Below are 144,179 nucleotides of genomic sequence, written 5' to 3' on the forward strand. Positions count from 1 at the left end.
TCCCTTACATCATAAGCGTAATAAGCATTCCAAAGCACATCATCATCACCATATTTGCCTTCAATATCTTATGTGCATATATTTAGGAAAAATTTGACATGGTCTCCTTTGCACTTGGAACCAAATCTCAATTTTCCTAATATATCCAATCCAACATCTAATCAATCACTTGCACTTGCCCACATTGCATACATCATTTGACACCACTTAATTCAAATTTTGACCAGTCCAAGTGTCAATGTGACCACAAGATAGACCCCATTTCCCTCATGCAAGTTTCCTTTGAAGTCTTCAAGTGTTGGAGGAGCGCATTGATGCTTTACAATCTCTCGGCCAAGCACTTACCACCCTCTTACCAAGTTTATATCCAAGGCAAGAGTTGGGGACAAGTCTTCATGCCAATTTACCTAATCCCCTCCCGTACCACTTTACCAATGCACTCACGGCACGGTCGGTTCAAGACACACTCTAGTTGGCCTCTCTATCATATGCTACCATCACACATCACTAGTATTCTAGGAAATTTAATGTGTGAGTACAATGTGTAGTGTTGGTGTAAATGAATCTCAAATGTAGACAAAGATGCTTACAATGAGTTGACCATAACCTCATGCCACAATTTCATATCATTAACCAACTTAGCATGGACTTATGCTTCCTTCCATTGTCCTCCATAGAAGCTCCCAAACATCAAAACCACAACCAACAACCACAACTCATGCCAAATATGCATATATTGCCATTAATTTCTTCATACATATAAGCCTAGTAGCATTCCAAGGTATCCAATGATTGTGAAAGATTTGATGAATACACTCTCGGCTCAATGAAACCATAATGGCATGTAGATGGCCACCGTGAATGATTCCATAAGCATGTAAATGGCTTCAATATGCAATCCAAAGCATCAATGGTGCATCCATAGCATGTATTGTCATTCAACACATCTTTACTCATGAAATTGGCAATCCATAAGCTTGAAATTCCATCCAATGATGCCACAATAGCCCAATCTTGGCCAAATGTCCAAAATGAAAGCCTATGCAAGCATTATAGCATAAGCAATGCTTCCAATAGCCTTAATGAGTTCAAGAGAGAATGGCCAATTTTTAAGAAATTAGGTTTTCTTGAAGAAAGTCGCAAATGCCATTGAATATTGTAAGAAATCAATATTTGGCAATATAAACTCACCAATGGCCCTTAGGAAACACCAATATTTGGAGTTGATGAAGATTTGCCCTCTCTTTGTGTAGATTTGTGAAGAACTTTTCTCTGGTTTGTCCACTTCAAGAGATCTCCAAAGTCTCCAAGATCTTCAATAAAATCACTAAGAATGTTCCATTTGGTCTCCCAAGACCATTGCTTAAGTGAAGAAGCAAAAAAAAACCTTGCACAATGACAAGTAGTTGAAGCAAAGAAAGCCCCCTACAGGTTGGAATTCGCCCCCATATCTTATGGAGATTTGGAAGAGAAAAACACACAAACTAAACTCCCAAATGAGCCCCTAATCTAGTAGATGGTGTGTATGTTGAATCTTGAATACCTTAAAAGCTTGAGATCACCATTTCTAGGGTTTCTTGAACACATTGGAAGAGGGAAAAAAATAGAGAATCCTCACCTTAAAAATACCTCAAAATGGTGATCTATGTGTTGCTAAGAATGTCCCCAACCAGAGTGTTAGAAAGTAGATGATGAGATTGCAATACGAATGACGTTAATAACTTAGATTGAGAATCATAAACAATCCCACACATAAGCATACACAATGCTAGTGGAGTAAGTGAATAGATGCACCAAGCATGTGAGAGACTAGACAATAAACATCATGAATATAGAGATGACAAAAATGACCTTGATGCAATAGAAAGAAGCCTTTTGCCCATAAAGGAACCACCAAGTATATTGACAAAAAATGGTATGTAGCACAAAGCAAGGACAAAGCCTCCTCTCTTCTACACAATGAGTGTAGAGACCTCAAATATATAGATCTCCATGGAGGTAAGTGCTTAGGATCCCTAAGATGCCTCCATCTTCCCTTGATTGTCTCACCAGACTCACCATAAAGTGACTCCTCAATCAAGGGTGGTACCTACCATGCCTACTCTGGTTAACCATGGTAATTGGAGAACTTATGACCTTAGAACTTCTATCCCTAAGGTGCACATAGCATTATCCACTAAGGACTAATAGAAATGGATGCTAGATCACTAAAATATCAACACCCTCTCTTGATCTACATCCATACCATGCAGGGTGTGTAGTAAAGAAAGTTACAATGAGTGTCACATAGACTCCTAAAAACATAATTAGCACAAAGCTTAAAAAAGTGTATCAACAGGCCACATTGGCCTCATGAAATGACTGCTCCCATTCTTCTTGTCTTCATTCTTCTTATTATCCTTCTTCTTGAAATAGACCTTGGCTTCATGTCCCTTTTTCTTGCAATACTTGCAATAGTAGTAAGTCTTGAGAAACTTCTTCTTCTTCTTCTTCTTCTTCTCATCCCTGATTCCACTTAAACCTATGAGGTAGGTTCCTTGGAATCCTTCTTGGCTTCCATCTTGGTTTCTTCAAGGATCAAAGACAAGACAACTTATGCAAGGGTTGTCTTAGATCAGTTTGCAAGAGTAGACACACATTGCTCATAGGCATCAAGCATACTAGCAAAAGTAAGATGAAAATAGCTTCATCTTCATCAATGGTGACCCCAGCTCCACTGAGCTGATTTATTAAACTCTTGACATTGTTAACATGGTTAGATGCTATCTTTTTGTCATCCATTTCAAGCCTATATAGTTTCTTTCGAAGAAACATCCTAACTGCATTGACTTGGCAAAACTTAGATGTTGTTGACTTGGCGAAACTTGGATCTAACATGAGTCCAAGCTTCATGAGAGCTCTTAGAAGAGCTCACTTGATGAATTTGGTTATCTTCTAACCCACAAATGATAAATGATAATGCCTTTGAGTCATTTCTTGTCCCACTTAGTAATATTATCAAGGTCCCTAGATTAATTTTTTCTCTATGCCATTAACTATGGCCCAAAGTTCTTGAACTACTAATCCCGTCTGCATCTTGATGCTCCATGTGTGATATTTGGAGCCATCAAACTTCTCAAATTTCTCCAAGAAATGCCCATAATGCTGACTGGATGACTTAGGCATGATGTAACACTATATCAACTCACACACAGTGATAAGAGATATCATTTATCAGTAAATGGTATGATAACCAAACTAGATGATCCCTCACACAAAGAGGTGTCCTTTATAACTGGAGGGCTACAATGAAAATCCCTATCCCAAATCCCACTTACACACAGTGATGGAAACAAACTATCCCAAGTCAGAATTTGCCTTCACCAAATAGATGCATATGAGTGCACATAAACTCTGAGAAATCAAGTGATTGTGCTAGATGGTAGTAGTGGGACGGTGTCTTTTCCTTTTTAATAACATAAGAGCATGATACATAATGCTTCATCAACAAGACCACTCAATGTGAATGTGTCAAGGGTGTGATAATCATAAAGGTTTATCTAATTGTTTTAACTTTGGACCCTTAGAAGATAAACCACAAAGGTAGTTTTGAAATGAACTTTCCCTCCTAAAATGGAGGAGGAAAGTATACTATTGGTGGAGCTTGATGTTCTCCCTAAATCATGGATCAAATTTGTGTTGGTTTGTTGGAGACGAACTGCCTTGAGGTGCGTAGGAGGATGGTGCTATCAATTTCACCGATTATCCATGCATTAGAGGCTAATTAGGGCTCTAATTAGCACAAGGTCCTCTGTAGTGAATGAAGTGAACACTATAGAACCCGGATGAAGCAATAGAAGAACTTGTTGTGTGCTCATGTAGGCACCGATTTTGGTCTGGTTTTTTTTTTGCTATTTAGGGCTCTAATTATCACAAGTTTCTCTGCTGGTAGTTTAGGGACTTCTTGAATAATTAAAAATTTCCATCGTGCTATATATCATTGGAAAGGTTTCTATGAGTAGATTCCAAATGTGCAATCTCCGCCAACTTTTGATTTGATTTGCAAGAATTTCACCATGAGACCATTTTTCTAGAGAGAGGAGGTGTGGAAATCCTTAAGGGGCCGAAATGAGAGTCCATATTTTGTCTAATGGGTGAGCTTCACAAACCCTCAACAACTTTTCAAGAATGAGGTGTATAATGCTTCAATTTGAGCCTCCAATCAGGACATATTTACCAGTGTTTTGACACACAGAAAACAATAAAGAATACCTTCCTTATGTTGTAGCTCTAGCATTAATGTTACACTCCATTTTATGTTGTTCACAAGAGCTTCTTCTTGTTGATGATGGCCTTGAGAAGAATATCCAACTTTAGCTTCACGCTTGTTTGTTGCTCCTTCTCTTTCAATGCTTCAAATCTTGGCCTTCTCTCACATAGTGATTGTCATGTAGAATTCTTCTCTCCTCTCACTCTCTTGTACCCAAAAATGAAGATAAATCAATGCTCATCCCTCTCTTAATTTTATGCATGCCACTTACACAATTATAGGGGGAAACAAATGCACCACAAGATGATGTTCACAAAGATGATGATATTCACTAAGAGTGATGAATATGCTCACACAAATGAATGTGACTCTACTCACAAAGAGCTTGGCTAGGGCTTGATTAAATGCTTCAAAGTGCCACTCAATGAGTCAAGAAAATCAACCCACTCTTTCACAAAATGTAATAGGGAAATATCTCACAAAGATGATGAACAAATCACTCATGAAAACCCACACACTTCTCACATAGAGAAAGCTCCCAACAAGAAGGGAGGCTCTGATACCATATTAGAAAATAGATGATGATATTGCAATGCTAATGATATTAATCACTTAGATTGAGAATCATAAACAAATCCCACACATAAGCATACACAATAAGTGAATAGATGCACCAAGCATGTGAGAGACTAGACAATAAACATCATGAATAGAGATGATAAAAAATGACCTTAATGCAATAGAAAGAAGCCTTTTGCATTCAAAGTAACCACCAAGTATATTGCCAAAAAATGGTATATAGCACAAAACAATATCAAAGTCTCCTCTCTTCTACACAATGAGTGTAGAGACCTCAAATATATAGGTCTCCATGGAGGTATGCGCTTACTGATCCCTAAGATGCCTCCACCTTCCCCTGAATGTCTCATCAGACTCACCATAAAGTGACTCCTCAAACAAGGGTGGAACCTACCATGCCTACTCTAGTTAACCATGGTAATTGGAGAACTTATGACCTTATAAATTCTATCCCGAAGGTGTACATAGCATTATCCACTAAGGACTAATAGAAATGGATGCTAGATTACTAAAATCTCAACACAAATCCCCAAAGGTTGTGTTTGCAAATGGCTAGTGTGTGATGAACCCTAGCCATGAAAAACTTGAAGAAAAGTGGACGAGAAGATAAAAACATAATTATCAAAAAAATTAACACTAATCACTCCCACTTGGTTCAAATTTGATCCATAGCCTTTTAAAAATTTGGTCCTATGCTCAGATTTGGTCCAAGAACCATAGTCTCACCAAAAAATAACAAAATCAATGTAACCATGGATTAAAACACAAGAGCTCTGATACTAATTGAAATGGAGTCACCATAAGCTGAGATTTGGGACAAATCATTATGTTGATTAACATGCAAGAAATCATACACAATGCCTAAGTGATTTAGCCTTTTCACACCAAAGGATGGAAATAGCCTTCCATAAGCCAAGGTATGGTAGGTCTCTGCTGCTCCAATGTACATTCCAGAAGTCATATGATCAAAAGGTATCAAAAGGAACAAATTAAGATTCATGAGCCCCTTTTATAGTTGAGCCCATGCACATGCCCTAACTAAAGTTCCTACTTTATTACAGTTACATACACCCTACTCAAAATCCTAAAGGTGAAGTTAAGATAGAAGAAGTAATTGATGAAAGACAAACTCAATTGGGTGAAGCAAAGAAGGGGAAGAAAATATAGACTATGGGGGGCAGACAAGAAAAATGCACAACAAAAAGAGCAAAGCAATTGGAACCGAATGTTTTGTGAGGAAGTAGGTCATGCAAACAATGTTGCTCTACAAATAACCTAGACCCAAATTTATTGTGAGGGTAATTTTGCATAGTGAACTGCAACCGTTCAGTCTATATGAAGAAGAAATTGACATCTTCCAAAACCCAAGGAGAGAAATGAATGACATAAATATGATTACTCTTCTTAGGTAAGTTCTTAGTTTATTGTTAATGTTATATGTATATTAACATTTTTTGTATTTCCTTGTGACTTATATGTGTATATGATGTTCAATATGATCATGAGTGGCCTTCCAGAAGATATGCAATGCAAAATCTTTATTCTTGACCCGATCATCTCCAATTTTTTCACCATAAGTATAAGAGCTTCCTGGACATCCTAAATTAGTTTTCAAGTGTGGAATCTGACACAATAGTATTTTCTCTCTTGGCTTATAATGAAAGGTAAGTCAAATTTCTCCATATACTCATAAGTTAAGCAATCATATTGTTGTCTAATGAAAGATAGGTTTTTTTAGCTCACATTGGAGCTTGGTAATTATTAATATAATCTCCAAAATTTGCTACTATGCCAATTATGTACAGGATACCATGGAACTATTAAATTGTAACTTGTGGTTTAATCTTTGTAGTATTAAAAATTGTAACTTGTGGTTTAATCTTTGTAGTATTAAATTGTAACTTGTGGTTTAATCTTTGTAGTATTAAAAATGTGAATATTCTATGTAGATATTTAGTTGCAATATATATAATGTATGTAGGCTTGTTAAGTTTTAATTGATGTGGAGGCAATTACACAATATCCCACTTATGTCGACGACCAAAAAATTTTCATAAGGGTTAAAGTTGCAAAGCAATTAGTTAATGTCACATTATGGCTGGAGGGTTTGCCTCAATGCAAAACTCATGTTAAATTCACTCCTACGATCAAGCTCCAAGAGGTAGAGATCCACTTATTTCATTTTCTTTCTTTTATAGTAACTTTTAAATCTTTTCAAATCTAACATAATTCACGATCATGATCCTCAATAAGATCTGCCACCTTCTCACTCCAAGATCTCAATGGGATGAGTGCATAAAGGAACTCCATATATGTCTCATATCCACTATAGTCAATGGGATGAGATGCTTCACCTAGCTATTACTAGCAAATCTCACTCCTGGATCTCGATGGGACCAGTGCATGGAGGATCCCCATATATGCCTCATATCCACCATGGTCATAAAGTTCCACTATTTAAGGAGCTGCTTCACCTAGCTATTACTACTCCCAAAATCTTGTACACTTTAGTACCTAGTGTTAGGGGCCACATATATCTAGTACTAGCATGCATACCTAGTCACATGCTCCACCCTACCTATAATCAATCTGGACCCACTTCCTTGTCCCCATCACAACCATTGTTCCAAGATTTTACCCCCATTTGGCCGATAGGGGTCAAGGTCTTAAACAATCACTTTTGTTTGATACAACCCATGGAAGACATCTATATGATAATCCATGAACCTATGTTGTACTTTCATAGGCTTGCACCCCATGCAGATGACATCTACATGGCAATTCATAAACTTGTGTGTTACCTTTATCATAGGCTTCTATAAACAAATAAACCTATGTGGTCCAAACATTTATTTTAAGACATGAATTTAAACAACACGGATTATACACATATTCAAAGTTGTATAAACCATTGCAATTTCCATGAGACATCATAGCTCTCTATTTGATACTCCGAGTAAGTTGAATTCCTCTAGCCCGCATATGTATCATGGTGAGGTCTTCTCAAGACATTCCTTTCTAACTTCTTGGAGGCACACCTAGACTCCCTTAGCAGATTATAACTCCTTAATCATGTAGTCATTTATCCACAAATTTAAGCTAGAGTTTCTAGGGATAATGGGGGTATTTCTAAGGTCAATCCACAAAGTATCTTTTGTTTGAATTTCATCATCTTGATGCTTATAGTCTCTAAGAGTCTTATGGCCTTAATTTTAAAATTTATAGGAATAAAAGGATTAGTCAAATCAGACATAAGGAATGCTTAATTCTCTTTCCTCTTTTTTTTTTAAGGGAAGAAAATTGACCCATATGAAAGTGAACAACCCATAGTAATTTTTCATTAAGAGTCTTTACATTCTTATTGGAGTAGTTCTAAAAAGAAAGTATATGAAAGTTCTCATATGAAGATAAATTGTAGATAGAGGTTTCCTAAGGAGAAATAGGATTAAAGCCTAGCAAGACTATGGTGGAATTCAATAAATACGTAATATGGTTGTTGAGTTGTACAAGACATAGGGGAATAAGCCTTAAACAAGGAAAAACTTGAATAAAAACAGTGCATTCTCGCGTAGTAACTGAAAAACTTTTCGTAAGTGTTCCAAATGCTCTTCTAAAGTCGAACTAGACCAAAATGTCATCAAGAAAGACAATGACAAATTTGCCTAAGTACGGCCTTAGTACGCTATCCATAAGCATCATAAACGTTACCGGGGCATTAGTAAGCCCAAACAGCATAACCAAAAACTCATAGTGTCCAAAGCGAGTCCGGAACGCAGTCTTGGTTATATCATCAGCGTTAATACGCACTTGATGATATCCTGAACGTAAATCAATTTTAGAAAAATACTTCGCACCTTTGAGTTGATCAAACAACTCATCTATCTTAGGTAGCGGGTATTTGTTCTTAATTGTTACCGCATTCAAGGAGTGATAATCCACACACATGCGCATGGATCCATCCTTTTTCTTCACCAAAAGAATGGGCGATGCCCATGGTGAAGCACTATGGCGAATGAAGCCCTTACTAGGGTAGTCAGCAAGCTGACGTTCCACCTCAGCTGCTTCAGTGGCACTAAGCCTGTACGACGGCTTACTAATTGGTTTGGTGCCCAAAACGACATCAATGCGATGAGGCAAAGCTCGTTCGGGTGGCAAACCCTTTGGCAAATCATTAGGAAAAATATCTTTAAATTCTTGTAACAGTTGTTGCAAAGACAAAGCATTAACTGGTTGCTTAAGATTATTTAAAGAAATTTTAGAAGAAGGTAAAGAGAAAGAAGGCATCGCTGAAGAAGATTCATTTGAAGAAGAAACATCAACATCAAACCCACTAGTTTGCGACACACAATAACAAAAATAGACTTCTTCTATTTGATTACTATGCTCTAAAAAAGAGAGTTCGGCATTACATATGAGTGGTGTTGGGGGTACATCACGTTCCCCAATAAGTAAAACATGCTTACCATTGGCCTCAAACGTAAACGTATTATGTTCATAACTCCTTTTAAGTGATGACCCTAACCCATACAAGCACTCCCGTCCTAAGATGACATCCGCACGAGACATATTCATCACTTGGAAGTCAAGAACCATAGTGTGTTCTTGCACAAACACGGGCACTTGCCGTACTAGAGTATCCCACACATCGTGATCATCCCCCTGTGAATGGTGGACACCACATAATGATGAGAACTCTTTGTCTCCGGCAACTTTAATTTCTTAACTAATGCATAGTTCAAGAAATTATGCGTGGCACCATCGTTAATGAGAATACATACTCGATGACCATAAATGGAGCCATGCATACGGACCAAATCATGTGGTCCAACTGTCTCTTGCCACATAGATGCAGTGAGATTACACTCATGCATCTCGGCAGTGTGCGAAACCTCTACCGCAGAATACTTAGGATCAGCATCCAAGGGAAGAGTTTGCACCATGTGTACAGCCTTCTCCTTGACCTTATCCTTATTCTTGCGAGGCAACTGTGGACAATTTTTCTTCTCATGATCACTACCTAAGCAATGATAACATAGTTTCTCCTTCTTGGCCCGTTCATAGTCTTGTGGAGACAACGGACCACTTGACCCTTTAGACTTCTTTGTGTTTTCAATAGAATTGGTGGCAAGTTTACGCTTATTAGCATTAAATTGCGAGCCATTGAATTTGGCCGGTCTATCCATGCCCTTCTTATCCATGGTGTCATCAAAGATAAGGGCACTTTGGATAGCCGCTTCCAAAGTTTTAGGATACTGGGTTTTAACCTTTGCCTGATATTCTTTATCAAGGCCTCTACACTTGTCCCAAGCTGTCCAACTCCGATCTTTCTCGTTTTGCGATAAGAACTCCTTTTTAAAAGCTGCCTCAAACTCCTCCCAAGTCTTAGGGCGAGTTTCAATAGGTAGACTCATCCACCACTTGTAGGCTTTACCTTCAAGTGTGAGACTCGTCTCAGTGGCCATAACAGCAGCGGGAGTGCGGCGTAAGCGATGCAAGTCCGTCCACTTGTGTAAAAATGTATGGACCGCATCCTTGTTACGATCGTGCTCCTCTCCCTTAAACACAGGCGGCTTCACATTTTTCAACATAGCCCCTTCCTGCGTTGCAGAGGGTGCAATAGATTCTACTATAGGATTTGGAACAAGAGGAGGCATAACTATCGGAATAAGCCCTCCACTTGCAAAACGTGCCATAAATTCAGTAAAAAGTGTGCTCATGTTTGTGAGATTGGTATTGACATTTGTTATAGTGCGCTCAAGTGCAACTACCCTTGAAGTGAGATGCCCAAACTCTAACGTGTCTACCAAACCATAATCGTCTAGTGGACTCGCACCCCCTTCGGCATTGGTCATGTTGGCATCCCGATCAGGTGCAACAGCCTGTCGTCGTGAATCACCCACACCACCACCCAAAGGGTGTGCCTCACTAACATCAGGCATATCATTCTCAAAATCGAAGTGAACATGAGACGGTTCCGCTGAGGCCATGGTATGCACGTGCTTACAAATAGAGAACGGATTACCTTAAAAAGCGAACTCCAATTGAAGCGTCGTAGAAGAATTCCTCTTGCATGCACAAAAATCGAGAAGAAATCACCACTCGAGTCGTCAATCAACACATGCATGTAAAAAAGTGTGTTGCATGTAGCATGTCGTTGAAGATCCGTCCACCAAAAACTTCCAAACTTGGAGCATAGAAAACTCCTCTCACAAATTGAAAGAAGGAAAGTTGAAGGTGAAAAGGTCACTTTCCTTGTAGTTTGTGTCCTCCCTTGAAAGAATAAGTAGAGTTCTTTTGAAGAGAAGAACAACACAAGTGAAAAGGTGAAGTGGCTAGCACACTTGCCTTGGAGCTTGAGGTGGTGGGTTCAAAACTCTTCACTCCTTGGATGGTGAAGCCTCCCCCTTGTGCCACTCAAGTAAGGGAGAATTCTCGTGCGCTCGCCAACGGCGCGCCAATGATCGCTCACCGATCGCCTTCTAGGACTGCCTTGGTCGCCGCCTTAGGCGTCCGCTGTGGTGGTCGTGCGGCGGCGCTCGCGTGGCGCTGTCTTCTTTTGCTACCGCATCGGGGCTGTTTCCCGTGCAGGTCCTCTGCAGGCGTATGGGCTGTTCATGCCCACTGGCTCTGATACCAGTGTAACGCCTCCGCTATGGCTGCGTCTTCCTCAAGCCGCCATAGCCTAGGCGTGGAGAAGAAGAGAGGGTGGAAGTCGGTTCACCTCCCAACCATTTAATGACGAGTTAGGGTTTCTCGTTGGGTTTTATACCAAAACCCTGGCCTGTGTCCACACCTCCTAGCCCGGCCGCCCATCTTACTTAACAGCCGTGCTAACTTAGATATGTACACACATCGACCAAACCCTAACGTCTATTAACCCCTGAACCCCGCTAGCACTAATAATACTCTCGAGACTCCGAAAGCTATTAACTTATGCTAGGGTTCGACTTCCATGGACCATAGTCCTGACACGTTGATTGGTATTGACACGAATACTTCTCCCTCCAGAGAACCACATAAGCTGATGTCGCTCTAATGGATTGGGAAAGTATAGATCCTCAAAGTGACCAGCGAGTCTCACTCTGCTTTCTCGAGTTGTAGCGGAGTTGATGAGATTTTCGAAGGCAAAGGCGATCATATCCTGACTCTGGGAGAGTCTAGGAATGCTAGACAGATTTGGGATATCCATCTAAAAATCCAGTTCAATTTGTGAAGTTCATTTCAAACATAATCTTAACAAGTGAAAACATTATTTCCCAGATTTACTTTAAAATTTTAAGCAATTTTTGCTGCTATTTCGTAAGTTTACAACATCGCTCTCATACCATCTTTGAGACCCCACTGCCCCCTCCGCGCACCTGATTCTCGCTTGCTAACAGCGGAAGTAGTTCCCTCTTGCACGGGGCAGGGTTTCCCACTCGAGGCCTCGCCCTCGAATGTCTGGACATGAGACTAATCTGGTGGTCATTCCGAAACCGAAACCGGGAAAATTTTCCTTGCTCAAAAAACAGGGACGATTCTACCTTTTTGATTTTCTTTACGAATTTTCTAACTGGTTCAAGAGATTAAACTATCCTTCACCTGAATAAACCAGATAGAAGGAAAACTATCACTGACTTAGTTTGACTTTTTCCTAACCAAAATCAGGCAGAACCAAAATCAGGCAGCACAATCGTTGATCTACTCATTTGAGAAATTCTTCAGGGTTTTATTTAACTACTCGAATTCTAACCGTATTCTTATTATTTCAATTTAATTATTAAAACTCCACTGATTCTAGTCTAACCCCATCTGGCCCATGACTGGAATCGGTAGAACCAGACAATAACTCACCCACCCATAATTGAATGCCTTTCTTAACTTTTGCTTTCGAAAACAAATACACACACACTCCTCTTTAAAACTTTAACATATAAAATAATCCATTAACAAACAGTTATTGGTTACAGATATCATAACTCAAAATTTCCATCCAGTCCCTTGTTCCTCAAAAAACAGTATCACTCCGGACTCTCCATTGAGACCCACTGGTCCAATATAACATATTACAATAATTATTTTATCCATCACATAGATATTGGTCTAGACCTGGGCAAGCTTTCTGGTCAAGACCTGGGCAGGCTTTGCTGCATGAGCTGTCCTTTGAACACTCCCCGCCACCAGCTGTTGCAACTGAACTTCCCTCTAGCATTCTGGCGTAAGACGGTCCTTTAAGAAAACAAGGTTTCTATGCAAGTTTTCAGTTTGATTTTCTTTTGAATACAATGAGTATTTCTTGAATCAATATCCCCAAAACTTCTTGATCACAATTCTGAATTTCATACCAGAATTCCTCGAATTCTATAACCTTGATCCACATATCAATTCGAAGGGTCTCAAACTTAGTTTCAGATTTGGCGGGAGTCTTGAGAGTATTCTTCTAAATTGGTCACACCTTCTTTCCTCGAAACTGACGAAAGAGTTTGGTCTTGGTCATAGTCTGATGATTCAAGGCTCGAGTCGGATAAGATTTTTCCTGAACTATATTTCTTGAAAAGGTTTGATAATTTAATTACTATTTTACCGAATTTCTTTCTTTGAATATACACTTAATTGATTTCTAAATTAGTTTTGAATTCCAAGGAATAAATTAATCATTTATCTGAATAATTCGATCTCGATAGATTTCTTGAATTTTCTTCTTACAAACCGTGTGAATATAAAATGAAAGAAATTTCTCTCTTAGAGGATTTAACTATTCATTTATCAATTACTCATAGAATTTAAACATAGAATTTAAGAGAATTCTAATTTTGATATAAAAATTCTTTATGCATCTATTTATGCATAAAAAATCAACTTCAATGGGAATAACACTTTTATATAAAAATCAACTTCAATGGGAATAACACTTTTATATAAAAATCAACTTCAATGGGAATAACACTTTTATATAAAAGAAATTCCTTTTATGCATCTATTTATGCATAAAATCAATTTAATAGGAATAAAACTTTTAAAATAAAAAAATTCCTTTATGCATCTTTCTATGCATAGAAATTAAATTTAATGAGAATAACACTAAAAAAATTTCCTTTATACATCTTTCTATGCATAAAAATCAATTTTAATGAGAATAACACTTTTATAATAAAACAAATTCCTTTATGCATCTTTCTATGCATAAAAATCAAATTTAATGAGAATAATACTTTTATAATAAAAAAATTCCTTTATGCATCTTTCTATGCATAAAAATCAAATTTAATGAGAATAACACTTTTATAATAAAAAAATTTCTTTAAGCATCTTTCAAATTTAATAATTAATATCAGTGATATCCATTCATATTCATAGGTGAATATGTACATGGAGTAATTAGAATATTTCTTTTAGATGCAAAAATGGTGGGAATTACTCTTTTGGAATAACATAAAAACAAACTTTCTTTTTCACAAAATTCTAGAAATTTTTGCCATAACCTCCTTTGTATGGCTAACCATTTCTCATTTTTATCATTCTAATTTAAACTTAAATTAACCCAAATTAGATTCATAGAACTCTAATCTACACAATTTTTTAAATTCAAGAGAGTAAACAATAAGAAGAGTTTAACTAATCCCTTCGTTAATCTTTCTAGGATTAAGAAAGGCTGGAATGTAAAGAAGAGAAGGGGGTGGCCTTTTCATCAAGGCATAGCATTTGAATTTAATTGTAAAACATAAAAATCAAGAAAATCATAGATTTAAATTTTATAAATAAGTAAGAAAATTAGCTTATATGGAGCTTGTACGCTCTCCTTTGGCTTGAGGGATTGAGGGTTCTACTCTTGTTTGAAGCAAGAGTGGCCACCAATTCACTTTGGAGAGGATTAGGCCAAAAACAATTGAATTATTAAGAAATTCATTGTAGATAGCTTGCATAAACACCATTAAGCTTATACAAAGGGAGGAGGCTTCTATTTATAGGAAAAAGTGAGCCTCTAACCAAGCAAACTGATTCTAGAATTTTCCAGATCGGTTTGGTCAAGTTTTGACCATTTTTGGGTCAGTTCAGCTTACTTATTGGATCTAGTTTTGAAATAGGAGAGAGGAGAAATGAAATATCTCATTTTATTGATTTAAAATTGGGGGTAATGAGACAAAAGGTGCCTCCTTCATGAGGGGAGATCCCCACTAGGTGTCAAAATTCAGTTTTTTTACTCTTTTCTTTGGTCCTTAGTCCACTCTTCATCTTATGTAAGCATTTACTCATTTTTGGGGGGTTTTTCTTTTATTCTTCAATTAATCTCCTCCCTACATTTGGATTAATATTATTGGTCCATAGGAACCTTAATCCAAAATTTTCAGAAAATCTGGACCCTTAGGCTAAGGTCTTTTGTGCACATTATATTTTATTTCTAATGCACCTTAGGAATTTCTTTTTGAACTTCTATTTCAAGGAAATTTATTTTAATAAGAAGGGATATTTTTCATCCAAAGATATCTAAAAACTGAATTATCTCTCTCTAGAATATTTTCTCTCTCTAGGCCAAAAAACAGGTAGAAATAAGATCTTTTATTATTCTGAAAAGGGGATTGATTACAGGGAAAGAAACTGTACATCTTGAGGGGCTGGGGAGGAATCTTACAAGTATCAATGGCAAGATTAACACTTGAATGGATTTTATGAAACTATCAAAATTCCATAGCATTATCATGCTTCTTACAAGCATTGCATGAACATTCTTGTGTCTGGTAAAAGCAACTGGAGCATTGGGAGTGTGATGATGCTTTAGCTGTGTCTTCTTACCATAAAATGGAAGATTGAGCCTATGTTGCAAGCATTTAAAATATGGAAGGACAATTGAGGATTTGAAATCATTTGAATGCATTGTGAAGAATCTTGTGCATTTCTTTACCTTTTCAAGAAAGTATACATCTCTAAGTTGATATGTATTGATGTAGTGGGGATAGGAGAACCATTCATATGGATAATGAAAATTGTTGAAGCATGAGTTCATGCTATGAATTATATGTGAACTCTCCCCATAAACCTCATTTACACACTTTCTTTATTGCAACTTTCAATTCCAAGTCATAGAATTTTGTATGATGTGAGGGTACTCTTGTGGCTAGCGGGGAAGAGGAGCCAAGAGGGAAAGTTTTCTTGAATCTTGCTATCACTGAATGCCTTGGAAAAGGTGGTAGTGGGAGGATTAGGTACTCTTGTGGCTAGAGGTGGAAGAAGAGCCAAGAGGGAGAGTCATCTTGAATCCTTGAGTACCTTGGGAAAGGTGGTAGTGGGAGGATGTGGAGGAAAACAGTGATCACTAGATTGGTGAACCATGTATATGGATAATGAACATGGTGATGTTATGGATTATATGCAAACATTCCCTTAGAACTCATTTGCAAGCTTTCTACATTGCAACTTATAAATCGAAGTTCATGGAATTTAGTATGTTGTAAGGGTACTCTTGTGACTAGAAGTGGAAGAGGAGCCAAGAGGGAGAGTTTTCTTGAAAAGGTGATAGTGGTAGGATTAGGTAAAAGTGGAGGAAGATATATTAACCTCATCATCAACATTGAACTCTAAAACTTATTCTCATTGCATGCTTGGTTCACATGAAAATGTATTGATGCTCATGAACAAAGGTAAAGATGGGTATTGAAGAGGTTATATACATGTAAGGTTGACATACTAGACACATGTATATGATATGACATCATGAGAAGCCTTCTTGAACATCATTTTTCTTGCATTGACACATTCCAATTGTGTCACTTGCAAAAGGATTCCCATTTTGGGAATTTCTACCACGCTCAATTGCAGTATAAAACCCTAACTCAGTCACAAATTCTTTGGGCTAATATGGAATGAATACAATGGCTAGAAAAACACTATTCCAAAACCTATGAGATGAGTTGGCAACCTCGCCAATTGGACACCAAATTCTAGGTCAATGGGAGATAGTTATCTAGACACAAAACCGTAATTTAGTCACAATTTATGTAGACTAAACTTGAATGGTTTACATCATCATTTAGAACTTTCATTCAAGCCATATATCCCTCGATTCCAATATCAATTCATGATTCAACTTGAAATAATTAACTTCTCCTAAAAGTTAACTATTTCATGGGTTAACTTGAAATAGTTAACTTTTTCTAAAAGTTAAATCGGAGATACATTGACTAAAGTAAAAAAGAGTACATAAATAAAAATAGGCATCAAGAGATTTTGAACAAGCCTTCAAGCTCAAAATTTTGATTACTCTACATTGGTCATCCACCGGGAGATACAAATTTGTAGTCATGCCAAGAGGTAGATCTTACAAAGAATCCGGAATACTTAAAGATCTTGATAATGTAGACTATGCGGATGATGTTGAGGTTGTGCAATATGTTGAAAATGATGGTGAGAATCTATACATAAATGATAAAGCATGTTGGAGAAGGCAATGCATATGCCACTTTGGGTAATTCTAAGCATGTAAATGAATGTACTGCAATGTATATGCTAATGTGGGTAGTGCTAAGCATGCAAATGAAGGAATGTACATGACAATGTGGGTGTACAAAATTCAAGTGATGGTCCTTCTATTTCCAATGATATGTATTAAAACCCTAAGATCTCTCTAGATAATTGTTATGCATAAACATGCAAAAATCAGGCATAAACTTATCCACCCGCGAGCCCAAGGGATGCACACATGAATTATAAATGAAATACATCATACCTCTACCTTGATGTCCCATACCATCAAGAGGTATAACTCCAATCCAATAGCATGTAGCTATACTGTGAAATGGTAGGTGGAGTAGTTATGATTCTCTACACAAGAGAGCATAGTATAACCAAGCCTCAAGCCCTCAAGCCTCCCTTGAGTGTGCCCCATGCCCCTATTATATAGGAAGGCCCTCAAGTGACTCTTGACTCCATGTGTGACCCTTGGATGCCTGATCCTAACCTTAACCCTTAAGGTTAGTCCTAACCCATGCTCCACTAGAGCTTGTTCCCATGCTCCCATGCTCACAAGCCTAATGTGGGTTAGCCTCCTAGTATATGCACACATAATGTGCATATAACAATATGTAACATTGGGAGGCCTTCCTTGGGATCTAGGAATGCATTCCCTTTCATACAGATAGTGGTGGTGAGCGCCCTTGGCATTACAAACCATCTCTGTGGTTATTTCCCCTTCCCTCCACTGTATGAGATAGCCTTCTCCTCCTAGAGCGCCCAACCAAAGGAGAAGTGCATCCTCCCCTTTGTTCATCTTTACTAACGTTTCCTTTTGGCTTGATATCATTCATACCCTCCGTGGTCAATGGGCGAATAATTTTAAGGTGGCTCAAACCGCATGAGGAAGCATTGGGAGGCCTTCCTTAGGATATGGTGGTGCAATTTCTTTCTTAGAAATAGTGGTGGCAAGCCCACTTGGCATTACAAACCACCTGTGCGGTTATTTCCCCCTCTTTCCTCTGTATGAGATAGCCTTCTCCTCCTAGAGCGGCAAGCCAGAGGAGAAGTGCATCCTCCCCTTCATTCATATTGACTAGTGTTTTCTTTTGGAGATGAATTTGTACTTAGCCATATCGGTTGTTTTTTTGATAACTAATAGAAGGATCTTTTTTTGGAAAAAAAAACTCGTGTGTTCTTTCATACTACTTTGTGTTTTAACCGGACCTACATAACAAGAAATGGTGGTATATCATAGAAGTTACTCCTCATTCAAAGAGTATTTTTCAAGAGGCGGATGTCAAAGAGCTCATGAATAAAGTGGGAGATAAAAATGAACATGTGGGGACGATCAAGTGCAGGATGCCGAGAGAGAGAGAGAGAGAGAGAGAGAGCACCAACCAATGAAGATGAAGGTGTCCCTATCCAAGATGAGAATGAAGCAATTGAGTTCGAATATACCAATATATGATGATCACTGATGATGTGGAGTCTACTAGATTAGTTAGCAGTGGCATAGATCTTTTGGTTGATCTTGTAATGGGTGGAGATATGGATCTTGAGATAGACCAATTAGCGTTTATGGATTTAATTGAAGATGAGGCCAATGTCTGGCTAGTAAGGTCACCCTAATACATTATTTATTTGCTAAATTAGCAATGTTAATTTCATATTTTTCATATCAGTTCTTATTTCTAAATATGGTCATGTTGATATCGGTCCTACTAAAAAATGAATATGCACCACGATTAATCTCTCGTGGTTGGGCATCTACATTATCTCCAACACACATCATCATGATAACTGGTCTCTCTTAGGCACCTCTATTACATCCCACCACAAACCAACAGACATTTTCGGCTGTTTGTTGTGAAAATTCTACTCTCGGGTATGCCTCTAGAATTCTATCTCAGTACGTGGCTATACATGTATGTATAGCCATGTGCATTCACTCACTATAACACCGCCACTCTCTCACCATATTCTCTCACTAGTGACGCGGCTACATCATGCCGCTATGCCCTCATCCTCTTGTAGTGATGTTGAGTCTTATGACCTAGCCATGAGAGCCTGGAGGAGGCATTTTACAACTACATGAGATGGAGCAATCATATAGCCTTAAACGTTTTTCTTACACACTCTGACATATGCTAACACCCTGACACTTAGAAATTAGGGAGCAAAAAATTGTGGAGTGAGGAGATAAAGGTATAAGAGTGCCACCCTGACACTTAGAAATTAGGGAGCAAAAATTTGTGAAGTGAGGAGATAAAGGTATAAGAGCACGCAGGAGATGTGGAGATATGGAGTACAAGAGTGTTATAGAGTATAAGAGTGCGCATGAGACATTTCAGCAGGTATAGACAGCCAATAAGCACCCCCAACGTTTTGTTGGGGTGTAATAGTTTATTTTACCCCCAACAAAATGTCATATTAAGGTTATCTTATATAATAATATAATATAACCTTAATATGTCCTTTTGCATGTGAAGGCGTACACGTGTAACGTTTGCATGCATTGTTCGCACGCGAACACTTACACGTGTGTCTTAATTTTTGGTTGGCCTCGTCTTTATTTCGTGGTCTTCTGTAGTGCCGGTTTCTTGACAACGCTCTCCTTCGTCTGTTAATGGTGCTTGGCGCCTTGCTCTCTGGATCGTCTGCAGTTGTCAGTTGCTCCTTCGTTTGTGCATGATGGTGTCTTTCTCTCCTAGTCGTCTGCAGCTCTACCGGCTGCTCGAGTCCTTTCTCTCCTGGTCCTCTGCACAGCTGCCGGTTTCTTGAGGTGTCTTCTTCAATGCTCTCCTTTGTATGTCGATGGTGCTTAGCGCCTTGCTCTCTGGATCATCTGCAGTTGCCAGTTGCTCCTTCGTTTGTGCATGGCATCTTTCTCTCTTGGTCGTCTACAGCTACCGGCTGCTCGAGTTATCTTCTTCAGTGCTCCCCTTCGTCCATGCATGGTGCATGGTGCCTTCCTCTGCAGGTCGTCTGCAACAAGCAAGCTGCCAGTTCATTGTGGTGTCTCCTTCAGGGCTCCCCTTCTTCCGTCATGGCGCCTTCCTCTCTCCTGAAGTTTTCGTATCTAGTCATCTACAGTTGTCGGTTGCGTCTGCTGTCTTCTTCAGCGCTCGTGTACAATTGTCGCCGATGTTGCATTATGTGCTGTTCTCGAAACTTCATTTCTTTTCCCAGTTTTATGTTCTTGTTGTCGTCTCTTACTAGTAAACATTTCTCTCTGTCAAAACTTTTGTGGTGGGGGTAGGAATAAATATAACCTTAATCTGGTTTTGTCCTTTTGCATGTGAACTTGTACACGTGTAACGTTCGCATGCATTGTTGCATGCGAACGCGGACACGTGTAACTTTTTTTTGGTTATCGTCATCTTTATTTCCCATCTTCTGGAACCTGTGGTCGGGTTAGTATGGTCGACTTCTAAGATGGTTTGGCATGCTTCTTCGCGGACTTCTACGAACTGATTCTGGCATGGTATGGGATGGTCACGTGCTCTTTGTGGATAAAGTTGTGGAGCAACTTCATCGGCATTTTGCCTGCTTCTGCCTCTTCTCGAATGGTATGGGCAGCTGATTATCTTCACGTCCTTCGGGATGTGCACGTTAGGTTTCTCCTGCCTATTTAATGAACTGTGTATTAGTCTTTTCGGTGTATCTTTTTCCCACATGATATTCAATGTACACTCTGTTAGTCTTATCGATTCTCTTAGTTCTGTTCGATTCTGTTAGTTTTCTTCTACAAAATGGCTCCTAAAAGGAAACCAATGAATGACATAACAAACTATATGTCTTTTGATCGTCGTCCTTCCCCTGTCATGTTTTCTGATGCATGCATGCAAAGCCCGGCTACATTACCTCAAGTTTCAAATTGTCCCACAGCATCTATTGTCCCTAGACCTGTCTCTAAGGGACCTCGCATCAACACTCCACCAGATGGGCCTTCTGGAGTCCGTAATCTTCGTGCGGTCAAGAAGACAGCGAGATCGGCCGGTATGTAGTCATTCAAATGTTTTCCATTATCATGCTCTCTTCTTTCCAGCACTTTATTCGTTAAAATTTTTCTCTGTTCAAGTAAATAAGCACCCCCAACGTTTTGTTGGGGTGGTGTAATAGTTTATTTTACCCCCAACAAAATAATAATAATATAACCTTAATATGTCCTTTTGCATGTGAAGGCATACACGTGTAGCATTCGCAACATTGTTTGCATGTAAACACTGACACGTGTGTCTTAATTTTTGGTTGGCCTCGTCTTTATTTCGTGGTCTTCTGCAGCAAGCTGCCGGTTTCTTGAGGTGTCTTCTTCAACGCTGACACGTGTCTTAATTTTTCTCTGTTAATAAATATTTTAGCGCTCATTAAAATGGAAAATAGTACAATTCTTATATTAAGGACAATATTATATAATTGTTTATTGCACCGCCAACAAAACGTTTGGGGTGCTTATACAGTAGTGCGCATATTAATTGACTTCGGGTGCACGTTACATGTATCCGCCTTCACATGCAAAAGGACTACATGAAGGTTATATTCAATAATTGATCAATGCAACCTCCACAAAAGATTTGGGGTGCATTGATTAATTATTAGTTTTATTTATCCTCATTTTAAATCCATGAATACCATAAAAAGAAATCATGGTTTAGCTGGATTCTATTTATCCGGACTGTATTTATCCGGTCGCTTGATATAATTTTGTGTATACCAAATTATAAGATTTATGCTATTTCAGTTTTATTCCCCTTTTGTCTCTTCTGATTTTTAGTTTCGGTTTTTTATTAAGCTTTTATTTGGGTCAGAGAGGATTGATACAACCTATTCATACCCATACTGTATTTATGCGGAATTGTATCAATTTTGTGGTCGGTTTATACGCGGATTGTATAAATTCAAAATGATACGGTCCATTGATATACGTACACCGTTTTTATGCAAAATTGTAACAATTTAGTGATATTTATTCTCCTTTGTTTTTTTAAATACTTGTCTCATGACTATCTTATCAATCCTGAATTCTTTTTGGGTCCATACGCACTCTATTTTTTTTAATACTTTAAACGATAATTGTTTGTATTTTAAACTCTCTTTTAACTGCAAGCTCGACATACTCACATAAAAAAGGCAAAAAGCCAGAGACATCCGAACCATCGGTTCACAAGATACCTAAATTCCCACAAGACAAAAAAACGAGGCTATTTGAAGTATCTGTGACAATAGGTATTGGGAATGGTGATATTAAATTGTCTTACTGGGAACCATTAGAAGAATTTGTTAGACTGGAATGCTTTAAAGGTATTTTGCTCTAGAGAAGGGGGGCACATTAAATCACATGCACTTTCAAATGGTAGCTAGTTTAATGGCTTCATCTTTAATTAGCATAGGCAAAACCATAAAGAGATACCTGGGGTGGGATATGTTTAAACCTCAAGGTAGTTTAGTGATGTGTAGAGGCCTTCGATAGATTAGAATGCACACACTAGAAGGAATGATAGGCTACCGTATGAAGGATTTGCAGAAGCCACACTTTAAATTTTTCTCGCACAACATCTCCACCGAAGAGATAACAAGAAGTAGATAGTTATACGCTTTGTATGGCCAAGCAGACTTAAAAAATAAGGTTTGTTTGTCTCCTGTAAACTTATTTGAGAGAGCATATGTATATATGGATGACTACATAGCCAATAAATTGGGAGCCTCATTGCAAAGCACACTTTTGAAGATGGTGCATACCGGCAAATACTACCCGGTTGCTTCCTGGATCATTCCCAAAACTGGTTCCAGCATGAACAAGCAAAGATCAGCTGCTGTTTGGAAAGTAAAGAAACTCCCTCACTTGACCCAATGTATCGACATCGAGGAAATTTTCTTCTCCCGACGAACCCACCAGAAGATACTTCGACCACATGAATCTAGCACCTCGAGCTCAACATGAAGATGAAGCCAGCAACAATACTGAGGAAGAACAATATCGAAACAACAATGAGCTGGGGACTAGAAACAACCCAATTGTGGTTGATGATGATGTGCCAGAACAACAACAAGAAGATTACAAAAAATCATATCTTTGTGTATATGAAAGGACTTCCAACTTCAAGAGATCTATTGTGGAAGGCCATAATTTTGTACCTCTATCACCTGAAGTATGTAAATATGTGGGCCTTAGTGAAGAAGATGGTTGTTTTCATTAGGTTTTTTTTTGTTTTTCATAGAAAGCAACTTCTATAGTATCAAATATATAATGTCCCTTTTGTAAATTGGGCTTTCTCTTTGATGTATGGTCGGACTTATCCTTTACTCTGAAATACACATGTCTCTTTTCTATATGATGTATATAGTTTATAAGCACCGAAAATTGCATAAGCACCCCCAACAAAAAATTAATTAATTGTGAAAGAGTGCGCATGAGACATTTCAGCAGGTGTAGGATCTGAATCCACAACCAGTAGCTCGGCAACACAACATTAACCACTACCCCTTTTCAAAAGTGTTGATAAATGTATATGCTGGCCCCTTTTCAAAAGTGTTACGCTGATACCTGTAATAACTTGCAAGTAATGACAGTTGGCTTTATAGGTATCGAGTCAGTAAATAGGAATGGAATCCATCTAACTCCGAAAAAATGGGATAATCTTTAATTAGATAGATAGGGAGGGGTTTCTATCTTGAAGAAAACGTCTCCGAGCGTCGCTTATTTTAGGATGTGCTCTTTTCTCTTCCTGGTTCAAGAATCAGTCGCTCATCCTCTTTATAAGGACGTGTTGTGGGTGGGCACCGCGTGGGTGGGTGGCTGGGTGTGCACTGTGTGTGTGTGTGTGTGTGTGTGAGAGAGAGAGAGAGAGAGAGAGAGAGAGAGGGGTTAACGTCGGTAGAGAGACTGTTTGGATTGGCTGCGTGGCTGTGTGTGTGTGTGAGAGAGAGAGAGAGAGAGAGAGAGAGAGAGAGAGAGAGAGAAAGAAAGAGAGACTGTTTGGATTGTCTGCGTGGCTGTGTGTGTGTGTGTGTGTGTGTGTGTGTGAGAGAGAGAGAGAGAGAGAGAACTGTTTGGATTGTCTGCGTGGCTCTGTGGTGTGTGTGTGTGAGAGAGAGTGAGAGGGAGGGAGAGGGAGAGGGAGGGAGACTGTTTGGATTGGCGGAGGGGATGAAGGAAGGCTCCGACAGAAGAGAGCGAGCACACAGTGCGTTCTGCAAATGGAGGAAGAAAGGTGGTGGTGGTGGTGATGGCACACGAGAAGACAGAAGAAGATGGTGGCTGCCAACCTGCCGGCAGCTAGGTAGGCCGGACGGACGAACAATCATAGTGCAGGGCGTCTTGTGTGCTCGCTCTCTTTCTGTCAGCGCCCGCCGACCATCACCATCTTTAATTAATTAGGTTTATGTTTCTTACGTAGATTTATGTTGTATTGCAGCGTCATGGCCTGCGATTATATATTTTTGCACGTATCTTTTCAGGAATATTGCACATCAATAATCATCTTGATTTTCTGGTTCATTGCACTCATTTTCTTTGATTTTTATTAGTTTGAATTAGTTTTTCTATGCAGCTAAACTGAAATGAAAGAGGCATTTTAATATTTTAAACAATCCCGGATAGATTGCAAGCAAAAGGAGCTACGAAATAGTTCCCTAGAATCCCCCCTCTCCCACACACATGCTATGAGCAAGAAACACACACATGATGTTCACAAGAGCGCACTAGGCATCGCTCTCTCTCCCCTCCCCTCTCTCTCTCTCTCGCACACAAATATATGCAAAACAAGAACGCACTAGGCATAGAATATGCATCTCCACATGCCTAATAAACTTCATACTAATGGTAAGAGTTAGAAACACTTAGCAACTACATAATAAGGTGCATTTTGTGCTCTCTCTATAACGTTCTCAAGATAAGAGGACTAACCGTGTGAGGCTGGCTATACACGCAGTTATACCATTATTTTTTGTCATTTATATTCGTGTGAACACAACCTTGTAAGAAACACAGTGTAAATTAAGCATGCATAAGGATGATATGGTAAATTTGTGGTTAGAATTTACTTGTCACAAATTTTTCAATCTTTGTATTGGTGTGTCGGCTTATTGGAACGATTGGGTATTAAGGAGATGGACAAACAGTGAAGATTGTGGATGATATTTTTAACATAATTAGATCCTACTGTTTGTGGGAAATATGGAATACCATAAATAAATTGTATCTTATTTAAGAAAGAAGGTGATACAGAGTTGGATACTACTGGTTTGATGTATAAATGTGTACATATGTGTCAGTCTATACTTTGTCAATAAACTAAATAAAGAAGGGATGTTACAGATTATTAGGTTTTGCAGGTTGTCATCTCTTGAGACTACTTGGAAGAGGATCCCTTCAGGTATACCAGTCAAGTTTTGTCCAAGGACCAAAAGATGGTACAAGAAAATGAAACAAATCAAAGATATACTTATGTGGCCTTCATTGAAAATCCAGTAGGTGCAAGACCTGTGGTCAAAGTATCGTCAAAGAAGGGTGATGTTTTTTAGAATCAATCACCCAAAGGTTGTACTATTGAGGCTTTGCAGGAAGCATGCATTCAGCTAGGGTTTTCGGATTTCCTGTGAAAACTCTTATTTTATATTTGAAGATGAGATGGGATATGATTTGTAACATGTTGAATGAAATTTGAGGGATGTCAAGTTGTTATTTGAGATATAACTTCCTTTTGGTATATTAATACATTTGCTAAAATTTTGGGGAATCAATCGCCATAAATCCATTTGGATGCCTTTTCACGGTTGTTTGATCACCTCCACACACTATATCCTTCAACCACTTCACATCCGATATAAAAATTTGGAATGTCTTGAATCCAACCTTTAGGATGCTTTGAATCATGCCACAATAATCAAGCATTGCTCCATTCTCTTGCTCAAAGTTTGCCATAATGCCACAATCTTTAGTATTTCTTTGCATCTATGCATTGAGTGTAGAAATACCTTCCTTTAGATCACATGGTATTGTATACCTTATACTACCACCAACACCAAACAAAATAATTTCATAGGCTTAAAGCTTTATGCATAAGCTTAGGCATGCATTAAGCTCTATGCATAAAGGTTTATGCATAAGCTTTGCCTAATCTTTATAAGCTTTATGCATGCCTAAGCTTATGCATTAAGCATAGAGCTAATGCATGCATAAAGCTTTAAGCTTAAAAGTTATGCATAAACCTTTATGCATATGAATGCGTAAAGCTTGGGCATAAGCTTAATGTATAGAAAAATTAAAACCCCGGCACTCAAGGATGCAATAAATATAAATGAAAAGAATAAGAGCATTCAAGTTTACCTCAACAGATGGAGTGATGTTCGGGGTACTCAAGTCACCATATGTAGACAAGGCGTAGATCTTTTTCACCTAAATAACATAAGAGCACTAAGGGGATTTTTTATTTTTTTGCGACCTTTCCTTGTTTTTGCGAGCTTCCAAGAATATATTGCGAGCTTTGGAGTTTATAGTTTTTTTTTCAAGATATTATCACTAGGTTATGGTGGAGTTTATAATCAATTATTCTCTCTCTAGGTTATGGTGGAGTTTATAATTAATTATTCTCTCTCTCTCTCTCTCTCTCTCTCTCTCTCTCTCTCTCTCTCTCTCTCTCTCTCTCTCTCTCTCTCTCTCTATATATATATATATATATATATATATATATATATATATATATATATATATCACACACCATAGTGCACGTTGGATTGTAATAATTTGCACGGTAAAGCTTTGTATGGTGGGGGCTTCCATGTCTATTATTCAAATCTCACACCACACAAAGCCTTGGCCAAACCAAACATGCTCAAAAAGATGTTTGAGGCCCACAATATCCCATCCCCACTTGAGCCTACGCTGAGACTAGCTTGTGTCATTACATACACACCCACATACACATACGTCACCGTTATATATATATATATATATATTCTAGTGTATAATTTCAAGGTAGTATGTTTCAATAAGTTTCATGATCTCAAATATTAAATAAATAAGGTTTGAAAGGCCCTTAGACCTTTTTTTTAAAGAAAAACTCATACAACACACACACACACACACACACACACACACACACAAGTCATCATTATATTACCAACATTTTTTTCAAGTGTAAAATTTCATACTTCTGACATCAGAAATGGACTCAAAAGGCCCAAATATAGTAAAAACAATTGTAAACTTAGGTACCTTTTAATGAGTTTTATGAGTTTTATGAGTTTCAAATCTTGTAAACTTAGGTACCTTTTAATGAGTTTTATGAGTTTCAAATATTGATAATAAATTGGGAAGCACTTAGAAGTGAGCGTGTATATATTGAAAAAAATATATGGGAAGCCCTCAGAAGCCATCGCAGGCTCGCTTCTAAGGGCTTCCGAAATTGTTTTTTTCAATATTTGAAATTCATAAAACTCATCGAAAGCCCAAGTTTACAATCGTTTTTACCTAATTTGGGCCTTCTGAATCCATTTATGATGTCGAAAGTATGAAACTTTAAACTTGAAAAAAAATGGTTGTAAAAAATTCTAGAAAACTTTGAGGACTGTTAACCACATTGGTTAACATCATTTTTCAAGCGTGGTTACGCTTCTTATAATCCATTATTATGTAACACTAAGATATATGGGATGACCGAGCTTATGACTTGTGTAATGCCGGTCCTAGGAATGAGCCTAGATGTACATAGAGCTAGGAAGTAAGTTTTGGGCCCCCAATTGTAAATGGTGGCCGTCCATTGTAAAAAGTGAGCTCATGTATAGAAGTGATTTATGAAATATAAAAAGACACACTCCCCTTGTGTTGGTGAATGCTTGCTTGCTTGATTGTAGTGTGTGCATGGAGTGGATGATTCTTGTCTTCTCTTCTCCCTCTTCTTGCCTCCCTCTCAAGATCCCTCTTACATGCACATTGGCACATTGAGTGGAGGTAGAGCTTTCCATAGCTCCCTTCTTCTTTGCTCACTACATGGCTTGTGGATCTCCATTTGAATGACACAAGTGGAGGTGGAGTGAGTCCCTAGCGGCCTCACATCAGGGAGTTAACCCCCCTCATTAGGATTGGCTAAGTGCTAGTCTCCGAGGTAGTATGTTTTGGTTAACATCTTTGGCGCCGCTGCTGGTGGGGATTAGCATTTAGCTTAGGGTCCTCCACACATTTTCACTTACTAGAGCCATTACATAGCTCGGTTGGAGTGCAAATCCACCGGTGTGATTGCATGTTTGATGTGTTTGTTTGCTTGTTGTTTGATTTTGTTTACTTCTACCATGGAGATCAATGGAGCATAAGGAGCATCAAAGTCTTCATCGGATGCAGGAGACACAAGTAGGTGCTTAAGCCTTGCTCTTGAGATTCATGCAGTTTTTGGTTTTGTTTAAAATTAATAAGTTTTGCACAATTAGCTTAATCCTCTAATTAATCAAAAATTAGGTTTTCTTGAGAATTCTAGGTATCATTGGGTAGCTAGAGACTAGCTCTGACCTCCCACAAAAAGAAAAACACCCAAATCATCAAAAATCAAAGGAGAAGAAGAGGCGAATTTTTCACTGTGGATTACTTTTGAGAAGCATACGCCCATACCCTTCTCAGGACATGATTGTGTCTTCCCTTGCCATGCTTATGTCTTCTTCTTGGGCAAAATCTTCCAGAATCTACTGCATTAAAATGACCAGAGGGCAATTAAAGGGAATAAATTGCATTAACTAGGCATAAAGGGCATTAAACAAGGGGTACAATTGGGTACTGTTGTACTATCATGGAATATCAATGGGGTAGTTTTCAGTACCTGTACAATCCACATCCCAGGGAGAGAGGCATGGAACACCAACCCGAAAGAGATCCCCCACGCTGCCTCTAGACCATAAAATGTAGATGGGGCAAAGTGAAAGTAACCCAACCTAGACTCATCCCCACCCCACTAGTCTGGGGGGCCATGCCCACCACACAGGAATCGTCGATTCATACCAAGACCATAGGCCAGTGCTAAACCCAGAACAAGAACCCGTTGTCCAAGGACCCGAGACGTCCTATGAGAGAGAGAGATCCTACCCGGCCTAATCATATCAACTTAGGGCACCAATGTACTGAAGAGAGAGGGAGAGCAAGAGAGAACACACAGAGAACTAGAGAGCCAGAGAGCACACATACAAGATAAGGGGTTAATCCACAGTTGTTGCGTGTGTTCCCCACTCACACTTGTATATAACTATAAGTGACATAAGTGACCGTTACAAAGTGGGTACATGGCCGGACTCGCACAGCTAATAGACAGCTATCTAACTAAGGCCCAGAGCCGTTACCCGCACAGTTAAGAGACAGCTATCTAAGAAAGCCATATGGCCTCCTTTGCGGCCTCCGTGGCTGCAACATACTCTGCCTTAGTGGTAGAAATGGTAACGCAACCCTGTAGACGAGAGACCCATGAAATTGCACCACCTGCAAATGTGAACAAGTATCCTGTAGTCGACTTCATGCTCACTGGACAACCTGCATGATCAGTATCTACATACCCATGTACCACTGAATCTATCTGCCCATAGCATATGCACATATCCTGAGTGCCTTTGAGATACCTCATAACCCCTTTCACTGCTTCCCAATGCCGTTTGCTAGGATTTGCCAGGTATCGGCTCACTACGCCCACTGCATAAGCAATGTCTGGTCTAGTAGCAACCATGGCATATATCAAACAACCAACAGCTGATGCATAAGGTATCTTGGACATTTCAGCCCGCTCCTCATCTGATTTTGGACTATCCTCTTGAGAAATCTTGCAGTACGTAGGCAATGGAGTAGAAAGAGCCTTCGCACCCTGCATATGGAATCGCTCCAAAACTTTCCCAATGTATTCCATTTGAGACAGGTAAAGCAATCGCCTTTTTCTATCTCTCTGAATACGCATGCCAAGAATATGGCTCGCAATGCCCAAATCCTTCATCTCAAATGCCTTATGCAGTTCAGCTTTCAAGGCATTTAACGACTGCTTACATGTCCCTGCTAGAAGCATGTCATCTACATAGATGATCAAAATAAGAAGGCTGCCATCTTATACATAGAAACAATGATCCTCTTCACTCCTGCCAAAGCCCTGATTTCTCATGAATGCATCAAACTTGTGATACCACTCCCTCGGAGCCTGTTTCAAGCCATATAAGCTCTTCTTGAGCTTACATACATGACGAAGTTTCCCTTTGTCAACGAACCCCTCTGGCTGCTGCATGTATATCTCCTCATGGAGATCACCATGAAGAAACACGGTCTTCACATCCATCTGATACAACTCCATGTCATCTCTAGCAACCAAAGATAAAACAGTCCGCAAGGTAGTCATCTTGACCACGGGAGAAAAAACCTCACCAAAATCAATCCCATGTTCTTGCTTGAAACCTTTCGCCACAAGCCCGGCCTTGTACTTTAGTGAAGTGTCATCCGGTGTAAACTTTTGCTTATACACCCACTTGCATGGCAAGACTTTATGCCCATCCGGCAAAGGCACCGAATCCCATGTGCCATTCTTCTTGAGAGATGCCATCTCGCTCTTCATGGCCAAGTCCCACTTAATCTTATCTGCCCTCTGCATAGCCTCTTTGTAGCATGAAGGCTCACCACAATCAGTCACCATAAGATAGTCCAAACCTGGCTGAAATCTATCAGGAGGATATGATGACAGCCGAGTACTCCTCCTCAGCTGGCAGGCTGCTCATGTGAGACTCGTTGCCCATCAAAACACGGCTGTTCTACATCGTTATATGGCTGAAATTGTGGTACATGTGGACCTGTGGGTGGCTGATCTACCTGATCACCATCCAATACATTTTCAAGCTGAACTGGAGATTGTACTACCTCCTGATGTACTTGCCTGACTGGCTGTCCAATGTATGTGTCCTCAAATATGGTGCGTCTCACCACTTCTGGTCTATCAGCTGATCTTTTTGGCATAGGATGCTCTTTGAAGACAACGTCATTGCTGCGTACATTTTTATGATTACTAGGATCCCAAAGTCTATATCCCATCTCTCCCTCCTCACCATAACCAAGAAATACGCATTTCTGCGCTTTTGGATCTAACTTGTTGTTGCGATCCTCTCTGCGTATGTGCACGTATGCATCACAGCCAAACACACGCAAGTGTTTATAAGACGGAGGCTTGCCTGTCCACATTTCTTCAGGCACCTTGTAATCCAAAGCATGATGAGGGGAACGGTTTATTAAATGTATAGCAGTTTTCACTGCCTCAGCCCAAAACCCATGAGATAAAGTAGCATGTGACAACATTGAATGGACTCTATCCTGTATAGTCCTATTTAACCTCTCAGCAACACCATTCTGCGATGGGTTGTGAGGTGGGGAGGGAGTTCCCTTTTTATACCTTTCAAAGCCAAGAAGTCATCAAACTCTTTCGACACATATTCACCTCCATTGTCAGATCTAAGACATTTCAAGGACCTGCCTGTTTGATTTTCTGCATATGCAAGCCATATCTTGAAAGTCTGAAACACATCATCTTTCTGACGCATAGGATACACCCATGCCTTCCGCGTAGCATCGTCAACAATAAAAGACACAAAATACTTGCCACCACCCAAAGAAAGCTGTGGCATCATACACACATCTATATGTACCAAATCTAACGACAAGAGCTTACGCATAAGCTTCTTCTTCTAAGGAAATTGAACTTGCTTCCCATAAATGCAATGTTCACAATCAGCAAATTCAGAGCCACTAAACACAGGCAAGTAGCCACAATGAGATAAGATTTCCATTCCTTTCTTGCTCATATGCCCCAACCGGCAATGCCACAACACACTTGTTAGCAGCTCGGTGGTAGCATGAGCTGAACCACATGAAACAGTACAATAAAGAGGGTATAGGGTATCAACCAATGATCCCTTTGCCATGACCAAAGACCCTTTACAGATTTTCCATTTCCCATGCCACCCAAAAGAGAGTACATGACCACTCAAGTCAAGATGACTAGTACTGATGAGATTCTTCTTTAGCTCAAGTACATGCCTTACATCATGAAGTGTAAAAATACGTCCATGACCAACCTGGAGATCAATATCACCAATGCCTGCAATACGTAGCTCATGATCGTCTCCAAGAAAAACCGGTCCCATGTCACCTGCCATGTATGTCATGAACCACTCACGATGTGGAGTGACATGAAACGAAGCTCCCGAGTCAATGAGCCAAGTATGCATAGCAGTGCCCATGCTAGCTAGCAAGTGCTAGTCATCATGAGAAGACATATAAAGTATCTCCTATTCTGCTACATACTCATCCACTGTGTCATCAATCTCCTCAATGGTAACACCACCTTGGCGTGTCACACCTCTATCATGAGAACCTGGAGAAGTGTACGAAAGAGCATTTGCTTCAACTTTGCCCTTCCCTTTGTCCTTGTCTTTGTCATCGTCCTCTTTCTTATCCTTTAACTCCACTTTGCCTGCCTTTTTGTCAGCCTGCAACTTATGACATTGACTCTTATAATGCCCTTTTCTCTCACAGTAAAAGCACACAATGTCCTTTTTAGATCTAGATTTGCTTCTAGACTTGCCTCTTTTGTCTTTGTCTCTGTTCTGTTGTCTACCTCTGACATTCATAGCACTAGAGGCTTTAGAACCTGCTCTATTCTTCCTATTCATGTCCTCCTGCATGATGGCACCCTCTACATCAGCAGACTTGCAAATGATGAGAGTTGCTAGTGGCCGTGACAAATGTATCCCAACTGGGAGGCAGACTGACCAAGAGCAATGATGACAACCTCATCATCCAAATTCAGCCCATGCTGAATAACATGACTGAAAGTTTTATTAAACTCATTCAAATGAGTCAATACGGATTGCCCTTCTCTCATTTGCAATTGCACAAGCTTGTTCAACCAAAAAACTTTGCTAGAAGCGCTTTGCTGTGCATACAATGTCACTAATCTCTGCCATACATCCCATGCAGTGTTCTCATTCTGAATGCTCATAACGATGTCATCGCAACATGTCAACATAATAGTGGCTTTAGCAAGTGTGTTTAGCCTCCACCATTCAGCATCTGTCATGGACGTAGGCTTCCTTCCTTGCTCCTGAATGGGAGCATATTGCTCCTTGAGATACAATATGTTCATGTATTATGTCTGCCACACATCAAAGTTGCTAGTTCCCTCTAGCTTCTTAATGTTCATCATAGATGACGAATCTGCCATAATGTCCAAACAACAACAACAACAAGACAATAATGATGCTCAAACGCTTAGCTCCTTGTTGCAAGCAATCAATGCCACAAAAGAGTGAAATGCACTACAAGTGCACAACCTGTACAACGAGTGCCCCCAATCGGCTACTACAAATATAACCTATATCTGTCACCCAAAGAGAGTACCTCCCACTTCAGATAAACATATGATACATGTGTCAAATACACAAGACTCTGAGCATAAGTGTCCAAGCAAGAAACCGCAAAGTGACAGTTCACAAACACCTGCTCAATGCTAACCAAACAATAGCAACCTGTCTGCTGGAACTAACTAGCTATTGATCTGATCTGCCGACCTCGCTCAACGCACAGATTTGGCCCTGCTTCGACACCTCACTATTGATAATTCTGCAGTTCAATAGCCTAATGGCCAAAACTAGTCAACACCTACCAAGCACCTGCTCGCCTTGCACGTGTTCCAACTACCAGCAGCCAGAGGCTTGATCCAGATACTGTACCTGCAATCTTACAGCAATTTTCAGACAACAGTACATAGCAGTTTTCAGAGCTCCATAGCTGACAACACCAGCCCAAGAGTTGCTCACATAGCAGTAGCTGATCTCCGGGCTCCACAGGCACACAGCAGATCTGCAAACATAGAGGGCTCCAGGCCAAGCTCCTCTGTTCTCCCTTGCTCAGCACAACTTCAAGCAAGCTCTCTCCTCTTGCCAAGCACCAAGCTCCAAGCTCCTCGCGACGATGACGACTCCCCACACCCGCAAGGGTGCACACACGCACGTACGCGACACCTCAGCTCTGATACCAGTTTGAAGAGAGAGGGAGAGCGAGAGAGAACACACAGAGAACCAGAAAGCCAGAGAGCACACATACAAGATAAGGGGTTAATCCATAGTTGTTGTGTGTGTTCCCCACTCACACTTGTATATAACTATAAGTGACATAAGTGACCGTTACAAGTGGGTACATGGCTGGACCTGCACAGCTAAGAGACAGCTATCTAACTAAGGCCCAGAGCCGTTACCCCAACATGTACTAGTAGTACCCACCTCATGGGGCATACCCAGGATACCATATGGGGTCATATGAAGCACAACCTGGTCCTCCCTTGAGACAAGGACCCCCAATGGTCTATTATCCACCCGGCCCAGCTCCCCCACCTATCTTACCCCAACCAGCACCCACTCCAACCATGGCAGGGCTAACCCCTAAAATGTTGAGGATAGCAATGGAAATAGGGATGGGGTAGATGCCAAAATCACACCCCCAACACCAGCTCAACCTGCACAAGGGGCCACCAGATAGGAGCAAAACAAACCCGCAAACATCTCTAAGCTGATCACCAAGTTCGATGGAACTGGAGACCCCACACCACACTTAGAGATGTGTAATCAGATTTGTGAAGCATTCGGCCACGTCGATGATCAAGTCAAGGTGAGTTCCTTTGGCCTCACCCTAGATGGCAAAGCTGGCCAATGATTTTGATCCCTGAAGACAGAGGATAAGGACACCTTTGAAGCCTTGAAAGAGGCCTTCAAAGTAGGATACTTCCGCCAATGAACCCGATGGCGTCCAGTTGAACAATTGGCCAGGATCAAGTTGGTCAACCCCATCTCTACCCCAAGAGGGAACTAGTGTGGTGCCCAATTTATCAAGCTAACTATACTAGTACAGAGTGTCCACATCTGAGACCCCATCCTCACCCTCTACTACACATATTGCCAAAGTTAGGGCAATCATGAAATTGCAAATTGCTATCAGAAAAGAGCTCCTCATATTGTGAGTCACTATGTGATGGAGGGCAACCAGATGTACCCTGTATACTTAGCCACCCCAAATCCATAGGGACGAGATATGAACATTGTGGCTAAATGACCACCCATGCAATGTTACCATTATGTAGGACCTCACCAAGTAGCTGAGTGTCCAATCAAAAAAGGGATGGCAAGTACTCTCGTAGGTGCTTCCACCCTAACCCCTCTATGCATCGGGTGCGGAATTGACCACATATACAAGGATTGTCCCGCCGTTGAGAGTAGGCACACCAAGAAAAGCTCTTAAAGCTAATCCCAGCACCAGCATTAACTTGATGAGTGTAAGAGATGGCTTCATCCACACGGTTCCTCTTAACGTAGTGACCAAATTATAAAACAGACGAAGGGTCGTTGCTCACGCTGCTACAACAAAGGCATCGACCTTGCAAAACCAGGGACACGCTAAAGTTTTATCCCAGAGAGGGATGTCCCAGACTCGACTAGACACTCATGAAAGAAGGCCACAAAAATTGACAAAGGGGATATCTGGGTAGTCATAAAAAGTGGTTCGGAAGTTGGCACAATCACCCATGTGTCAACCGCTTTCTCTGAAAAGGAGCAACTACTACCTTCAGCCCCCCATGCCAAGGAGCTAGTCAATCCTAAACCAGCTTCCCAAGAAGTTAGCTAAATACCCTAATCCCATTAAGGAAAAGGAGAGGCTAAAGGCAGCCCAAGAGTTGGTCTGGGACTCCCAAGATAAACTGGAGAATGAGCCTCCAATGGCATACCTCAAGCCATGTCCCTTGGTTTCCAACATGCGACCTCCTGAGGAAGCTCAAGTGCATACCAGAGAATTCCAAGACCAAGCACCCTCTCAGAGACTCACACAAGCAACAGCAACCACCACTGCCGATACCCCCCACCAAGGAAAGCTTGTAGCTGAATATCTTAAAGCCTAGGGAGACGACCACCTTAAAAGGATGAACATAGAAGTCCATATCCCAATACCCTATATAGGCAAGAGCTTAAGGACAAGCACAAGTGACCCACCTCATGAAACCGCATGTGTTCCCAGAGACATTGCAGGTCTCTCTTCCTTCCTCTCTTCTCAGATCCAAATCCCCATTGGCCCCTTATTGCAAGGTAGCCCAAGCTTATGGAAGGATCTAAAATATTAGGAGGAGGGACACCTTGGAGCAGGGATGCAAAAGTCTACAAAGCTAGATAGCTCTAATGAGATAAAAGATGATGAACTCATCGAACCTCATAGGATCATTGGCACCCCCACCGTTTGAGTCAACAAACTCAAACAATATTTCAAAGGTGATGAACTCAATGCGACATTACCCATAACCTTTGATGGCCTACAAGTCACCACCATATTGGACAGAGGAGCAAGAGTAAGAATTGTCACCAAACAATGCTGGGAAAAATGGGAAGCATCTACCATGGATGACACAACCGTATTGGTGAAACTCGCTCATGGAGCCATCGCTAGGCCCCATAGGTTTCTTGAAGGATTTAAAGATAAAGATCCTTGGGACCAATTTCTGCCACATGTTCGTGGTGATGAATTTCGACTGAGAGAGCCAATTTTGTATGATTGCATCCTTGGACGACCCTTTATGAGGGAGACAAAAATGATCCATGACTAGGATATAGACCACATCTATATTCAGAGAAAGGACCAAACAATCAAGATCAACATGCGCACTTGGAAGGTCCATCCCATGAGTGGTTGCCCTTCGCAGAGGACTCGGTGACAACAACCCGATCCACTGCAATCCACCTATGCCAAACCAGCCACAAAACAATTGATGAGGAGAAGGATAGCAATGAATGTGCACCCCTCCTAGAGCTAGAAGACTCTGAGAATTGGATACATATCCTTGCTACCTTGGGCATACTTCCGAGAGGTGCATAGGAACTCGCTTCACGAGCCGATGGGCAAGAGATTATGTCTCTCTACATGCTCACCACCGTATACTTGCCTAAAGTCGCCCACCATGAGCCTAAAAAGGCTACTAATGAGGAACCAAAATGGGGAAAACACTTGCATAAAACTTATAAACCCAATGGGTTCCCAGGACAAGAGACCTACATCTTCCCTACCTGACTCAGACACGTGCTAGCTTAAATATGTATCACTCATTTTTAGAATTTCAGAGAGTGATGGCTGAAAAAAAGACAGGAAAGCATGTGAAGTGCCTAAGGTCAGATGGAGGGGGAGAATACTTCTCTAATGAGTTCTCTGAATTCTTGCAAAAGAATGGCATTTAGAGAAAATTTACATGTAGATACACTCTGCAGCAAAATGGAGTTGTTGAGCAAAAAAACAGGAACATTACAGAGATAGCACGAGCATTGATGGTGGGCAAAGAAGAATATGCCATATAGCTATTGGGATGAGGATGTGTCTACAATAGTTTATATCATGAACATGACTCCTACTCTACAGCCGTACATGATGTAAAGCCAGAGGAGAAGTTTATTGGCAAGAAACCTAATTTGTCTCACTTGAAAGTTTTTGGATGTATTGCATATGTGCATGTACCAGATGAGTTGCATACTAAGCTGGATCCAAAGGTAGAAAAATGTGTGTTTATTGGGTATTTGCCATCTAAGATCCGTACTAGCTTCATGACAAAGCAGTGAAACACATTTTTATTGGCTATAGTGTAGAAAGCAAAGTTTACCATCTCTACAATCCTCTCACCAAGAAGATTATTGCCAATAACATACCTTTGCCAATTCCTTGGACATGTTTGATGGTTTGTTGCTAGTTCCAGTGCATGCAAATGCCACTGCCAGGATCTATTGATACCTAGAAGATTTTGCCTACTGATCCTCGTTTGTTACAAGAGGAAAATGCTCAAGAAATTGATACACCAACTTTTGATTAGCTAGAAATGCAGTATATTTTGATCAGCTAGAAGATGCAATACATTCTGAAAGATTAGTAATCAATGAGTCTCTCTTCTCCCCTATATCTTTTCATGCCTCTATGCCGTAGACAACTTAAATGGAGTACAAGCTATAGCCACTTTATAAGAAGTACGATATGCCCATAAGGATATTCTAAGTTTTAGTTACCAGTGAGTTCATTTTAGTTCTACATTTTATGTCAAGATTGTGATTAGGAATTTATTTGTACTCTTAGCTTATCCATTTGTTTGAGGGTAGTATGGGATTGATTTCCTATGAGAAATCATGAATTTTTGAGTTAGTGCTTCGATCATTTCATTAATGAAATTAATGTCACAATCACTCATCACTAATTCAAAAGAACAGCCGAATCTTGAGATGATCTTCTCATAAATAAATTTGGATGTTGAGTTGGCGAGGGCCAAACGGATAACTTTTTCTTCCATCGACCTTCATATAATCAGTGGCTATGATTATACATTTGGCTTGCATCCCCTTGGTTGCTAGGCTAATGAGACCGATGAAATCTAATCAGTGGTTGCGATTATATATGTGGCTTGCGTCCCTTTTGTTGTTGCTGGGCTAATTAGACCAATGAAATCTAATCCCCATTTCATAAAAGGTTGGTTTATTTTGACAAGATGCAATAGAATCATGTTGTGTTTTCTTCATGGTTTAGCACACATCTTTGGCATTTGTCACAACCTTTAATGAATAGTGTTACATCCTTAACAAGTGTTGGCCACCAATATCGCATTTGCACTATCTTGCAAGTTATGATTTTGGTTGCAAAGTTCCCTCTAGCTTTTCTTGATTAACTTCATCAAGGATTTGGATGATTGTCTATGTACATTGTCTTTTTCTAATCAACAATGTTCTCCAGAGATCAATTCATATGTCGTATACTCCTTTAAGAGTTTTCATGCCACCTCTTCATTATTAACGGCTATATTATGGGGAAATCCATCTACGAGGAAGCCTATGATAGGCTCACTCCATTGAGGAATGGAGTCATTTGAAAATAGGGTAGCATTTGGAAATTCATGACCAATTCTTGTTGGAGGTTCTCCATTTGTAATTCTAGACATATGATCTACCATTAAATGTTTCTTTCCCGGTCTAACAACAATGGTGAAATTGAATCCCATAAGTATTAGCATCCAATGAGAGATTCGTCCTGGTTTGTTTACAAGGTATAATTGAGCTTGATGATCTATGAAGACTACAAACTTATTAGCCAGGAGAATGATTTCCTAGTTTGGGGTTCTCAATATTGGAGCACTTGCTAGTGCTTTCTTTAGGGTTTTGTATGCCTCTTCACACTCTTCAGTCCATATAAATTCTACTAATAACCCATATAAGGGACGAGCTATTCAACATAGAATATGATGACCGGCCGTAATAGTCCATGTGTCCCATAAAGGTTTTTACCCCTTTAAAGTTCTTGGGTGGAGGGAGTTCAATAATGATTTTTACTTTTCCCTCGTCGGTGGATATTCCATTCTTGGATACTATGTCTCCAAGAATTACTATGTGCTCAACCCAAAGGTGGCATTTGAAGGGATTCAATGAGATTCAAAAATATTGACATCTCTCAAATACCTTGTGTAAGCACTCCATATGTTCATTCCACGAAGAATGGACACATAGATGTCTCTCCATACATTATTTGATGCCTACAAATCAGAAATTTAGCTGTTGGACAACATATTTAGTGAGAGTATATTGGGAAGGTCAACTCCATCCACCAGTGTTACATAGGATATCCCGTGTTGTCCCCACCTATTGATAAAAAAGGTATCCAATTGGGAGGAAAAATAAAAGAGCCTTACCTTCTCAAGAGAGACCAACCGACACCGCTTAAAGGAGATGAGGGAGTGTGTAGCCTTACCCTATCGAGGACAAAGAGGAAGGAGAGCACTGCTATCACAGAAAGAGAGCAAGGGGGGAGAGGGCCCACATGACCACCATGGACTAAGAGAGGAGGGATGACCCTTAGTCCTCGAGAGCAAAGGGGGAAGGAAGTTTCTTTGTAGCCACACAAAGAGCCAAGAGGGGTTGATTTGGCCTTTCGGAATCAGAAAAGAAGTGGGGGGGGTGGAGGCGGATTGCTTTTCAAGAGCTAAATCGGAAGGGGGGCATTTTGTTTTAACACCCACTCTGTCTTTCTCTCTTTTCTCTTTTCCTTTACTTTGTTTGCACTTTACTTTTCCCCTTCTCTTCTCTCACTTATTTTCCCTCTCATTTCATTTACTCTACCTTCTCTTTACACTTTTCAAGAACCCCTAAGTCAATCAAGTCCCTTCTTAATAAAAATCATACTTATCCTTCTACCTACACTTGACCGTCTGGGGGTGGAGGCGGATTGCTTTTCAAGAGCTAAATCGGAAGGGGGGCATTTTGTTTTAACACCCACTCTGTCTTTCTCTCTTTTCTCTTTTCCTTTACTTTGTTTGCACTTTACTTTTCCCCTTCTCTCCTCTCACTTATTTTCCCTCTCATTTCATTTACTTATTTTCCCTCTCACTTATTTTCCCTCTCATTTCATTTACTCTACCTTCTCTTTACACTTTTCAAGAACCCCTAAGTCAATCAAGTCCCTTCTTAATAAAAATCATACTTATCCTTCTACCTACACTTGACCATCTGGGATCCTATCCACAAGCAATCACCTTCCAAGCCTCCAAACTAAATCAATTAAAAATATATATACCAGTTAAACAAGAGCTTTTTTCCCGACGAAAGGACTAAAAGGCCTCATAAAACTTGCACCCAAAAGGATCTAGCTACCTAAGCCTTGAAAGTTTCTACAGATGAGACTCGATCTTAGAGAAAGACTTCGGAAAAAAAAGTCACACAAGATCTAGCACGTTAAGAGAGAACAATCGAGAGAGAATGGAAACCCCCAAAATTGAAGGAGGTCATGCACCAAGTCAAATCCCATACCAATAAGGATTTCCATTCCCAGTGAATAGCTATCCACGTTACAAAAAGTTGAGATTCAGGTCCTGTAATTAAATGACAGGTAGGGAGGGCTACAATCTCCCCCACTAAGAAAAAGAGCTGTCATCAGCTCGACAAAAAGGGAAAGTTTAACAAGAGCTGATCCTAGTCTTCCCATGAAGCATCTACCTCTGGGTATGACTTCCACTGTACCAAGGCCTCATGGATGAGACAATTCTATAAAAGTTGTTCCCGGTAATCCAAAATCTTCTCAGACTCCATCAAGAGCTCTCCTTGGGACACAAAATCCACATTGTCATCTTGTAGAAAATATTGATCATTAGGTGTGTGCCCACACCTTCAAACAAGGCTTGCCAAAACTTGGAAGTAAACTTGGTGTCTCAATCAATGATAATGCGACAGGGTAACCCATGTAATCTAATTATTTCTTTAACAAAAACCATTGCAATATCTGAGGTAGTAGAAGTCTTCTTTACCAAAATGAGATGAGTTACAAGCTTGTCTACCACCACAAAAATGGAATCATAGCCACTCTGAATAGTGTGGGTAGCATACATCCTATGGTAACTTGGATGAGCTGCTAAGGGTCTTTCATGAGCTTCTTCTAAAATCTTAGTTCTTAGGGCTAGTGGTACACATAACCATATTCAATTCTGATTAGTAAAGATCCACTTTAAGTTCTTATGATCTATGACCATTTGAAACTTCTGACCCAATATGTGGTGCCTCCATTTATTGAGTGCATGAATTACTGCTAATAATTCTAGGTCATGCGTTGGATAATTCTTCTCACATGAGGCCTGAGTTTGTGAGATTCTTAAGCCACTAGATGACCATCTTGCTTTAGAATTCCCCCAATTCCTTGCCCACAAGCATCTACCACCACTTCAAATAGCTTGGAAAAATCTGGCAACTTGAGTATAGGGTAAGAGGTAAGAACGAATTTGAACTTCTCAAAACTCTGCTGTCTCTTATCTAACCATTTAAACGAAAAATCCTTCCTTTTCATTTTTGAAAGTGGTCCTGCAATCTTGGCATAATCCTTGACAAATATTCTGCACCATCTAGCTAGTCCCAAAAAGCTTATGACTTCAGTTATGATGCGCAAAATCCGCCATTTGACCACTGCCTCAACCTTCTCTGGATCTGGTGTGAGGCCTTCTCTTGATACCACATAACCTAGATAAGTCACCTTGTTGATGAAAAATGAACACTTACTTCTCTTTGCATACAACTTGTGCTGTGTCAAGGTCTCCAAGGCCTTTCTTAAGTGTATCTCATGCTCATCTTCTGCCTTAGAATACACCAATATATCATCAAAGAAAACTAATACAAAATCATCCACTTCCTTCCTGAAAACATCTGCCATAAGCATGACGATAAATTCATAGTGCCTAAATGTTGAGTTGAATGCCATCTTGGGAATATCTTCTTCGCTGATTCTAACTTGATAATATCCAGACTTTAGATCTACCTTGGAGAAATACTTGGCTCCATGAAGATGATCTAGCTGCTCGTCAAAGCGGGGAATTGGATGTTTATTCTTAATAGTTCACTGATCGAGACCTCTAAAATCCATGCATAATCTAAAAGAGTCATCCTTCTTCTTTTGAAATAACATTGGTGCTCCCCATGAGGGGAAACACTAGGCCTAATGAATCCTTAATCTAACAGCACTGAAATCTTGAGTCATCTTTTCCTTGAGTCCTATGGCTTCTAGCAACACTAAAATCTTGTCGTGAGTCTAGTAATAGATTTTGAGGGGGAAGAATCTTCTTGAGAAGCCTACAACATAACATAAGAAATCATATGTCAAAATATCTATAAGGAGAGTATATAAAACATGAGACATTTGAAGAGAATAGAATGAGATGATCTTACCTAAGAAGACTTGTGACACTTGCATCACTCCATCCATAAGTTGTTTACAAAGTTAATAGCTCCAAGTTTGCTTGCAGTGTGGAGTACAAACAACCCTCATATAAAGGGGTGCTTGCCTCTCTATGTAAGGTTTCCTCCTCTTGTGACATTCAAGCTTACTCTCTATCATCTATGACCTTTCCCATTCAAAGAAGTCATTCACCATGTCTTCCATGATGAGATCCTCTTCCTCCTTATGTGGCAATGTGGTGGAGGGACCTCATTCATTGGTCGGCGAAGATGATTCTCAACCATGTTTTCCCTATGAAGCTGCACCATCTTTCATAATCGCCCCAATGTCATTGAATGGTGCGGCATGTTGCGTAACACTCTCCTATGGTTCTCCTCCATGTCATCATATGCACTTGGTCATGCCAATACCTCATGAAGCCCATATGTCTGGACATGCTCAATTGTTATACGATGTTGTTGTTTATATTGACCCTTGTATTGATCACACAAATAATGCGTGTTTTCTCTTAACCATGCTTCAGAACCAACTTCCGGCCCTTGATCGTTGTTAGACATCTGAAACCAGGCTAAAACTGATTATGGGTTAGCATAAAAACACATGAGCTATCGAGAACTGGGCTTTCGCTCTGCTAGAGGCAGCGTTTACAACATCAAAATTTTGCAGCTCAGTGAAATAGCTCAGTGAAATTTTGCAGCTCAGTGAAATAGCTGCCTAGCAGGCAAAGTTAGCAGGGTAAAATTTTGATACTGAGCAGTGACCTTGAAACTGAGACTCCCACCTAAATCACCATGAATGAGATTCCTTTCTAACTACCTCTCTTAGTTACGCATGCTAGGAGGATGGCTGCAGCCCAGAGCACTTCCTCCTAAAGGATCCTTTCACCTCCATCAAAGCTTAAAGCTCTCTCCCTCTCTGTTATATGCACATTATGTGTGCATATACTAGGAGGCTAACCCACATTAGACTTGTGAGCATGGGAGCATGGGAACAAGCTCTAGTGGAGCATGGGTTAGGACTAACCTTAAGGGTTAAGGTTAGGGTCAGGCATCCAAGGGTCACACATGGAAAATGGAAAGTCAAGAGTCACTTGAGGGCCCTCCTATATAATAGCAGCATGGGGCACACTCAAGGGAGGCTTGGAGGCTTAGGCTATGGTCTCTTGTGTAGAGGTCCATATCTACTCACCTACCATTTCACACTATAATTTTGCATATTTACATGTCTAATTCTCTTATGCCAAATGTCCATATCTGCAACAACAACTCTTGAATTATTTGCAAATATTGCAGCACTCACTTCACGCCACATATTTATATTTAATGTAAACATTTTGCCCACTCTGTTGCCTTTTGCAACCAACCTGCACTTATCTTTAAGTCTTCTACATAACAGCCATCGGGGGTTAAACCGGACTTACAAACCCTGCTCAATCATCTGGCCAACTGAAACTAGATTCTTTGTAATATTCAAAACATGAAGTACATCTACAAGGTACTTCACCTTACCATTCTGAAGAGACAATGGTACATCACCAACATGGGTAATCGGATGAGCAATGTCATCCCCTGTTTCAACAAAACTTGGTCTTTCAAGACTCTTCATTTCCTTGAACCACTCACCATGACTTATCATGTGGTTCGAAGCACCTAAATCAACATAGCATACATCATCCTTACATGTTGCTACATTATTTCCAGACACAATATTAACTACATGTTGCATAACACACAACCTCTCATTATCCTCATTATTTCTGCTAGAGGACACATAGTTATTTTGTTGCAATTTTTCATTTCACATATCACTCTATTTCTTATAGCAATTTGCCTGCACATGTCCAGGCTTACCACAATAAAAATAGCCTCATGTATCATTATGCTACCTTTGCCAATTACCATAACCTCAATTTGCCTGCACATGTCCAGGCTTACCACCACAATTTGCCTGCACATGTCCAGGCTCACCACAATAAAAATAGCCTCATGTATCATTATGCTACCTTTGCCAATTACCATGACCTCATTGACTCCCCTTGCCTCTAAACTGGCCTCTTCCACCTATGTGTTATTGTTGCAAATCCTGGGGCTGTTGTGTTGCTCTGCTGACCATAATTCAGATTACCTGTTCAGCCACCACCTTGGCCACATCCACGACCTCTACCTCATCCTCTACTTGCACTTGTGTAGAAGGTCTATTGCTCTGAATTATTTTTGTTTTGTGAAGACTGTTGATCTTCACCCAAATTCTTCTCTTCAATGATCAGCATTGACACCAAATCTGTGAAGTTGGAAATGTTCTGAGTCTGAATAGATGTCTTGAACGCCTTGTATTGTGGCCCGAGACCACGTAGACACACTTTCACCTTATCACTCATCATCATCAACAGAAACATCAATTGACGCAAGGGATTCCAAAATACCCTTTATCTTCAAGGCATAATCATTCACAAACATATTTTTCTTCTCCACATTATGAAGCTCATTCTTCAATTGAATCTTCCGTGCCTTGGTGTTGGTTTCATACAGCTTCACCAAGGTGTCCCATGCCTCCTTAGGTGACTTGGCATCCTGTATATGCCCAATCATAGTGTCCTATATGTTAATAGAAAGCCAATACATGACTTTCCTTGCTCCTTGAATTCTTTTATATTTATAGTAGTTAGATTAATCTCCGGTATCTCTGGTGCCTCCTCATGTTCACCTTCAATGTAGTCCCAGTAACTTTTTCCCATCAAGAAATTTTTCAATCTAAACCTCCAAGCATGGAAGTTGTTTTTGTCAAGATTCTCTACAACAATCTAGATTATTCCATCATTCGACATCTTGTCTGCAACACAAATTTACCAAAAAACAGCACTCTTGTTTGACCTGAAAACTATTGTGTTCTCTACAACGGCACTATATTGCACCCAAACTATCACAACTGGGGATCTCAATTTGCATACATACACCCATTGGCAACTATAAGACCTCTTTACAGTACACACAATGTCTACACAACCAATTGCCCTTCCTGCACTTCCAAAAACAAAGTTCTGTAGAGAATCCCACAGTGCCCGTAAAAACGCCTTGCGAACTGAAAAACAGAGATCTAGACGCGCCCGAAATGCATTCTCGGCCCAAAACATAATTGTCTAATGGATAATATAGTTGCTCTATAGCTCTGCACTTATGAAGAAAGCTCCTCAAGCAGAGTTCATTTACCAATGCCTCCCGACAAGGGTGTAGTAGCCAACACAAAGGAGGAAGAATAGATAAAGCTCATACCCTGGTACCACTTCCTATGCTTATCTTGCTTGCCGCTCAGCCCTTAGCATAAACTAGGCTCTAATACCATGAAAAGATGCAGGGGAGAAGAGAGCTTGAACTCTTGCAAAAGCACACACACTCACACAAACCCTAGAAGAGAACACACACTCACACAAACCCTAGAAGAGAACACACACTCACACAAACCCTAGAAGAGAATACACACTCACACAAACCCTAGAAGAGAACACACAAGGTGAGAGGCTAAAAATCCTTCTTCTTCTTCACATAACAAAAGAGGTCTACAAAGAAGATAAAGTGACTAACACACATAATACAGTATGCACAAGCGGTCCATAATGTGAACACACTAAGTGGAGTAGGTAGGTGAGGACTAGTCGGTGTAGTTCAGCTGAGGACTAGTCGGTGTAGTTCAGCTATAGAATTTCTGGTGAAGATATGTCGGCACCAGGTCCCAAACCCACCAGCGATGTAAATGTCGCGAACGGTCATGCAGGCGAGTGTCAGCTCATGTTGAGATTCTCATCTCAACAAGGCAGTCATGCCTTGGGAATTCCTCATTCTAAGGCTACGAGTATCCAAACACCAAACACTGGGATGGCAATGAACTCATTGATCGTTTGCACATGCTTGAAAAGTTAGAGGGACAATAATGCGTAGTGGTTCAAGGACTGATTTGCAGGAAAAAAATTGAAGGAAAAAATGGTTTGATCAAAACCTAAAAAATAAAGATATACGAATATGAGATTGGGGTATGTGAAATAATGCCACAAGGTACCATGTGAGTGGAAACCCTTGATGGTATAGAAACAATTGGTTTCCACAAAGGTACCAAGGAGGGAAAGAATGACAAGCCAAAATCTAGAAAAACCGCAAGGAAACAACATCGCACAAGCCTTTATGGATAATTGTCAAAGAGAGAAATCATGTTCAGATCCCTTAGAAATAATTCTAGAAATTGCCACCCTAACAAGTAAATTATTCTTCCACACAATAAGTAAGTTATTCTTCCATGCAATATTAGACACAAGAGCTTCCCATAACCTCTTATCCTTTGATGCATGGGATCAAGTGGGTTGGCCAATAGCAAGGAGATGACTTCAATAATAGCAACTGCTCCTCCAATACGCAATCACCAATGACCCAATCAACATCAACAAATTGCGTCAGCCTCAAAAGACCCACTATCCCCACAAAAAGATTGTATGGGTAACTAAGTGTACAATTCCACCCCCTCCAAAGCCTAAACACAGAAGCAAATTAGGGTGGCACATTGGAGAACCATTCTTGTGACTTTGTGTGAACTTTGGGTAGGCCTCTTGTAACTTTGGATCATCATTCTTTGGGGATTGTAGTTCCCATGTAGAGACTACCACCACTCCTATTTCCATGGCATCCATATAAGTTATCATGCCCGGTCCCTGAAGTTAGGTCCTTTATTTTCTGTAGCAAATTGTCCTTCTCCTCTTCGATATCTGGTTGGTCGGCCCTCTCTTGCACAGCTATCTATTCTTGCAAGTAGGTACGTTCATTGCAAAGTTTGTGATTTTGCACAATGATTTCCATGACTTTGGAACTATAGTTTTGTTGCACAACCAACTCATACTCATGCAATCATTGGAGCATTTGTTTTGTCAGAGTCTTGTAGTGTTTTATAGCTGTGTTGGCTTTATGGATTCCTTCTGCTCTAGTGCCTTCTCTACGACATCTATTTGTCTTTGTTTACTTTCGTTCTCTATCTCGCCAATGTTTAAATTAATAGCTGTAGTTCAGTCAAGGGACTATCTACTTCATGTTCTTCAATCTTCATTTCTTTTTCTAGTTGTTGATATCTTTGTCCCTATACTGATATCTAGTTTTGTAAGTATGCCACCTCCCTTGCACGTACATGATTGGATTCCAATCCCACCATGTAATGTTTGTAGGGTGTGGTTGAAGGTTTGAGTTAGGAATTAGTTTAAATTCTCCAATTGTTATTGCTACTCTTCCCAAGGTAAAGTCCAATCTACAAATCAGATTTGATGGGACTCTTGATGATTGAAGAGGTTGGATCCAATCAGGCCATCAATGAAGGTAGTGGTAAAGTAGAAGTGGTTGATAAAGAAGGTGTGTCCCCATGCCCTCGTATCTATAGTGTCTTCTTTGTTGACCTTACCTCTATGTTTTGAGACGTCTTTTGTTGTTGATATGGGTCTAGTTCTATTTCTTCATTGTTTTGCAGATTAAGCCGTGAGTTTGGGTTAAAGTCATTGGTATTTCAAGGCTCAAGCTTCCATTTCTTACCCTTTTCTTTAAATACAAATGGAGGAATTTACATTTCCATTCTTGTTTCTAGTGAACGGAAGCTCCCACCCTAAGAAGGCATAGTAGAGATCTTTTGTGAAGAGTTGCAGGTTATGCAACTTTCCTAGCTTTACCTCTAACCCTTTGTGCATCTCTAAGAGGAATATTGTGGCCCATTCTCTTGGTGTTGCCATGAGAAGCCTAGAGAGGATAGGGTTGGATGCTCTGCCTGCGTGTGTGGTTCTATGGCACTCCAATATTGCATCTAGGGCAAGATATGCCTCCTTGGTATCTCCTAAGAGTTCAATGTATGAATACAGTCTCGGGGATGTTTCCTTAAGATGTCCGCTTCTTGTCACTATCTTGATGTGAGAGAGTTGTACCCAAGAGTTGTACACATTATATGTATTGAGCTAGAAGATGAAGCGCATTGCCAACCAATTGTGGGGTTAGGTATATTTCATGGGTTGATCCATTAGGAAGTTTCATGGTCGGTATGATTCCATGTATGAGAGAATCATTAGCACATCTACTCCCTACAGTAGCGAGTCGATGAGATCTCTCCTTGAGCCCTGAGGCATCAAAGAACACCTTGCATGCACTTGCAAAGCTTCATGGGCCATCAGATATTGCATGTGTTTGGGGGAATGTTAGAATCCCAAATTTCCTATATGGAACCCCTTGGTGCATCTCAAGTATGAAAATCTGGCAGTTGGTCCATTAGGAAGTTTCATGGTCGGTATGATTCCATGTATGAGAGAATCATTAGCACATCTACTCCCTACAGCGAGTCGATGAGACCCTTGAGCCCTGAGGCATCAAAGAACACCTTGCATGCACTTGCAAAGTTTCATGGCCATCAGATATTGCATGTGTTTGGGGGCATGTTAGAATCCCAGATTTCCTATATGGACCCCCTTGATGCAAGTGTGAAAATCTGGCATGGTAGCGCATCGTGACCCCGATCCAATGTTAAATGGCCATGAAACTTGGTGAGCCATTTTAGGGGATCACCCTCCACTAGCTTAGAAAGTTTCATGGCCATTGGATGTCACACTCGTCTGGGGGGGGGCGCTAGAATCCCAAATTTTCTATATGCACATGCCAACTACAAAAATTCGACATGGTAGCACACTGTGATTGCGATTCGATGTCCCATGGTCATGAAACTTGGTGAGCCACTTAAGGGGGTCACCTCCATGGACTTGCAAAGTTTCATGTCCATTGGACGTCGCACGTATTTGTGGGCATGCTAGACTCCTAGATTTTCTATATGTGCCAAGTGTGAAAATCCAGTATGGTAGTGCACCATGACCCTGAACCGATGGTCATGAAACTTGGTGAGCTAGTGGAGGGGGTTGACCTCAATGTAGTTGCAAAGTTTCATGGCCATCACATGTCACACACATTTGGGGGCATGCCAGAATTCGAGATTTCCTCTATAAGCCCTTGGTGCATCCAAGTGTGAAAATCTGGCATGGTAGCGCACTACTGTGACCCTGATCCAACGTCTGATGGCCATGAAAGTTGGCAAGCAAGTGGAAGGGATCACCCCCCACTGGCTTGCAAAGTCTCATGGCCACCATCAGACGTCGCACACATTTGGTGGCACCCCAGAATCCTAGATTTTCTATATGTGTGTGCCAAGTGTGAAAATCTGGCATGGTAGCGCAATGCGACCTTTGTCCAACATTCGATGGTCACGAAACTTGGCAAGCCAATAGAAAGGGTCACCCTCCATGTGCTTGCAAAGTTTCATGGCCATTGGACGTTGCATGCATTTGGGGGTATACTAGAGTCTCAAATTTCCTATATGAGCCCTTGGCGCATCCAAGGTGTGAAAATCCGATGCACTGTGACCTCGATCCAATGTCCAATGACCATGAAACTTGGCGAGCAAGTGGAGGGGGTCACCCTTCAAGCGCTTGCAAAGTTCCATGGCCATTGAACATTGCACACATTTGGGATGGCGCTAGAACCAGATTTTCTATATGCACGTGCCACATGCAAAAATTCAGCATGGTAGTGCACTGTGACACCAATCCGACATCTGATGGTCATGAAACTTGGTGAGCCAGTGGAGGGGTTCACCTTCCATGCACTTGCAAAGTTTCATGGCCATTGAATGTCGCACACTTTTGGGATGGCACTAGAATCCCAAATTTTCTATATGCACATGCCAAGTGCGAAATTTCACCATGGTAGAGCATCGTGGCCCTGATTTGACATTCGATGGTCATAAATCTTGGTGAGCTAGTGGAGGGGGTCACCCTCCATGCACTTGGAAAGTTTCATGTGGCCATTCGAATGTCCCATGCGTTTGGGGGTGCGCTAGAATCCCGAATTTTCTATATGAGCCCTTGGCATGTCCCAAGTGTGAAAATTCGACATGGTAGTGCACTGTGACCCAATTACATGTCCGAAGGAGGTCATAAAACTTGGCAAGGTAGTAGAGGGGGTCATAAAACTTGGCAAGGTAGTAGAGGGGGTCACCCTCCACCTTCTTGCATCCCAATCATGCATTATCTTTTATTCTCTTAGAAAGGGTCTTCTAAGGATCAAGTGATACCCTAGATTTTGGACAAAATCCATTACTGCTACTATGGGATAGTAGGCATATTTGTATACCTTAATCTATAAATCCTTCACTAGCCCCATGGGTTGAACTATCAGCAGTCTTAATCATAAACTTAGTTACAATCAAAGCATGCTTGCCTATTTTCTCCCAGCATAGATTGGTGACCTGGCATTGGGCATGGTGTTGGCTACCTACAAGACCAAATTAGGCAGCCCAAAGAGTAAGTTAGGTGCCCCCCTTCCCCCCTACACTTCATCACCATGGGGAGCCAACATTTGTTCATCTTTCCATTGTTCAGACTTGGGGTGTTCAATTTGGATTGGACTTACATGCAACAAAGAGCATTTAGGAGGTGGTGGAAATGATGTATACGCTAGTGAGCTCCACCATGGTACTCACTTGAACACATCTTAAGCACTTTTCCATTCTTTCTTTGGTGGATATGTAGCTACCATGATTATTTTTCTCATATTTGTGCAAGCCCCATGAGTGAGCATTGAGGAGATTTCACTTTATCATGAGTTGACCCCTATGCTAGCTCAGGTAGTTCACATCTTGTATTTGTGTATAATTTGATTTTAGATTTGTTAAATTATTTGAGGTAAACTAAGTCTAAGGGATGACTTAGTTGTTGTGCTATATTTGTGTTTCAAGATTATAAGCCAACAGGGCTTAGTCTATAGGTGAAGGAGCTTTAGTCAGAGCTACGAGCTTGTGATCGATTAATGGTAGATAGAGATGTAGAGTTGCTGCAGCAAACTTAGATGATTTAGGACCTTAAGTAGAAGTTTTGCACATAGCAAGTGGTAGAGGTAGATGTAGTGCTACAAAGCCAATTGAAGATGACTAAGAACCGATAGTAGCACCTCTACACTCATCAAAAAGTTCTCAAGGAGGTACACTAGAGTGACGCATTGCATATTACCAAGCAAAGCACTGTTATGATTTCAAATTTCTTCATGTATTGAACTGGGACAAGAGTCTTTCAGGCAAATCATCTTATTTTGCAGTCCTTAGTTTGAGTTTAATGGATGTTGCTCTAGGAATTTGACTTCAAGATCTCAAAGCCCCCCCCTATCACACACACACACACACACACACCCATCTCGGATCATTCCTACCCCTCTTGTTTCTCACTCCCTTCTCTAACTCATGACTCACTTCAAAATACACTCCATACACATATCAACTCACTCTCTACTTAATACTCTCTTTTAACCTAACTAAAATTAATAGTCACACTACCTTCTACCCACCCACGCAACTCACCCCTTAGGACCTTAATTTTTATAATTTCAAGACCCTTATCAACCCGCCTCACAATCTCTCACCCCCAACTCATCTAAATTGACTCAACCCCTCAACCTCATACAACTCAATCATTTAGCCTTGTGACTCTACACAACACCCTTTTCTACTTAGAGGCCATTATTAATAAACTCACCCAACTTGTGACTCACTTCACAACCCCTTCACATGACTCATCACCTTGAAAACCTTGGACCCTTATCCTCTCTCACAAAGCCCCAATGTGAGTGCTCACCCAACTTGTGACTCACTTCACACCCCCTTCACATGACTCATTACCTTGAAAACCTTGGACCCTTATCCTCTCTCACAACTCAGTCCCAATGTGAACTGAGTGAGCACTAGTAGTACACTCTTAATAGTTTTCTGTAATTTTGGACTATAAAAAGCCATGTCAATAACTAGACAATGGTTATCTCAAATTTCACCCCATAAACTCTCTTAGTTCCCAAATCTAGTCAATAAAGTGACTTCAGGTACCCAATTTTAAGTTTTAATTGGGCACTAGTAAGTGAGTATAAAAGCTAATCAATGGAGTGGGTACCTACAATTCTCCATTATCATTTCTCATGGTTCTCAAGCACTCATTCTCAAACCCTAGTGCTATAAACTCCTATATGATCTTGATGGCTAATGGAAGTTCTCATGTGCTCTAATCTTTGAACATTAATCTAGTGTCTTGTTTATTCTCTTGTTTTTATTTTGTATGCATGCGTTGCTTGCATGTGGACTAGTGTGTGCTTGCTTTTGTTGGAAATAAGGATCCACCAATATGATGATTAAGCAAGTAGATTACTCAATGGAAAGGGGGTAGCATGGCTACAATAGAACACACATGAAGATGTAGAGAGCTCACAAGAGTATGCACACAATAGAGATTGAGATAGACACCAAGGAGCACCATATAAAGGAGATTGAGATAGCTAATGTGTACATAATAGTCTTACTCCTAAAGAGAGTGTTGGATATTAGTGCTCCACCCGCAAGTAACTACGCAATTATCAGCTCACTCTATCTTGTAGCTCCATATGAGGAGCAGGAATTATGAGGAGCACACTTTCTTGGTAGGTCTCGATTTAACACCGAATGGTGACCAAGTGTGGCAAATGGCTAGAGGCAGTTCTAGAGAAGATTGACACACTGGCAACCAAGATACATGCATGTGCAATCAGTTATTTCACACCTACTGCACATGGCTTGTAAAATTTGGACCCGTCTCGCGGTGCACAGAGTGAAACCAATAATGGAGTGGGCCCGATGGGGCACATTAGCTTCCAAGGGTTTTGGGACAACATGCCCCCATCTTGGAGGGGGTGGGGGGTAATTTAATGGTCACATGTCATATAAGCACATGCAAAATTGTCTATGTGGTTGGTGGTCATTTAATGATTGCGTACCATAAAAATCACGTGCAAAAGCTATATTATGTGACAGTGCTTTTCGGCGTATATATGTGCACTTTACCGTAGGTTTTCTACACAATTTTACACAACTCTAGTTTTCAAGCATCGTTTGCTCTTTGTTGTTTCGAGTCAGCCACCATCAAAGCTTCTTACCAAAGCACACCCCGGATACAAGGTGTATCGAGACAAGACCTTAACAAGCCCAACATATGTACTATGGGACACTGTAATTGGTACGGATACAAGGCGTATCGAGACAAGACCTTAACAAGCCCAACATAACCATTCAGCCTGATTCGGATGATGTGTTAGCATGGAATAGAAGGGATGCATACACTCTATGTTTGATTTATCACTACTATCAAATATTCCATGTTGACATTAATTCGACATGTTGACACAGCTAGAGAAGCATGAGCAATTAAGGCCCAATACGAAATGACAAATGAAACAAGGAAACATAACTTTGGGAATCAACTAGCCAATAAGAGGATGTCCGAGACGGAATATGTGGAGAAGTTCATCACAAGAGTGAAGGACTTGAGGGACCAGATGGCACTAATTGGATTTTCTATTCCAAGTGAATACCTTGCAAGGCAATGTATTCGGATTCTTCCCTCAAAGTATGATAGTTTGGTCGCTACTCTGAATACATAGGTAAGGGTCCCCCCTCACTTTTGAGGAATTTTGCTCCATACTACAAGAAGAATAATTGCATCAAAAAGAAAGGCAACAGTTAGGGAGAGGATGCATCTTTCTCTAAAGAAAGGCAAGGCCAAGGACTTTGATAACCCCTCTTCTTCTGCAAAGATAAAAAGAAGAAGATGATGAAATGCTTCTACTACAAGAAAGCTTGACACATTCAAAGTGAATGTCATAAGAAAGCTACACATGAGAAGAATGGTGTTGTGAAGCCCTCAATACCAGCTAAGAAGGAGTCAAGTAACAACGCTCAAGCTAAGCTTGAATTGTGGATAGCAAAAAAAAAGTTTATGCAAAAGCAAATCACTCAATTGGAGCAAACGATCGTTGGATCATCAATAGTGGCAGTACTCGGCACATGACGAGTCATCATAAAGATTGGTGTTCCTCCCTACATCTTGTAGGAGATGACATCGTGGTAGGTGTGGGAAACGATGCTAAAAGCCCAGCCAAAGGCCGAGATATAATTTCCTTTGTGTCAAATGATGGTGTTATTAAAAATATGTCAGATGTGCTTTACATACCAAATATAAAATGAAATCTATTTCAGTTGTAGCAATCACTGATGGCTCGCTTTGACAAGACTGGTGCAAAAATTATGGATTATAGTTGTTGGAAGGGCAACTAGAAGTAGCAATTTGTATCAACTTATATCTTATACTGCAAATGCTAGAGTTAGGACAAGAAAGCTATGGCATATTAAAGGTTTGGTCATCTTAGTCTGAAAGAGAAATATAAATCTAGGATGGTGGTAGATTTACCAGCTTTAACAGATTTGCTAGATGCATATGAAGCTTGCATGATGGAAAAGCAACATTGACAACCCTTTCCATAAGAAGTAAGTAGAGCACAAGCTCCTCTTCATCTCGTTCATATAGATCTTTGTGGAAAGATGACACGACAGCTCTGGGTGTATCCTCTTATTTCATGACATCGGCGACTATAGTAGGAGGAAGTGGGTATATTTCTTGAAGAGTAAAGAGACAAAGCCTTTGCAAAGTTCAAAGAATGCCATGTCATGGTAGAGAAGGAGTCTGGCCAACAAATTGAAGAAACTCAAATCAGATAGAGGAGGTGAGTTCACTTCTAGTGAATTTGTAGAGTACGGCAAAAGTCATGGGATAAAGTGTTAGCTTTCCACTGCCCATACATCACAACAAAATGGCGTAGCATAATGAAAGAATTGTGTTATTATTGAAATGACAAGGAATATGATTAGAGGGAAAGATCTTCCTGACACTTTTTGGGCGGAAGTATTAAACATTACATTACAGTGTACATCCTCAAGTGAAGCTACACAAAAGTAACGAAAGGGATAACCCCTCTACAAGACTTTTTTGGTAAGAAACCTTCAATTTCTCATTTTAGAATTTTTGGAAGTGATTTTTTTATATATGGTGATAGATGCTTCTAGAACTAAGTGGGATGCAAGGAGCTTGAAATGTATCTTTCTTGGGTACAATGAAGAGTCAAAGGGTTATCAACTCTACAATCCCACTCAAAGGAAGGTCATCATAAGTTGAGATGTGGTGTTTTTGGAACAACCACATCAAGTGGAGGAGGAGGATCCTTCTTTAGACAACCAAGAAACCCTTGCCCATGAGCCACACCCACCAACACAGCAGGTCAACCCGCCCCTACGATGATTAGGAGGCAAGATGAAGTTCAAGAAGAAGATGATGAAGAAGACAAAGAGCCTAATGAGCCCACAAGGAAGAAGCCATTGCCTAAGTGGGTCACTCAACTTTTAGATGCTAAGGAACCACCAACCATTGATGATGCACCTATAGACTTATAGTTTTCTAAAAGGATAAAGGAGCAAAAATGGGCTCAGGAGCACATTGTGAATTATGGACTTATGACATAATTATAAAAGGTGCAAGAGCCTGGTAGCCTTGAGGAGGCTAAAATAGATTCAGAATGGATGGAGGCCATGCAGGTAGAGTATGATTCCATCATGCGGAACCACACTTGGGATCTTGTTGATCGCCCAAAGAAATGTAAGGTTATTGGCACCAAGTGGGTTTATAAAGCCAAGTACAAATCAGATCGTTCACTAGATAAGTACAAAGTAAATCTTGGGGCAAAAGGGTTTGCACAAATAGAAGGCTTTGATTACAAAGACCCCTTTGATCCTATAGCAAGATTGACTATAATCTACACGATTCTAGCCCTTGTAGCATAGAAAGGATGACCAGTGTTGCAGATGGATGTGAAGTCATCCTTTTTCAACGGGTATCTCTTATGTGGAAAAACCACCAGATTTTGAGGTTCCAAGTTTAGAAGGCAAGGTATGTAGAATCCTAAAGGCATTATATGGGCTAAGAAAGCCTCGCGTGCATGGAATCAATGGATTAACATGTACTTGTTAAGTATTAGTCTAAGAAGAAGTCTTTGTGATGCAAGTTTGCACATTTTTTAAGAAGATGGCAGGTATTTGCTGATTGCTATCTATGTGGATGATCTTACTCTCTCTGGAGATCATGATGAGAAGATTGCTCAAACAAAGGAAGCACTTTGTATAGAGTTTAAGATGACATATCTCAAACTTTGTACAGAGTTTAAGATGACATATCTCAAACTTATGCAAGTCTATCAAGAGTTAGACTAGATCTTCATTTCATAGGGAAAGTATGCTTGACTGCTTAAAGCATTTAGTATGCCTAAGTATAAATCAGTGAGCACTCCTATTGATGTAAACTTGAAGCCTTCAAAGGAGGATGCATCTACATTGGTAGACAATGAAAGATACAGAATGTGGGAGGTCTTATTTATTTGTGTGACCCTTGTCCAGATATTTGTGAGGCCATAGAAGTTTTAAGCAGGTTTTCTAACAAACCTCAAGAAAGCCATTGGAAAGAAGGCAAATGTTTTCTAAGGTACTTCAATGGGACCTTGGACTATGGCATTACATATACAAGGGGTGGTGATAGCACTTTGCTTGGGTATTGTGACTCAGATTGGGCAGGAGACATAGATGGCAGGAGATCAGTGATGATAGTTTATTGCTTTTCACTTAGATATGGAGTTATCTCATGGATTAGCAAGAAGCAACCTACAATTGCTCTTTCTTCTACACTGAGGCTGAGTACAAAGCAGCATGCTTTACCTCTTGTGAGGCACTTTGGTTGAGGAGACTTTTGGGAGACATGGGGGAAATTCAAGAGCAGCCTACATAATTATAATATGACAATGAGAGTTGCATGATGGCAATTGGCAAAATCTTGTGTTTCATGCTCACACAAAGCACATTGAGGTTCATTATCACTTTTGTGCATGAGCTTATCATTGATGGAGAGGTGGATTTGGTATATTGTCCCACGGAGGACAACTGTGCAAATATCTTCACCAAAGCTCTTGGGAGGAAGGCATTGGAGGAATACCTTCATCGACTTGGCATTGGGCCAAAATGATAGCTCACCTTTGAGGTGAACATTGAGGGGGGGTGTTGGATATCAATGCTCCACCCTTAGGTAACTTTGCAAGTACTGGATCACTCTATCTTATAGCTCCCCATATGAGGAGGATGCATTATGAGAGGAGCAAGGTTGCTTGGTAGGTCTTGGTTTAAACACCGCATGGTGGTTGAGTGTGGCCAGATGGCTAGAGACGATCTTGGAGAAGGTTGGCACACTGCCAACCAGGCTACATGTATGTGTAGTGAGTTATTTCACACTAACTGCACATTGGATGTAGCTATGGTGTTTTGAACTCTTTCAGTGCTCCATTGTGTGCATGTGTGTAAGAGATCGAGTGTGTGTGAGCTCCCGCATGCTCCACATGCGTGAGGCATCAATCTATGATGAGAATGTGGTGGAAAGTGGAGGTCAAGCTCTCGAGTGCTTCTTCCATGATGCTACCTATGAGGATTCCCATGACTACGAGCTTCCACGAGGTGAGTGACACACCTTGACTACTTTGAGATGTTGCTTCTCATGGCATATTGGGTTGTGTGATTGAGAATTTAGTGCTCTCATAAGGTAGATTGAAAACTCTCCAAGACATCCACTTCTTCCCAATTATCATTGTGGCAAATTGGGTTTATTCAAAGTAAAAGTGCTCCAATTGTAGCTTGTATTTTACTACAACGACATTAATTTTCATTAATGCTTTTAAGCTTAGGGGATGTGCAAGCTACTTTAAATAATAATCACTTAAAAGAGATTAAAGTTAAGTGTTGAGTCATTATGCTTATTATGCTTTAAAATTGGAAGAATTTGAATTTGTTGGCCAAAGAGTTAGAAGTTAGTGTGATAGATATTAGTAGCAACCAAGTTATGTCAAACTACTCAAAGAACTTGAATTGCTATGATATATTTAATAGAAACAACATTACTAGTCATACACTACCTATGACATCTTATAGATATATTGGTGAAGTACAAGTTGACTCGAAAAGATGTGCCAATGAAGATGGGGTGATGAAGCTTCATGTCCAAGATGATGAGCAATTGGGTGACATCAAGTAGTAAGGTAAGGTTTAGTAGTTGGAGACCAGTGAAGACCTTTGGAGATGCACCTTTGAAGGTTGTGAAGTACCTTAAGTGATGCATGCTGGTTTTTATCACATAACATCTTGGTGATACCTTTTTGGGTTTTCATCGACCAAGGGCTCAAATGCATGCCCGTTATTGCTAACCTCTCATCCAAAGGATTCCCATCCAATCCTTCCTTTGCATCCACGCATAGACTAGGGATGACAAACTCCCAAGGCACTACCGCCTCTTGGCTGTAAACCATTTTAAGTGGTGTACAATTAATTACAACTTTGTAAGATTACGGTAAGCCCATAAAGCTGCTGTCAGGTTTAAATCCCAGTCCGTGCGATTAGCTTCAATAGTCTTAGTCAAAATTGAGATAAGAATCTTGTTGGTGCTCTCGACTCGGCCATTTGCATATGGAAGGCATTAACTTCCAATCTAAAATCATGAAAATGGTGATCAAATATTGGATAACATCGTTTTTAAAATGTTATTCCGTTATCACTCGCAATATCAAAGGGACAACCAAAGGGAAGAATGATGTTCTCAAAGAGAAACTTAGCAATTGTCATCTGCTTTTCTTGTAGCTTTAGATTCCACCCACTTAGTTATGTAATCAGTGTCGACAATCATAAATCGTGATTGTGTGTTTCTAGAAGATGTGTTGATAGGTTCTACAGAATCAATGCCCCACTTTTCAAAAGGCTGATCAACTTTGACAGGATGCAAAGGCATCATGTCCTTTTTCTTTAGCTTAGCACACCTCTTTGCAAAAAGTGATACGTCAATACCCTGATTGAAGCACCTTTCTAGCTGTGGTCTCTTTGAAAAAGTGTCCACCTGCTACCTCCATGTGTGCCTTTTGTAAAATGAAAAGATATTCATTCTCACGAGGGCAGCGTCTAAGAATGTCATCCTTACCCCTTCTATAAAGAGTTCTTGCAATTAACTAGTAAGGCTCACATTCCTTCAAAAGCTTTCTAGCTCGATCTTCTCTAAGTTCTTTCTTAGGAAAACCATTAACTAAAAAGTTAACAATTTTCTTGCTCCATTCTAGAATAGCCTCTACCATAAATAGTGAAACGTTAGGTAAATCATCATTAACTCCAATAGAAGCTTCACCATTTGGTATACATGATAAATGATCAGCCATGACATGATTTTTGCCAGACCTCACAAGAACCGTAAAATCAAATTTCAGAAGGAACAACAACCATCGTGAGATTCTCCCTATTGCGCATGGTTTGTTTACAAGGTATAACAAGGCTTGATTGATCAATATAAAAGATAAACTGGTTAGCAAGTAAGTAATTCTGAAATTTATTTGCAGCATACACCATTGCTAAACCCTCACATTCAGTCATCATGTAGATTATTTTAGCCTCATTCAATTGTTTCCTCACAAAACTAATAGGGCTAGCCCATGTTCACCTGGCTTGGTTAGGACACATCAAATTGCAAAGTTTGAAGCATCAATATGCACATGGAAGATGATATCCCAATTTGGTACTCTCGAGATTGGAGCACTAGCCAAGGCTTGTTTGAGCAATTCATAGGCTTGGACACATTCTTCAGTCCATTCAAATACTATGAGGAATTTATACAAAGGACGAGCTATCTCAGCATAGAAAAAATAAACCACCAATAATATCCAACATGGCCCATGAATCTCTAGACTCCCATATAGTTGGTGGGTGTGGTGGTAATTCCAAGATAAGTTTAATGTTATCAAATGTAGATCACATCAAAACTCAACAGTGCAATTTAATGTGCAGGGTCAAGATAATGTTTACATGCGATCTGGATTGTCAGTTTGTGAAAAAGTCCATGTCAACTTTGTTGACATGCGATCTGGATCGCATCTGAATACTATGATATAGATTGCATGTCAACAAAGTTAGCTTTGACTTTTTGACAAATTCACGATCCAGATCGTATGTAGGATCGTATCTAAACCTGGCGATTTGGATCACATGTAAGGAATATTATTTGACAATTTTTTTGATAGATCCTTTAGCAAAGTAGATATTATTTGATTTTAATTCCTTTGTCCTTTTGACAATTATTTTTGTCTCTTTTAAAGCTTAGGGATGTGTGTGCAGTTTCTTTTATCTTTTAGTGTAGGTGTGCCAGACTATTAGTCAAAAGGATGTGTGAGCTAGATCAAGTAGTGATGACTTTACTGTGGTGAGACCTTGTAGGGGAGACATGATTGTACATATGGGTCTAGAGAGTTTTTCCATTTGACCTAGACATTTTCTTAGATCCAGTGTTGATGGAGATAGACCATACTTATGAGGATGACTTCAGTAACCTTGGGGATTCCATGGTTAGTGATTTTGTGGGTGATTCCACTTATCTCTCATTGTCTGGATACATTATGAGTCTTCAGTATGGATGATGACACTTATGGTGATCTTATTGATCATGCTTTTTCTTTTGAGGAGGATCACACACACATAAAGGCATTTGTACACGAGGATTTGGTGCATGGTTTAGATCGTGCCCATACACACATTGATGTAGTGAATTATGCCTTATTCGAGAGGAGTTACAGTGGACGACATCATTGGTTCACATTTGTTCTTGCACGATACTGGCCATGAGATATGTTCCTTTGGCTTCTATGATTATCGACATGATTCTATTTTCTTTGGAGCCATTGGGACATTCCTTTTTGGTTGCATCATATGCCATTTGAGATGTATGGTAGATGATTATGTGGCACGACATTGAGATGCACTATGCACCTTGGTCTTGGCCTACACAATGACTCTTTTGAGTCAGGATCTCTTAATATCCAGCCAAGGGTTTTAAGCTTTCTCTATGAATACTTTGGGTTTTGGATTTGCACTACGATCACAAGGTTGGGCTAGTGAGATTTCCCTTTAGCTTTAGCTTTCCTTTCGACTCAAGAGCTATTATTACATCGGCTTCGGGAGTCCATGATGTGTACCATGCTTATCCATTTGATCCTGGAGAATACAAGGCTAGCTTCGTCATCAACAGTGGTTTCTTATCCTTTCCATGTGATCCATATCGTCATGGAGCCATTGTCTTAGAGTTCACATTTGAAGTTCGTATGCGTCAGATTTCCTTTTGATCTAGGAGAGAGCATAGTTAGCATCATCATCAATATCAGTTCCCTAAATTTTCCTTTTGACCCAGGAGGTTAGGAGAACCATTTGACCCAGGGGGTTGGGACAACCATTACCCTAGATTTTGCTTGGGTTGGATTTCCTTTTGATCCAAGCAATCGTACCCTTAGCCTCATCTTTAACGGTATACCACCTTCCTTTCCATATATGATAACGAGGATTATTAAACTCCTTTTCGTGTGATTATGGGGGTCATGCGACTTTGGTGTCAACATTGCATGGCTTGTGTTTTTGGCATCCATTTGCTTTGGCGCATCAACACAATTATGGTCAACTTTCGGCTTTTTGTATATAGCATGTTATTGTATATGTTTTTTTTGTACATGACCACCCTTTGCTTTCGAGGATGAAATCATTATAGGAGGGGATGGTTTGGAATGGGTGCACATGCACATGGGCATGGTTCTAGGCACATGGGCTTAGGACATCTCTATACATGTGGGATTAGGGCACATGTGGCCTTGGGACTATAAAAGGCATATGGCCTATATACTTTGTATCTTTTGATATCTTTTGATGACCCTTTTGATATCTTTTGACCTTTTGGTCCTTTGGACAGTCTTGGAGCCTTTTGGCTTACATAGATTTGGGCTTATGAAAGGCTATTTCCATCCTCTTGGTAAAAGGCTAAATCACTTAAGCACTATGGATTTATATGAGATTATTATCTTAATTACGTGCAAGCTTTCATGGTGATTTTTCATATCTCAGCTTCATTTCACTGTTTTAATACTTGTATGAATGAGAGAGAGTTCTTAAAAGGGTATGTATGTATTACATGTACATATATACACATATGTACATACATACATATATGTATGTACATATATTTATACATACATACACACATACAATACTTATATTATACATACATATGTACGTCATATATGATGTATGCACATATATACATACATATATGTCATGTATGATATACGCGCATATATACATACATATGTATATATACATATATATGCACATATATATACATACATATATCGTGCGTACGTATATATGTGTGTGTGTGTGTGTGTACATATGTGCATACATACATACATGCATGCATACATATGTATATACATGTACACATATATACACATATGTATATACATACATACATACATATACATACATATACATACATATACATACATATGTACATACGTACATATGTGGGTACATACACACACATACATAGACACACACATATAATTATTAAAAACTAAAATTTAAGATCTATATAAATAATAATATTTATAAAAATTAAAGAACACGAATAAAAAAATGAAATAATTTATTTAAAGAATGTAATTTTAAAAACTATTTTAAAAAATTAAAATGGATTATATAAAAAAACTGCACAAAGTACATACAAATTAGTGTAAATGAAAATGTAAGAACAATATAAAAATATTGATGTGATTAGTTTGTGAAACCAATACTTTTTATTGTAATTTAAAAATTTTACATGTGTAATTAAATTTACCTTTGTGCCATTGACACCTCATCAATACAAGTCCATTACTAGCTTTTTATACAAGCAGTAAAAGTGTATTTCACATTCTTGACAGTGTAAGGAGGTCGAAAAACAAGACAAACCAATTCATGAAAATAAGTTAGTGTACCTTACATTCAAGACACTGTAAGGAGGTTGAAAAATAAGACAAACCAATTCATGAAAAGTTTTTGGTGACTTTTTCATATATTGTCAACCTTTATATGTAATCTATCCTTCAAAAATAGTACTTGGTTACTTTTTTTGAAAGTGACGTTGACTAAAATCAACATGTAGGAAATAGTTCTTAACTTGCTCATGGTTGTTATTTGAAGATACTATGATTTTTTATTGTTTTGATCCTTACTTTTCCAAAAAGATGAGGGGAATATTGATTCAATACTTTTTACAATATATTGTGGTTTTTTGGCAAGCTCTCTCTCTCTCTCTAAAAATTTATGGGGATAGTGAAGCAAACTGAGCCTAGCCTAAAAGCCCAAAGGAGAGGCACATAAGAAGCATAGACTTCATTAAAAAAGAGGTGCCCTGAGAAGTTATCAAGGCTAAAAAATCATTGAGCTCTCAATTCCAAGGGTCATAATCAAGAGTGGTTTGGGAGATCCACTAACACCTGTCTATTAACAAGAGATCCACTAACACCTGTCTATTAACAAGAGATCACATTTTCATTATTTTAGCTCAGTGCATCACATGCTAATATATGTCTTAATTTGAGCCATGATTTAAGAAATATGATACATAGATTGATTCAAACATCTACAAGATGACAAAGTATGGGATATGGATTGTAAAGTATGACCATGATATCTTATTTAATCTTGATCAAAAAATAGAGAAAACAAAAAACTACTACACTTTTATAGTCTTATCTTGTCCTTTTGCATGTGTGTGTGTGTGTGTGTGTGTGTGTGTGTGTGTGTGTGTGTGAGAGAGAGAGAGAGAGAGAGAGAGAGAGAGAGAGGGCCGGAATGACATTTTGCTCGTTGAGAAACTCTCACCAAATATCTCTTCTAGAGCCAAGTTTTGCATGGTCAATAATTTAATTTGCATGTTTCATGATGGTTACTCCTAAAAGATACCTCTTTGATCACTACAGTGCTCCATTTTGTACATTGAAGATTACATGCTAAGGTAGCTAAATATTGGTGTGCATAAGGATTTCGAATCAATAAGTTACAAGTGGAGCTGTATTTTTACTCAAGAGACAACTCCTTTTAAATAGGCTATATTAATTTTGGTACAAGGGCTAGCTTAGGCAACACATGGGCCTATTGCTTTCTATTATTTTGTGCCCACACATTACCTATACATCTTTAAAATAATATGTTTGTCTATAGCCAATTTCTTGGAAGTCCACCTAATATAGGTAACCTCCACACTGGAGATGTAGCTTCCCATGGTGGTATTAGCATTTATGGCGATTTCATGTGAATATCATTCAAACACAACAAACGGTCATGTGGTGTGAATCTCTATACACAAGGAAAGTGCTCTTGTGGATGTCTATCTTGATAGATACATCCTAGATGAACTTTGTTTCATGGATGATTTGCAAACTTTGATTTGAACATTCATACAAAAAAATTAATTCATAATTGCAAGTCATTAATCAGTTGCGTGATTAGTCAAAGGCAACACTACCATGAATATGCATGTAACATACAAGGATGTTTCATTAGATATTTCAGGTATGAGATGCCAATCCATGGAGTGGTTCAAATATCATATGATAGTTATTGAAAACACCGATGCAATCACTACCATGCCAATCCATGCAGTGGTTCAAATACCATATGATACTTATTGAAAACACCAATGCAATCACATTTTTATACTCACTACATTGGTACTTGTGTCTTTATAAGGTCTCCAATGTCATAAGGAAAATGTATTTTAAACATTAACAACTTGCAACTTCATAGCTCTTGGGATTACAAGTGCTAAATAAGAAAGCTTTGTTTACCCTAGCCTCCAAGACAACGGTTGTTTTGAATAATCAAGGTGCATTAGTTCTACGACAATGATCTTTAATGTAAATCTAAGAGTTCTATCTTATTATGAATCAAGGAAATGTTGTTACATTGAGACAATGCCTCGTGTGTGGTGGTGATGGTAAAAAAGTATGGAGATCTACTAGTTTTTGTAAGCACTCTTAGGGGAGAACAAGCCATGTTTACCTTATGCTAATGAAATTGAATAATAAAGCACCCAAAGCACCAAACACCTAATTTTGCTATTAATTAGTTTGGTCCCAAAAAAAATGAAGGAAGAGCTTAGCATTGAAAAGAGGGACAAATGGTTTTTAGGCCAAAAACCTTAGGTAAAAAAGGATTTTTGTTATCATTGTAAATATTTTTTAATCATGAGGTTTGGTAGAAGGAGATGATTGAATGTTGAATTGTGGCCTCCTTTTTAATGCTCATAATGAAAAAACAAAATTTTTACGTTTTTTATTTTTTTGAACTTCTCTCCATTTGCATCGTCCTCTGTTAACATCTCATCTCCTTCTCCTTGTTGACCTCTCCACCATCTCCCCCAATCTTGCAATGCCTACTCAATGACCACCCTTGCTCTGAGGCGTCTGCTCTCCCTCGCTCTGTGATGTTTGTTCTACGTCTTTTTGCTTGTCTCTCTGCACAATGTCTCTCCATGTTTCTCTCCACAACACCAGATCTTTGCTCCACATGTCTTTGTTCTGCTCGACCAAGTCTCTATTGTGCCCAACTAGGTTCCAGTCTCAGCATGGTGGGGTGTGTAGCCACCTGAGGCAGGGAGGAGAGCTCGGCAAGGTGTGTAGCCACATGGGAGACGGTGGTGTGAGGAGGAGAGAGGAGGGTTCTAAGGTTCTACACCTTAGTAAAACCTTAGTAAAAAGTTGACTAGGATAGCATCACAATTAATTAAATGAAAAGAGCACCCCTCAAATGCTGCTAACGAATAGCCTTGTGTCCGGTGGTTAGTGAATAATTATCTGCTCGAATATTTAAGGTGAAAAAGCAAAACGCACACTGTACCTGCCGGCCTGTCAAATTTGTACACATCGACAGCTTGTTCTAACTTCTCCTCTTAGTCCCTCTCCTCTGTCTCGTCAGCTTGCTCAAGCTATCTGTCTGCGCAGGGAACCGATTTCTTTTTTCTCAGCTTTACGAATTATTGGAGCTCTCAAATCAGGCTTTTTGTGCAACAGGGTATTTTTGTTATTATTCGACAGGCAGATTAAGGTTTCTGCGCGCCTTTCAGTCTCTGCCAATCAAGCTTCCGAATGAGATTTTCTCCTCATTCTTCACATTTTTGCTAGCTTGTGCAGACTCTCGGAGCCGCTTTCCTGTGCAGTAGCTTACCACATTGCTTTCTGGCACTCACAATCCAGGAAGAGGAGTCCATGCTGAACCAGAAAGTGCAGGGAAGATTTAGGGTTTGCAGCAGAGGCTGATTTACTCCTCATATGGCCGGCACCTCTTCTGTTTCCAGTCGGTCTCGAGACTCCAGACAAGTGAGTTAAAAAAGAAAAAAGTTTGTGCAACCCCACACAGAAAAATAAACAAAACAATTCATAAGACGAAAAAAAACGACTTGATTTTCCATCAATCTGTTGTTGTAAAGTATGTCATAATGTGTGTGCAAAGAAAACAAGACCTGGTCATTACCTCAGGAACTAAGTGATCTAGATATGTTTGCATCATTCCATTAAACCCACTTTAAACTAAGTTCGTGTTTGCTTCTGTCTGCGGTGGTGCTGGGATGAGAGGGAGGAGAGGCACGATGCACATGTCTTCACCTGGATGGGTGGCGGGCATAACGCTGGCTTTTTGACATGCTTGAAGAGAGAGGGAATGGTCGTGGGGGAGACCATTCTCCCATGGAAAATGGGGAGCCCCGTTAGGGGCAACCCATTTTCCAGTGGGGTGATGGTTTACCCACAGACCATTCCCTCACTGGGAGAGTGAAGCCAGGGTGAGGATTTGAGGCTGGAGGGTGACATGCAGACAAATTATTGTTGACCACCTCAGATTCCATGCAGAAGGTTAACGTGCAGGCCAATGATTTTTGGGCAGATGACAGGCAAGTGCAGGGATCTTTGAATTCTATGCAGGACTTCCTAATTGTACGGCCTGGATGAGTGGTCTCACGACTGCAGACCAGGATGTTTATGTTTCACAGATTCGATGCAGAGGTCATTGAGGGCACCCAAAACTTCCATGTACAGTCATTGGCAACCGTCCATACCTTCTTGGCTATTTGGATGAGTATTAGAGCTGCAGTGTCGGATATTTTGCAATTTTGATAGCAGCCCCTTTCTATCTGCTTCTTCTACAGAGACCATTTGATTGTACAGATGACTCCTGATTCCTGTTTGCTTTGTTATACTTTTTTTGAGAAAAATAAGCACATTGAGATCAAGTGCATTCCTCATTAGAAGTGCTTGGAATAGTGGTAGGAGACCTTTGCGTGAAGCAAGGCATTGAGCCAGTAGGCTACATGTGTGCTTCAAGGCCACGATGGAAAGCCATTGGGTGCTCATAATGAAAGATAATCATCTGATTGTGACGTACCAAGGGTGTGTACATTAGTGGAGCATCTTATAAGAGCGCTTTTGTGAGATCTATCCTAGCCCTGTGAACAGGCCGTACAGAGTGTATGGAAGCCTTGGAGGGCTGTACAGTGTACACAGTCTGTACGGATCTTCACAAGAGGTCATGTGCAAGGGGGGCAGCATGCATGCTGGCCATAGTGTGCTGGCAGCACTGTGCAGGCCATAAAGAGTATGGACAGGGCCTTGCACAGGCCGTATATTGTACAGGCAGGTGGTCGTGCACACTCTCATGCGTGGGTGTGGCCATAGGTTTTGGAAGTTGTTCAAACTCGAGATGGGAAAGAGGAACCTTGACATATACTCCCAGGAATTCAAGGAGTTGGTGAACCGATGCACATCTATGGAGGATCCACAGGTGTTGGTTTACATGTTGTATCGTTTGGTCTTCCCTTGGAATTCTAGAATGAGGTTCTTAGGAACTGGATTACTTCACTAGATGACATCTATCATTATGCCAAGAATTTTAGTTGCACCCTTGCTGTCAAAAGAGAAAGTGGTTAACCTGCAGGTACCTATAAGAAGAACCAAAACAATTTGAAGGACAAAATTAACTGAGTTAGTCACAAACCAATCATAAGAAGCGCTCTAAAGGTAGCAAGAGAAGACTTGGGCGGTTGACTAGTGAGGCGTAAGCGAAGGCTTGAAAGGTCGATCTTTGCTTTGAGTGCAACCAAACCGGCCATCATCAATGAGAATGTCAGACGAGGTGGTCTTCGGCCCTCAGGTGATGAGACGGTGGTGCACATCATGACGAGGTGGTCTTCGGCCCTCGGGTGATGAGACGGTGGTGCACATCATGGAACTACAAGATAACTCTTTGAGTCCATCTGTTGAAATTCATCATTTGGCTAGTAGTAGTTGCCAAGGTTGACAAATTAGTAAATTCATCATTTGGCTAGTAGTAGTTGCTAGAGCATGATCTCCTCCGAGTTGAGGGATGCATCGGCGGCCATTAGGGTCGGATTTTGTTTGACAACGATTGTACTCACACTTTTATTTTTGCGTATTTGGTGCAGACACTCGCTATGTGGTTAGACTTGCCGGGGGTGGAGATGTGGAAGTGTGGGACCGAATATGATGCCTAGGTTGAACATCTAAATTGAGGATTATTGGACTTCCATATCATGAACCTTCATAGGGTGGATGTGATATTAGGAATGTCTTGGCTCTTTTGTTCATGACGGTGAACTATATATGATCCGAGGCGGTGTCCCTCAATGATCATATTCGGATGTACATGTATTTCAGGCTACAACTAAGGAAATATATGATTCACTTTTTTGATCCAATAATTGCATTGTTGTGTTGTTTCAATGGTTTTTTCAAACATGAAATTCCTTAAGATCATCTGCATGTGGATGTAATTCTATTGCATGTGATGAACCAATTAAAAAGCAACAAATTTTAGATCAAGTAATTTGTGATCTTTTCTCCGAGCAACCTTATTGGTTTAATAAGAGGGAAGAGGGTAAGCTAGCTAGGCAGTTACAAGAGTATCTTTAAAAGGGGCAAATTCAGATGAGAAAGTCTCAATGGGATGTGCACGATCTTATGTCCAAGAAGAAAGATGATACTATGCCCTCTATGTGGATTACGTGGGGTTGAATAAACTCACCATAAATAACCATTATCCTTTGTCGAGGATGGATAACCTTGTAGATCGTATTCAGGATGCAAAGCATTTCACCAAAATTGATCTAAGGTTAGGCTATCATCAAATAAGGATTAAACCAGAGGATGTGGTCATTATGAGTTTTTGGTTTTACCATTTGGGTTAACCAACGCTCTAGCTACTTCCGAGCCGATGAGCAACTATTTGTTTTGTCCATATCTAAGAAAGTGGATTGTGGTCTTCCTAGATGACATACTATAGCAACACTTTAATGCTTGATATATGCCCTCAATTTTGAAAAATGAAGGGGGATTTAAGATTAATGCTCTAATTAAGTAGGATTTGCAAAAATTTTAAAAAAGCCCAAAATTTCTGTGATGAATACATTCTGTCTGCTGGTTGATTTTGTCTTGGAGGCTTCCCCTTCTCTTTTTTTTGTTCATTCAGGTGCTGGGTGGTAGAGTTGAATGGGGTGCTAAACTTTGTGGTGTTCTTTGCTATGAGAGAAAGGATGCCTTTGCCATAGAAGCTGCTATAGCTACTTGAAGTCCTCCTCCTTGTAGACACTTGGTGATCAGATCTTTCCTTTGTGATAGTGACGTTGAGTTGAAGGTAATGTTGAGATTGTTGTAGATTTACAACTACTGCTGCTCAAGGGACTATTGTAGCAACTCAAGCTGCTGCCTGTCTGCAAGTGTACTGATACCAGCTTCTTACCAAGGGCCTGCTAGTGGCTGGCTGCGCGTGCGATGCTGACTATGGCAGGTGGACAGTAGCGGTTGCAGTGGCTACAGGCAATGCAGATTGAAGGCAGCTGCTAGATGGGTAGAACTTATGCAATTTTCCATCTGTTACCAAAAGAGGGCAACCAATCATGTTGTAGATGTCCTTATGCAATTTTCCATCTGTTACCAAAAGAGGGCAACCAATCATGTTGTAGATGTCCTTAGTAGGATTCCCTAGGTCAATGCCATCTCTTTCATGGCCCGTTAACTGATGCACATGACACTGGATGGGTCGAGAAGCTCCATCCTGACCGAAGGTGCATTGTGACTTTCCTTATTGGATGGTGTGGAGGTGAAACAGTCATATTGACCCTGTTCACACCTACCACATGGTGACTGTAGAGGTCGTGCAAGACTAACCATGGTCCAGCCCATCCACACAACAGTTATCTACCTTCATTGCTTATTGTACCCTGTTACTGTGGGTCTTCTCAATAAGTTAAACAAAGTGCTGCAGTTGATGCTTTTCAAACAAGTGAATGGACATCTCATGTTCTTTGTTGTAATCATGACCAGTAATGGTTTCTTGGGTTTGAGGTGGGTGGGTGGGGTTCTGTGCTCAATTTGTTCGAGGGAGTGATACTGTCATAAAGGGTCAGGTCAAGGTAGTAATATTATAAAAGGTATCCCAAACTTTTCTTTTTCCTAAAGTTTGTAGTGCTAGGATTGACCTTGGCTCATAAAGTCATAACCTGGGGGGCTATAATGGTGAATCACTTTAGCAGTTCTTTCATTTTGGTAGGGGGGTAACTCAAAATCTGGCTATGCAACTTAAAGTTTTGGGCACGAAAAGCCATAAAATTCAAATATGTGGTTAACAAGTATGTCAATAAATATTTTCTAGTATGTAGCAGACATTAAATTTTAGGTCTATGCTTATTTGCGTTTTGCAGGGGGAGGACGTGAGCTTGGAGAGTACACCTTCATCGGATATTCAACAAGGCACGGAAGAGGGCAATAGAGTACAAGGTGGTCCAGACAAGAAACTTGACTTTGTTCGGGACAACCGTAGTTGGACGTTGATTTTCCCTTCTGGCAACACACCTCGAGCTCGCTATTATGTATGTAGTAATCATAGAATGTAATATTATTTTTAAACTTAAGAGATTTGAATAAACATGAATGATTTAATTCAAAAGTCACATGAACAGGGTTATGAACACACACACGCGCGCGCGCGCACATATGTCTGTGTGCACGTGAATGTATTTATATGTATGTATATGTCTAGTTTGCCCTGAAAAAAATAAAGGGATGCTAGGTTTTTGTTTAGGCAATGCTGCATGGCTGTCTCTTGGAAAGCTTGCTTGTATCGGATAGACAGGACGTTCTCATAAAAGTCTGCTCTTTGTTCATCAGCATGCTGCAGCTGTCATTGGAAGGAAGATGCTAGTGGTTGGAGGTGATTCTGATCTTGGAATGCTTAATGATGTGCAGGTACATTTTCTTGTGACTTGCATATAATGATGTTTTTTTTTTCTGCCTCAAAAACATTAAAACTTATGCTGTATGGCATTGTACATCACATTCAGCCCATTTCTTGGTTTTATTGCTACCAGCAATTGCACCTGGGCAAGCTCAGTTGGTCAGGAGTAGGAACTCGATCCTCTTTAAATGTGAAAACCAAAGCAGCTCAACAGCTTCCTCCATGCAGGGGGCACAGCTTGGTAATTTCATGGCTCTTCTATCAAATGCCACTTGTTGAGTCAGTTATGAAGAAATGTGCTACTAAAAGACACTCTCTTGGTAGATCGCTTGGGGGCAGAAGCTGTTGCTGATAACTGGAGAAACCGATCCACCTATGGAGACTGTTTCAGGTCAGCGAGCTGTTTTCTTGTAGTGAAGCTCTTTACCGCATCTTAAAATATCTTTTAAATGTAATTTGATTTTGAGATGATGTAACATTTGCAGTTTGGTCATTTGATATGGAGAAAGAGAACTGGTCTATGATAGAAGCCAAAGGTGAAATCCCGGTAAGAATACTCTCTTGTATTTTTCATCTTGTGGATTCTATTATTCAGGCCTGTTATGGTTGAATGTGCTGTGCTCGGTTCTTTTGAATTTGATTCTATTAGGACATACACATAGGGTGCTTTGCATCAATGTTTAAAGGTGGATATAATCTCAAGACTCTTCTTATTGCTCCTTCAGGTGGCACGTAGTGGCCATAGCGTGACCAGCGCAGGCTCTGTGCTTATTTTGTTTGGTGGTGAAGCTACCAAAGGGCGGAAATTGAATGATTTGCACATGTTTGATCTCAAGACTTCAATGTGGCTGCCTCTACTTGCAATGTAAGTAGCATAACTCTGTCTTCACATCAAATCATGTCTCAGCATGGCCTACTATATGTTCACTTTGTTTTAAAACCATGAAATAAAGTTGTGCAAGTACCTGTATGCAGGGGATCTGTCCCTTCTCCAAGATCCAAACATGTTGCTGCAATATATGATGACCGTCTGTTGCTTGTGTTTGGTGGGGCATCGAAGTCAAAATTTCTAAACGATCTTTATGCACTTGATTTTGAAGCTGTAAGAGAGGTTCTTTTACCAATGTGTAGTTTAGATGAAGCATGCACGGCTCTTAACACTTCTCTACTTAGTGGATGTTTTCCTACAAGTACCCTCTGTTGAACATTATTATGGATCCTGAATGTAAAACCTGCCAGCAGCTAGACTAATCTCTTGGAAAATGGTGGATATTGGGGTGATGAGCACTTCGCTGATCATTTTTTTTTCCTATTTAGATGGAATGGTCTCGATTAAAGACAAGAGGGGTTTCTCCCGGGCCCCGTGCAGAGTGTGCCGGTGTACTTTTTGGTGATAATTGGTATATTGCTGGAGGAGATTGTAATGACACAAGTATGCTCTTTGACTCAATCTTACTTTTGATGCCTACTACCCCCCCTCCCTCCTCCCAAAAAAAGGAAAAAGAAAAAGAAAAAAAGAAGATTCTCTCATTTGTAAAGAAAAAGTACTCCTGTATGAAAACAAATATTCCAAAGAGATAATATTGCAGATAATGCTCATGTGGAGTTGGTGGTGGGGGTCAAAAATCTGCAGATAACTCATGTGGGTTTGGTGGTGGGGGACCATACTGGTGGCGTGTAATGCCAGGGATACTGTTCTTGCCTCTAGTTAGGAAAGGGCTAAGACCCCATATGTGAAGAAAAGTGTCCCATGTCTCCTTCATGCGCTAACTGTTAGTGCTTTTAAACATTATGGTGAGCCATACAGTAGTGGAGTGCATGTATACTTAAGAAGGCAACCCCGTGGAGAACAAGTTGTCAAAGATGTACACCATGGAGGTGATGAGCACTATGCTGAAACTGTATCTCATGTATTCCGTGGTGATTATGCACATGAGGGACAGCTGCTCTGCAGTGAAGGGACAGATGGTTGTAAATCAGGGACAGCCATCCTGTGGTAAAGCAAAGGTGAAAGACACTAATGAGTTTGATGCCATGCATGTTGAGATGGAAAGCCTCAAGAGGCTGCTATGTGAGAAAGATTCCCAATTGAAGAGTTTACATGACGATCCAGAAGTTAAGTAGGTATTGGATGCACAAAGGCGCTCAGCATTTGTGAACGATGCATCGGAAATCGTTGCATTAGAATTGGGTGTCAAACCAAGAGAGATGACACTCTCTTTTCTCATTGATCAAGGAAAATTAGTGGAGGGAAGAGAGGGTGAGCTTATGTTTAAGAAGCCATCTTGTCCAAACCCTTTGTAGCCGCTTTCGCAAAGCTGAAATTTGTAGACCATCAAGAAAGGGAAGAGGTGTCAGTAACCTCTTGCCCTGCTTGTCCTACTCATGGTACCCCATCTCACATTTATGGCTTTTCACTTTGAGGTACACATCATAGGGTACCGATTCATGTTTCAGCCCCTAGAAGGAAGGAACCCAAGCATTATGTTTCTCATGCAGATAAAGGCAAAAGGAGAGTTGACATTGGTGAGGAAGATGTGCATTACAACAAGAGGACCAAAAGAGTTCAAGGTAGGAGCCAAATCTATAAAATTTGAGAATTGCTGCGGCGAATATGACTTCACCAAAGCTTTATCTTGTTCCACACCTATCACTTGCTCGGACACATGGCACTCCTATGCACGCTCCCTCTTCTCATATTCCCCCATCAGTCACCTCTACCCCCAACCACTAGATTCCCACCCCACCACCTCCACCTTCTTCACAAAGGGCATGGTCCTCAAGGCCATCCGTAGACTACGTAATGGGCAGGCCCAAGATCACGAGGGACTCGATCATGAGGGACTCACTGCTGAATACATCTCACATGCCGATGATACAATGGCACCCGTACTACCCTACATGTTTACTAGTCCTTTGTGAAGGATTTCCACCCTCTAGATCCGTTAACACTATCATCCTCGTCTACAAAGCTAGAGATCTAGTTGATCCTAATAATTACAGGACATTCATGATTGGCCACACATTGGCCAAACTCTATGGATCGGTGCTAGAAGTGGAGGTCAATTCGTTCGTAGAGAGACAAGGATGCAGAGCCTCAGGACAGGCAGGCTTAGGAGCTACTCTACCCTTGACCACATCTTCACCCTTTGTTCTATCATCGAGGAGGGTAGAGTGCGACATCAGAGGATTTGTTGTTGCTTTGTGGATTTCGGCAAAGCTTTTCATACTGTACCTTGAGCCCGCCTGCTACAACATCTACAAGATATAGATATTAGGAGTCCCATCAAACATGGTTTGGAGCATCATCGCCCTCTATGAGTCCGTCACATTGGAGAAGTGAGAGTCCCAGGAGATATGTCGCAAGAGATTTCCAACACTATTGGGGTGAAACAGGGCTGCCCTCTATCACCCACTCTTTTTGGTCTCTACATTGATGAGATCTCGAGCTTCATTGACAGATTAGGTGGGGCTGGTCCCACAGTGGGGCTGGCAGATTGATTCCCTTACTACTTCATGCAGATGACATCGTAGACCTTTCAGATTCAGCCGAGGGGCATTAGAGACATTTGGATGCGTTACGTGATTATTGCACTCAACTGGACCTCACTATTAACCTTGATAAAACGAAGGTAATGGTCTTCAATACCTCCCACCCCTTAACATCGAGATTGAGCTTCACATATAGAGGGGATCCTGTGGAGATTGTCTCATCATATGTCTACCTTGGCGTCACCTTCAGTGGTCCATGCTTCACCATGGTTCCCGTAGCACATGCCAGAGTGGCACAGGATATGCAGCCGTTAGCTTACTTGAGTGGCAGTGCTACTAGGAGCCCAAGACGAAGGATTGGCTTTTTGACACCTTCGTCACACCAGCCTTGATGTATGGAGCAACCTTCTGGGGGCAGATCTATCCGATAAGGATTGGCAGCGAGTTGAACGGTCTGGGATCATGATGTTCTCCTATACGATCTGCAACAAACCATTAGTCCCACACCAGATTATCCAAGCAGAGTTTAGTGCATGCCCGATGGTAGTGGATGCACTATCCTAGACAATCACATACCTCCATCACATTAGTCACATGGATCCCCACAGGTACCAGAGGCTTGCCTTGGTGTCCTCGGGACAACTACCACACGAGGGCCACCTTGGAGTATGGTATGCTGGACATGCAAATTTCACATTGTGAAGTTTTCGTCGAGTTGCGGCCAATTGATATTGTGCTTATTCTTTCTATCTTTAGCGGTGCATTTGCCCTATCAACTACTTATTTGCTGTACTAGTTCTTTCTATTTGCTACTTCCCTTAGTGCTAGGCTTCATTATGGCTGAGAGCCTAATTCTGCTCTGCATCTCCGGAGGTTTGACAGAAACTAAGTACGAAGGGCTTTGCGTGAATATATGCTCTTATGTGTGTGTGTGTGGAGTGCGTGTGTGAGAGCATATCTTGATATAGAGTTCTGCACCCACTATTGGGCATTGATGACGCTAGTGGGGATGTCATAGACTCGTAGTATCTAGTCCATACTATGCATAATGGAGTTGATAGTTATATAGTCTTGTGGGTTGACTACCATGAGTATATAACATGCACGTTCCTAAAAGGTGAATTTGGGCATGTTCCTGGATTCATCTAGGTATATATTGTGAGAAAGAAGAGATGAGAGAAGAGACAATGTACTCAAGAACTCATCAATGAACCACTAGCCAACTTGATTAGAAATGAACTACAATGCCTCATATATATAGGCACAAGATGAACGGATCTCTAGAAAAGTTCCTCCACCCTTTCCTCCACCCAAAAATGTGTAAATAGGAAAAAATGGAAATGAATGCTATAAATCCCAAAAATGCCTAGAGGCTAAAGAGTGTGCCCCTAGCGTGACACCATCTGGAGATGACACCTATCCAACACCTCCTCTTCAGGTCCAGATGGGAGGACCAACGCCAACGCGCTGAAGAAGATAATCCAAGGTAGGTCGAGGAAGAGGCTTAGTAAACAAATCAACAACATTATCTTTGGTAGGACAATACTCAAGCTGAATGCGTCCTTCAGAAATCCAATCACGAACAAAATGAAAATGAACATCAATGTGTTTGGATCGTCCTAGAATAATTGGATTTTTGGCTAAGGCAATAGCACTCTGTGAATCTGAGTAGATGAGTGTCGGAGTAGATGAACATCCAAGGTGATTCAGAATTTGCTGAAGCCAAAGTGCTTCAGAAGTGGCATCAAGATATGACTTGTACTCTGCTTCTATCGATGAAGAAGAAGTAATTCGCTGCTTTTGACATTTCCAAGAAACAAGTCCTTTACCAAGCATAAAACAATAGCCTGACATGGAACGCCTAGTATCAATACAGCCTGCCCAATCAGAATCTGAGTAACTAATAAGTGTATCTCCACTTGCATAAAAAATGTCATACTCAATACACCCTGCCCAATCAGAATCTGAGTAACTAATAAGTGTATCTCCACCTGCATAAGAAATGCCATACTCAAGAGTTCTATGAAGATATCGAAGAATCCTCAAAGCTGCCTGCCAATGAGATCGACGAGGCTGTGAAGAGAATTGGCTAAGAATACTCATAGCATAGGAGAGATCTGGCCGAGTGTTAACCAAATAACGTAGAGAACCAATAAGTTGGCGATACTCTGTAGAATCAACCTCAGGGGAATCATCATCTTTGGATAATTTTGAATTAGGATCCATGGGACAAGTAAGTGATGCGCAATCATGCATGCCATATTTCTCAAGCAACCTTAAAGTATACTTCTTTTGACAAAGAAAGATGCCAGAAGCAAATTGCCACACTTCTAAACCAAGAAAATAGTGGAGTAGTCCAAGATCAGTCATGGCAAATGATGTTGTGAGTTGAGTTTGAACCCATTTGAGTAGGTCCAAATTAGAGCCAGTGAGTGTCAAATCATCTACATAAAGCACAAGAATGCATATATCGTCATCCACAATAAGCACATAAAGATTAGGATCTGCATGAGTCCTCTCAAAATGTAGAGAAAGGAGAAAACTGTCAATCTTGTGATACCAAGCTCGAGGAGCTTGCTTAAGACCATAAAGAGCTTTCTGTAATAAATACACATCATGTTCATGACCCTGTGCAATAAAACCTTCAGGTTGTGCCACATAAACTTCCTCCTCTAAATCTCCATTCAAGAAGGCAGATTTAACATCCATTTGATATATAGGCCAGGCATAGTGTGTAGCAAGAGCAAAAACAACACGAATAGTAGAAGATCTGGCAGTAGGAGCAAAAGTTTCATCAAAGTCTTCACCTTCTTTTTGAGCATAACCTTTAGCAACAAGTCGTGCCTTGTACTTATCAAGAGTACCATGAGAATGAATCTTGACTTTGAAAATCCACTTAACACCAATGACCTTTTTATGTGAAGGTCGTGGAACTAAGTGCCATGTGTTATTAGATTCAATAGAAGAAATATCTGCTTGCATTGCTTCACACCAATGTGGTAAGGAAAGAGCTTCCTTAACCGTTTCAGGCTCAAACACATCACCAATATGAGACATCAAGGCAATATTTACTGAAGGGCGTGTACGTAAGACACGTGTAGTAGATTGTTGAGCATCTGAAAGTGATATGCCTGAATCCTGAAGTCGAGAGCGAACCCATTTTGGAGGACCAGAAGTCCATGTAGAATCCAATGAAGTAGTAGGTGTCGCAATCGAAATGGACGGAGGGGATGAAGTAGGAACTGATGGTGTAGATGAGGATGAGACTGTAGGGAGTGAGAGAGGCTCAAGCTTAAGAGATGGAAATGGATCTGAGAGAGATGTAGAAGGTGGTAACTCATCAAGACCAAAAACATGCTCATCAAAGATGGCATCATGTGAAAGAACAATATCCTCATGAGAAGGATCCCAAAAACGGATCCCTTTGGAGCGAGAAGCATATCTTGTGAATATCATAGGTTTGGACTTAGCATCAAGAGTCCTCCTCTTAGAAGAAGGCACATGCACATGAGCAACACAACCAAAGACATGAAAATGAGAAACAATAGGCTTGTGGCCTGTGAAAGCCTTCCATGGTTTGTCGCCATTGCGGCTGTGATAGAGCCTCCTCTGGACTCTCAAGCTCATTGATCTCCTGGAGAGAACTCATGAGAGCATAATTCATTGTGTGATGAGATGTGGAAGCCCGAGATGAACGGCAAGGTCCAAGGGTGGAGGTACAGATCTTGTTATAGAGCTGTGCATCAGTGAGACCAGAATCTCTAAAGAGTTGATGAACCCACTGAGGTGGGCCAACCTTCCTCTCAAAGCGTGAAGAAGAAGAAGAAGATCCAGCTGTAGTAGAGGACTCATCTGATGCTACTGGGAGAGGTGATGAAGTAAGCACTGGTGGGGGTAATCTCGGAGTCAAAGCAGGACTCGTAGAGGGACTGGAGCTGCAGAAGCTGGTGCCCCAGGAACTGGTGGCTGTAAAGTAACAGTTGTCACCAGAGTTGCAGCAAGAGGAGGAGGAGGAGGAGGAGGAGTTGGATGTGGAAGAGGTATAAGATCACTAACATCAGCCGAGAATGGATCATCGAGAAAGTCGGAAGATGCACCGGGTGGAGAGGAGTCGATGCTAAACAAGCTCTCATCAAACTAAGCATCACGGGAAATGATAATGTCATCAACCTCTGGATCCCAGAAGCGGTACCCTTTGGATCTCAGACTGTAGCCTGTGAAGATCCTCCTCTTTGACTTCGGTGCGAGTGTGGTCCTCTTCTGATGTGGGACATGCACGTAAGCAACACAACCGAAAACACGTAGGTGAGAAATAGAAGGCTTGTGTTCTATAAAAGCCTCCTCCGAAGTCATCCCCTCAACCGCTTTTGTGAGAGAGCGGTTAATGAGATAAACTGAGGTAGCCACAGCTTCACCCCAGAAAGCAAGAGGGAGACTTTCATGATGCAACAAAGAACGAGCCATTTCTTTTACGGTCCAGTTCTTTCGTTCCACAACTCCATTTTGCTGAGGAGTGTAAGGAACTGTAGTCTGTCGGTGAATGCTCTTTGACGCAAGGAAGTTATCAAACGGTACAAACTTGCCACCATTACCAGTCCGGAGAAATGAAACTGTACTCCCAGACTGATTTTCCACCATCGCGATCCAAGTCCTGAAACTGGCAAAAGCATCTGTCTTGCGAGTGAGAAAACATACCCAAACTTTGCGAGTGAAATCATCCACAAGAAGAAGAAAATATCGAGCCCCTCCAAGAGACTCAACCTCCATGGGTCTAGCAAGATGTGCATGTATAAGCCCCTGTCTTCAGGTTGCTCGATGAGTGGCCTCCTCTAGAAATGCATCTTGATGATGCTTGCCCATCATGCAGGATGAGCAGATGTGTGAAAGAAACCTGAGCTGAGGTAGTCCGCTGACATCCTGTTGAGAATGGAACTTCTGTAAGGCAGTAGCAATGGGTACATGACCGAAGAGAGAATGCCACAGAGAAGTATAGGCCTCAGAAACCAAAGTCATCAAGGGGGAGAAAAGCTGATGAATATGTGAGTCAATGCGAGGGATTTGGGAAGAAAAGTTGGTGATCTTGTAGAGACCCTCATCATGGACTCAATTGGCAACAACCAAGAGAGTCTTCCTGTCGATCACTTCAATGATCTCATCATCAAAGTACACACCAAGTCCCTTTTGAGAAACTTTGTACATTGAAAACAGATTTTTGGAAATCCGTGGTACATATAAAACATTATGTAAGGTGGCAGAGGAACCCAAAGAAACATTACCAACACCGGTGACAAGAAACGAAGAGTTGTCGCCTATGTGAACTGAAGAAGAGAGAGACTAGTAGTCCTTCAAGATATGCTTGCACTAACCCATTCCACCGCTTCAGGTGTGTCACCGACCTCTTCTGGAGAAGTCATCTCTGTGATCACGAGGAGTGAATCTTGTGAAGAAGTGGATGTATCTGACTGCCATGTATGCAACTTTGGCAGATCCCTCCTCTGAAACTGTCCTTGCCCTTGTCTTTGGTGTTGTCCTTGTCTTTGGTGGTGTCCTTGTCAGATGCTTTGAAAGCATCCTGGGCTTTATACTTGGCTTCGGTTGCTCGAGAGCTATCTCGACGAGCAAAGCAGCGAGCCTCAATATGACCTGTCCTGCCACAGTAATCACATTCATTGCTTTTGTCCTTGGACTCCTTTGAATCCTGTTTACCCTTGCCTTTACCTTTGTTTTTGTTGTTGTTGGAGGTTCCTTTTTCGCCTTTGCCTTTGCCCTTGTCAGAGGCAAAAAAGCAGACTTCAACGTACCTTTTCCACGAAGCATGCACTTGTCGTGGAGATAACTCATGACTTCCGAAGAGGATCATGGAAGTAAATATTATCCTTAAAAGAATCAAAGGAAGCATGCAATTTACCAAGAAGTTCATGGATAGGATTGTTGATTCTGCTCCTGTACTCCTGCAGCTTGATACGGGTGAACTCTCCAATCTTCTCAAACATCGTCGAAACTCTCCCATACCTCCTCTGGATCTCCGTCCACATCTGATGAGCATTACTCCAAGTAGAGATAAACTATGCATGTATATACGGAGTCATGCAATGGATGATGATAAGACGGGCCTGAGCATCCAATATTCTTCTCAAAGCAAGGTCCACCAAGTGGGGTGTGGAGATGGACATCCACACACCGGCTCCTTTTAGCATTAATTGAGTGTAGAAAGACCAAGTATGATAGTTGGTTGCTGTAAGCTTCATTGAGTCACCGACTTGGGGAGGATTGTAGGATGGTATATGGGTAGGGGTTGGAGCAAGACCTGGATGAGAGAAACTCAGAGAAGAAAGACTGGGAAGAGGAACCACCTGGGGAGCGGGAGCAAGGGATCCAGAAGTGGAGAAGGAGCAGCAGTAGAGAAATCTCCTGAAGCCATGTCCTTCGACAAGAAAACTTCTCTGAAGCAAGAGGGCTGTAAAAAAACAGCAAATTGCCTCCTCTCAAGCTGTGCACAACAAGAGGAGAGAAAGAAGAAAGGAAGGGAGGGTGGGAAAAGAGAAATAGAGAAAGCAAATCTCTCTCAAGAACCCTGTCCTCAGCACCTAGAAGACAGCTTCAGCCTCCAACAGCAAAAATGCAGCAGTCCCAAAGTACAGATGCAGAAAATGCAGCAAAGTTGATGAAGCCTTTGCTCCAATCAGAAAAACGCAGCGATTTCTTGCCTGTAGATCAGCGTTTGGCTCTGATACCATGAAAGAAAGAGCAAACACAGGTTGTAGGCCCAAAGCACAAACTGTAGAAGGCTGGGAACATTTGATAATTTTTGAAAATGAGCACGAGGGAAGCCCGTAGGTGCTTACAAGCATAAGAGATTGTTGCTACAGCCAATGATTTCCAGCAGATATGCAACAATGAGATGAAAAATGAGGGGAAGGGTCACGGGTGTGCTCCCTTATCTATCCCTCATATGAGCTGGTCGGCCAGTTGTAGCAGGCTGACAACTGTCATGTAGCATAAATATGCTATAAAAAGCCTAAAAAAGGGTAGAAAAAACCTAAATAATATTTGCTAAATATGCCAATGCAGGGCCTCATAAAAATGACCAGTACAAGCATGAAAAGGTACATGTAGACCCTCTGGAGATGATATATATTCCAACAAATGTAACACGGAAATCTTAACTATCGTGAATTAAACATGCCAGAGAAAAGAGTGAATAGAACAGCTCTCGTGAATTAAACATGCCAGAGAAAAGAGTGAATAGAACAGCTCTGCCAGAAGATGGGCTGCCCCCCCCCCCCCCCCCCCCCCCCCCCCCCCCCCCTCCTCGTTATGGCTAGATTACCAAACCAAAAAGGAGTCTTCTTCAGGTACAACCTTGCGGGTGCCTAGGGATTCTCAACTGGCCTCTCTCTCTCTCTTCGCGTTTCTGTATGAGCTTCTTCTTCCTGCACCTAACCCTAATGTGCAGGTTTCTGTGTGTGAGTGTGAGTCCAACACCAACAATTGGTATCAGAGCTCTGGAGATTCTCAGCCTTTTGGAAATTCAGTCTCTGCAGTTTCCTGTGAATTTCCGTTGAATAGATCCGTCGCCTGTGGAATTCCGTCGCCGGAACCAGTCCGTCGGTCGCCTGTTTCCGTCCAGAACTTCTGCTCCATCTGCTGTTTCCACCCGGCTCAGCCATGGCCACCGCCCAGAACTGGCGGCACTAGTGTGGAGAGGTCCGCCGCCGCCCGGCCCAGCCTCCCGCCGCTCAGCTCCTCACAGGCGCTCGCCACCCAGTCCTCCCTCCAGACTCAGCGGCGTTAGTGTGCAGGTGTCCACCGCCGCTCAGCTCACAAGCGCTCGCCACCTAGTCCTCCCTCCAGACTCGGCGATGTTAGTGCGCAGGTGTCCGCCGTCGCTTCCTCGCCCACTGGCTGTGCCACCTGGTTGCGGCCTCTGTCACCGACTGTCCTCACAGGGATTTGCTGCGGCAGCTCTACACACCCTCGTCTCCAGCTCCGTCATTGCATTCTGCTCCCAACGGCGTGCACCTCAGCTAGGAGTACAGTTTCGTACATGCCCTGCACCCTGATGACTGTACCTCCTCGCTGACACCCTCGTGCTGTCTTCTCTCATTCCGCAAGCCTGCAACTCCTCCTTCGAGGCTAGCACTGCATGGCATAGTTCCCCGGCATGTGGGCTGCAAGTACTTTGAATTCAAAAAATAAAATAATAAAATAATAAAATTTGTAGCCATTTCAGGGTAGGTTCAGTAACTTTTAGGGGTCTGCCAAAATTTCCCTTTGCCAGGAAAATTGAAAAATTGCAGGTGGTACAAGGTTCGGATAATTTGGGAGATTTCTCGATTTGATGACAAATTAAAGAAATTGAACATGCTGCTTTGCTTAGATTTTGGGGGTTTTTCAAATTGAGGTCGAAATCAGCAAATTAAGCCTTCCTTGGTTGCAGAAATTTGGGGCTTTTGTCAAAATTGGCCAATTAACTGCACATTGAAGCAATTGCAGTGCATAAAAATTGGGGCTTTTCAAATTGGAGCATGTAATTAGACATTAGAGCTGTGATTTGTCGCATATGTATACACATTGTGTGTAATTGAACAATTTGGTGCAGGTTTACACTTGCTTCAGGTTGCAGGCAAAAAATTTGCACAGGACATTTGGTTGCCTGGCAGTGCACATTGGTGCTTGGTTTGCGTGCAGGTATATTTTGTTGACATGGCTCAAAATGCTACAGATGTATTTGGTGTGCTCACCCAGGAGGACGAGTTGGATGGATCTAACCACTTCCTCTGGAGTTTCATGATCCGTAATTTGTTGGTAGCCAAAGGGCTTTGGGGCATCGTGTGTGGTGATGACACACACCCATTTACCATACAGCCAGCAACGCCTCAAAGGGGAGGTGCTCAAAGAGCTCCTGAGGTAGAACCTACTCCCACACAAGAGCAGAAGAGATGGGACTCTAGGGATGCACAGGCCATGTCCTTGATAGTCCTTTAAGTGAAAAGGACTATTATTCCACACATTCGTTCTTGCAAGACATCGAAGCTTGCATGGGACACATTGGAAGCAATGTATCAGGTACGCAACGAGGCAAGAGTTGCCTACTTGAAGAGATCTTCTTTCTATGGATAAGGGCGACTCCATGGTAGATCATCTCACCAAAGTGAAAGATTTGTAGGAATAATTGCTCAACATTGATGAGGTTATCCCAGACAGACAGCTGGTCACCAACACTCTTCATTCTTTATCACCTTCCTACTTGGGCTTTCACACCTCTCTCAACCTCTCTATGAGAGGAGGTGGTGATCCCGTCACTTTTGAAGAGCTGGCGGGTTTACTCTTGCAGGAAGAGCAAACAAGAGCAAACTTATCTAGCAACCGTGGTGGAGACAAGGCATTTACAGCCAAGGATAAGGGTAAAGCAAAGAGCTTTAGGCATGGGGGACAACAGTCTAGTAAGGTTGGTCATGGATAGCCCTCTTCTGGTGGTGAAAAGTTTGACAAAGGGGATGCAAACAAGCCTAAAAATAAGGGCAAATGTCACTACTCCCATAAGCCTGGACGCTACATCAATGAATGTAGAAAGCGGATTGCAAAAGAGAAAAGGAAAGAAGCAGGCAATGTAGTAGCAGACTCTTCTGATGACAAAGCACAACAATTAGCTAATGTAATTCAGGAAGAGTACACTTTTTTGGTCACATGCACTAGTGACACACCAAGTGCTTCAGACAATGATATGTCTTGCATAATGCATTGCATCTGACAAACAAGATGTATCATGGTATTTTGATAGTGGTGCTTCGAGCCACATCACTTCATGCAAAGATGTATTTCAGCACTTGGTTTATGCTTCAAATGCCCGCACTGTATCATGTGCAGATCATACCACATATCCAGTAAAGGGAATTGGCAATGTCATACTTATTGCAGCCAATGGTGCCAATATATGTATGAAAAATGTATTGTATGTTCTAGGGATAAAGAAAAATCTGCTTTCCGTCTCAGCCATAAACGATGAAGGTTTAAAGGTTGAATTTGAAGATGGGAAGTGTTTGGTAAAAGACCCATCAAAGGGTTATGAAATAGTCACTTCTGGAACACGATACAAAGGCTTGTATAACCTGGACAGCTATGACAAGCGTACTTATGATGCAAATACAGTGGCTGCCCACACTCCTGCTATGCATGATGTAGAGCTATGGCATGCTCGTTTTGGGCATGTAAATTTTCGGAGTTTGATGCTCTTGTAGAAGCATCATATGGTTGATAATATGCCGCCTCTTGAGTCTCCAACAAGACATGTATGTGAGGGGTGTATTTTGGGAAAGATGCAATGTAAACCATCCCCAAAGATGGAGCTGTTAGAGCTGAAAGTAAATTACAGCTCATACATAGTGATGTATGTGGTCCAATGCGGACACCATCCATAGAGGGGCATCTTTACTTCGTCACATTCATTACATTAGGTTTGCTTGGGTTTACCCCTTGAAAGCGAAAACAGAGGTGTTTACATACTTTCGACACTTTGTAGCAATGGCTGAAAATATGTGTGGATGTAAAGTCCAAACACTCTGCTCAGATAGAGGTGGAGAATACATGTCAAATGCATTCAAGGATTATATGCTTCAAAAGGGCATCAAACACCAATGTACTGTGCCTTATACACTGCAGCAGAATGGTGGGGGGGGGGTGGTGGTGGAGGGACGGGTGGTGTGCAGGTAAGAGTGAAAGAGAGGTAGGCATGGTCAGCTTCAAAAGGGGGTGGCAGAATGGAGAAGTCGGGGATAAGGTGTGCCAAAGCCGGAGATCCCATAAGGTAGTCCACCTCAAGTGAAATGCCCAAGTGATCCTGTTTTACTTATGTTATTTGTGTATTATTTTTTTACTCATTTGACATGTGAACTGGGTCGGGCAAATTCATTGGGTGGCTATTTAAGCACCTTGGCCCCTTATTGTAAACTTACGTAATAACTAATTCAGTGCTGCGTTGGTTGTACGAAAGCTCTCTCTCTCTATCTCCTAGCGTTTTCTCTCTCTTTCGCTCCCTACCTGCGTTTTCCATCTGCCAACGTCTACTCTCTCTGCTCTCTCTCATTGCTTCCGCGCGTGCGTCTTTGACATGGTATCAGAGCCTGGCGTCTTTTGATCGCGAGAGAGCATCTGGGTGTGAAGTTGTGCAGCAGAAGGAGATCGCTGTCTGCCAGCGTCAAGCCAGACTGAGCCAGTGCCAGTGTTTCTTTTATTACGCTATCTGTAAAAACGTTTTTTTAATAAACGCTAGTCTAAAGTCTTGAGACTTCAGCGTTATTAAAAATTGACTCTTTACTGGCAGCGTTTCATAAAAACGCTGCTGCTCTCTGTGCTTGGCAGACTTTGGAGCGGGCAGACCGGGTCGACTGAGAAGAGGTGGACGGAGTTTTCGAGATGGGACTCCCGTGTTCGAGCAAGGACGACAAACTGAATGGCGACAATTATGCGCATTGGAACTTGATCATGAGGCTATGGTTTAGCAGAAAAGGCTTATGGGACATTGTTGATGGCTCGGAGGAACGTCCCCGGAGGGATAGCAATCGGTTCACACGTCTTCATGAGGAGGAGTTTCTCAAATCTCTTGTGGATTGGGATGCTCACAATGCGAAGGCAATGTCGGCGATTGCAGAATCTCTCACCAAGGAAATTTCCCCTGCCATTCAGACTTTGAAGACTGCCAAGGAAATGTGGTCAAAGCTTGCAGGAATGTTTGATCGAGACTCAACAATGCGAGCAGTAACCCTTCTCGGCAAGTTGTTTTCCATCAAGTTTGAAGCCGGGACCTCTATGCAGTCATTTCTAATGAAGGCAAAGGTTATCCATGATCAGTTATCGGCTATGAATAGTGCGTTAACTAGTACCCAGTTAGCTGCCTTGGTTCTTACGAAGTTGCCTGAGGAGTACGAGATGGTCTCGAGGGCATTACGCTTGCAAGTCACGAAGGAAAAGCTGGAATTTGATGATCTTAGCTCTTTTCTCATTGAGGAGGAAGCGGTGCTCATTTCCCAAGGCAAGATTCGAGTTCCGAAGAATTTGGAATCGGCACATGCTGCATCGGAATCCAATAAGAAGTCTAGGAGCCGTTGTTATAAGTGCGGAAAGCGAGGGCATTTGGCTCGGGATTGCAAATCCCATGCTAAAGGTCAAGGCTCGACGAATGACAAAGGCAAAGGCAAAGCTGACGAGGATGACAGTGACAGTGATTCTACCAGAGATGCTACGGCGTCTGCCGGTGTGGCGAGGACTACACTGGCACATGCTCCAGCATTCTAGCTTGGTGGATGGATGCTACCACGTGCTTCAGCCAGAGAGAGGCATGTGAGTGGCAGAGAGGGGCAGTCTGTGCTCCCGTTTTGATGACTTGGACCCGTGTGTCGGAGTTCAATTTCTGGGTGTTTGGATCCGTGTGTCGGAATTCAAAGCACTAGGCATCTGGCAAGGAACCAACATGGCGTATAACCGACTATGGATGTGCTGCAGACATTCATTGTTGTTTTCGGGATTATGGATAGGGTGTGTACCAAAGTTCATTATCTTGTGGAGTTTTTGGACGTGATGTGTTCACTGTTCATGAATGGGGATTCTTGGATGTAGTGTGGCTTACAGTTCAATGTTCTTTGAGGCAGTTGGTGCTCAGGATGGCATTTTTGGTGGTGACAAGCTGGTGGTTGCAAATCCGAGGTGTACCTAGTGGTTGGCCACTGCTGGGGTGTCCATGGTAGCTTCTTCATCGACTTGGTATTCCTACTTATGTTCACTATGAGCTGCAGAGAGGGTGTTAAAGTTTTGTGCACCTCAAGTGAAATGCCCAAGTGATCCTGTTTTACTTATGTTATTTGTGTATTATTTTTTTACTCATTTGACATGTGAACTGGGTCGGGCAAATTCATTGGGTGGCTATTTAAGCACCCTAGCCCCTTATTGTAAACTTACGTAATAACTAATTCAGTGCTGCGTTGGTCGTACGAAAGCTCTCTCTCTCTTTTTTTTTTTCGTGAAATGGTGTTTTATATTATATGTAAAATGTACATCAGCCACATGGCTCACACAGAACCTATGGCCCCAAACAAAACCCCCACAAAAGATCCTCTAAAGGATCATGACCATGCAAACCTGTACACTAATAAGAAAGCCTCCTAGCCAAATAAGCATCCCAGATAAAAGGATCAAAGATGAGCCAGCCGAGCCGCCGTAGACCATAACGAAATAACATCTGCATCCAGTAGCTGAGCTGAGAGAAGAGAAGAAAACTGCCAAAGCAGCAAACCGCGGATACGTAGAATGTGCCCATGTATTCCAGACAAGGAATCAAAAATGAACCCATTCCGTGTAGTCCAAATATGCCAAAGTCCTGTCCATCGAAGGAAATGGAATATCACAAGGTGGCTGTCTGAAGTAATGACTTGAGGACAAATCCCAAATATCCACTGATGAGCCGAAACAGTAGACCTCTCTACTGCCTCCCAAACGCGAGAGACAAAAGACCAAATCTGACGGGCCACTGGACAACTCATGAACAGATGCATAACTGTTTCAGTGCATGTTGTGCAGAAGAAGCAAGAGGCCAGTGTAATTTTACGACGGCTCAGCTGATCCCGTGTAGGTAACCCTCCCACCAACATCCTCCAAATGAAAACCTTACCTTGGTAAGGGAGCTTAGACTGCCAACCACGCATAAGAGTTTTCTGCCACCATGATTTAGACTTGTGCAATCCCCACACCTTATTGGCCTTGGCTGAAACCCAATCTTTCTCTGATACAAGCTTATGATAGACCTGGTTAGCTGAGAGTGATATCAAGTCACCAGATTTACATAGCGCCCAATCAAGCCAAGGCTGATCTGCAGATGGCCGAGGCAATGGAGTAAAAGGCTCAATTGCATGCATGATGTCAACCCATAGTGGCTGAAATGTCCGAGGAACCCTAAAGTGCTGCCGAATACGACGAAATGAATATGGCCTGTCACGACCAGGTATCACAGTATCTCGGATTCTAACCAAGCCTAGCCTGACCATGCGGTTGAGTCGTATGCGTGAAGCATCTCTGTCTGGCCAAACAATGACACGCAACTCCACAAATGTTTCAAACTACAAAGAGTTCAAAAGTAGTCTTTCATGACCAGGATCCCACCGAGCCAGCAGTAGAACTTCATGCCAAGAAAGAAGAATATGTGATAAAATGTGTGATGAGCGAATACAGACAGGATGAGCCGCATTCACAATGTCCCACCATGAAGCCTGCACACGTGTCCGCCCATGTGACAATCCCTCCAACTCAATCAAGTCACGAGCCATGAATACCCAAGGCTGCTCTTGCAAACACATATCCTGAAAAAGCGCCCACCTACGCGCCACCATATGCAAGTGGACATCCAGTAAAGCAGCCCCACCCATTCTTTTGGGCGTCGTAATGTGATTCCAGGCTATTCATGTTTGACCCATAATATTTCCTTGCCTCTTCCACAGGATAAACCGAATGGGAGCAACCAAACGGATGAGAGATTTGTGCGTCCAAGGTAGCAAAGGCAAAAAATAGGAAATCATGCTAAGCATAATAACCTGAGCTACCTTAACCCTCACATGCATAGGCCACCCTTGAGCTTTCCAATACACAAATTTATCTGAGATCCGAGCAGAAATCCAAGCAAGAAGCGCTTGGGGGTCCACATCCACACCCACCGGATATCCAAGATGACGAACAATGTCTCCTGTATGCACCACACGGCCTTGCCACCCTAATGCCTCAAGATCAAATTCCGTGCATACAATGAGGGCTGATTTTGATGAATTTATTTTCAGCCCAGAAGCCAATGCAAAATTATTCCAAGCTTCCATTGCTCGATCTATATTGCCTTTTTCGGCCCTGAGAAACATAAAAGTGTCATCCGCAAGGGCTTGAGCAACCAATTGCTTGCCATGAGGGAGATGCAAACCAACCACTTCACCATGCGATGCCATAGCATCTAGGCGAGATAACATAGGATGAGTGGCAATGGCAAAGAAAAGAGGGCTAAGAGGACAGCCCTGCCGGAGAGAACGGGTGAGAGAAATACCATCCGAAAGTCCTCCATTGAGCATAATCCGCGTGATAGAGCCAGAGCCAAGTAAATGCACCAAATTAGCCATTTTGGGACCAAAGCCCATGGCTGTCATTAACTGAGAAAGGAAAGACCAGCTGACATGATCAAAAGCTTTTTCAAGATCCAGCTGCACCATCACAATCTCTTGCTTCTTTGCCTTGGCATAATCCACTCCAATTTGAACATTAAGAATATTATGCAAAATATTCCTGCCATGCACAAATCCATATTGATATGGATGAACAAGAGTAGGAAGCACCTTCTGCAAGCGATTGGCAAAAATCTTTGTAAAGATTTTATACATAATACCCATAAGTGAGAGCGGGCGCCATTGAGCCAAAGAAGTAGGCGAAGGGACTTTGGGCAACAAACGAAGTATGCCCAACTTCCAATCGGCAGGCATATATCCCTCATCCCAAACCCTTTGACAAATAAGCGTCAAAGGCTCTGCAAGCTGATCAGCATATTTTCGGAAAAACTCATTTGTCAAACCATCCCAACCAAGGCTCTTTCCCATGGGAAGTTTGGAGAGAACAGCTTCCACTTCCCCTTGAGAAACAGGAGCATCAAGCTGAACCGCCACATCAGGGTTAACTTGATATCGTACTTCAGCAAACAATGAGTCCCTTGCAGCCAGGACAGCCGGTGAGACATCCTCTCGAGGGGCAAGCAAATCTTCATAAAACCTGATGCAATGCTGAATAACCTCAGAAGGTTGAGTAACAAGGTTGCCTTTGGCATCCATCAGCCTAACAATATTCTCACGCATATGTTTTTGATGCAACTTATCATAGAAGCGATGAGATTGACAGCTAGCATCCCGCAAAGCATCAAGACGTGCAAGTAGTTTAAAGCGAACATATTGTGCTTCCTGCACCCTAGATAGCTCCTTTTTCAGCCATTCTATGGCATCCACAACTTCTGCATCCATAGAGTCAGTAAACATGAACGCCTGCAAGCCCTTTAAAAGCGACTCAAGGAGGGCTACATGCTGTTTTTGTATAGAGGCATTAGCAAGACCATAATGCCGTGCCAATTTCCGAGTGTTGGTAAGGAACACTGGCCAAGCATGATAATCAGCCATGGACACTCTTGTGGAGAAATGTCGTATCAACTGACGCATATAAACATCAAAAACTTCATGCTCCAAAAAAGTGTGATTTAAGCGCATAGGCAAGCGTCCCAACAAGCCTTTATATGCATCCACAGGATGATAGACCATTTCAAACACAAGCGGCCAATGATCTGACAAAACCTGTTGCTGATCAACCATCATAGTAAGAACCTCTGGCAAAAAGAGATCTTGATGTAAAATATACATCCTATCCAGTCTAGCATAAGTGCCCCGAAACTGTTGTGAGGCATAAGTGTAACCCCTTTCATCTGAATGCAACCAAGACCACATGTCTTGTTTTAGCGACCTTGCTGCAAAAGCTTCCCACGCCTTTCTCTCCGGGCCATCCATTACAGAATGAGGCGACGTGGCTTGCTCCCTGGAGACACACATATTAAAGTCCCCCATCACAAAGCCAGGATGAGAGATTGAAAGGGCACACAAGTCATTCCATAGCAAACGGCGTGCACGAGCATTATTTGGAGCATACACCCCTAACAACCATAAAGGCGTATCATCCCAAACAATCTGTATCACTAGAAATCTTCCATGAACATCTTGAATCACAAGAGAAGGTTGAAACTGCGAACGAACAGCAAACATAACACCTGACTGCGAAGCAGGATGTCCGCTGTAGAAAACATGAAACCCCTTATATACATAGGCTTTGCCAGCCAACTTATGCTGCTTATGTTCAACTGCACACAAAACATCCCAACCATGACAAAAAGTTGTACGCCAAAGCCTGAACTGCTTTTGGCGCGAAGAAATACCCTTTACATTCCATTGTACAATTTTCATAAGCCTTCCCAGAAAAGGAATCAACAAGGCCGTGTACTAGGCCCAGGACAATCTGCCAAATCACGAACCTTTTGAAGCATTGCATTTTTAGACATGGTATTTGTGATCTCAGACTGCCCTTGGAGTTCCCGAGCACGTGTCAAAGGGTAATGACCATCCCATGGCGAGATGACCTCACCCTTCGAACCAAACACAAGAGGCAATTGTTGTTGTGCTTCTTTTGTTAGGCGACTTCTAATAGGATAGCGTTCTACTCTATCCACCCCAAGAGGCCCTGTACCCTGAGAAAGTTGGCCTCCCGGCCTCTCAATCCTGGTCTGTTGCTGGGCACCTGAACCCAAAGGGCGACGAGCATATGTATGTAAGGGCCCCTGATGAGTACGCAAAGGCCCCCACCAAACAGCATCTGAGAAACCCCCCCGCGGGGCAACAAATCGTGTCTTTTTACCACGTACTTCCACCCATGGCTGCTCAACCTCATTCTGAACATCCACATGTACATCCATGTGTTGGGCATCATGTGAAGGAGCATCATGCTCATCTTCCACGGGCAACTGCCCATCAAAGATATCCTTTGTAGCAGCAACTTGTTCTTTCTTAGGACATTCGGAGACAAAGTGGCCCATCTCACCACATTTGAAACAGTGGCCAGCAAATGTATCCCACCTCAATTCATACATTAAAGGTTGCAGCCCAGCCATATTGACACGCAAATGTGTCGGCCGAGGTCTCCCAGTATTCCACAACATGCATAGACGATTTCGGTTTCTAGATGTCATTCGAGGCACCACCAAGACATCACCGATACCTCGCATGAGACTTGGTAAAACACGCCAAAACATTGGTGGGAATTGTTTCACTTCAACCCAAACTGGGCAAGCCTGGCGCAACATATCTTGGTACTCTGCCATAGGCTTCCACGGAACCACATGAACCAACTGCCCATCCAAAAAAAGTGGCACCTGCTCCAAGACTGCCCTACGGGCTTCCGAAGTGCGAAAAAGTATTTCATAAAAGCCTCTCGGACCATCAAGGCTTGTCTGCTGGTGGCATCAGGGAATCTAATGATGAGGGGTCGCTCTCGTGTCATATCCTTTCCTGCCCTCCATGTGTCTACAAAGGGGGGGGCGATCCCGTCCACTCCTAGCATCTGGCGAAGTGTCATGGCATCCTCCTTTGGGGAAGCCCCCGCCTGTAGCCCCCGTACTCGCACATGGAGGGCCCTATCCTTCCTGCGTTTCTCCTCCTCGAGAGTCTTTTGTATGATGCGCTGCGGGGGTTTGTGCTTCTTCACCACCTCCACCCAATCTTTCTTAGTGGTCTGCAGTTCTTCCCGCAGCTTATCACTCGCAGCTTTCAATTGCTCCAAGTCAGTCCTGAAACCCTCCTGAATATTCAGTTCCCCTTCCTCCACTGTATGGTCCTTGACCGTAGCCTTTAGGGCTTCCATTTCTGCCCGGAGTTCCCCTATCATTGGGGCAGCTTCTGGCATTCCTGTTTGTTGCAGCTGGGTCTCTTTCAACATCTGAATCACCTCTTTCTGGTGGTTCACTTGGGCTGTCAGTTCTTCAATCCTGTTGTTTTTTCCCTGTATCTCCTTGCGGAGGCCTTCCAACTGTTTTTCATGTTGGTTCAGAACCCTGTCCAGCACCTTCTTTTGTTTGCCCAGTAATTTCTTGGTGTTGTCCTCCACTGTCTTGATGTATGCCTCCAGCTCCTGTAGGTTCATTGTGCTATTTCCCCCTAGTTGCTGCCTTGGGGGCGTGAGCAAGGGCGGGTGGGAAAAGCAGCAACCAGGGCCACCAGCGCGCAGCGCGAACAGAGGAGGGGGGGGGGGCCTGCGCAGCTTCATGCCATGAGAGAGAAAGAAAGAAAGAAAGAAAGATTTTATTAACGTCTTCCAAAAGACCGAACTCGGCCTATGAGACAAATCGGTGTACCTATATGGGGTATCCTCTGTCATCCCAACAAAATGAAAAAGTATTGAACTAAAAAGCTGAATCTGGGTGTGCAATAAGTACAATGAGTGGTGGAGGGGATGGAGCTCTACTACTAGGAGAATGCAAAGCTATATGCATGGAGTATACAATCATGATATGCAACCTAGCTAGCTCGTGTACCATACTGGGGGTATAAAATGGTATCATCAATGAAGGGGGTGTCCACAGCTCCCTAAAGAACATGCCTGGGTGTGCTCTGAAGCAAGCCAGTCGCTTCGCACCCTCTCTGTGAAACTGAGCTCTGATCTCTGTCATCTCTCTCTGGTATAGGCGTGGTGTCCGAAAGCCAGGTGTCCTTTGTCTTGTGCGGGCTCTGAGTGTCTCTCCTCTCTGGAGAGTAATTCCCTGCCGTGTAGGGGCTGGGAGTGGGATGGATCTCTGAAAAAATGTAGTAATCTGTGTCTGTCGTCCCCCCTCTGGAGCTGTCTGAGCCTGTAATGATGTCTCTCTATGGCACTGTATGTCTAGAATGAATCTCCCCAGTATGCGTTGGTCTGCTGCCTCAAAGATCTGGCATAGGGAATGTGGCTCTCTGAATAAAATGGGATATCTCTCTCTGATGGCTGTATATGCTTTGCATCTGCATACATAATCCTCGTCACTCCCCACCTCATCTCTGCACAATTTGCATACCCTCTCCTCATGTGGTGCATCCCTGTCATACTGGAATGGTGGTAGATGATCCATGTCTAGGCCATGCTGTGAGAACCAATGTGTGACCTGTGCATACCATGATCCTCTGTCTCCTGCCTCAGCCAACTGTCTAGATGCCTCAAAAGCTCTGTGTGACAATCTGTCCTGTGGCATCTCTCTGAATCTGTCTAGTAGGCATATAGTCTGAAATATGGCCTCTACCATCATAGGAGGCGCAGCAAACTCTGCTCGGATAATGTCATGAGGTACTGACGGTTTGCTGCGTATCATGCGTGCCATCATGAGGGCTTGTGGTCTCTCTATCTGTGTCCACCAATGGGTAGCAAGGCCTGGCGCCCATACCGCTACTCCATACATCAATGCCGGTGTGACTAATGTGTCAAATAGCCACCCCTTCGTCCGGGGCTCCTGAAAATGCGCTTGGTGGCACTGTCTCTCTAGCATAGCCAATGTTGCATATCCCCGTGTCAATCTAGCTCTGGCTGCTGAACCCATGGTGAAGCGTGTGGCTGCTGCAGAGAAGGTAACCCCTAGGTACACGTATGATGTCACCACCTCCACCTGGCATCCTGCGAGAGTGAATGTCAGCTGACTCTTGCCCTGTCTCGATGTATGAAAGACCATAACCTTGGTTTTCCCAAGGTTCACAGTAAGACCCCTCTGTGTGCAGAAATCATCGAGTGCATGTAGATGCTGCTGTAGACCACCTGGAGACTCAGACACTAATACAATATCATCAGCATAAAGCATAATATGTACTGAGGTACCTGCTAAATCAACTCCATCTCCGCCTCCCCGTGTAATGAAGTCAGCCACCTCATCAATGTATAACCCAAATAGCGTGGGGGAAAGTGGGCATCCTTGCTTCACACCAATGGTGCTAGCAATAGTCTCGGACATACCTCCTGGACATCTGACTCACCCAAAAACCTGCTCATATAATGCATAGATGCCCCATGTCATATCTGCTGGTATGCCAAGAGACTGCAGGCGCTGAAAGAGCCTCTCTCGTGGTACTGTGTCAAATGCCTTGCAGAAATCCACAAAGCAGCAATAGAGCTTTCTCTTCCTCACTCTGGCCTGATCAATGATACATCTCAAAGTGAATACATGGTCAGTGGTAGAGAAAGCTCTCCTGAAGCCTGCCTGCCCTGATGAGCGTAAACCTGCTCGCTCAGTATATAAGCTAAGCTCTTGCTCCAACACTGCACCATAGAGTTTGGCCAGCACGTGGCCAACCATAACCGTCCTGTAGTTGCTCGGATCGAGCATATCCCCTGTTTTGTGAATCGGCACAATGGTGTGCATCGTCCACTCCGCAGGCAAACCCTCTGCTAGTGCCCTGTTAAATAGGTGTGCAAGAAAAGGAGCCAAAGAATCTACTGTATATATGAGATGCTCACCCTGCAGGCCCATATGGTCGGCGGCCCGTCCATGCTGTAGGCGGCGGATAGCTTCCTGTACCATAGAGTGGGTAAAGAAGCTAGCTGTGGTAGGTCGAGAGTCCTGTGGCTGAGGTATAGGTGGCTACTGTGGGGCGTGGTATAGGCCCTCTGCATATGTGTGCCATGTCTGTGGGTCTGCAATAGGTGTCGGTGTCCGGGCCTCTCTGAAGTGCCGCCATGAGACAGGGCTATCTCTACTCATGAAGAAATGAAAGATCTCTAGCTCCTGTATCTCTGGGAAGGCCCGCCTTTTGCGGCGAGTAAGTCTCCTCATCTCTCTCCTCGACTCCTGCTCTGTGATGGCTCCCAAGGCTCTCTGTATGCGGAGCCGTGAGTATAGGGCTCTGCACTCGTCATCATGCCATCTATTCTGGGGCAGAGTCCCAGATCTCGCAGGCTCTCCTGAGTGGACACGATGTGGGAAGCTCTGTAATGCAGCCGTGTGTAGGAGTGATGCCAGCTGGGCTGTAATGGTATCCATAGGTGCCAGGGGATCCATGAGTAGGAGCCCATCCTCTACTCTGCCAGTGTATATGTCTGCCATGTCATGTGTGAAGTAGATGGTAGTGTGTGGCGTCGGTATGTGGGAGAGAGAGAAATGGTTTGCACGACTCAAAGATGATGATTCATTGATATGTTGCTTCAGTCGAGTACAAAGCTTTTTGTAGGCTTAGAGCCTTTTCTTTTGACTCAATCAAACTCACTAGCAAGTGACACATGGCAGAGCCATTGACATCACCACTTATGTCACACACACATAATACCTCAGCTTGAGAGGTTGTTCACACACACACACACACAAAAACTTACGAACGTATGAGGGCTGCTTCACACACATGGAGCTTCGATTCCCAACACGGTTCCCTCATCATGGATAGCTTGGAGTTTCTCCGACTTCGGGAACAAGTCTCCACAAACCAGATGCTTATTTTAAAGGCGTGAAAAACACAATGGATCCAGTTGGATGGCTAGAATAGAAAGTTATTGGAGTGTTAGCTGGCAGAGATTTAGAGAGAGATTTGAGCATGAGATGCCACGTTGACAACCATAGAGCTCGTGGACAAAGGCATAAAGGAGGTTGATTCATGAAGGGTTGAAACTCAACATAAGGGAATTTCTGAAGATGCCGAAGAGCTTTGACGACTGGAAGTGGCTCAGAAGGCAATCTCCTCGAGTATGTAGTGTAGACCTGTGGAGTATCTTGAGGTGTTGATGTCGATCGTTGTTTGCAGACTATTTAGTTCAACAGGAGGACATCTTGGAGTTCTATGAAAAACTGGGTGACCACCTATATTGTTAAGTTTGCCTCTTTTTTTGCAAGGACTTCCCCAAGAGTTACCAAAGTAAAGTGAGGTGAAGTACGATTAAAATTTATAGGGATGCAATTCACTTTGCACAAGATTTATGATGAGACTACGGCAATCAGTGAGAAGGACAACGTTGGTTTTCTAGATTGCAAAGTGGATGGAAAAAGAACGTTTGAGTAGCTATAGTCGGGAGACTTAGCGGGTAGGTCTTGCCTTCTAAGCAATCAAAGCAAAGATCCCTTGGTAAAAGACCTCGAGTCCATTGTGCAGAGCAGAGTTCATGAGGTTTGTTTGAGAGGGTCATGTTTTAAATGTCGACCAAGTCATTTTTCTTTTGCATGTGCTTTAAGCAAGAAACTTGGTGGTGGTAAAAGCGGTGACTAGCGTACACGTGTATTTGATTCCACTATTGGGCACTGATGACGTTAGTGGGGATGTCGTAATATCTAATCCATACTATGCATGATGGAGTTGATGGTTTATTGTCTTGTGGATGACTACCATGAGGTTATAAATTGCACTTTCTTATAAGGTGAATTTGGGCATGTTCCTGGATTCATATATATATATATATATATATATATATATATATATATATATATATATAGATTTTGTCTAACTTTGCTTCAAAGTTTCCATATTCTGGGAGCATCCAATGACTATTGGTACATAGTGAAACGGCATAAGGTGTAACTCAAGGTTCTTCGCCCCTCTTTGAGGATTCAAGATTATGAAGAGAGCAATCTTTTCTTATTTTACGCCTTGATGGTATAAATATTTTGCTAGGCAAGCTTGGTGGTGGTGGAAGTGGTGCATACATATATTTGATTTAGTTTGGCTCTGCTCTACAGACACCATTTTGCGGTGGGGTTAAGTGACCATCGATACTTAGTGAACTTGGCACGAGGCATAACTCAATGTTGGCAAAGAAAGATTTCTGGTTTCTCTTTGAGGATTTAGAATTATAAAGAGAGCTTTCTTTTTTTATATTACGTCTTGATAGTATTGTTGAGATTCGGAGTCATATGTGTATGTGTCCACCAGTGTGTGAATAACCCTTGTATGTGTTTGTGTGTGTATATGTGTGTGAACCACCTCTTAAGAGTGTGGAAATGTTCAAGTGTGCTTATATGCATGTGAACTGCCTCTTAGGCTTAGGTATTTTGTGTGTACTTTACATAAGCAATGATGTCATGTACTTGGATATTATTTGGTCAAAGATAAGGCCTTCTAGCCTATAAAAGCATGTACTTGATACAATGTTGATCATTAATGAAAATAGAGTATTAGTGGTGTGAGTTTGTTTAATCTCTTCATCATTCTCTCTCTCATCATTCATGGCAATCGTCCATCCCCCCATAGGTTCCATAGTCACCTGCAGCTTCAACACCTACAAGTATAAGTATATATTATTAGGTAAAGAGTTGTTCTCGAAGGAGCCTCAAATGTATGTATTGACCAAGTACATTAGGTGATGTCACGTGCATGACTGTGGACATGGATAACCTCATCATTAGTCCCGGATTCGGCAGCATTAGGTATATTTTATTAGGTAAAGAGTTGTTCTCGAAGAGCCTCAATGTATATATTGACCAAGTACATTAGGTGATGTCATGTGCATAGCTGTGGACATGGATAACCTCATCATTAGTCCTGGATTCGGTAGCATTTTAGGGGAGATTTAGGGATAGATTTACAGCCAATTTTGCAGCCCAATAGGCTTATGAAGTGCCCAAAACATGCACCCATATACGATGACTTTTTGAACGAAGTTTTATGAGCTGAAAAGGCAAAACCGATTGGATTACGAATTTTCCTCTTCTCCCCATAAATAGCCAAGCTCTCATTTGTACATATCATCTAATTCCCCTTTGGGATCAAGTCTTAGGCAATCAGTAGAAGGTCTAAAGTCAACCTTTTGGTCAGGCCAAAGGCCTCAAAAGTTGTACAGACATCATCATCTTTTTGTACCATATAATACATTGAACACATAGCTCATCTCTCTCTCTCTCTCTCTCTCTCTCTCTCTCTCTCTCTCTCTGCCTAATCATCAGAGCATTTGAGCCAGCCCTGTTAGCTGTCCTAGGAAGGTGCATAGAAATCACAGCAAAATACAGCAAAGGTAGCATTATGAGGTGGTCTACAGTAGCCAAAGCCAGAAGAAAGCATTCTCTTTAGTGTGTGCTCAAAGAAGGACACGAGTTAACTCTCAGATCGGTTCCCGAGGCAAAGCAACAAGCATTATCATTCTCGGTAGGAGACCATAGCTGTGTTAAGGGAAAGGGATTGCAGGCATTGGGACAAAGTGGAATAGATGCATAGTTCTTCAACCAAACTTGGAGTGGAATCTGAGAAGTGGCAAGGTGTTTAGGCAATCAAAGTCATGAGAATTCTAGAATATCAAGATGCAGATGACTTTGTACATTTTGCTGGTGTAATAAGAGATGCTACACTTTGCTAAGGGAAGTTTTTGGCTCAGCTCTAGATAGAGCTAAGTTTTATACAAATCAAAAGTGTTCACCTAGGACGTGCCAAGTTGGTCAAATGGTGTATTTCAGAATCCCGAAGGATTGAGAGGTTCTGAAAACATGAAGAGTTTTTAAACTTTGTCGGTGGTTTAGTGGGTCTTGTAGCATAAATAATGAGGTGGCCTACATATTGGATTTTCCATGAAGAATGAGGATTCATCTTGTCTTTCATGTTAGTAGACTGAAAGAGATGTTGGTGCTGAATATAGTCTTGTTTTCGAAGGTTGGTTGGAGGATTGGACTTGGTATGTTCCGCGACCAAGAATTCTGGACTATTGCAAGAGAGCACTAAGGAGCAAGAATGTTTTAGAGATGCTAATCAAATGGAAATATTGCTCTGATGATGTTAGTTCTTGGAAGATTGTTTTGGACTACTGCAAGAGAGCACTAAGCAGCAAGAATGTTTTAGAGATGCTAATCAAATGGAAAGATTTCTCCGATGATGTTGGTTCCTGGAAGATTGTAGATTCCCTTAGGAGACACTTCCTTGACATTCTTTCCGGTAACTTCTTTTTCGGTTGAAGAGGGGGTCTAGTTTAAAGGAGGGAGTATGTTATGGCCTCAAAGTTTATAATGTGTCTTGCCTGTTATTTGAGCCAGCTTATATTTAGGGAAGCCTTGGACAAGGGTGCTATGGGTATTAAGTGACATACGGACACGCATGGCACGGGTTAGCGTGAAAGGACTTATTTATAAAGTGCTTTCCTGCTAGTTATTGGCTCATAAGTGTATTTCTCATAGGGAGGATTGCCTGGGGATCAAAGACCCAAGCAAGGCCTTTTTTTTTCCAAGAAAAAGATCCTTCAATTAGTTAAATAAAAAACAGCCACAAAGGGTTAAGTAGAACCACGACGGGCTAGATACAAACTCGCCTCATATAAGGGCGGGAAACAAATGATCAAAGGGGAAGAGATGCTTCTCTTTCGGCTGGGTGCTCTGTGAGGAGAAGGTTCTCGAAATGCCCATGCATGTGTATAAATCTTTGGCTTCCTCCTCTACATTGTCACTGTCCTTAAGCCCCATGATCCGCACATGAAGTTCCCTTGTCTTTCTTCTTTGTTCCTCCTCAATGGTTAGGTTGATAATCTTCGAGGTAGATGTGCTTTCGGCCTCCTTGTTCTTACCTTTCTTGACCACTTCTATCCATTTCTCCGCTTTATCTACTTGCTTTTGCGTCTTCGTGAGCACCTCCACCCACGAGGAGGTCTCCCGAGCTTTCTTTTCTTCTCCCTTTTGAAGTGTTCTCACTTGGGCCTTGATGGTGTTCAGCTCCTCCATCATGGACACCAGGTTTAGGTGAAGAGCATGGTTGTGGTGTTGGTCTAGCCTCTAGCTTGGGGGGCTCCAGGCGAAGCTGTGCTTGGGAGGTGAGTCACCGGTGTGTGAGTTTGTCTTGTAGGAGTTGCTTAGGAGTAAGGGGCTGTTTCAATGTGGTAGCTTTGGTTACCTGGTGTTTTATTTTGGCAAAACTTTGTGATTTTCTAGTGTGATCATTTGCTGTGTTAAACTTATTTTTAAAATGTTGTACCTCTCCTACAGGATGCTTGGAGACCATCATGCTTGATGTTGCAAGGATGACTTGGAGTGTCATTGCACATTCAAATGTCGACTCTCCTTCTGTTTCGCAGGTTACTTGGATGTATTTAATGGACTGAGGACTCTCTTTAGAAATTTTTGGAGTTTTCTATTTGCTTCATGAAACATAAAAGTGGTAACAAGAAAAATTTCTGCATTTATTGTTGTATATTAGACAACAACAAGAGAGGGAATTTGGTGCTTTTAAGAGATCACAATAGCTCATAATTATCCACACCTAGAAAGGTTTTAATCCTTGCAATCTCTCAAAGGCGGCAATCGCACCCAAAACATTCATTCTTTCATACGGACATTGTGCTTGGAAGGAATCACATTGTATTTTAAAAAGATTTGAATTTACGATGATAGAGTATTTAGACTTTAGTCTAGACCAAGAAAGCCAAATGGCGGTCAAGGTTGAATCTTAGATTCTTACTGTGAATTTACAATGATAGAGTATTTAGACTTTAGTCTAGACCAAGAAAGCCAAATGGCGGTCAAGGTTGAATCTTAGATTCTTACTGTTAAGAGAGTGTAGAATCACAAGGAAAAAGGCCGAAAGCCTAGTCTACAGCTGCCTCACTGTGCTCTCTATATGTTTCACAAGTCGGTATGGAGCAAGGACTGATTTCTCCTTTCGTAGGTTGTGGGGAAGTTCCAATGTTTAGAGAATGTGAAACCTTTCTGCTTAGTCCAGCTAGTGGGTAAGTCGAACTGTATATTCACATCATTTATAGCCTTGGTGATAGGAAAAGGACTAGAATTTTGAAATGGAAGTTTTGGACATTTCTTCCCAATTTTGTCAATCTTTGTTTTGTGATCGTGAGGTACACCTAATTACCCACATTGTATCTCACATTCCTTCATTGTTGGTTTGCCTGGCGCTTGGAAGTGGCCTATGTCTCATTAATCCTCTGTCTGTCTAGTATGGGTTGCTGAAGACATTAACGGATGACCAAAGGTTGCCTTATATAGAGTCTTTTTAATGGATAAAGATAAAGGATCATTCAAAATGGGATGTATGTATGGCAAAAACTCTTCCGAATTCGACTTTTTCTCATGGGCATAATATTTCTGCACAACGAAAGCTAGCTGATTATGAACTTAGACCGAAATATCTCAAAAACTTAAATCAAAGCTCTTCAAAATTGTCATGTGATCCATTGGACACAATGATCTTCAGGTTTACGAGTAGCTAACAAAGAGTTTGGCTGTACTCCCTGCTGTCATGTTATGCTTTGCAAGGGATTATCATCACAATCTTGCTTAGACGGCTAGAGATTGGAGATGCCATACCGTTCTGCTATAGCACCTGCTGCCACCACATTTTCCTCAAACCATTCCCATTGAAGTTGTAGGTAGCCTTGTAGATGGTTGCTGCAAGCTAAGAGTGGAGTTTGAAAATTTTGTGTATAAGCTCTCTTCTTGAAAGAATGTATTGTAATTTGCTTTAAGTAGCCATAGTTTTGAACGGCAAAATGATTTTGATAAAATGTTTTTGCAGGGGTTCAGCATGGTCATCGCACAAAGAAAAGAAAGAGCTTTCCTTGTTGCGTTTGGCGGGAAAAGACCAGGCTCAGCCAATGAGGTTTGCAACGAGACCCTCACTAGTAAAATTCAGAGTCTGTTGCCTGCATTAGTTTATAAGTTTATGTTTGATCATCTTCATGATGCAATGTGTTTTTTTTTCAATATATAAGGTAGAAGTGCTTCATATCTCAGCACAAGACCGTGTACACTCAAAGAGTCCTAGTTCAAGTGAAGGGGTGGTTGTCAAAGGGCCAAATTTGGCAGCAAGGAAAACAGATCAGTTTAAGACTGCAGTTCCCGTATCTAAAGATAATCTGGTAAGTGATGGCTATGGTCCCTTGTGGTGCAACAATGTTAGCAGACAGATCTTCTTTTGGAGTTTCATCTGGAAGGCACAAGCATAAATTAGTATAACCTACTTTTGTTCAGATCACTGATGATTCAGGTGCAATGCCATTACGAGAGAGGTTTCACCAAGTACGGAGGGATCTCCCAGTGGATGAAGAGAGAAAACAAGCCACAAGAGAAGCTCAGGGAAAGGCTTACCTTCTGGACAAACTACCTGGAAATCAGAAAGAGGTATGATATTGCACGAGCAAGTTATTGGAGAGCATTTCAGAGCATTCTTGGCAAGGTTTGTAGGGTTGGATGATTAGGCTAGTGCAAAGCAGAAAATTGATCTATTATTAGGGTCTCTTTCTTCTCAAGGTTTCGAATCATGATTTCTCATCTCATACTAGTTCTTTAGAACTTGCTATGCTCCAGAAGCTAAGATTTACGGAGTTTTCTTTTATTTTGTGCAGGATAGTGACACAAGAAGAGATGCAGAAGCACTGTTACCTTCTGTCAATGAAAAGCTGCAGTTAAGTTCTATTAAACAGGCATCTGACTCGAACCAAAGCAGTTATGAAATGTGGAAGGCATCACAGGAGGCGGCAAAACGAGATGTCAGTATTTACATCGAGCAGGCTGATACTTCTGAGGGCAAGCTATCCTCTCTCACAGAGCTTAAGATTGGGTATGAGAAGAAGCTTGCAGCAGCACTCAGAAAGAATGCAGCCCTTGAAGTGCAGCTAAAAGTTACTGGCACTAGCAGGGATGAGGCTGAGAGGAACCTTGCTACAGTTATCAAAAGCAGGGAAAAGGCTGAGAAGAGGTTGGCAGTTGCTCTTAAAGAGAATGAAGACTTGAAAGAGAAGCTGGTGGTAGCTGAATTAGCTCAAGAAGAATCAATCAACTTGACCAATATTGTGCACGCAGAGAACCTCAGGCTGGATCATGATCTTGCATTTCTGAAGGCGGTCTTAGAAGATACACAAAAGGTTAACATATGCTGTTTCATCTCCTTGCTTTCTGTTATATATCTCACTGCTAGTTGAAAGCTTTGCCACGAATGTGCTTGATCTTTGCTATCTTGTAAAGCAGGAACTTCAAACGACAAGAGGGGTTCTATCAGGGGAACGATCCAGGGCTTTTCAACTTCAGGTATGTATTGGTGTCCAGTAACTTCTCTAAGTTTGATACTAGGTGTAGATTCCATGTTTAAGTTGCAACATGACACATTGGTGAACATCAAATCAAAGTAGGCTTTAATATGTCATCCATTGCTAAAAGACCACTGGTATGGACTGGTATGGCAACCAATCATTCCAGACATATACATACTCGAAATATATACATACTTGAATGTGTCAGGTCATTGCTGAGAGACCACTGGTATGGACTGGTATGGCAACTAATCATTCCAGACATTTACATACACACATAAGAAAGTGTGTGTGTGTGTGTGTGTGTGTATTGTTGCCGTGCCTGCCTGTGCGTGTGTGCACACACTGCTGTGCGGGTGCACATGTTTAGAGAGACGACCTATCTGTATATTTATATGTATGTATTTTTAGTGTACTATATCTACAAGCTAGCTGTGTGGCTCATGTAGACATCTGATACACATTTAGTGATGCCCTCCTCTGCTGGATGTATTTAGAGCCACAAGCAAATCGACAGACATCAGAAGCAAACCAATTAGGTTTGCAGCTGTTGACTTACTGCTCAAGTGTATGTTTGAAAGCTTCAAACCAACCCAAAGTTGGAGAGTTAATCCAGGGAAGGCATCAAAACGGTGGGCTTAACGTCAATCCATCACCATAGTAGTATGACTGGCATTCAATACCACGAGAGTTCCGTGCTATGCCTAACAGACTCACTACTAGAAAGAAAATTGAGCCAGCTCCCACCCAACCTGCTTTATACAGCTAGTTAGCATATCCCCTTTACTAACTGCAGGATGATATAACCCTATCTTTCATCCAGTCTCTGGTCTTAACCCTAAATAGGGCTAAGCTAAGGGCATAACTCATCGTGGGGTAAATGTTGAAATAGCTAGCCATGCACAGTAGTCACCTGGAATGTGTGTGGTAGGAGGAGCACCCAGCCATAGCCAGAGGATGAGCTTCAACGAGCTCAGATACATGGTGAGATCAACAGTGTTGATCCAGGAGCACCATCTCTATTAATGGCCGCACTAGGAAACACGGTAAGATTCTACCAGTTTGCAGCCACACCTATTGGTCCCCAGCCTTATTGGGACCACTAGAGGTAACCAGGAGGGCGGGCGCCTACACTAGAGGTACCCGCTTTTCCCTCCAAGCAATTGACTCTGATACCAAGCAATGCACACTGGTTCGTGTATACACAAATACTACGACATGGAAGATTTAGAAGAGACCCATGAAAGTGTAGCGAGGGATCATTTTGCTATAGAGGATGGGGATCAACGCATTAAGTTTTCACAAACTCTATGCCCTTAGCTCAGGCATGGATAGGGCCTCTCTTTGGATCGTTGTTCGCTGGGGGTTGCAGGGCAGATTCATGTTTCAGTCTAGAAATATTTTAATATGTTTTAATTTCTACATGTGTTACCATGACCTTCTCGTCCTGGTACCTGGCCTCCTGTTAATGTTGTGGAAGCAACTGTTGTAACGCGCGGAAGCTTTGGGAGTCTTCTTTCAGCCCTAAACACCACTGGAAACATGCTGATGCAAAAACGCAGACAGAAGGGAGAGTAGAGAGAGAGAGATATGGCTGGAATTTCAGTATATTTCTGTTGGTACAAAAAGGTACCTACATCTACAGCCCTTGGCTGCCTTCTTGAAAAGGTGAACATCACCAAAACATTCCTATATTAGGGACCCAACTCAAAGGAGTTGAATGAGTTCATCAATGAGCACGTATGCCTTTTATAGGCCTTCTTGAACACTTGGAATGATGGCCGACTACTGGTCGGCCAGCCGACTGTGCATTAAATGTTTTAGCGCTGTCCGACTGTGCATTAAATGCTTAAGCGCTGTTCTCCATGCAGCCGACAGGGCATCCATCATTAAATGCAGAAGCGCCTGAATCTGGTAGACGACTCCACTGTGTGTAGCCTACAGCACCCCTTCCATCTTTTCCATGCCCTGCTCCAAGTCCAACACTGCCACTTCTGCACTTTGTGCTCCAAATCCTAGTTCTAGTTATCTTTTACTGGTTGCCCCTTCTGGACTAGCATCTGGATATGTCCATGGGCAAACATGCACATGACATCCCCCTCTACTAAACTTGATGACAGGAATCCAACTTGTTCTTGGATGACTGTCATCATCCCATTCTTTTTCCCGAAGTCCCTCTGTGGCAACCCTTTTCTCTGAAAACCCGGCCCGGTCTCCAAAACCACTCTGACTCTGAATAAGATCTATGCATCTGTTCCATCCAGTCCCCAATCCATTCCTGCCCTGACTCTGAACACGGTCTTGGTCTTCATCCCTGAGAAATGAGTCTGGCACTCTCACATCACCCCTTGGAGGATAATGCTCCCTTGGGACTGTTGCCCAAGAACCTATCTGGCTCACAGGACTGCCATCCCCTCTGGCTTTGTGGAACACCACCAACAAACCTCTTGGGAGCCCTTCCCGATTCTGTATTCCTTGCCTTGGGCTTCGTATCCGTATACTTTCTTGTACCTTGGACCTGTACACCATCATATGGGACTGAATCAGTGTCTAGCTTTGTTGAGCCTGATGCTCTGATACCAATGTAACGCGCGGAAGCTCTGGGGGTCTTCTTTCAGCCCTAAACACCACTGGAAACATGTTGATGCAAAAGCGCAGACACAAGGGAGAGTAGACAGAGAGAGATATGGCTGGAATTTCAGTATATTTCTGATGGTACAAAAAGGTACCTACATCTACAGCCCTTGGCTGCCTTCTTGAAAAGGTGAACATCACCAAAACATTCCTATACTAGGGACCCAACTCAAAGGAGTTGAATGAGTTCATCAATGAGCACGTATGTCTTTTATAGGCCTTCTTGAACACTTGGAATGATGGCCGACTACTGGTCGACCAGCCGACTGTGCATTAAATGTTTTAGCGCTGTCCGACTGTGCATTAAATGCTTAAGCGTTGTTCTCCATGCAGTCGACAGGGCATCCATCATTAAACGCAGAAGCACCTGAATCTGGTACAGCCGACTCCATTGTGTGTAGCCTACAGCACCCCTTCCATCTCTTCCATGCCTTGCTCCAAGTCCAACACTGCCACTTCTGCACTTTGTGCTCCAAATCCTAGTTCTAGTTATCTTTTACTGGCTGCCCTTTCTGGACTAGCATCTGGATATGTCCATGGGCAAACATGCACATGACAACTTTATTGAGTATAGTGGTGCTTTGTGCAAAGTTAGTTATACCTTGTCAAAAGGTTTGGGGATCAACAACGTTCACACAATGTGGAGTGTGTTTGTATTCATGGTGCCAGGAGTGAAGCATGTGTAAAGAGAGAGATGGAGGTTCAAGCCATTATTTATTGGTTGTGCACAGAGATTGAGAGTGTAAGAGAAAGAGAGAGAGAGAGAGAGAGAGAGAGAGAGAGATGTGATAGCAAACAAGAGAAAGATTGCACAACTCAAAGGATGCTCAATGTTAATAGAACCACCCAAGTACATGCTTTTATAGGCATCAAGCCTTATCTTTTGACCAAAACCAAATAAGGGTTGTCACACCCCAAGAGGGTGTTCACACCAACTAACTCCAAAATGTTGGGCTAGGGTTTGCAGCAGCACCAGCACACACCCACACACACAATTCAGCAAGTACACACTCGTGAGAGAGAGAGAAGCACACAACTCAATAGTGAGAGCATTGGATAATGAATTAGATAAGGACACCCAATAAGTGGATAAGAGGGTGTTCACATGCACGGGGGAAAAACCTCCTAAAGAGGGAAAAAGTTCCCCGGTTGGTCCTAAGTGTATTCACACACATCACTACCATATATATGGCTACAAATCCCCCTTGAAGTGATGATGTGAATGGATTTGGCTGATCAATTCCCAAAAGGCAACAAGCCCAAAGCTTTGTGAAAAGCTTCGAACTTTTCACGAGGAAGAGCCTTCGTGAACAAATCCACCATGTTGTCATGTGTAGACACATAGGCCAAGCTGATATCTCTTGTAGAGAGTCTCTCCCTGACATAATGATAGTGCACCTTAATGTGCTTTGTGCGAGCATGAGACACTGGGTTTCTTGTAAAACCGCCCATGGGCTCTAATTGCCAGTAAAGGGACAAGTGGAAGAGTTATACGGCACTCAAATCAACCAAAAGGCATCTGAGCCATACACACTCAACTGTAGCTGTAAAAGCTACCTTGTACTCAGCTTCACATCTCGAAGTGGTCACTGTTGGCTGCTTCTTCTTGAGCCATGATATACATGAATCGTTAAGACAAAAGCAAAAGCCACTAGTGACCACTCGTGTCATAACGTCCAGCTCAGTTTGAATCACCGAGACATGCGACTGTGATCCCTACGATTGAACACTTTAAGGTGTGTTGAGTGTCCTACAAATAGTGAAAATCCTGCTTGACAGCCTGCCAATGAGTGGTACCTAGGATGTGCATAAATGCACTCAACTGGGACATTGCTTAGATAGAGCAAGGATCCAACAGCCTGGTGATATAATGTATGATAAAAAGGCTCTCCAAAATCTTGAATGCTAAGCCTAACACTAGTCTCAACTGGTGTAGTCACAGGCTTACAATCCTCAAGATCAAACCTTTTAAGCAATCTTTGTATATACTTTGAGTGCATCATGTCAATCCCATCATCTCGCTACAAAACTAAATGCCCAAATAGTAATGCAATGGGCCTAGATATAACATCTCAAAAGAAGCCTATAATTCAGCCTTAAAAGGCTGTAATCTTCTCAATACCGGGATCTATGAGTATCATGTCATTAGCGTATAGAACGATGACTTGGACAGCCATTCAGGATTCCAGATGCATGGATACATTATGTGACAGCAAAATGGCAGCTCCTTTGCCTAACAAGACACGTGCAAGTTCTCATTATGCATCTAATTATCATGCGGATCATGCTCATTGCCAGCACATGCAATGAGGAGAGACCTATTTCCTTTGAGGAAGCATAGGAAGATGATCAATGGCTGCGTGCCATATGCAAGATGAGAATGACTCAATCCTGAAGAATGACAATTGGTATTTGGCAGATTTGCCTCATGGCAAGAAAGCCATTGGTACAAAGTAGGTTTACAAGCTCAAGTGTAAGGAAGATCATAGCATTAATCGCTACAACGCGAGGCTTGTTGCAAAGGGTTATGCTCAACAGAAAGGCATCGATCATGATGAGATCTTTTCTCCCACTTCTCGCATGACCACCATTAGGTGTATTATTGCCATGACATCACATCATGGTTGGAATGTCATCAGTTGGACATGAAAACCGCCATGAGGAGATCTATGTACCTCGTGGTTTTGTTCAAAAAAGAGTCTAGAAGCTAAAGTGTGTAGATTAAAGAAAGTTTTGTATGGCCTTAAGTACGCACCCAGAGCATGGTACAAGAAGATACATGCATACTTGGTTGCACATTGGTTTTGCAACAGTCCAACGGAGAGTATGGCACTGATTTGTGGACTGTAAATCAGGCTGGATTTTTAGCCAAAGGGGGCTGATTTGCACTTGTTAGGGGTTGAATTCAGTATCAGTTGAGCTCTTGAATGCTCCACATATGGCTGATCCAAGTTGTATAAGAAGGGAAGGAGTGTATCAAAGAGATCTTTGGACACACATTTTGCTGTTTGTTTGCATGAAAGCATGGGCTGAACTGAGTTCTCCATGAAAACTAGAGCTCTACTCCCCAAATCGTTTTGTAGCTGGATGGTAGAGTCTATACCCCTTGTTTTATGAACTGTATCCCACAAAAATGCATTTGACCATCAAGCTTCCTGCGATGCTGCTCAGGCACAAGAGCATAAGTAAGATACCCAAAACATGCATGTGAGCCATTGAGGGCTTTGTGCCGTTCCAAGCTTCATAAGGCATCAATGTGTGTAGGGCTTTGGTGGGGCACTTGTTGAGCACATAAGTAGGGCACTTAAAGGCCTCCAACCAAAAATTGTGAGGCAAATCTTGTCCCTTCACCATGCAACATGCCATCTCCATGAGAGACTTGTTTTTCCTCTTTGCCACATCGTTTTTCTGAGGTATGTAAGGCAACGTGTATAGTTGTTTTATGACTCTCTCAGACATTATGTTGTAAACTCTTTCAACATGTACTCCCCTCCTTGATCTGTATGAAGGGTTTGCATGCAGACATATTTTCAGCCATGGAAAGGAAGTGTGTAAAGCATGTAAAAACCTATGACTTTTACTTCAACGGATACACCGAAGCATGCCTAGAGTAGTCATCAATGAAAGTCACAAAATAGAGGTAACCCCTGATGTCCTCATAGGACCACATACATTTCTATGTATAATCTGTAATTTATGGACAGTCCTTATTGATCCATATTTTGGGAATGATGCCTTTTGTATCTTGCCCAAAATACACTCCTCACAAACATGTGATGGGGGCCTCAAGATGTGGCAACTCTGACACCATTTCTTGCCTCTTAAGGCACAACAAACTCAATACTTAAAGCTAAGGTAGAAGAAAATGTGGCCCTAGTAGTGCTCATAAAGTCTATGCCTGAAGAGTTTTTTTTGGAACCTCATCACCACATTGAAGAACGTGCCAAACCTTACCTTGGAAGGAGTCATAATCTCCTTCAAGGAAGAAGAAAGGAAGGTCAAGAACAAAGCATCGGAGGGAGACAACTCCTTCACAAAGGAGAACTTCAAAGGTAGAAAGTGTTCCATTTGTGGTAAGAATAATCATACAGAGGAGTACTGCAATGCCAAGAAGCCTTGCAAACATTGTTGGAAAAACAAACACAATGAGAAGGATTGCTTGCACAAGAAAGCACAAGACAATGTCACACAGGAAGAAGATGCAAACTTTGTAGAGTATGAAAACTCATGGACCTCTTAAAGGTCTACTAGAAAGATGGCTTAGCTGCCATCAACTTCTCTCCAATGACAGAACAAGACACAACTTCTACTAAAACTATGTCATAGGTATAGATTAATCCAAATGATGAAAGAACGTGGAGCACGGAGCACCAAGCGAACAGAGGCGTGTCACGCGGAAGACATGAGCACCATGCAAATGGAGACGCAGCACGCAGAAGACGGCCAACGACCGGCCGGGTCTTCCCCCCACCCAAAGATCCCATGAGACAACCAATAAAGATGGGGGATGAGGGGAGACCAAGGGGCTTTTTTCCCTATATAGAGGGGTTAATTTAATCCCAACCCACTATGTGGGATAACACACTGCCATGTGGCAACATGTGAAGTAGAGAAGTAAGAATCCATTCCAACACCCCCCCTAGATGCGATGCCTGAAGCCGAGAAGCAAGAGCCGATGAGGCTCTGATACTATGAAAGAACGCGGAGCATGGAGCACCAAGTGAACAAAGGCGCACCACGCGGAAGACGGGAGCACCATGCAAACGGAGGTGCAACATGCAGAAGACAACCATCAACCAGCCGGGTCTCCCCCTCCCCCACCCACCCAAACATCCCATGAGACCACCAATAAAGGTGGGGGATGAGGGGAGACCAAGGGGCATTTTGCCCCACCAGCAGAGAAGCAAGAATCCATTCCAACAAATGAAGTGTGTACTAGGATAACACTTGGAAGTGTTGGAGAATGACCCTTATCCAAGTACAAAAGCATAAAGGCATGTGCACACACTCTTGTAAAAGAGAGTGGATAAAATCCATAAAGTAAGCACATCCCAAGCCTGCTTGGTAGTTCTGCATGAACGAATGTGCAAGATAATGCGCTGCTTAACAGACAAAGCAAGCAACACATGTGCCTATGCATCTTTGCCATCCCATCTTGCTTGCTCCACAGTGGAAAGGGGTGCAGGATCTGTTGTCATAGTGGACATAGACTCACCCTCTCATGTTCCTGTAAAACAGACTGTTGGCCTTTAGGTGAGGCAAGGCATGCCTCAATCCCACAAACCACAAACCACATTCCAAAGCCCCTTTGCAACTAATACATGCCTGATCATGTATGACCATAGAGGGTAGTTGGTGCCATCCAACTCATCCTCAGCACTCAGCATTCCAAATATATCATTGCCAGCTAAACAACTTCTTTGACCCACACACTACAAGTGTCCAAACACACTACAAGCAAAATGCCTACTGAATGAAACCTGTTGGGCTGCCCAATAGCCCACTGAAAGACCTACAAGGATCCTCTCAGAACCAAACACAAAGAAGCACTGGCTGCATTCTGGTGACTACAAGTAGCTCATTGCCAAAGTAGAACCTACAAGTGTACTAAAATGCAGAATAGTGCAGAGATAGAGCCTAAAGAACCAGATGATGAAATTTGCTTGCTGTAGGTTGATGACAAGGTCGTAGGAGTCTGGAGGCATGGAGATGGTGGATAAAATGCCCAAAAAATACTCACGGAAAATCCCAAAAAGAGGGCTGAGATTGGTCAGGAAGGGTGGTGGGGAGTGGTGGTGCCGCTCAAATTCTACCCCCCCCCCCCCCCCCTAGAGGGCTAGGCTAAGCAACCGTGGTAGTGCTGCCTAGGAGAGACCTCATTACATATTCTAAGCATATGCTAGATGTGATGCCACCACATATGCTAAATATGTTTCCACTACATATTCAAAGTATGATTCCACCACATATGCCAAATATGATGCCACCACATATGCCTTTTAAGAGGTTGTTCTTACACAAGAGACTTGTACATACTAGCGGTTGTTCAAACATTGGAACCTCTTTATTTAAGGCTTACATTCAATGTTAGTTTACTCAACCACCTAGCACTTGTTTATTCCCACATTAATCACTATTAATATTTAACATTCCCTCCCATAGTGATAATATGGCTAGAAAGCCTAGTCATCTTGGACTAGGTTTACTTTATACTTTATCTTTTTGCTGCTGCTTCTTGTCGTCGTCGGAGGTAGAGGAAGTAGAGTTTGCAGAGTCTTCATTAGCTTTTAGCTTTGCAAGCCTCTTCCAACACTCTTCAATGTAGTGCTCTGGCTTGTGGCAATAGTGAGACTTTCCTTTCTTCTTCTTGGTGTCACCCTGTGACGAGTCCACTTTGCCTTTGTCCTTGGAGAAGTAGGCTTGGTCTCCTTTGCTTACATCACCTCTGGATCTATTCTTCCTTGTTTGCTTCTCTTGGAGAAGTAATCCAACCAACTCCTCGAAGGATGTAGAATTGTCTCCTCTCATAGAAAGATTCAGGGAAGTTTGGAAACTCTGATAGGACTCAAGTAAGGAGTTAAGAATGGTGGTGACCAATTTTCTGTTATCAACTACCTCATCTATATTCAACAGCCGTTCTTTTAGGTCTGTTACCTTGGTAAGATGATTTGCAATGGAATCACCTTCGTTCATGGTCAAATCGTCCAGCTCCCGCATCAGGTACATGACTCGTGCTTCATTACGGGATTGGAACATGGTCTCGAGGACCACCCAAGCAGACCTTGCAAAGCTAGAGGATCGGATGGGAGGTATAATTGAGCGCTTGACTAAAAGAATAATCATGGCCATTGCTTGAGCATCACAGGCATCCCACTGTCTTTGGTCTTCAGTGGGTCTAGGAGGCCAACTTGTGCCACAGTTTGAGTCGCTCTTGATGTTGAGGTGCAAGGAGTTGGTCCAACAGAACAAGGCTCTTGCTCCGTGCCAATCTTCCATAGCCCCTTGGCAATTAAGAGATTCTTCAGCATGAAACTCCATAATGAGTAGTTGGGTCATCACGCCGATCTTCAGTTGCCATGAATGCACCAAATCCGGAAAGCTCAGTGGAAGCAGCTGTTTGCAACATCCTCATAGTAGTACGAGATTTCCTGAAGTTGGAGAGAGAACTAGGAACAGGAAAGCCCTCCCTTGCTGTGAGCTCTTGGAAAAAGACGAGGAAAAAAGAGTTACGGGAGTGTGCACACAAGGCACCAGGATATGACAAGATTGAAGGTGCGATCGCTAAGTATACCAAAAACAGGGTGTATACTTGAATGAGCTAACACAAGACTCCGGGACTAGTGCACAGGAACAAGAGTGCCTATGGATGCTTCCACCTTTGGAAACCTCCCCTTATGAACAAGAATCCCCAAATATGCAGCACAGAGGCCTTGAACTTGACAAAAATGTATGAAAAAGAAAGCCCCAAATTTGTGTACCTCTGTGAGGAAGATGCTAGTATGAGTTGATCGTTATCTTCCCTCTTTCCCTCAAATAGGCCAGGCTGAGCTCAGGAATGGAGAACAGGACTGAGATGGAGCTAGAAATGTGGGCGGATAGTGAGCTGATGCCCTCGCAGAGCAGGCCGAAGTGGTGCAGGCACCAGTTGAGGTGGCGGAACTGGGCGGCTGTAGTGGCTCTGCCCAGCTGGCCAGCGGAGGTGGTGTGCTAGACACTAGCGCCACCCAACTGGATGGCAGAGGCAGGCGCTGGAGTGCTGGCATTTGGCGGCGGGCGGCTCTAAGATGGCGGTGACTGGCTCTGGGGTGGCTCTCAGATGGCAGCGAGATTGGCTCTGGGGTGGCTTTGAGTCGGCGGCACACGAGCTTTGAACGACGGTGGGATCTCAATGTGAAGCTCCACAGGTTGCAGATCAGCACGGGCTCTGATACCAAATGTTGGCAAGTGCCTAGAGTGCAGCCACACAACAGTGTGGAGAAGAGGGAGAGATGGTAATCAACAAGAGAATCAGCACAAGATTAAAGGGATTGTGGGAGTACAAGATGTAGTGGAAAGCATAAATTCATTATAGAAGTAGGTCCTTTTTATAGGAGAGGTTTGCTTGGTAAAATTCATGAATCCAAGGCACGGAGAATGTTGGTACAAGGCCTCACTAGAGGATGTTGGATGGCCCATCATGTGGAATTCCAGCATCAGACATGTGGAGGGGCAGCCATTGGGCACTTCAATACATGCATTGGCCAAAGGGGAGGGAATCTAATGTGAAGCTGTTTCAGAAAAATGGCTCTCAAGAATTATGTCAGCTTGTGACTAGGCTGCAGAGGATAAAACCAGAATTTACGAATATGTAGAGTACTACCCTTTAACAGATACTTGCAAAGAGCATGTGGTGGGTGATTCCCTACAGAGGTCATTTTGTTTTCCTAAATGTTTGAATTCTATTTTTGACATCATTTTTTCAGTCCCCATTTATTTTGTTTCTGTTTTCAGGTTGAGCTTTTTGAATTGAAACAAACAATTCAAAGTTGCCGAAATGGACAGAACCCCTGAGGGAAACAAACAAGTCCTTTATTGGCTGGCTGATGCAAGGTATGAATCGATTTAGAGGGTGATCTAGTGTTGAAAGCAACTAAGTTGGGGAAAAAACGGATAAGAGAATCTGTTTCTAGTATGCTTCTATCCTATAAATGAGCTTTGAGAGTGATGCCATAGACCTACTTGGTGATGCTTCGTTATCCTTGAAATCTCGGTGTGTATAAAGCACTTTGCTGAGTGGTGTGTCTAGGCCTCACAAATTTCGTGCTCTCATTGGAACAGGTTGACAGTGCCATGTAAATGTTCAAGTAAACATGTACCAGCCCCCTTCCTTGTCAGTGGGGATTTATACAGAGAAGTCCTGGATGTCGTAAATGTAGTTATAATTCGCTATAACCCATGGTGTACAATATGGATGCAGCTGCAAACTGTCTGCAAATCACACCTTGACAAGTAATAGCTCCATGGGCGCGTCGGTGTATAGGCTCGAGGAAAGAATTGATCATGCTCCTACAGCAATAATGACGATGGATCTCCTATCCATCTTAATAGACCTTAATGAAGTAAAATCAACCCCATTGAGAGCAATGGTTCTCGCATTCAACTTATTTTGGTGGTAATAGTTTGGGCCTTAGAAATGGCTTATATAGGAAATATGAGAGAAAACTGGGTTCATATCCCCGATGGGCAGAGCAATCAATGCAACTATCAGTGTTCTTAATACACTTAGTAACACATTTTTATGGGAATTGAGTGCGGATGACAAACTGAAAATCAGATTGAGATTACCTCAAATTTCCCGTGCCAGGAATCTCGAGTCAAATTTTTGTGAAGTTTGCTAGTTTTCAAAATCCTCAACTGTGGGCTCCAAAGTTTTAGCAAAGTGTGAAAGTTGGTTATACAATGCATGGTTTCTTCTCTGCACTCTAATAGCCTCGAGTTCTATCTTTCTTCAATCCTTTCAAGTTTTTTACTGTGTGTCCACTCGCTCATTGTTCATGCATCTTCTTTTTTAATATGTGGACTATCATCGAAGACCATCACATCTAACTTTAAGCATCTACAGGCGAGTGTATATGGTGATGTAAAAATCAAGCCCTTGTTAATGTATTTAGCATTGTTATGCCTTCTCTTCCTCATCTCCAAGTTTGTAGTTGCTGCTTGAGAAAGAGAAGAAACGTTGTATTATTGCTGCACTGTTCTCTCTCCTCTCCTCCCACTTTTCCTTGATCCCTCTCTAGCTGCAATAGAAAGATATAACAAGCCTAAGTATATTCCACTCTAACCGAAACAACTAATGCAATGATGCAGAGTAGTGCTTTGTACTACCACTGACTGTTTTTATAAGGTAGATGGCTAGTACTCCGCAAACAACACTAAAGGAAGTTTTACAAAAGCAAAGGTGTTTGATAAAATTCCATATTGGGAAAAGTGTTGGGACCTATGTTCAATTGAATTCAAAATTTTCTCATTCTTGTCCTCCTTTTTCCTCTTCTTCTTCTTGCTCCCCTCTTCCTCTTCTTCCCTTCTTTGTCCTCTTTGTGTTCTTCTTTTTCCTCATCTTCTCCTTTGGTTACTCTTCCTCTTCTTGTTTTTCTTCTTCTTCCTCTTCATCTTCTTCCTTCTCATTGTCCTCTTCCTTTTTGTTTCCCTCCTCTGCTTCCTTCTCTACATCTACATCTACCTCTTCCTCATCCTCATCCTTCTTGCTCATTCTCTTTGTCCTCTTACTTTTTGTTTCCCTCCTTTGCATCCTTCTCTACCTCTACATCTACGTCTTCTTCCCATCCGCCTCCTTATTCTTCTCATACTCTTAAGAGATGTGATAAAAAGAAGAACAATACACCTAAGGGATTGCAAGGTGTTTTTATTTTCCAAGTTTCTTTTCTTATTACTTGTTTATTAGTGAGCCCCTCTTCCTGTTTTCTTTTCTTTCTTCTACATTCTTCTTCTTATTCATTACAATAGGAAGATAAAGACAAATAGATTGAAAACAAGAACCCCATATTCATACAAATAAAAACACATTTCCAAGAAGCAAAAAATACCTTGGTTTAGGGAAAAGAAAGAGAAGAACCCGAAAAAGTGATATGTGAAAGTTACGAGTTTTGAGAAAAAAAAGAAAGAAGATTACGAGCAATGAGGACAAAGGAGATAAAGTGCACCTTGTGTGGATTGGTGTTACAGAAAATAAACATAGAGCCATGTTTTTAGGCTATTTATGGTTTCTTCGTATGCTTTACATGGTCTTTGTAATAGATGGTTCAAGAATGTAAAGATGGAAGCATGGCGAACGATTTAGTTGGGATTTAGTTGGAGGGTTGCATGATTTTGCAACAAATGCATGTAAGAAATCTCAACAACACTGCCACGTCTAAAGTACAACCCAGGCCATCGAGATGACCAAGCAATGCCCCACCAAGAAGGGATGGATTATAATGAAGCGGTTAAATAATATCCTAAAAGATTGTAAAAAGTAGCTTTTGGTCATTTAGTTGGGGAAAACTATAAGTAGAGATAAGCTAGAACTTTTGGATCCCTTCATAATTTGGACATTATGTCTTCTTGTACTACCTCTATGGCTTTCATGGAAGCTAGCTCATGATCCCTCATGTGTGGACTATCACATGGCCTCTTGGATATGGCTCAAATCCAACTATCTCATGTAATCTCTTTGCTCTTTACTACATGATGGCTGATCTCTTTGCTCTTTACTACATGATGATGATGGCTGATCTTGCAAATATTAGATATGGCTATGGTTTCTTTACAAATTCTCTTCCATGGTTATTTTCTTAATATTTCATGACTGCCACTCTTTACAATTTTAGAGGCAATTCGAGCATGAAATGCAAAAACATGGGAGGCATATATAGGCTAGAGTGGCACCTTGTCATGGTCAATTGTCCTGGCTTATATTTTTGGGGGGTAGCACAACAAAAGATGGGAGCCCGATAGAGGGTTTGTTGTAGTGCCCAAGGCCGGGGAGAGGGGGGCTGGTGGTTGGCATTGACCTTTTTGAGTTCAACACACACTTTGACTTTTCTATTATTTTGGGTACTATCGCCATTGGTGATACCCACTCCGTATGCTTGATTTCATAGATGAATATGGCATCGATAAGTCTTTCAATCTCTTCGCTGACCATAGTCTACTACATGGGATGGACTTTGGTTGCCTTAGTCATGGGCATATGGCTATGGTGGTTGGCATGACACTTTTGGTATTGATTTTGGAAATTATATCATTTAAAAGTGTCATGATTTTGGAGACAAAGCCACCATTAGGGACCATTATCCCCTACCATTCACTGAACATGTGCTAGAAAGAGTAGCAGGAAAGGAAGCTTATAGCTTCCTTGATAGATTTTCAAGATACAACCAGGTGCGATTGATCCAAAAGACCAGCACAAAATGGCCTTTGCCACTGAATAGGGTACATATGCATACCGAGTCATGCCCTTTGGGTTGACCAATGCCCCTGGAACCTTCCGACGCCTCATGTATACGGCTTACAAGGAATATCTTCGAAAGTCCCTTGAGGTCTTCATGGATGACCTTTGTGTTAATTCCTCTTGGAAGGAGCACCTAGCATGTCTGTGCAAAGTGTTAGAAAGATGCAAGCTATATCGCATCTTGTTGAACCCTCTCAAATGTCAATTTTGGGTTCGACACGGTGTGATCCTGGGACACATTGTCTCCAGGTAGGGAATTTCAACTGATGACAGTAAAGTGAGGCTCATTCTCGAGCTGCCTCAACCTACAAACTTCAAAGGCTTCATGAGACATGTCGGTTATTATTGGCGATTCGTTTTCATGTACGCTGATATTGCTTGACCCCTTTACGGACTCCTTATTGTTTTTGAATGGACTGAAGAATGCCAACCACACCACACTCAAAAAAGCCTTGGCAAGCGCTTCAATCCTCAGATCCCCCAACTGGGATCTCATCTTCCATGTCCACATTGATGCCTCAGCATTTGCTATAGGATGCATGCTGGCCCACCAACCAGTCGAACACAAGATGGACTTCCACATCACTTTTACACCACAACCGAGAGAGAGTGATTAGCGATGGTTTACAAGGTTAAGAAATTTTACCATTATATTTGCGACCAAGTTTGTTTTCTTTGTAGACCATCAAGCCCTTTTGTACCTGGTAAACAAGCCCTGTATGACAGGGAGAATCACCAGGTGGCTGCTTATTTTGCTTGAGTTCAACTTCACCGTTTTACGATAAGTAAAGGCTCTTAGCATGTTCTTGCAGACCACATGTCAAGGATCCCCAACAATGAACAAAACCAATGGGAGTAGAGGACGATTTACCAGATGCCTCCCTATTCCAACTGTGCTTGATTCTTGAATGGGGCGAAGAAGTGGCTCATTTTTTAGCCAATGGCTTACCGGTTAATCCTCTCCTCAACAAGGACCGCGCTCATCGCTTAATAAAAAAAGCGACCCTTTACCAACTTATCGCGAGTCAACTGTACAAGCAGGGTAAAGACAAAATCCTACGACGTTCTGTTCGGGAAGACGAGTATGTCTTCCTCCTTGAACAGGCTCACTTTGCTTGTGCTAGGGGGCACTTTGTAGCAGCATACCACTGCTCGCAAGGTTCTCATATAGCTAGGCTATGGCAGCCCACTCTAATGGCTAACGCTGCCGAGTATGTCAAATGATGTGATGAATGACAATGTGCAGTGATTCCTCGTTTCAAGGAGCACATGCCCCTGAACCCCATCGTGTCTACAACTATTCGAGAAATGGGGCATAGATTTTATTGGACCTATCAATCTGACAGCCAAATACACTTAAGCCCGATATATAATTGATGTGCCACGGATTATTGCACCAAGTGGGTAGAAGCTCGCGCAACCCGCAAGGCTGATGCTCGATCAACGGCTAAATTCCTTTATGAGTCAGTGATCACACGCTTTGGTTACCCTCTCGAGCTAGTCGGTGACAACGGGATACATTTCATCAACGAGGTAATTAAATTCCTCCTACAAGAGTTCCTTGTCACCCACAGAAAGTCCTCCCCATATTACCCCGCAAAAGCGAATGGCCAAGCTAAAGCACAAACAAAATCTTGTGTGCCATTCTTACCAAAACCATGGAGGCTAGCCGCAACAATTGGGAACAGAAGTTGTCTGCAGTTTGGGCTTATCGAACTTCATACAAGGCAGCAACCAATGCTACCCCTTTCAGTTTAACCTACGGTACTGAAAATGATCATACCCATGGAGTTTTGAGTCCAGAGTCTACGTGTCGCAGTGCACAAAAAACTCATTGAAAACGCTATGAGCTATTTTTGATTTGAGCTTGAAAAGCTCGACAAAACACGCCTTTTTACAGAGTCTACACCATGATTGTAGAGAAGTTAAGGCACAAACAATGGTTTGACGATTAGCTCAAGGATAAACAGATCAATGAGAGAGACATAGTCCTCTTATTAAGTACCAAAATACAAAAGAAAAAGCTCACTCTCAGAGGCTTAGGAACTTTCCTAGTCTCCGAGATAACACCACAACGCATAGTGCGCATTGAAACACTTGATGGTGTTGAGATGGCTAGCTACTTCAATGGTAGCAAACTTAAACTCTACTATGGACCTCTCACACAAAGGCCACCTTAAAAGCCATCCATGATATAAAAAAAACGAAAGAAGAACCATGAGGATATGAAAAAAACCGCGCAAGAAGAGGCCAAAGTAAGGCAAGATAAGCTTAGGCAAAAACATATCATGGTCAACATGGCCCAAGTGGTCGACTTAGAAGAAGAAGATTGGGAGGTGAAGCCAGCTCGGTTGTGGTTAGGAATGACCACCCTGACAAGCTTTGTCCAAAAATTAGCTCTTGTTGATATACAGGGACTAGTTACAATTTGATGTCATATGAAACTTGGCATTCCCTTGGGGAACCCACACTAAAAGAAACCCCTACCACTGCCACAACAGTTGCCTCACACCATGTTCATTGCATAGGCACAGTCACACTCTTATTCCACATTGGAAATAATCCCTTGGAAGGGAAGTTTTATGTGATGCCTGTAGGAACAATGCATGAAGAGATCCTCCTGCTGGGTAGGGGTGGATGGGACATAACAATGCAACATTGACGATGCATGGCAACGACCCTATAATTGGCTTCTGGCCAAGTCACTGTTCTAATGACGGACGAAGATCCAATTTTCGTTGCTCCCCCATGCCAAACACTCCCCATTCCACCACCCACAATCATCCCGTCACCTAACCTCTATCAGTCTAAAAAAAGAGGCCACTCATCATGTCAACCACATCAATGCCTCTCACACCCACACCACCACCACGCACGACAGCAACTCACACTCACATTACCAAATCACAAGCTGCTGCCCCACCAAGTCACACTAACCACACTAACACTGCTAACCATATTAACACAACTTTGCAGGGTTGGTTCTCTCGTCTCACTGCCTAAGAAACTTCTCACTAGACAAGGCTACTATGAGGGCAGATCCAGCCATCCCCCTCGTCCCCACAGACACACAAAGCTCCTCGTCCCCAACATCGTCCACCTATTCGCCAACCTCAAACCTACAGGGTATAGGACCAACGCAAACCCAAGTGCTCTCCAAGGAGCTCCAACCCTTGATCAAACCCTCAACCCACAAAATCAACCCCGTGGTGGATCCCAAAACCTCTTATCCGTGCCCAACATTTCTATGAAGGCAATCCTAACATTTGGATCCCTAAAACTCCCCAACCTAAACCTCCACCTTGTGTCACTCTGTTGTCTCCTACACTTCAATGGGTACCCAAGGCAACATCCACAGTAAAGACTGCTCATCAGGAGGAAAAAGGAAAGCAAAAAGTCTAGGGTGGCACTACAACCCTCATGCTACCGTTGATGACAAAGTTCCTTACAGATATACCTTCGACATCAGCAACCCCCCCCACCACTCATTATGAGGCTCAAAAGTACTACAAAGCTACCATCCACTCCTTCTTCAGCCTCAGGTACTTCCTTACCACCTGCCTTGGAATCCCTTAAGGAATTCACCCTGCCACCTTGCCATCACCCAACTGGAATAGACTCCTCACCTTGGCAAACTAGGCACGCAGTTAGTACAAAACCCGCAATGGAGTACTGGCAGCATAGCCTTTGTGTACAAAACCTGCACACGCAAAAAAAAAAAGAGAGCCACGGGTCACTCCATATTTGCTATGGTCGTTCAAAGTTTGCCACGGTCGTTTCTTCCTCACCTTTTGAAATGCCCGAGTCGTTCTAAAATTGCCTAGAGCATTCCTTCTTCAACAATGTGCCGCGCCTGTTCGATTTAAACCTGCAGCCGTGCCAACTCCTATGATCAATACCCACGGCTGTTCCAAGTTTCCTATAGATGTTCCTGATTTCATGACTGAACGCCCATTCGCTTACCCAGTTGGAAGACATGCCTGTTCACTCATGTACTCGTGCCCGTTCGCTGAAGTTTCCACACCCGTTTGTTCACACTAGCCAACTCCCACACCCATTCACTCACCTTGCCACATCCATTTCCTGCCAGTGCCGCCATGTCCATTCCCTGAACTTGCCACGGTCGTGCCCTTATCCCAGTGCTATAAATATGCCCCCCTCTCTATTTTCTCACTTTTACCTCTCACCTTAACCAAACTCTTGCAATTTTTTCTCCCAATTCTTACACTCACCAGCTAGCCAATAGAATGTCAAAAGCCTGCAACTCCTCCTAGGAAGTTCTCCATCACACTTCTATCCGGAGGAAGAGACCGGGGTGGCTGCTTCGAAGAATATGCAAAGCACTTGACCCAGTTCTCTCACCTAGGTGAGGCCTTGGTGAAGCAGATCAATGGGCATTCCGTCCATTCCCTTATGAAAAACAATCATAAGGTGGAGCATAAGCTCCTTTACTACATAGGCCCGTGCCACATAGCTATTGTTAAGGACCCCACGGTGGTGCTAAAGCTGGAGCAACTAGATTTGGGTAGATTGCCAACCTTGGAACCCTTGGGGCTCGACCTCTACACTACTCTCTACTTCACAGAAACCTACCAACACAGTGGTGAAGTGATAGACAATGAGGGCCAGCAGAGGCACAAGGTGCAGCTCAGCGTGGAGCTAATAAGGGATGCTTTTTCACTTCCCTATATGGATCAGCCATATGTACGCCTCAACAATGCAGCAAAGCTCACCATAGGTCTTTATAGGGGCATCCCCAAAACAAGGACAAAGTTGAGTGGGGAAATGTAGCACAAGCTGCCCTGGTTATGCCCGCACGAGCCTTACAGTTTCTACTCACCACCAGGTGAATAGACCGATTTAGTTGCTGTAGTATCTCTACCTTGGCTTGCATCCACCAAGGCTAGATGGTGAATTGGTCAGATTACCTTTTTTGCAAGCTGCACGCTATTTACTCAAACCGCCAAGGAAAGGAGGCAGCTACAACATTATTGATCAGAGTCCTTTACTATACAGTCGAATATGGGACGAATTGCCGTGTGCAATCTAGCTGAGTGGCCTAGATGCTGAGGTCACTTTATTACCCTCTCCATCCACTTCTTCTAACCCCCCACTAGCAAAGAGGCCACAACACGTGCTAGCAGTCACAGAATAGGCTCCACCACCCCCCAGCTCAGTACCAACACAAAAAAAGCTTGCAACAGTCGCATAAGCCAGTAAGAAGGCCGTGGAGGAAGAGGAAGAGAAAAGAAACATGATTTTTTCAACAGGATCCTTTTGGAGACACTGCCTCCAGGACGCTTCAGCGAGATGCCATCCTATGCACAGGCTGGCCCTTCTTCTCACAGTGATACACAAAATATAGTCAATACTCTCCATTGGGCGCGCTCGGACAGTTTCAGTTCTAGCCAGGCTTATGCCAAGAGTATACACGTGGCCCACGGTGATGTTTTGAATTTCTCCCTTGGCTTCTTGCATATGGAATGTGAGCTCATCACCCAAATGACCGACTGCATTTACAGATAGCAAGAGGTGGCCTAGATGTCCCAGCGTGAGACGCTCTTAGCCAAGGCCCAGGAGCGCGCTGTGTCTAAGGACTGATGCCAAATGAACCTTCAGTTTATGGAGCTACAGAAGAAGTTTGATCAACAAACAGAGCAATTGGGTACTGCCATTACACGCATCACCGAGCTCCAATAGCAAGTCACCCAAGCCCATGTAAAGGTCGAAAGAGCACATCACAAGCTCACTGTCATTGAAGGCCTTCATTAGGATGCACGGACTTGGGCACAGAGGCTACATAGAGGAAGCTCTTGCCCCCACACACAGTCAAACTTTGGAAAGCATCGGGCACTCACGAGGCTACCATCCGCACATTGCAAGAGTAGCTCTCGGAGATACTGGCCCGGGTAGCCCATCCTTCATCCACTCCTTCGGCTCCCTCGTCGAGCACATTAGAGCGGATGGTGGATGCCTTAATGGACACAACAACAACTGAGCTCCCCATTTTGGCCTTTTCTCGCCTGCAAACCCCATACCAGCAGAGCTGGTCGACAATCTTCAGCTCTACAGCATCCGACTCAACCTTTTGTAGCATAACCTCTATGTCAACGTGCCGCTATCCTACCAATAGTACGCCTACGCCCTCACCAAACTCCCTATCGACACTCTTACCCTTATCCCACACTTTTTCTTCTAGGGCCTCCTTTCATTCCACCACCCACATGACTTTTTTGAGCTCCCCTTGCACCCTCTCCAAGCCCTCCTGACAGGATGGAGCCTCCTCCTTCACTATGGCTTTCCCTCTGACCCCACCCAACCCACCAAACCTCTGACCCCACCCAACCCACCAAACCTACTCATCAATTTAGTTATCCCTGACGGTGTTTGCCCTTACATGTGCCCCTCTGGGATCTCCCAAAGGGCACTGGAGTACTTTTGCACCATTGGATGGCATGTGTCAATGATGCATACCTATCTCTTCTGGATGATCCTCTACCACCATACTCCGCAGGGTGGATTGCTTATTCTATACCACAGATGCTTCACATGTAGATTGAAGTTATGGCAGCCACTGGCATTTGCTAGTTTGATGATACGCATGTAGCCTTTCCTTGGGAGTACATTGAAGCTGAGGCCACTGCGGCGGCTGTTCATTTTTTCTATGCTAAATGGTCCTCAGGCTGTTGCTGAAAGCTGGCCCTGCCTCGGATGACACAACGACAACATCAATGATGGGAACGACAGCCTTCCACCTCCACCCCCAAGGGCTTCTTCACCCCCACCACACAATTCATCATTCGCACATCCCCATCACCAACCCCCACCCTCACCACCCCCCGCAACAAGCACATCAAGCCTCCCTTTTTTCACGCACACTCTTCTTCACCTCCCCTTCATTTTCCCACTCCACCCTCATCACCCACACCCTCCTCACCCCCTTTATAATCCCTTCACTTAGGAATGCACACTACATTCCGGGATGTAGCCTCCACATCTGCCAAACCACCGCCACTGCTGCTCGATGCCAACCTTGCCACACGACCCTCATCATCAGTAGCCCCTCCATCACTATTCCATTTGCATACAATTGGCATGAGGTAGAGGTTGAGCTCTCCATAGCTCCTTCCATCTTGCTCACTACCTAGCATTGGATCTCTCCTTGGGTGACACAAGGAGAGTGTGAAGTGAGCCCCTAGTGATGTCACATTGAAGAGTTAACCCTCATAGGGTTGGCTAAGTGCCATTCACCGGATTCAACCCTTGCATGCATCTTTGTCTTCTCTTTTTGCTTGTGTATACAACGTAGTATGTTATTCCTTGAGAGAGAGAGAGAGAGAGAGAGAGAGAGAGAGAGAGAGAGAGAGAGAGAGGGAGGGAGGGAGGGAGGGAGGGAGGGAGAAGAGGCACCCTCCTCCTGCTAGTTCCACGGTGCTTTGTCCACCCGAGATCCACCAAGAGAAGGGTAAGGGCAAGGGTGAAGTAAGAGAGAGAGAGAGAGAGAGAGAGAGAGAGAGAGAGAGAGAGAGAGAGAGAGAGAGAGAGAGAGAGAGAGAGAGAGGGTGATGTGAGAGAGAGACATGGGGGAGAGAGAGAGAGGAGGGAGACATCTAATCGGCCCCCCATAACCACATCGCCCACCTAGGTTCTTCATGTGGTTGGTGTGGATGTGGAGTCAAAGTAGAGGTTGCATGCATTGAAGCTCGTTGGAAGTACCTGTAATGTCATGGGTTCTCTAAGTGATGGATCGTACCATGGACCAGGCTTGTGCCCACCATGGTCCCCCATCTAGAGATATATCTAGAGGGTTGTCATTGACAAAGTTTATTATAAGTACATAGAGGTTTCTCATTGATGAAGTTTATTACAAGTACATAGAGGGTTGTCATTGATGAAGTTTACGCCTGCCATGGTCTGCTGATGTACCTCAGAGGATTAGCATTGATGAAGTTTGTTACAAATACATGTGTTCCAAGGACACGGTTTCACCACCATTAGGAAGAGGGGTATATTAACCACTTTGTAGGTTAATGTGGCTTCACCCATCTGACCTCCTACCGTAGGCGCTTTGCCATCTTACTTGCTTGAATGAGCACTTATCCTTTTTGTAAGAGTGTTACATAATGTCCGCCCTTTAGTTGTACGGGGATGGCCGAACGCTAATGTGCCATCCTAGTGAATTGGTATCGTGGGTGACCCCACATTAAATAATGGTTACCTAGTGTTATTGGCATAGCTCGAGACCATGCTTGATGGGTGTATGTTGTTGGGGTGTAACAAGTAGTGCCATGCTTGACAATTGTATTGTGGTCATGTCAAACAAGTGGACTATGCTAGATAACTGCACACAGTCGAAGCGTAACAAGTGGTTTATGCAATTGATGTGCCATGCTAATTGAAAGTGTAACAAGTCACAATATACACCAAGTGGTAAGTGTGTGTTGTGTTTGTGCCTACAACGTTTCATATTGGGATTAATTGTAGAGAAGGATAATTAATTAAAACAACTACCATTAGGAGAAATATGGACTCTCCATTTTTCCCCTTAAGGAGTGAATAAAAAAAGATTAGCCTGACCAATGAGAGACCTGGGATTCTAGATCCATGTAACACTGGATCTTTTTGTCATAGCTTTGCCTAAATCTCTTAAGACAATAAAATAATAGAGCCCATATCTTTAAAAAATAGAGAAATATCAGATTCTATATCTTTCATGTCAGATGTACCTTGTCAGCACACGGAAGTTTGAAAACCGAATTTTATTTTTTTCCCTTTTTTTATGTTTAACTTTTTACTTTCCCTCCTTTTGCATTTCATTTCCTCCCTTTTTTTTAGCGGAATTCAATTTTGCCATATCTTCTGCAACTCTAGTTCTTTCTTCACAAAATTTTACAGGTATGTTGTTCTCCACCATGGGTCTCTCCTCATAAAATTGTTCTCCACCATGGGTCTCTCCTCATAAAATTTCATCTCATTTGGACAAAATCTCTATGAGTTATGTACATTTTCTCACATGAACTTTCTCTTCTTTGCGCCACAGATAGCTATCTTGTTTTGAAGTGGCATTAAATTCTTATGAGTAATGATCATATGTTTAGGATTTGTTTATGTTTTGTCTTGATGTAAGATAGATTTGTTTATGTTTTGTCTTGATGTGTTGTTGTTTATTTTCACAGGAGCAAGGTTGTAAGCAACAAGATTGTGCAAATCAAAGCAGTAAGTTATAATAGTTTATTTCGTGTTGTTTTAATCTTGTTTTGTTGCTTACAATCTTCTCTACACCACAGATAACTATCTTGATTTTAAGTGGCATAAAATACTTGTGAGTAATGATCATAGGTTTAGGGTTTATTTATGTTTTGTCTTGATGTGTTTATGCTCATTTCATAGGTTGTAAGCAACAAGGTTGTGTGAATCAAAGCAATAGGTTGCTGTTTATTTCTTATTATTATAATGTTTATTTGTTGCTTACAATCTTAACATAGATATTTATTAATCATGTAGTCTAACTTTGTTAATTTGGTGCTTTGTTTTTTATTGTAGATGTCTTCAAGGAGGAGGAATATCATTAATATTCACACAGTGGAGGTGTTTAATAGGAGAGATGATGAAGGTAATTGGATCCCTGATCAATACAATAAGTTAAATTGGATTTTAATGAGACCAAGTACTCATGGGAGTTTCAAGATTCAGCTCAAAGATCTAACAGACCCCAAAAAACAATGGAAAGGTAAAATCATAGAGTTCAGGAGACCCAATGGTACAATAACAGAGGCTTTCATTCAGCATGTTTATATGCACAAAGAGATTCAAGTGCATCATGACAACTTCAGTGTGAGACATAAGCCTAACAGTAAGTTTATATCTATGTGCTTTGTGTTCTTGTGCTTTGAGTCCATGGTTATTAGATAGAGTTTTAATACAAGCATGTTTGTTGCTTGCAGCTTTATATCCATCAACTCTGTAGTATGAATGGCAAAATGTAGAGTGCTTAAATTGAGGCAAATGGGATTTTCCCTTTCATATTCAATAAAATGTCTTATACATGAGCTCATATTTGCAATGTCTGGCCGCCCAATTACAAATGGGGGCCCAAAACTAGTCTACCTAGTTTTACTAGCTCTATGTACATCAATTCCTCATGACCAACATTACACATGTCGTAAGCTCAGTCATCCCATGTATCATATACAATTAGTGCATTTATTGCACAATTACAAAAGGATGTGTTACAAAAGTGGCATAGTAGCCACGCAAAAGGTCATGTTAACCGGAGTGGTCAACATCTCATACACTACATTAATAAAATAAAGGGGGTAAGAGAGATCTTACACTTATTCTCGTTTTCATCATTTACTCCCATTTTCTCTCTCTACAAGTGGAAAGCTAAATGTTTTACATGCAGAGATAGGTGCCTTGATCTATGACAACAAGACTGCAAGCAAATTGGCAGCTCAGAATGTTTACTTTTATGATTCCACATATGTTGTGGAGAGACATAGTTTGGAGTACATTCCACTACCACCATTGTCTAGCCAGAATGGTATAATCCTAGCTTAGACATGTCAGAAGCATGTAGGGTAAAGATAAAAACTGATGTTTATGCTGCCATGAAACCCTCCACACAGGCTCTAGAGATGTGCATCTAAGTTGGTTTGTACCATTTGGTTTGTTTGCACATTTGTTTGGATCCTATGAACTAGTAAAGAAAACTAAGATTACGTATTAATGCAACTGCCCATCTAATGTTTATGCTATCATGAAACCCTCCACAGGCTCTAGAGATGTGCATCTAAGTTGGTTTGTACCATTTGGTTTGTTTGCACATTTGTTTGGATCCTATGAACTAGTAAAGAAAACTAAGATTACGTATTAATGCAAGTGCCCATCTGAGGATTGGATGACTCAGTTACTAGGAGAATGATGAGGAGCCAGTGGTGCCTCTTCTCACCTATGAAGAGAAGGAGCCAGAGGAGACAATCCTGGACAAGCAAGAGGAGGAGGCACGTAGCTTGTCTTTAGACTTGTCGAGTATCCACTAGGAGGCAGCACATCCTACCGAGAATGCAAAACTTGCATCATTGAGTGCCATCACTATGGATGGTGTTGAGTACTTGCTTATGCAGGATGTCCTTGAGGTCTTGAATTTGAGGGAGGAAGAGCTGTATTGCCACCCTGTCCGAGATGTTGATGAAGACCTCATTGACTTTGACAATATGGATGTCCCTCCACAAGTAACTGAGATTGGCCGATACAATGGCACGAGCATGGATGATGTCTTTGCAATCATCCACATCATCCAAAGAAGTGCTGCAGAAGCTGCTCCTGACTATGATATCTCAGATGCAAAATTTGAGAGGTTGCAAGAGGAGCTCTTTGGACCTCGACCATGCATTGACCTCTCGGACCCTCTACATGGTGATAGAGCGATCATTGGGGCATACCTAAATACACCGGTCGGGAAACAGAATAATGAGGCTGAATTTTTTTTTAAAATCTTCTTGAAGATTTCTATACGGGGCCTCAAGGCCCTAGGGACCCCACACATGTAATCTGGCATCATGCATCGGGGCCCTCCAGGCATGCAGCCTTCGGCTGCATGCCTGGAGGGCCCCGATGCATGATGCCAGATTACATGTGTGGGGTCCCCAGGCCCCTGAGGCTCCGCTCGAACAATTTCAACTCATTTGAAATATTTTTTTCATGCAATTGTATTTTGGAATAATTTTTGATATTTTATTTTTGCATGCAAATATTTTCTTCAGGAAATTGTCTATGTCAATGAGTTTGCATCAAGAGGAGCTAGTGGAACAAGGGGTGGGGTAGAGGAAGACTCCAAGATGTAGCTTTGAAGGAGTATATTGGCAAGATCTTCCAAGACATCATTGTCTTTCAAAAAGTATGCTCCCATGTGATGGACAAGTCTCTCTCATGTGAGGATCAAGGCTGCATTCAAGTCCATGCCTGTGTCATCAAGCGCTTAGAGAAGGTGGTGCTTGTGAAGCGCTCCAAGCTCCGATATTTGTTCGAAGCTCAGTGTGGAGGGAAGATTCATTCACTTGTTGGCCTAGGCCTTGCTACCGCCGGGAAGATTGATCTTCATGCTATCCAACTCAAGCTCGAAGGAAATTTTGTTGTAATTCCTTCGCTTAAAGCTCCTACTGACTCTACTGAGCCTAGTACTAAGAGGCGCAGAGTTTAGGGTTTTTGTACTTGCTTCTATGTCATGATGTAATAGTTTCTATATTAATAAAAATATATTTTTAAAGTTTTGTTATATTCGTGCAATCAACAAATAATATTTAATCATTAATTTGAAATTGAAATCACAATACAATTATGATTGCTAGATATAATCAAGTAGACACTTGGCAAGGATTTTAAAAAAAAAATTTCATTAAGTAAAGCATTTACATCATGATCACATGAGATTACATTGTGGCATATACATGAGATTACAAGATCTCCCTAAATCTGCGACTCATCACCATAATCTTCCCTCCACTTTCGTATGCATAGAACTAACTGCATATCTTTGTCAGTGATGGTGACTCTCTTGGCATGGCTTGCTGCATACACTTTGTCACCAAACATGTCCACCAAAAAAGCTTCAGCATCCTCTTGAAGAGCTTCCAAGGCTACTGATGTCCATAGTGTGGGAGCCTCACTATTGCCGACCCGACGATGCCATCAAGATAACCGGCTCACGTTCAAATCATCCATGATCTCCCTAACGAGGAGATGAAAAGGTCTCCTCGGGATCAGAAGGTCTGTCATCTTATGATACTTTCTTATTTCTCAAAGAGCGACCGTGCCAGGTCTCCACCGACGTTTGCGATGTGTGGGCGATGTTGAGGGCCTAACCTTCACGGGATCAATCCTCCTAGCAGTTTGCTTGGTGTGAGCCACGTTCTTAAGAAGATAAAACAAGAATAGAATGAAAATGAAAGACTCTAAACTTATATTTATAACTTTAAAAACTAAAAAATATAACTTATATTTATATTTTTATAGAATGAAAATAAATAACTCTTAATTTTTTTAGTAATTTTTATTATATTTAGAAATTTTCTTATTTATAAGAGCCCCTCTGATGCAACATCTCACTAATTCCCTAGGGTTTCTAGAACTTCGTTCCATGTTTAAAGTAATCTAACTTTTAGAGTAATTTTTATTATATTTTTTCAGTAAAGATAAATTTTTTAAAATTTCTAGATTTATCGAAATTTTATACACAGTCTTTCATGCATATATGTTGTGTGAAAAATCCTAAATCCATATGAGGCCTGTGAGGACAAAAAATAATGCTTTTGATAAACTCTAAAAACTATACGAGAGAAAAAGATAATAATACCTAAGATATTGAGAAAGAAACATCAAATTGAACTTGTATTAAAAACACTTCTCATAGATTACAAGTACATTGAAACACATGTTTACAATGCATCATATGATTTACTCAAATTATATTATCCATGTTCAAACTGAAGGCATTGCCCATTATTATGAATCCTTCGTACAAGTCTCAAATCCTTGTTCATAAGAGTGATGCGCTTCACATCAATAGCTGTGCCAACTGACCATCATGCATGAGGTTCACCGAATATGTCTTAACTGCTTCTTTTGAAGAGCTAGCAACTCTTGGGCTGACCATCGCTGCACATTGTTGACTGTAGAACTAAGTCTTGCATAGAACCTCTTACGAGACATTCGCTGGAGATCTTGCAATATCTCTCCCACTAGTCTTGCAACAAATGGCGCCCTCGGTATGATTAAGTTTGTACTTTTCTCATACTTTCATATTTCTCGAAGAGCAGCAGTGCTGCCTGGTCTCCATCTACGCTTCTTGTGATGTGGTGGATGTGGATGCGTTGTACCTATAGTAGTGCCTTCTGGATTGTCAGATTGAGTGCACTCACTATCAATCTCAGTTGGTATATTGACCTGGGACTGTGTTGGGCGAGTCTTAGTAGGGTTCCTCTTAGCAGTTTGCTTGGTGCGTGCCATGCCTTAAAAGCTAGAAGACTATAAAATGTAAATGTCTTGCCATGCCTTGAAGACTATAAAATGTAAATGTCTTGCCACTTATAAAGTAATAATTTAGTCAACTTTAAAAATAACACAATGTTCACACATAAGTATGCATATACTCTCACACATAAAATCATTTAATATTATGGTTATAGTTAGTGAGATTATGGGTGGTGATATATCACATTGGTTTACAAGCTCTATGTGAGAGCCATTTTGGTTTAGTAGAGTATTGCTTGCATCAACAAAAAAATACAGAGTTTCAATCCACTTGCATTTGCTCATTTGAAACACTTGACTCTCGGGTTTTCCACTTGCTTCCCTCTCTTTCTTGAGTTCTCAACCATTCAGCATGTTCCTCTCTACCTGATGAATTCTTAAATCGTGCCTTTCTAACCTCACATATGACTCTGTGTATTTCTTGTGATCCATTGGACATAGATTTCTTCTCCTCTAACCTTATTACTATCTTTCTATACCACCATAGAAGTAATTGTTTCATTGGATTGACATCATAGATTCCACCTCCATGAGTAGTCTTTTGGAAAGGACATCATGCTTGCCAATGAGATCGCTCCATGCCCCGTGTATGAAAAGATGCAGGGGAGAAGAGAGCTTGAGCTCTTGCAAAAACCTAAAAGAGAGCACACAAGGTGAGAGGCTGAAAATCTTCTTCTTCTTCACACAACACTCAACACACCATATACAAAGATAAGAGTACACACCTATGAAAAGGTACTCAACCAAATACATATACTAGGGTTCTCTATAGTGTGAACCCAACTAAATGAGCTGGCACTATAACTATGCCAATCTCTAGAATGGCTGTCACACAGCCTGTCATCCCACTGGCCGCATATCACCCATGATCTCACCAACTATGCCAGTGGTGTAAGTGTGGGGCCTATCCCCCAGGCGGGTCATCAGTGTCCACCGCCTCACTAGATGAGCTCGATATCTCAACACTCCCCCTCGAGCTCAACTCCATCTCATGTACACCAAGCGAAGCCCTGAATCTGTGGAGCTTCTCTGTACCCAACACTTTTGTGAAGATGTTAGCGACCTGATCCTATGTGCTGACATAAACAAGGTCAATGTCTCCTGCCAAAACCTTCTCTCTAACAAAATGGTAGTGGACCTCTATATGCTTCATGCGAGCATGAAAAACTAGGTTCCTGGCCAACAATATACTGCTAATGTTGTCACAAAAAATGACAACTTGTCTACTGATAGACTTAAATCTGCAAGTAGCTTTCTCAACCAAGCTACCTCACATGTTGCCGTAAGCAGCACCTCTGTATTCGGCCTCTGTACTGGATAGAGCAACCGTAGGCTGCTTCTTGCTGCTCCAAGTCACAGCAGCACTCCCCAAAGAAAACATGAAGCCACTAGTAGATTATTTATCTGAAATACTACCAGCCCAATCAGCATCTGTGTACCCATGTACACATATCTCTATCCTAGTTTCATAAAATAGTCCACAATGCAAAGTAGACCTCACATATCTTAGTATGCATCTCAATGCATCCAAATGCGGCTTTCGTGGTACCTGTATAAACTGACTCACCAACCCAACAGCATAGCTCAAATCTGGCCTGGTGATTGTCATGTAGATCAAGCTTCCTACTATGCTCCTATACATAGTAGGATCCTCCAAAATCTCTCCTGAATCTGCACTCAACTTGCCATTCTGATCCAATGGCACTGAGATAGGCTTACAGCCTGTCATACCATACTTAAACAACATGTCCAAAAGCCATACTGTCTCTACAGTAATCTAATACCATGTGGTGACCTAATCACCTCAATGTCCAAGAAATATCTGAGCTCCCTCAGATCCTTCATCTCAAACTTCTGTCTAAGCAAGATCTTTACATCAAAGATCTTTGTATCATGGTCCCCCGTAATGATCAGGTCATGTACATAGATGACAACAAGCAAAACCCCTCTATCACTGTGTCTCACATACAGCGAGAAATCTGCATTGGCTATATGAAAGCCAATAGTGACAAGATATTCAGAATTCTTGTCAGACCATGCTCTTGGTGCTTGTTTTAAGCCATACAAGGCCTTCTTCAACCTGCAAACATGCTCGGGGTGACTCACATCCTCATAACCAAGTGGGTGCAACATATACACCTCTTCTTGCAAATCCCCATGCAAGAATGCATTATTTACATCCATCTGATATGTAAAGACCATTGCTTTGACGCAGCCACTACTATCACAACTCTCACTGTTTTGCCATCTTGGCAACTGGGCTGAAAGTTTCCTCATAATCAATGCCATATGTCTGCGCATATCCTTTGGCTACCAATCTAGCCTTGTACCTGCTTATGCTTCCATCACTGTTATGTTTTACTTTGTACACCCACTTGCATCCAATGGCTTTCTTACCTCCCTACAATACAAAGGTAGATCTTCAACACAATTAGCACAATCCAATATTTTCTTTTATGACTATTTCTATAAGCTAATGGATAACCAACACATATATGGTATTCTGGAAAGACAACAATTACCATCATGGAATATTGTAGATTGGCGAGTTTCAAATGCTTCTATTAGTGAATCTTATAGAGCTGAACTCTTTGTGGAACTTTAGCATTCATTATAGCCAAGTATTACAACAAGAATTGTTAAAGTGAACATATGCATGCCTATTTCATTCTTTGTAGACTTTTTCAGCAAGTACCCAATAAAGGATAGCAAGAATATAGAGTTAATGATGCAGAAGATTTTGATTTTCTTAATTATAGTTGGGACAAGAAAATTTCCAATAAGGTGCACTATGAAGTTGGGCCAAAAATAGTTGTAGTGAAGTACATGATTGGGTGTCAAAATTATGTAATGTCCTATTATCGAGACGGAGTCAGTTCATTGGTGACAAAGTTATCCCAATGAATCAAGATTTGGATGCATTTGGTGAAACAAATCAATTTATTGATATAGAGGTATATGAAGGGTTGGCTGTTATATCTCTTAGGCAATGTTGTACAATCACTCAACTTCACCACATGACCTTCTTACCAAAACTAAAGCCAATTTGCCAAAGAGCTTTACATTCATGATTAACAATAAAAATGGTGAAAAAAAATCAATTTATTGACATAGAGGTATATGGAGGGTTGGCTATTATATCTCTTAGGCAATGTTGTACAATCACTCAACTGCACCATGACCTTCTTACCGAAACTAAAGACAATTTACCAAACAGCTTTACCAAACTAAATACCTTCATGATTAACAATAAAAATGTAATTTTAATGCTTTCTTATTTCACTTTGCATTGAATTAGTCTTTTGAATTCATATCAATAACATCACATGACAATAGGTATTACTAAGAAGAAAGAGAACTATACACTGTAGAGATATACCAAATGGCATTCTTAATATCTTCCATGATTAACTAAATGTAGGTAAGTTGTAAAATTTTATCTTTATATGTACAAAAATAATAAGGATGACATTTTTTCATCATCAAAATATACAATTGCTTGTACTACTAAGTAGGTTTGACTTCAATATGCTCTTCTACTTCATCCATGGACTGATCTTCTGTGTTTTTGGCTTCACCCAGAAGTATCTATAGTTGGAACTTCCATTTTGATATCCTCCTTTGTACTGGCAGATCTGGAAACCTCCCCTGTATCTTTTACTTCAGATGGGGATTCTTCTGTGGGTTTGACTTCAGCAGATGGGAATTCTTCTGTAGTAGCCTTTACTTCTGTGGGTTTGACTTCAACAGATGGGAATTCTTCTGTAGTAGCCTTTACTTAAGTATGCTCTTCTATTTTGTCCTTGGGCATATCTTCTGTGGTTTTAGCTTTACTAGAAGTATCTATACCTTCAACTTCAATTTTGATATCCTCCTTTGTAGTGGTAGATTTAGAGGCCTCCTATGTATCTTTTACTGGTTGAGGCATTTCTTGTACAATAGGGGGGACACTTCTGGCATGATCAAGTGTATTGAACTTGTCATTCTAGCTCTAAAGTTGTCAACATATACATCATTGTAACGCTCTAAGGCCATATGCAATCCAAAAAATAATAATGATTACATTTTGTTATATCTTACGGTTTTACATCACATTATTATATCTTATGCTTTTACATCGCATTATTGGTTTTGAGGGTTTTGTGTTTACCAATTCTGGTTTGTCTATTTTGAAATACACATCGAACATAACTTTGCATGGATAAGTGTCCTTCACCCACATGAGAAACCATTATATTGAGGTGGAACCTATATACCAAAAAATATAAACTTTAGGCTATTTTCATTCCGGAGAAAAAAATTTGAAACATAGACAAGAGGAAGAGGTACTTACAGGAATCCAAAAGAGGAGTTACAAACCCAAGAAGATCAGTATTTGGAGGCAAGTGACCTAGCACAGAGAAAAACCTCTTCAAACATCTACAACACATGATATTTTAGTAACTTAAAATTAAAACAAACTAACTGAACATAAAGAAACTAATAATAAACTCGTTGTGAGTATCCCTAAGAGAATTGAAAAGCTAGCATTGTTTGTCAACAACATCAATTAACCACCACAAGACTCCAATGGGAGCTACTACAACATAAGAACATGATAATTAATCTTCCTTCACATTGGTTAAAAATATTAAAGACAAACTCTAGTATCTTAGATTAAGCTGACATATTCAAAATTACAATGGGTGAACCACTTTGCTCGCTTTTTGTTTGATTCTTTTGGGTTCCTTTTATAAAGAGTGTGAAAAGGGTGAATCCAAGATAAATTTCATTGATTACACATTTGGAGATAACTAAGACCTAAAAAATCATGTAAAAGTAAAATTAATTTGAGAGTGCTTCCAAAGATAGCCTATAACATGGAACTACAAACTAGGATATTAAGAAATTTACCTTAAGTCCAAAAGAATTATTGTGTTAGATAATCCTCAAATAGTCTTTGGGGTAAGTGCAATCCTTCTTTCAACATCAATCTCATCTATTACAATATTCACAATGTCCCCAACATCTGCTAATCTTTGCAAGTTTCTAATACCTTGGAGGGAAGTCTCTTGAGCTAGAGTATCACCTTCAGAATCTCTTTTTTTCTCGAGAGATTCTTCATAAAGTGCTTTCTCCCTTGTGTTCATATCATGTGTCACTTCTACCACCTTCACTTCTCACCTTCCTTTGACTTTCTTGATGGTGGTACTAGGAGAATATCTCTCATCTTGATGTCCATCCATTCAACATGATGAAGAAGCTTATCGTATCTCCAATGTACCCTCTTCAATGTCTCCATGTCCTTGTGCACGATTGTCAATCTGTGTGCATGTGCAGCTACTACTGACAATGTTTTGAAAGAATGCTATGAGAAAATCCTCTATTGCTTTCTGAAGGGTGTATACAGAGACTGCACTTCTATGCCACCTCAATCCAAGTGACCATTGATCACAGACCTCTCTTAGAAGTATTTGAAATAGTGCCTTAGGGATTGCAAACCCTATGGCCTTCTGAGCTTGTCTGATGTGCCTTAGAACACTTACACTTTGAGTCAATATTTTTTTCTTTGCTTGGTTCAATATGTGCATTGACTTTCCCTTCCTGGGATGATGTGAAGCGTTAGCTGTAGCAACCTTTGCACTAGGATCCTCTCCACTTTTCTTGGTAGTTGACTTTGTTCTTGCCATGAATCAACTCCAAGAAGAGCCAGCTAACAGGTGTATGACAATGCAGAAGAGATGATGAGACGCTTTTTTTAAGGCTACTCTGTAAACCAAAGCCTTAATGTGACAATAGTCGTCTTAAGCAAGAGCCTATGTCAAAGGTCTCCTGGAACACGCTAATCACTTTTAGAGGCTACTTCTTTGGCAAAGAAAACAAAGGTCAATGACTTGTTTTCCTGTTGAGTAAAAGCTTGTCTTGGAAGGGTAGGCCAGCACAGAGATCTTGCTAAAGATGGAGAGCTTGGTGAATAAGGAGAGCCTATTGAACCACGTGCATAGTGGACCAGCAAAGTCTATGTGAATTCAAAAACCATAACACGATGTGTATGCAAGTCTAACTCCCAACGTGTTTCTCAAAAATTGCATCAAAAAGGTATGTATATTTCTTGGAAATCATGACCACAGTCTCAAAAACGATGCTAAAAAGTGGTGCAAAAATTGAGAAAAAGTGACCATATGTGCGACGTTATTACATCGTTTTTTTAAAATATCTCTCCATGTCTCTTGCTTCATCGCTACCAGCCCCACGGCTTTTTCTAGAAACCCATCTACTACAACCCCCAAAGATTCTCAGTCTCCAACCAAAGTCCTTCCCCCATTGCTGCCACGTAGATATATCATCACCACTCTCTTGCTCCCTCAAGCTGTGGCCACCTATCCTGCACCCACCTCTCCTGAACAGCTAGATTTGTCCCTTTGTTCATAGTGAAGCAAAATTCTTGCAATGGACCTAGATGAGAAAGGTACTTTGTTTTGTAGTGAGGAAGGTACTTTGTTTTGTAGTGAGAAAAATCCCTGATAGCCCCCAAACGCTGATTATAATTATGTGCATCCCTTTAGCCCTACATTTCTTTGATAGGGAGGATGGGGCTCAAAAGAAAGTCTGCCTTGTTCGTGAGATTCTCCAAGGTTGGAATCTGTAGGTAGAATTTTATCTCATCCATTTTATGCTAGGTCTTGTGAGGGTTATTTTGTTGCATAGCATTTTAGCGTTTGAATTTTTATTGGTAATAGAAAAAAGGAAGAAATTTAGAAAAGGGAAGGAAGCCCTTGAAAATCCAACCTCTACAAAACCAAAACTAGGTAACTAACATCTAGTACACCATTTATTTGCATCCCTCTTCTTTCTTAGACCTAAAGTTAAAAATGCATTGGCTATTTATAGATATGGAACTAAGAAAAGCTTTCAAAAGATCGCTTAATCTCCAAGGCACTGAACTATAGAAGGTAGAAACTAACATTTTTTTCTTACTATTTTGCTTTAATTAGTGAATGGTATTACCTAATAGAGAGTATATTTCCTTGTCCATATAAAAATTCAAGTGATATACTATTATTTAAGTTCTTGCAAAGAAGTAAAGTTGACCAGGAGTTCCATATTTTTCATGAGATATTCAATAAACCCTTGGACTATGCAAAGATAATTGATCAACACAATGATTTCCTAGAGGAATGTCTTCATGTTTACAAGAACCATACATGTGAAGGAAGGAAATGCATTGGAGATAGAGGCTATGTGCATATCACAAATACCTTTATGGTAGAAAAGGGAGAGAAAAATATGGTAAATAAGAAGTATGATAGTTTGTGAGAGACAGTCAAAGCAAAATATGCAATGATATTTTGTTAAAGATAGTCAAAGCAAAATGTGGCATTCATCCAAGGAGGTGAAGGCTTTTAGAGGAGAACCTTGCTTCTGTAATTTTTATTTGGTACCAGCAAGAGGATTGTGAAGAGGAGCAAGAATCCAGTGTAGAAGTCCCCTCACATCTCCCAAAATAGATTAATGACATAGAAGAGGAATTCATGAAGAAGAAGAGAAGGAGCATTAGGGAGAAAATGGACTATAAAATGGGCCCTTTACTAATCAAAAAAATAGTGCTAATCAAGATATCCACCAATGGGAAGGGGGGGGAGTGCACATTCTATCCACTAGCTTTAGCTATAAAATATAGGGTAGTTATTACATTTCTTAGCCTTGTCCCCTTATCTTCCACCTCTCTCTAGAGGTCACACACCAAAGTTATTACATTTCTTAGCCTTGTCTCCTTATCTTCCACCTCTCTCTAGAGGTCACACCAAAGTTCAAGGCAAGGGTCAAATCTTCTTTTTGAAATGACATGGACCAACATTTTTAAATAAAAAAGTGCAGCTCGGCCAAAAAAGACCCTAAAAATGAAAATTTTGGTTTTCCCTCCAAAAAGGTGGTTTTACCTCAAAAAAGGCTATCTAATCATTTCTATGGTGGGAAACCCATTTTTCAAGCTCATTTCACCTCTAAGCTCTTAATCTCTCTCTAATCCTCTTCCATAAGCTTCTTTAATCTTCTATTATTACATAATCATCTCTAAAGCTATTGTACTCTCCCTAATCTCATCTTGCTCTCTCTTGCTCACCTATACCAAACTTTAATCTTCTATTTCTTCATAATCTTCTATTTCTTTTATCATTTCTTAAGCTGTTGTGCCCTGTCTTTTCCTCACTCTTCTTCACCCATACATCTCATTATGCCTACCTCTAGTAAGAGACCAAGTGATTCCATCTTTGAATACCTTCTCTACAACACTACACATGATGAATGTGAGTGGATCGGGCATCCATTTAGGGTAAAAGATTGGATTTATATGCAACCAAGTGCCACAGGTCCACATCGAGTTCTTAACCGTGGTGTTTTGGAAAACCATTGGAAGGGAAGGTTCTTCATTTCAAGAAGGATAAGAATGGAGAAATCAAGGCAATAATACATGTCTACATGACTGCAGACATGTATCTTCCTCCTTCCATGGAGAGGAATAGGCCCCCTTGCATGTGGGTTATAGACATTTTCCCATCAAGCTATATTGAAGAACAACCTTTGAGAAGCCTCACTGGTGTGTTTAGTGCTTTTCATAGTACAATAGGTGAGCTTATGTTTCCATGTGAGAATCATAGAGCCCTCTTCAACAAAAATATATTCTTTTACACACACTCTTACAAAGTCCCTTCTCGGTCTACAGAATATGGTAGCCTTGAGGAGATCTCTATGGACTCTTTACATAGTGTAGAGTGGCCAGTTCCGGATAGGTGGAGTATTAATGCTTTCAAAAACAAGATGTATTCTGAGACATACACTCCTCCTTAAAATTATCTAAGGCCTCTAAGTCTGTGGGGCTTGGATGGTTTGCCCCAATCCATCTATTTGTATTTATGTTCTCTAAGCTTTCTCCACCCACAACCCACCCCAACAATGTTCATTTGCAAGAAATTGCAAATTGAACAAATTAACAATGTCTTGGGAATTGGATGGAATATTGTGGAGGTCTCGTGTAAAGTAGTGTCTTCAAGTGTAACCTCTTTCGATACTTGAAGACTCGTCAGAGCTTATCCATTCAATTTTTCTATGAACGATGGATGAAGAAGAATGGGGAGTGGGTTCCCTTGCAATCAAGTGAGGGTGTGGATACACCCATAGATTTATCTGTGACTCTTCCTGATGGTTTAATTGAGGTGGTGAATGCAAGCAATGAATGGAGCTTAGGAGATGTTCAGGAGCATTTGCTCATTCTGGGATTTCAAGATGTCCAAGAAGCAAGCATCAAGATTGGCCGACGAAAGGTGAGCTTTGATGTTTATAAATTTACGTTGCTTTGTGTTTTTTAAATATGTTGTTTTATTTATTACACTTGAATTTCCTTATTCAGATTGGAAGACGTTTGGAGAAGAGCTTAAAGGTTTGCAAAGACTCGAGTAACGATGGATGCAAATTTCAACTTTAGAATTAGTGTTGCAAGTCGTTGAGGGGCTATTTGTCTTTTTTTTAATAAATTAAGATGGCTTTGTATGGCTTATTATAAAATGATGGTTCCTTGTGAATGACCACTTATTATAAAATGATGGTTCCTTGTGAATGACCACGTGTTATGTCTTGTCAATTTAATTTATATTTTTATATAAATTTGGGGTTATTTATTGGTCACTTATTAACAGTTATAGTATGAAATACCCAATGTTTAATTTTGAGGTCTATAAATATAGGACCTCTCTCATTTTCTAACACTTTGTTTTGAAGTTCCTCTCTCTTTCACGACTCATCTCTCCATTTCTATACGAGAGGTTTCTCGAGTTCTTGAGGACTCAGTGGCCTAACAGAGAGGAACTTTTCTTCATCTTCTCTCGCGAGATTGACTTTGGAACGACCATCCTCTTGGCTAAAGAGAACTACAGAGGTACTCTTGACTACATGGAGGAGTACATGAGGCCTTGGACTATCAAGCTACCACAGGAGGACAATGATAAGGTGCCATGCAATCTCCTATGATATATCAACAATAATGACACGAATGCCCTCAGGAGGTTGCAAAAATTTCAAGATATTGTGCTCCTTGATGGTCACTACAAGCAGATCACTAAGGAGGAGATGCTTTCACTTCAGAGGGGGAAGATTGGCCTTGATTTCCTCTCTTAGGTTGCCACCTTCATATACCTTTGTGGTGAGCAAGACTCTAATCAAGAGGTAGAGGTGGAGGATGTCTCCATTGGAGGCATGTACAAGGCAAAGGAGGATGTCTCCATTGGAGGCATGTACAAGGCAAGGAGGAGGATCCTAAACCTAAGGTCCTCAACCAGCTTGTTGAGGCCGTTATGGCCAAAGATCTCCTCCTCCAAATTGAGGCA

The 144,179-nt window shown here is 41.7% G+C and overlaps 1 protein-coding gene across 3 annotated transcripts; it reads left to right on the forward strand.

The window, feature by feature from the left end:
• The first annotated feature begins 66,692 nt into the window (after nt 1-66,692).
• Nucleotides 66,693-117,266, forward strand: LOC147615145 (Galactose oxidase/kelch repeat superfamily protein). Of its 3 annotated transcripts, none has more exons than XM_086779141.1 (18): nt 66,693-66,938; nt 67,025-67,210; nt 71,602-71,769; nt 72,068-72,145; nt 72,268-72,375; nt 72,459-72,525; nt 72,620-72,681; nt 72,860-72,999; nt 73,110-73,236; nt 73,452-73,566; nt 102,115-102,203; nt 103,655-103,738; nt 103,851-103,997; nt 104,110-104,259; nt 104,484-105,002; nt 105,106-105,165; nt 116,292-116,390; nt 116,619-117,266. In XM_086779141.1, exons 2-17 carry the CDS (start codon nt 67,163-67,165, stop codon nt 116,349-116,351), a joined length of 2,022 nt encoding a protein of 673 aa, XP_086635267.1. In that variant the 5' UTR covers nt 66,693-66,938; nt 67,025-67,162; the 3' UTR covers nt 116,352-116,390; nt 116,619-117,266. The 3 variants fall into 3 exon arrangements, with proteins under 3 accessions (XP_086635267.1, XP_086635269.1, XP_086635268.1); XM_086779143.1 differs by having other exon boundaries at nt 66,800-66,905; XM_086779142.1 differs by having other exon boundaries at nt 66,812-67,210.
• Nucleotides 117,267-144,179: the final 26,913 nt, after the last annotated feature.

Source organism: Cibotium barometz, chromosome 40 (assembly GCF_041138505.1).
Source record: "Cibotium barometz isolate CiBa-2024 chromosome 40, ASM4113850v1, whole genome shotgun sequence".
Classification (NCBI taxonomy): Eukaryota; Viridiplantae; Streptophyta; class Polypodiopsida; order Cyatheales; family Cibotiaceae; genus Cibotium; species Cibotium barometz.

Bases quoted from the DNA above. Each gene is read 5' to 3' on its own strand.
- LOC147615145 (XM_086779141.1), top strand. From the start codon at position 67,163: ATGGCCGGCACCTCTTCTGTTTCCAGTCGGTCTCGAGACTCCAGACAA. The intron at 73,000-73,109 runs GTAAGTAGCATA...ACCTGTATGCAG, and splicing joins TGGCTGCCTCTACTTGCAAT to GGGATCTGTCCCTTCTCCAA. The intron at 73,567-102,114 runs GTATGCTCTTTG...CCTCTCCTACAG, and splicing joins AGGAGATTGTAATGACACAA to GATGCTTGGAGACCATCATG.